The sequence below is a fragment of the Dermacentor albipictus genome, chromosome 8 (assembly GCF_038994185.2).
Source record: "Dermacentor albipictus isolate Rhodes 1998 colony chromosome 8, USDA_Dalb.pri_finalv2, whole genome shotgun sequence".
Classification (NCBI taxonomy): Eukaryota; Metazoa; Arthropoda; class Arachnida; order Ixodida; family Ixodidae; genus Dermacentor; species Dermacentor albipictus.
In genome coordinates, this window is record NC_091828.1 from 33,747,039 (window position 1) to 33,891,217 (window position 144,179).

The following is a 144,179-nucleotide window of genomic DNA, read 5'->3' on the forward strand; positions in this document are numbered from 1 at the left end:
AACTATTATCGCGCCTGCTAAGTTTGTTACCAACAAAAATCCGAGGACTTCTAAGCACTTCTTTTGAGCTGTGAATGCGAAAGCATTAATGTCCAGTGGAACACCGCAGACGAGTCTTTCGAGTCATGAGCTCTTCGTTGGCAAGCGGGCACTCTGAATCGCTTGGCCAATGCCTCCTAGATAACACAAGGCAGATGCACTTCGATACGTGACGTCATGCTACCTTGCTCAACTGCCATATAATCTTATGGAAACGCTTCTGAGTAAGCAGCGAAGATTTTGACATCACCGCTTTCGTCACGCCGGGCTTGACAACGGAAATTTTGGTCCAAGTAGCAGGGGGGGGGGGGATGTCATAATCCAGACTGCAGAGGCCTGCTATTTAGGGGGCAACAGAACTGCCTGTTGGCCTAGTTGGTATTTGCTAAAAGACATGTCTTTTGCCGGGAGGTAAAACACACACAAAAAGGAAAACACATAGAAGACAACAAGTGTTACAACATGTTCTATATGTGTGTCTTCCTTTTGTGTGTGGTTTAACTTGCGGCAAAAAACATGCCTATATAAGGTGCGCTGGTTTCTCCCAGTGGGCAAGACACTCGGCTGTGGGGTATAAAAACAAGAAAGGGGCTGACAGATGGAATAGCACACCGTGGTATAAAGTTTGTAAACAGGGATAAAGTGCCTCAGACAGGCTGGCCAAATGAAGATAGGTTCTCCTATCGAAACGTTGGCCAGCCTGTCTGAGGCACTTTATCCCTGTTTACAAACTTTATACCACAGTCGGCTGTGGGGTAGTATGTTCAAAACTCACTACCATTGACGTTTCTCCTGCCCAATATATTCTGCTTGTTTAACTTCATTTTTTATAGCAAGTACGGAAACGAAGTTAGAACGCATGTGAGAGCTTGCGCGCACAAGGCAGGCGCGGATAACACAACCTCCCATGAGCGAGGGTGACATGGCGTATCGGCGATGCCCTCTCACCTCACGCTACATCTTGCCGCCTGCGCGGCAATAAGTTGTCCCTTTCGGCCGCTCCACTCCGTCGAGCCGCGAACGTGACGTGGCGTCGTAACCAGCGAGAATTTAGGTTCCGTTTCGCTGCTGGAGGCGCCTGCTTTTTCGCTCATTGGATCATTTTATCCTTTCGCACCAATGTTAAGTATGTTTCGGGAAACTGGTACTGGCATTTCAGACGACTGCAGACTGCAGGAGAGCAATGTATAGGGTATCATCATAGTTGTCTTACCCCGCGAGTGTATTTTTAGAGTCGTAAAGAAGTGTGTGGGTGTGGGGAGGGGGGGGGGAGGCTCCAATAATTTAAACTTTGCAATAATGAATCGAATATTGCCCTATTCGATTCGGTACTGGAAATGAAGTCACTACCCGATATTTTCCGCGAACCGAACAGTCACCATTCGAAAATATATATCAAATGGTCTTTAAATGCGTCACATCGTCAACAATACACGATTAGAAATAAAAATAAAGCACACAATGCGATTACATTCATGCCATCCACAGTTGACCAACATCACCCTCTGCAATGTACAATTATGTACCTTGAGGGCACCACACAAATAAATAAATAAATAAATAAATAAATAAATAAATAAATAAATAAATAAATACTAAAACACGGTGCGTCCCTCAGAGAGCCAACTTTTTCTTTCTAAACATGAGGACTCGAAATACAATGTAGTCTAGACATGGCATTCAACAGCGGGTATTGGCTGGTACTATATAAAGATGCAGCATCAACGTCATCCCGTTGGACTAAATCTGAATACATTACACTAAAATTTCTTGATACAATAGTGACACCGTCTGGCGGTGCTACGCAAACTAGGTAAAAATGGTTCTTTTTTCGTTTCTTTCCCCTGCCATCGCAGCCAACGATCAGCATTTCTGCGCTGGTAGCGAAGGTATCCACAGAGTAGAATTGGCCCGCAAGCCTTTTATGGCTGACAAGCCTTTTATAGAGTGTGCATAATAATGAACGAAGGCGTATGCTCTGAAGAGCCGTGAGTTTGCAAACACACTGCTTTGTTGTTCCTTATGCTCCCATTGTGTTTCTAATAAAGAATTTTTCAGTGTGGATTGTAATGGCAGAAACTTTCGTATAGCGGGAATATCACGGTGTGAAAATTGTTCAATATTATAGGTGAGAAAGCTGTACATTATTCGTGACCTATTCGTGAGTTATTCGATAGTTATTTCCATTTGCTTCTGGCCCTACGTGATTTCTATCCGATTCGGTATAGAAAGCGAATACCCGCACACCGCTACGGGCGATGATTATACTACCCACTTGCGATGAGTTACTTGAAGTTTGAGATAGTGTTCGGAATGGCTATCTTGCATTCAGATAGTTTTAGAGCTTGTTGAGAAAAACCCAACGTACCCCCCCCCCCCCCCCCTCCTTTTCTTTACAAGGATACCTATGACGTTATTCGTCTTGCAGGCTTCAAAGCAAACCTCAGAAATATAAGACAATGACGCTATGAGGTTTTCGGTTGCCTGGATTTCCGCGTTTTCAGATATATCTCCTAAGATATAGGCTCACGGGCCTCGTCACCAAAGAAACGTTGTTGCCTACATCCTAGACACACAGCAGATGAACAATTTCATTGCTAATGTGAAGAGCCACCGAATTCGCAAATGACATTTCGATAAGCCGGCGTCCCAAATCATTTGAAACTCTTCTGTCCTCGTGTTATGCGGCCAAGACGCAGATGTCAGTCATTTTAAATGTATTGGAGATTATCGTAAGCGGAGCCTGCAAAATCGTGTTCATATGTTGTAATTTTTTATTAAAAAGACTGTCTTCAGCGTCCCCCCCCCCAAAAAAAAAGAACAAAAAAAACGAAATAACAGTACCGGATTTAATCGCACATAGAGAAAAAGAAAACAGTAGGCATTACAGAACATACACTACAGTTATTCATGAAAACTGATTTAATAAAGTGTATATTGGTCAGTGTGCGTAATTCTTATATTATTGATGAACTAAGTGCACAAGAAAAAGTTACCAGTTGGAAAGAGCGCAAACCTTTAGTTGCATCCTTCTACCATTTGCCACCTAAGGCAGACGTTTGGTTCTTGTTGCCTAATAATACTCTGATAATCATCTAACATGCCTACCTGACTCACAGTGCAATTTCAGACCAAGAAAGTTTCGCATAAAAGAAACGCACTCACACTATCAAAACTATCAAAACATCACGATGCACTCCATGGTCCCTGTCGTGAATACGAGCACTGTGGGCATCATCAGGCCTGTACCGCTGATGAGAATGTTCTTGCTTGCGTGAAAAGTAAGCGTTATTAGGTCGATTCAAATCCTAAAGTGGCCGTTACTACTTCTTACGTAAGAAGGTAATTTTATCGAGGCCTGCCTATAGAAGCGCACACATTCATAACTACACCGGTCATGTATCAGCCAGCTGCGCGTTGTTGCGCGGCGAAGGCGACGTAACTTTAACGTGATGTTATTCTACCGGTAAAGTTGTGTGCTGACGGCGGGAATAATTTTTTGTTTTGCTTGTGCATACATTCGAGGTGGCGGGCGGGGAGAGGGCAGAAGGAGGCTGGAGGCCTGCTAAGTTTTAGCGCATAATAAAATAGAGTGAGTTTGAGCAGTGGGTAAATACTACCGAATATAGTAGCAGCTAGTTTGGGTGTGGCAAATTTGGATCTTTTAATTCCGGCCGTCGAACAACGTGATCAAATCCGTGGGAATGCGAAATGAATAGAAGGAACACATGAGAGAGAAGGATTACATGATATTCCTATTTGTTTCGTAATCGGAAAATACACTGGGTACATGTCCTGGGAATACCAGCCAGACCACATAAGAAATAAACTTAGTAGCATCGTATAGGTATCCTGCCAAAATATATGTGCATATTGCCAGAGCCTCAAGCGCTTCTGCTATAAAACGCTTTCTTCTCTCCTCATATGCGTTACTGTCATGTAGGCTGGGCTACTGCCACCAAGAAATCGCAGCACCATATTGCAAGAAAAAAAAAAATGAATTGCTTCGCATTGCAGGTTTGTCGTACAATGCGCACACGTCCAAATTATTTGCCAAATTTAACGTTTTAAAAGTTACAACTACGAAGATCACCTTTTAACAGCTTTTAGGTTCGAATTATTTCGTAAAGGCCACCACATCCACACTTAAGCAAATTTAACGCCTAATCTCTCCTCACGCTTAACAAAACATACAAACCATTGGTATATATCCCGGCTGTGAACTAATTATGGAGTACAGGTATTACAGTATTGTGGGCCGAGCTCATTAAAAAAGTTTGAACAAACAGATGGAACTTTACGCATGTTATCGAAAAATTCTATTTTAACTGTGGTATAATAAATTTTCTTGAACTTTGAAACGTGAAAATTGTGTGAATTATACAGTTAAATCAGACCATTGCTTTGAATAGTTCTGTGTGAGCTTGCTCTTTACTCCCCTCCTTCCTATCTTCCATTTCTGTGCTGCTGTCACCTTCCTTCTGAGGGGTAGGCAGGCGTCGTGCCCCTTCCGCTGGCAGTTTCCAGCCTGCTCCTCGCTTTGCCTTTCCTGTTAAATGTATACTTGCTTCGGAAAGCATATTTAGCGCCAGCAAACAACGATGGTAGGGAGACGACACCAGAATGCGCTAACGTTGTGTCGTCTCCCTTCCGTCCTCGTTTGCTGGCGCTAAATATGCTTTCCAAGTCAGTTTACCAACACGCCGAACAAATGCCAATGCTGAAATGTACACGTTTCCAAAGAAATAATAATATTAAATAATAATTTCGTTGCTGCCTTTGTATGTAGGGGTTGGCGGGGCTAGTCTAGTGGCTAAAACGCAGCTTTTTTCCCGCTGTCATCACCATTTAGGTGCCCTTCTTTATGTACTGATGTGCCAGTATGGTGAAAATAAAACAATCTCAAAATAAAAAAAAAACAGCGTCTCCTTGTTTATGGAATTGCGCAACAATGCGAGCGCCCCAACGCTGTCGATTCAACGAAGGTCCGTTGTAATTATTCTTCTCTTTTAACTAACGGTTACCCGCCGTGCTGGCTTAGTGGCTATGGTGTTGGGCTGCTAAGCACGAGGTCGCGGGATCGAATTCCCACAGAGGCGGTCACATTTCGATGGCGGCGAAATGCAAAAATGCTTGTTTACTGGGCATTCTTCAAGATCCCCTGGTGGTCCAAATAAATCCAGAGTCCCCCACTACGATGTCCCTCATAATTAAATCGTGGCTTGGCACGTAGAACCTCAGAATTCAATTCAACTCGTGGAATACTTCTGGTGATATCAATAATGAGAAGGACTTCGATCGAACGTCGTCAGTAACTTCGTTTGTTTGAACAGTGGGAATTGAACGAGTAAGGTCGAGTATAACATTACCCCAGCATATACTGCCACTGGCCACGCATACACACTCCGACAGTAATAACAACATGGTAGTCAGTCAGAGTAACATTATTGAGCCATGAAGTCGCCAATGAAGTGGTTGGCTATTGCTAGTGCCGTGGTGGCACTCACGAAAATGTAGCAGAAGTAAATAGCTATACACCTGCATTGACCCATTGCATTCGCTGACGTGGTTACTATACAGTGGTGCTGTTGGCAGTACCGATGATCGATTGGGGTTACCGGCCTTTTCCACAGTGAAAGAATAGACAGATGTCTCAACGAAGACAGGAAACCAGTTTATTGGGTTTTCGTAGTTGCCGCCTCTCATGCTAGTGGTGCTACAAGAACGGGGCATCGTTTTTCAGCCCGAAAGCGTGTAAGCCGCGCTTGCCGTGAGAATGTATAACAACAGGGAAAAGTTTCTACAAAACAAAAATCTTGAGGTCAAACAACCGCAGTGATAAGTGCTATTCATCCAGAACGCGCTTTTGTTGCTTTTCACGCTTAAGTCATTGCTGGAGAATCACGAATTAATAGGAGGAGAGTATAGCAAAAGCGCGAGAAGAAAAGCATAGTGACGTGCAAAACGGGCTCTGCGGCGACAGCCGCTACGAGGTGGCGCAAGAGTAGTACGTCATCGACTCTTCCCGTATAGCATGCGGCAAGCGCGTCCACCCATACCATGTATGGAAAGAAAGGGCTGCGTGAGTGAAAGTCTGTCGGCGGCGGCTGCTGTCACTCACACACAGGAGAAGTATCAGAAGCTAGTAGAGACACAGAAAAAGTAACATGGGCATGGCAATATTATATTCAGCCTTACTCCTTAAAATCTTCGGAATACGCTAGATGGTTTCCAGTTGAATATTACATTTTTCTCCGCAAATAGCATGGGAAACATTGTATAGAATGGACAAGAGCTAATTGAGGCACCGAAAAAGTAACATGTCTCCGGTAATATTATATTCTGTCTTACTCCTTCAATTCTTCAGAGCCTAGCCAAGTGTTTAAACAAAGTTGGCGGCAATGTTGACTAGGAGCTCTTGTCATTCTTGCTGGGTTATACTCAGTTATGCTCAGTTCTTGCTGTGTTCTGCTGTGTTGCTCATTCTTGCTTGTGTTATCACAACTATTCCGCGAGTTGAGACGCAACACAAGCACATCTGGACAAGTACATGTGGAAAATGTTTGGAAACAAGGACCACATAGGATGTTGTTGGACGATGGATGACCGCACTGTAAATGAAGATCAACGAGCGAGTTTCTTTGGTGCTTTCTAGTTGCATATTCAATTTTTCTTCGCAAATAGCATGGGAAACACTAATAGAGAACGGGCAAGAGCTAGTAGAGCCATAGAAAAAGTAATATGACACGCCGTAAGGCCGCATTGCAAAGAAATACGTAAGCGCAGGGCATAACGCCACTAACAGTGGACAAAAAAATTATGACTCCAACTCTCCAGCCGGCGAACGAAGAACGCGGGTCCACACTCGTAGGGAGGTCGTACTGCACACAGACGGTGTCATTGATGCACCTGTCTACTCTTGTATCTTGGCCCGTATGATACGGGATTAAAAATGCCCAATTTAGCTTATCTTTACAGAGGTCACTTATGGAGTGCGCATTTCACGAGAAAGTGTCTGCCATCTTAAATGATCTCGCGAAAGAAAGCAATAGCAGTTTCAAAGCTGGTCTATTTTTGTAACACCGGTATATTGGAAGAAACAATACCCTCAATGCACCCAGCTCACTGAAGTGCCATTTGACAAGCACGTCAGAAGTCTTTCATTGATTTCAACAACGACGAATTATGCAGGCATGTGTTGAACAGCTAGCTGCTGAGCCCATGTCCTAAGACGTTTGGAAAAGATGGAAAAGTTGGAAAAGACACACTATTTGTCGAAACATCTGTATGGAGTAGTACAAAACGTTCGCAGACGATTACGATGCTCCCTAACGTGATATTTGAGCGCAGTTAAGCGCGTGTTTTCGTTTCTCGATGTCTTAGCTGGCGAGGACAATCTGTCTCGCGCGGCATGTTGCAAACGGAACGATGTGTGGCGCGAGTGCTTCGCCAATCGGTAAAGCATCTCAATAAAACTCGAAGATAGAGCCATCTTTTGAAGATTTCCGCCGTGCCCCTTCCCTACCCTACCCCTACCCCTACCCTGTGCCTTCCCTTGACGCTCGGCCCTCCCATTGGCCGAACGCCGTCGCGTGCTCTCGCGCTTTTTTTAGTGCTTGTTTTTTAGTGGTTTTAGTGCTTGTTTTTTAGTGCTTCCGCTGCTATCGCGGTGTGAAACATTGCTTGCCACATTTCCCGCTTCTTTTGTGCTTTTGTAGCGCAGTTCCGTGTTCGCGATGCCGCGTTGCTGTGCCTTCTGGTACATGCAGCACAAGTGCGAGGCGCGGCAAGCGACTGTTCCGTATTTCATCTGCCAAGTGAAACGTGGCACGGAGGAAGGTCTGGCTTCAAAGAATCAGCCGGACTGATTTCAACCCAACGCATTGGTCCGGGCTCTGCGTGGCAAACGAGCCATTCGTCGCTCATCACTAATCTCATATGCTGCCACTTGTTTTATGCGGCTTTGTTAGTGGCTCGTTCTCCTAACTGCCGCATGTTCGTGCTGCGCTTATTTGCAACTTTCGTACCCCAATTCAATCAAATCGTCTTCAAACGCATCTGCTTTTTGTCGACTCAGGCATATATTCCTTGGCGTAGCCTTTGTTTGGCCGAAATGTATGCAAACAACACTTTTTCAGTGTATCACCGCACGTTACGAAGCGGTGACGGTATGTATTCAAACAGGTGTGCTGATGACGTTCTGATCATTACAAGACGTTATCGCTCTGTAGTGCCTTATCCCTTCGTGCCGAAACACTATGAACCGTGACCAGACGTACTCGGGTGGCGTCACCGCCGCGCGGACCATACCTTGAAAGCGACCTGAGATGCCGACAATGACAGCTGACTGATGATATAGCTTCGCGCTTTGTGTGCTAACCCTACCCTTTCCTCTTAGGAGTCTGCGCTGCTCAGCACAAGCCAGCAGGAACAGCAACGGCTGATCCAGCGGGCTCGCGAAGTCGCGCATGGCAATGGAGCTCTGGACCGAGGGCCCCACTCACCGAGGAGATTTTCCACTTGCTTTACGAAATAAATGTTTATTGTCTCTCGCCGCTTACTTAGCGTTGAAGAGAGACGCGCGGAGAGCGTCTTCGGAGAGCGTCCGCCAGCTCAGCACCGCGTATAGGGGAACCACCACCAGCGCAGGAGGAGGAGAGTGGAGATGACGCTACCTTTACTTCATTCAGGGGTTTTAGCTTATTGGGAGATCACCAGAGGCGTGACGCGTGTGCGCGATTCACAGCAGGCGCCGCAGAGAGACCTCCGCTCAAGCGGCGCTTTCTTTCCATATATGGCATTAGTGGAGAGAGAGAGAATAAACGTTTTTATTAGGTAAATGCAGCTTTGGAGAGTGGATGCGCTCGCGGCATGACATCAGTAACGAGACGACGACGCTTACTATGGCGTCATTTCGTAGCGGTCGTCGCCGCAGAGCCCGACTTGTGCGGCACTACGCTTTTCTTCTCGCGCTTTCCCTATAGTCTCCTCCTCCGCTTTCCTCCTCATGGTTTCGCAGCACCCTCCTCCTACGCGTTCCTTTTCGCGCTCTCTTCACTTTCGCCATCTTTCATCCCCCGCTGCGCTCCGCGTTCGTTATTTCATCCTTCGCTGTGCTTGGCCGCTTGGTTATGCCGACGCCCACGCTCAACGCAGGATAGGGCGCCTAAGGGCTGCGCTCTAGAATGGCGATGGTAATATGTGCGACGGTAATAAGAGCGCAGTATGCGACATAGCGGTGTCAGGTATCACGAGGCAGGTGCCATTGCGCCATATTGCCGGTGTTGTATTTGAACAGAACATGGAATTACGAGCCGACGCTGTGCAAAGTGAAAGCAATTTTGCTTCCCCTTGTTTTTCGAGACGTACTTACGTCACGTTATTGAAGCAGCTGTCGTGCTTGTACATGCGTAGAGAATTTCGCGGGGGATGAATACTCTGTACATTCGCACCAAGGCATTCACACAGCAGATAGATAGATAGATAGATAGATAGATAGATAGATAGATAGATAGATAGATAGATAGATAGATAGATAGAGAGAGAGAGAGAGAGAGAGAGAGAGAGAGAGAGAGGGAGCTACACAGGTTAACCAGGTATGAATTTCCAGTTTCCTACTGTGCACAGGAGGGGGTGAATAGGTGTTGGAAGGAGGGCAAAAGAGATAGAATAAAAAACAAAACAAATTGAACAAAGCGCAAGAAAGCACTAACAAGATAACAAGAAGGGCGTTCGAAATTCGGGCGTTCAAGCAGGCTGGTGGATCTCAAGAGCCGCAGTAGCGCTTTCGAGTGCGATGTTAATTTCTTGATTGCCGTCGATGCTATAAAATTATTTCTTCCTCAGAAAGCTGTTTGCGAAACTGCTTGAGCAGAGCGGAAAGCGATGGTCTCCACACACAGTCGACACAGTAAATGAACAGTATACAAGAAAACAAAAGCAAGGATGCACGAACAAAAGTTGCTCACAAGAGCTAACTTTACTGCGCGCCTTGTTTGTCCCTTCTTGCTGTTGTACGTGTCTTTGTCGTATTTTGTGAGATCAGCCGTTCACCTTGCCGATAGCCAAATTCTTTCGTCGATGCGGATTGCTGTGGCAGCTCATTACATCACATGGTTCGGTCTTCGTTGCGAGCACAGAAGCGTATCGAGCCCAGCTGTCGCCCTGGCACTGCCGCTGGCTCTTTCGATCATTGCTGCGCTATGACTGATGAAACCACTTTTGGAGTGTTGCGTCCACATTTGATGCTAATAAGTAATACTAGAAAGATTACGTAATGCCAGAAGTGGTCTCCAAGCGTTACTTTCTTAGCCTTTAGGTGGTGCTCTTGAAGGTATCTTCTGCTTCATTGTCGCCGTTACGTTTCTTTCTACAGCGAAAGCTGTATATGACTTACCTTCCGTAATTTTTTTTCGGCGTCCAGCAACAGAAACGGACTTCGCGATTTCTGACAAACCGATAAGGGTGCAGTGCGGCGGCACTGATGTTAAAATGCGGAACAGATTAGAATGCTCGCCGTGAACAACAGCACGACGTCAAGGTTATCGCAGTGTATAAGTAGCAGAGGTATCGGCACTAAAGACAGCTGCGTTATCGATGGGGTGGACACGTATAGTTCGTACACCCGAAGCACAACATGCGTACGAAGATCGCCGGAGGGAACAGCAACGAGAATGTAAACGGCGCCAGCGTGAAACGACCACCGACGAAGAACGTTCCCACGATGCTGATCGAAAAATGATGACCATTCGACTCTGTGGAGACGGAATGGCAACGAAAGCACTTTGCTTTTTGTTTGAGTGCTTTGGCTGTCTTTAGCTTTCACTGCGATTCCATCTTCACAGAGTGAAATGGTTGTCATTTTTTCACCGAAATTTCTGTTGTAAGCGAACGTACCGATAGCGATGATTGCGTACATTTTGATATCACTTCGTTTGGCGCTAACCTACAATGCATCCCACACCGTAGGTAAAAGTAAATCGCCAATCAAGTTGCGTGCGCTGCATTGAACTGTAGCAGATGACAACAGAGCCAATACCCCAGTCATGTCGCTGCTAACGCCAGCACCTAATTTGATGGCTAACCTTCAGTGGGTCTATAGGCTTTCTCTTGGTCTCTATTTGGCGAATTGCATGCGCAATGCGCAATGCGCAGCGCGGATTATATTATTCAATATTATCATTACTGAGAACTCGTTGTATTTCGAGAATAAAAAACGGCATAGAGGGAACACCTCGGCTTTTGCGGTATACACGAGCGCCTGTTTATTACGGTTTTCAATAAAACGGAGCAATTATCATTTGCTTAGGGTTAGGAGAATCGTCGACGGCATTTTCACCGGATGATTTTAAATAGTTAAACAAGCCTGAAGGTCTGAATTCATACATGTTTAATATGTGGGTAACCAGATAAGGTTATTGTTAACCTAATCTATCGATAAGCATAAGAGCGTTGAAAAGGTCGCCTGTATAGAGTGCATGGAAGGAATGGATGAATACGTCGTTGACGTTGAATCAGAAGTTTTAATGTAAGTGCGCGTGCCTTTTCGAGGTGCATTTCTCAGGAAAACTTTATGTAAATGGGTCACTTTATGGCTAACCACGCAGACATAGCTCACCACCATCTCCTATTTCTTTTTTAGGTGTCAGACCACAAACTCATTGTGACACTGTCTCTCCTTGTAGGGTACCTGTGGCAGAAAATTTTGCTTGTACGTAATTGCAGGTTTGGCTATGGTGGTGGGGACAAGACCACTGTTTAAGCGAAATATTGTCAAAACACAGTATATATTACGGAGCAGTTTAGAAATACCCCAGTTGTGAGCAAAGACATCACGCTGCAAGATCAGATTCATTGTGGGCCGTTCATTTGATTTGAAGGTTACATAAAGTGTAAGGACAACGGTGTATCGGAGGTACTTTCAAAGTTTTTGAACATGCTCTACGCACGTACGGAGCCAGTGCGACTTAATTTTTCGATGACGGGGTAAGTGATAAAACTGTGAGAAATCTACCACAATCATTAGAAAGTAGCTTGGAACGTGCAGAGGCCTTAATGTTGAAAAATGCGCAAAATACGTTACATTCAGGACGTTCCAAGAAAGACTTCACTGATTACGCCTCACTGTCGGGCGCTCAAGAAAAAAAAAATAAAGACCTGGATCGCGGCTTGATAAGTACGCTTGCTTGATACTCGATCCACGGCTAGGCGTAATCAGTGACTACGCTCGTGGGTTTCCGCCACACTATAAAAACACTTTACACCGTTTGGGGGGCATCTTCATCCCACAGATATAACCGCCATCTGTTTGTCGATCGGTTTACTGTTGCGCAGGAAGGACGGAAAAAGGATCTAAAAGAGCTTTTACAAAAGAGAACAAACTGTGAAGGATATTGATGCTACAAACAAGAAGTTTGAGCAGTTCAAGGTCAAAGTGGTGTCTGTAAAGAAATACAATGCCTACGTCAAGTCCGAAAATCAAGATCTTAGAAAACAGTCACCTTGTACATGACTTGAAAGAATGAAGGAGAGATGTAGTAGACCTACAGCGATGCAGTACGAATAACAATTTCGAAATTGAAGGCGTCTCTTTCGGACAAAATGAGAGCCTTTTCTCTATAATACAAACCATTTGCTCTTCTTTGAAATCAATAAATCAGACATGCAAGTCTCCCATCGTGTGCCCTGAAAAGATAAAAGCGAACACCGAACATCGTTGTCAAGCTAGCGTCACTCAAAGAGAGCGACCGAGTGCTGAAGGCCGCAAAGAAATGGAGAATAAGTACTTCTGCATTTGGCTTTGAGGACAGTGCTCCTATATACGTCAATGAGCACCTTTGTCCAGCAAACAAAGCGCTCCTAGGAAAAGTTCTGGCAGCCAAAAGGGAAGAAAAGACTAGCATTTCATTTGGGTGTCTGCAGGCAAAATACTGATGCGAAAGGTAGAACAAACCAAAGTTCTGCATGTGACGCGCACTGAGAACCTGGCACAAGTTGTTTAATCTCATGGCTTGTGTGCGTCACAAACTGAACAAGCGAAACTAGGCAACGATGATAAATTTATCCTTCGTATAAACCTAAGGAGCATTCGAGAAAATTCAGATAATCTCCTGGCTTACTTGTCGCGGCACTCTTTTCACTACGATATTATTGGCGTCACGGAAACATGGCTAAAAGAAAGCGCATCCGCCCATATACTGGGATAGAAAGTAATCTCGCTGCCTAGATGTAGCTCTTCCCGTGGCGGCAGTGTTGCATTGTTTACCAGGAACGAACTGGGATTCGATTGATACAATGTGCAAAAATACAGCAAAAATATAATTGAGGCACTTTTTGTTCGATTCAGTTGTGGTCTTCTAATAGGTCTCATTTACCGGCCTCGCAGCTCAAATAAGAGCGAACTTGTTGCATGTATATGTATGGAGGCTATTTTGCTCTCGCTCATAATACAAGATTTCCCATTTTATCTGTGGTGATTTTGATATTATTTAATTGAGTGATGATAGCAGTGATTAAGTATTACTTCTCCAGTTATTTAACCTTACAGATCTTATAACGCCTCTCACTCGAATGACCAGTCAACCTGCGTCTTTAATAGACCATATACTGTTCAATCAAGGCATCACTTTATGTGCAGATGTTTATGATGTTGTCATTGCGAATCACTGTCCTATATTTCTGTGGTTTCCACGGGCTCGTACCTTACCTCTGTATCAAAGGCATCCAGGTGTATTTGTCCGCGTAGACTATGCGAGCGTTCAATCACTGCTTCAATGTACCAATCTTGCAGCCACGCAAAATGTTGATGTAAACGTTGAGTTTCAGAATTTTGTCACTTATATTAAAATATATATCAGCCCAACGAACACATACATAGTTAAAGCACAATTATGGAGTGTCCATATGTCCGTGGATGACACAAGAGATTCTTACATACTAAAAAGAAAGGACTCATACTGCAACAAATGTAAAAAGGACAGAACGAACAAAAACTGCCATACCCAGTTTAGGTATTACAGGAATAAATGATGCAATGTTGAGAAAATCAAAGGAATGCCTCACTCGCCTTTTCACACGAAGCAAAGGCGATACAGGACAACAATGGAAGTTTGTGCGGGATACAACTGCATTAAATCAAGATGAGTGAGTAACCCCTAGTTGCATTTCCCCGCAGGTGGCCAACGATTTTAACAATTTTTTCATCAATGTTGGTTTCAACCTCGCTGAAAAATTCCCATTGTTTACACCTACCGGTATTAATAAAGGGAAATTGTACGCGTGGCTGTCGACAGCAGATTCCAGTTTCATGTCATTACTCTAGATGAGATAATACCCGTTGTCAGTACGATGTTGGTGAATAAAGCAGCCTGTCACGAGTCCATACAGACAAGAGTGCTTAATGAAAATATTGATACTCTTCGCGCGCACTTGTGCCACCTCTTTAAAGGGACACTAAAGGCAAATACTAAGTCCACGTGGCTTGTTTAAATACCTTTCCAGAAACCTCGCAACGCTTACTTCATGCCAAGAAAAGGTGCAGTTTACGAGAAAATTGTATCTGAAGGGTCCGAACACGTTTTTCGAAATTAACATCTCCCGCCACCCAACTAGGGGAGTGGTGACGTTGCATACGCGATCACTACCCTTTGCTGCCATCGGTGCTCAAAACGGCGCCCGACAGACGGCGGCACCGAGCCACGACAGCATGGCGGATTTGCCGCTGCAGCTGCTCTTTGGTCAAGTGGCGTAGACCGTTCGGGCATCCCGCGACGTCACATGGAAGTTGAATTCTCTGCTACTTGCAGTTTGTGCGAGTTTCGCGAGCCAGCAAAACCAGCGCAGCACTACGCGATTACGAAAAAAGCGTGGGCGGTGCAGAGTCGAGCGAAAACGGAACCTTTCGACCGCCCGCGTCGTTGTCAATGGGAACTTCAATTAGTTATTTTTTCTAAACATGAACTAAAACTGGACAATTAGCATTTTATTTCATCTTATAACAGAAAACGAGGATGTTTTTGGCAACGAGAAGTTGTGTACTAGCGACATAATTTAACTGAGGAGTGTTTTCGTCATCGGGTACGTGCTTGAATGACCCGCCGGAGTCTCGAATCATGTCCTGCATTTACCTTGATTTCTCTATTATTAAAGTTCTGTTCGCGATAAAATTGACAGCTTAGAGGTTCTCGAGCACTGATCTGTCACTTCAGTTTGACTTAGTATTTGCCTTTAGTGTCCGTTTAATCATTCCCCAGGGAACGTTTGCTGCCCAGATATACTAAAATTGCTAAAGTTGTTCCCGTATACAAATCTGGAGAAAAGAACAAACCGAGTAGTTATAGGCCTACATCAGCAGTGTGTGTCATTAACACCCTTTTTGAAAAACTAGTAGCTCAACAACTAAAGAAATTTAATAACAAAAATAATATTCTTCCGCACCAACATGGCTTTGCTTCAATCCAGTTAACTTCTTCAGCCGCAGCAAGCCTTCACGACACATTAATTCTACTATACACCAATATGAAATTGGTGTTGTGTTGTTTTAGACATCAAGAAGGCATTCGACACAGCTTGCCACACTATATACTGCGCAAATGAGGGGGCTATTGCTTCGGTGATAACGTACTGAAATTTTTTTCGAGTTTTTTTTTATCATTTCGTGAGCAATATGTGGTAAATAATGATTTCGTGTAGGAAGTTAAAAATATATCAAGCGGTGTACCACAAGGATCCGTTCTAGATCCTTCAATAATTTCTCTTTACATAAATGATATTCCTGAGACACTGCATTTTTCAGAAATTCTGATGCGTGCAGATGACGCGGTACTTATATTTACACGAAATTCGCTCGTAACACTGCAGAACAATATAATAATGGCGCTATCAGCTCTGTCTTCTTGGTTTTCATGTAATAGACTGGCGTTGAAGAGAGCAAGAACGAAACATGCCATTTTCCATTCTAGACAAAATACACACAAGTACATTTTAATTTCCCTCTAGCTAGACGCCCGTTTAATTGAGCAAGTGTTTTCGTTCAAATACTTAGGGGCTTTTTCGGCAGTCATTTATATGGGAAGGATCACGTAAACAATATGTCTAAGAAATTAGCACTTGCGTGCTATACTCTAAGAAAGGCCAAGCAGTACTAGTATTTTCCCTCTTCCGTGCTTAGATTTTTATACTTTTCATTCTGCCACTCTCACATTAGCTATTGCACTGAATATTGGGGACTTAAACATGCAACATACTGATCGCCTTTAGGGCGTCTTGAAAAACTATCATTACGCATCATTAGCTCAAACCCATTATGCCTCTCAAGTACAAATTATATTGAATAGCTCAGTATTTAACACTTCACATCACTGCAAAATCATAAGATCTGCATCATGACCAACAACATAATCCAAACTAATTCTACATTACCATCGTGTATATTCTTTTCCCAAACCCTATCACTAGGCTGACTGCAATGTGAACCTACCAAAATCTAGCAGCTTGTACGGTGAATGGTTAATTCAGTTTACCAACGCAAAAAATTGGAATCAGCTATCCATAGAATTAAAGGTAGCAAGAGATTTTAAGCTGAGTTGTAAATTGTTTTACTTACTTAACAAACAGAGCGGCGAAATTTCTTGTTGCTGCTGCATGTCTGTTCTGTCAATTTTTGCAGTAATAATATAATGTAAATAATTATGTTATTTCTAATACTATATTAAATAATATCAATTAATAAATATACCGTAATAATATTATTCTATATATGTAATGTAATGAATAATATCTCTCAGCTGACTTGTCATGAGAGACGTCCTTTCAGATCAGTCGCCGTTTGGAACAAAAGATGAGAGGTTGGCGAACTATCCTAAGTGAACTTTATTCCAGATAAGTAATATATAATTTCTGCAATCAGGCCACCTTTAGCCGCCAAATATACGTGTTATATAGGTTTTATTCTTGAAGCAGCAGTGTCCTGGTTCTTACTCACTTCATTGCTTAACATCCTCTTCGGGACATTTCAATAAATTGAACATTTTAGGTGCGTTCACGCGGAAATGCCATAATTTTTATCGTCGTGCTAGTGTTGCAAACTGCTGAGGTATAGGAGTGTACGTTTCGTCAAATTTCCTAATCACACCAGTTCATTACCGTTTCCCATGCTTTTATGAATCTTTATTATTAGGTTATTCCGAATGCCTGAACTGATACCAGTTCGCCGAATTCTTGGCGATAAACAGCGTCTTTATAATTCCTTCATTGCGCGTCTTTTATTTTTTGTGATTTGTTGCTTTTGTAATGAAGATAACGACGCTCCAAAGCCACGTCGCCAACGCAACGTAGATGTCCCGACCATGATGCTAGCTCCATATACGTAGTTTCACGTGTTATTGTGCAACTTTCTGGGGGCGTTCATTTCGCACCATAATGTCACCGTTACTGTGTAATCGCTGGACGCTAGACGCTTTTACAGTATCATAACTTATTTAATGTTGTCGCTAATTAAATTGCAAGGGAGGCACATCAGATCAGATTACGCACCTGTTGAAATAGGGTCAGAATAACGTAAAGCATGTTTCAATCTGCTGATCTTCCAAATACGCTATTAGCTTTCAATGATAGGTTAAAATGGTTCGGTCCAGGCTCACCTGGGCAGGCGCCGCACCCATTTGTACGGAGCGCGAGCCATTTTCACCTATCACAGTGGGTTAATGGCGGATTTGGAATAAAAAAAAAATCCGAGGAGACTTAAGCACTTCTTATGAGCTGTGACTACGCAAGCATTAATGTCCAATTGAATTCCGTTGAGCGGTACTTCAACTTTGGACCTCCTCACAGGCAGGCGAGCACATTGAGACACTTGGCTGCTTGGCGTGTTTTCATTTGGCTTTGCCGAGGTGCAGCTAGATCGCAGGCAAGAGCTTGCGCGGACAATGGAACGCGCGCATAACACAGGCTTCCGAGAGCGAAGGTGACGTGGCGTCGCGGTGATGGCCTCTCTGATCCTGAAACATCTATAGCTAACGCTATTGGTAGCGTTAGCGCGCTATCGCTAAGCTAGCATGCCACTGATCGTGCTTGCAGCTAACGTTGTTATTTTAAGCATTGTTTGCCTTTCCGAACACTATCTTGTGCAATAAAGAGGAACGAGTTAGATTGTTTGCTTATATTTCCCAAAATTTTGCACTTCATCACCGTCACTACAACCTTATAATAGACTGCCGCGTAGTCAATTGGTACATGGAGCAGGTGCAGCTGCTATGAACAAGAACCTTCTTTTGCAGAAATATTTCACCCAAATTTAGCCTGCATTACAAACGCTAGCGCTGGCGCAATTCATCATCATCACCAGCAGCAGTGTATTTTATGCCCACTGTAGAACGAAGACTGGTCCGCCGGTCCTAACTTATTTATGCTTCGCGTCATTTAACAGCTCTGTACCTACACATATAGTAATTTTATCACACTTTCATTGGCACCAATACTGCAACTTAATAGGCTACCAATCATCGGCTCTACACATAAGATGGGCATCCCAACACCATTTATTCCTATAATAGAAACTAGAATATCGGCTTATCTGGTTTTCTCTCCAGTTTTCAGTACTACTTTCTCGTCTTTTCACCATGTAGTGCCTAAACGTTCTTCTACGTCAAGTGAAAATGACATCTCGTTCTGCTTTATTTCGTACCATGAAGAGCAGAATTGGTAAAAAAAGTAACAAACAAATGTAATTTTAGCAAAACTCTAATTAGTATAGAAATTAATCTGTTTGTTGAAATAATCTTAACTGAAAACTTGCTCCAGCCTGTCGAGAACAATAGTGCGGGCTCTGCGCTGTATCTTTCTTTGTTTAAATCAGTAGTACGAGGTGTCAAACTTAGCGTAGCAACAATGACACCTTGTGCATTACATCTTTAGCAGGATGAAAACCTTTACGGATCTCACGGGCACCGTTACTTTCCTATAAGTTCCTCGTATCACTCGACATTTTCTTTAGCCACGAAAGGCTTATGTTGTAGCCGCGCTCGGCTCTTCCGTAATCCCTTCCCGAGGCAAACGCCTTGCGCCATCTGGAGGGAAGAGACAAAGCCTGACGATGCATGTTTTGTCTCTATGCAGGCAGTCGGCGTAGCTGACTAACTTGCATTAAGGTCCCTAAATAACACCAAAAGGTAGCAAAATCCCTCCTTGTCCAACCCCTCCTTCTCCTGGCCTTTTTGAAGCTAGCTATTTCCCTCGTAACTCGCCCTCGTAGTTTGGTCATTCGCTCGGAAGCCGCGCATAGCTTTACACGAGGTGACACATTAGAGGAACACTAAAGGTAAACATTAACTCAAGCTAACGTGATAGATTAGGGCTCGAGTATTTCTAAGGCGTTAATATTATCGCGAACAGAGCCTTAATATTAGAGAAATGGAGGTAAATGGAGCAGATGATTAAAGACTTCCCCGGGACATTCAAGTACTTCCACGATGACGAAAGCACTCCTCAGTCAGATTCTGTCGCTAGTACTCAACCGCTCATTGCAAAAAAGCATCCTAGTGTGCTACTAGTTCAGCTGTATTTATTAAATAGAAAAAAAAAACAGATTGAAATTACCCTTAACAACGACGCAGGCGGTCGAAAGGTTTCGTTTTCGCTCGACTCCACGCCATCCACGCTTTCGCGTTTAAGTAGTTTCGTTATCGCGCAATGTTGCGCTGGTTTTCTGGTTCACGGAAATCGCACAAACGGCAAGTAGCAGAGAATTCAACTTCCGTGCGGTCTACGCCACTTGACCAAAAAAAGCTGCATTGGCGAATCCACCACTCTGTCTTTGCTCGGTACCGCCGTCTGTCGGGCGCCGTTTTACTCAGTTACGGCAGCGAAGGACATACGATGGCGTATGCTACGTCACCACATCCCCCGTTGGGTGGCGGGAGATTCAAATTTCAAAAAAAAAAAGTATTCGGACCTTTCAGATGCAATTGTCTTGTAAACTACGTTTTTTTCTTGGGACGAAACAATCGTTTCGAGGTTTCTGGAATGGTATTTAAACAGTTCACGTCTACTTACCTTTTGCCATTCGTGTCGCTTTAAAAATTTTGTTGGGTGTTTGCGCATGAATGTTTACTGTATGTAAGGCTTGATTATTGTGTGCTGTGCTAGGAGCGATGATGGAACGCTATGAAACTGGCAGAAGCAGATGTTTCTTGTGCTTTTTCGGTGCGTAACTGCGCGCTTGTTTTGTGGCTTTATGTTGGCTGCCTGCTTCCAGCCAGAAGAAGGTTTTTGAGGCTACTTTGGCGGACAAATCACATTTAGTGTCGAGTACTACAACAAAAATAAGAATTCTTTGTCTCGCCAATAATGTATGCGTAATGTACACGATATTTATATACATGCCAGAACGTTGTTTGAGTGTTATGTCGTCCACGGCCATGCATGGTACTCATAGGCAAAAACGCTGTCGCGGCTAGCACGTATCAACCTGCTTCGCGAGTTATTTCTATTGTATTGATCAAATTCTTTATTTCGCTCTCTTAAGACATTTGCCCGGCATGAAAGGGCTGCGACGAAGGTTTCGCGGGTACACACCAAAGCCGATGCGCTTGCGTGAGTACAGCACTATGAAGCCGCCGATTGAACAACTCGGATGCCTTTGTGCTGCTCGAAGTGTGTACGTGCGCAGTTGCATGTACCCAATCGACTGTCGTGTGTCCTGCTTGTGCTGCTTCACGATTTAATAATATTACTACCATGATGACCGAACGCAAGGCGCTTTCGCCTTCCGTTCAGGGAATATTCGCCTGAATAATGTGAGCGTCATGTAAAAACGTGTGCGATCGATGCTGCATCTCCACTGGAATCACATCTACCAACCAAAACTTGCGAGTTGAAGTAATCGTCGTGAGCCCTCCCGCTGGGCCGCTTCCTGAAAATCGTCTAGCGGGAACGTTGCACGAGAGGTGGCATAGTCGGATAGAGGTGACGCCACTCCTATTTCAATTTTGTTCACATTTTCGCATACGAAAGCCCTGTTTTCAATATGAATGGCATACTCGTTATCACAGAAGCCTAGTCCATAAATCAAGCTCGGTCTGATACTTTCCTTTAGTGTCTGTTGACCATACATAAAAAAACAAAAGTATCAAGATTACTGCTCACAGCGATTACTGTTCCCGTCTGTGACAGCTTAGGACGACAACAGCTTTTAAATGTATTGCGTGAAGGTGGGAACTTATCGTACTGTGCTTATCAACTTCCTTTTTCATGGCGTCTTTTACAGCCAGCGTCGTTTCAAGTCATTTATGTGGCTGGCCACTTGACAATGTAAGGACAAGTGACATTTCCGTTTGGTATACCATGTCGGTGGGACACGACATCACCTTTCTAAGAAAGAAATTTAACTATCGCAGAGTTACTTTGTGGTTGTTAATTGGGAAGAAGTGAAACGCGTGCACAGATGGAGTGGGTGATATGACAATCGTGGGTTTAGTGTCGACATTTGTCATATAGATTTCGCTTGAGAGTGCATGCATCTAGTTTGTAACTTACGCTGAAAATTGGTCTACAGTTTTTCAATGGCGCTTCTGTAATACCTTTGCGCACTGGTTTTGCCATCGTAGGATTGACGGAATATGCAGCAGGTAAAATAATATTTTGGGGTTTTACGTGCCAAAACCACTTTCTGATTATGAGGCACGCCATAGTGGAGGACTCCGGAAATTTTGACCACCTGGGGTTCTTTAACGTGCGCCTAAATCTAAGCACACGGGTGTTTTCGCATTTCGCCCCCATCGAAATGCGGCCGCCGTGGCCGGGATTCGATCCCGCGACCTCGTGCTCAGCAGCCGAACACCATAGCCACTGAGCAACCACGGTGGGTCAGCAGGTAAAAGAAGTACAATTTTGAAGAGTTATCAATGAGTGCTTTATTCTAAAAAAGAAAGAAAATGAACACGTTTCAGTTCAAAGTACACCGGAGAAAGAACGCCACATATTTTAATTTCAATTGACTAGCCCTAAGCATGGAAGTATATGTTGTCTAAAGAATTGCGGAATGTATGAAGTGGCAATAGGGTGAGATTAGGCTAACAGTTCGTGCTTGCTTTCCTGATACTTGAGATAACCAGCAAGAAATTAAGGCACTAGCACTAGACTTATCAGTAGACTTGTCCTATACTTATGACAATATTTCGTTGCACTAAGTAATGACGTGAAGTCTGCGTGAATGGCAAGAAGCACCAATAATTAAGGCGTATGCTAAGGAAAATTTGGTGCCATTTACTTTTTGCAGTTATTGCTGAAACTATGTCCGGCGTGCTTATGGATTCCGTGAAAGATTTTTACGCAGACGTAGATGTTTATCGGTGACTTGATTCTCAATCTGCCCGTGGCGCTTCCGTCTGCTCATTCTTAATGCCAGTCGACGGGTAACATGGCAATGACGTGGTCTTCTCCTTCTCCTCTCAGCTTACGCTCTTGGAGCTCACTTATGAATTTACAAAAAAAAACAATGACTTCATCAGTAATAAGATTTATATTTTCCTTTATTTTGTGTGTTCCTGAATAGATATTTTTCGATAGGTTATTAGCCTTGCCTGCGCCTGAATTCCCCTAAAGCTGCAACAGAGCAAGCTGTTGCAGTAAAGTAACCACAGCGCACGCTCCCACACCAAACAGCGATGACAGAGCCTTGTTTTCCCCGGATGAACCCAGTGCACATCACGACCGCCACAGACACCACTGCCGAGATGCTGGCCCACACCTCTCATGCGCTCAGTACACCAGCAAGCGTCGTTCCAGTACCAGCGAAGACTGGGGTGCCAGAGCCACCAGCAAGAGTCGAGGCAGCTGTTCGCGGATGCTGCGGTCCACCACTCGGCTGGTCACCTGCATGTTGCAAAAGTATACAATACAGTGCTCGAGTTGCATTGAGCGCATAAACGTTCGGCTATCCAAGTGATCAACTTATTGGAACTCGCAAACGCTTCGGGGCCTCTACCAACGAAAATGCTGGTGACTCGTTTCATGGAAATGGTTGCATAAAATTTTGCGCACAGGTACGATATACCTGCCATGTGATGTTTCACAAGAAACTTAGGACAGAGTGTTTTAACACAATGAGATGTTTATTTGAATGTTCTTGTCTCCGAACTATATTCCTTTCATGCATACCTGCATATATTACGGTAAAGTTAGTGAAATACTAAATCTAAAGAATAAGCGTAGTATAGTTATTCCACGTTATTATAATTTGCTGTAAAGCATTTATGATATTTTTTGCTATAAATGTTTCATACAATCTATCTATCTATCTATCTATCTATCTATCTATCTATCTATCTATCTATCTATCTATCTATCTATCTATCTATCTATCTATCTATCTATCTATCTATCTATCTATCTATCTATCTATCTATCTATCTATCTATCTATCTATCTATCTATCTATCTATTTATCTATCTATCTATCTATCTGTCTGTCTATCTGTCTGTCTGTCTGTCTGTCTGTCTGTCTGTCTGTCTGTCTGTCTGTCTGTCTGTCTGTCTGTCTGTCTGTCTGTCTTTCTGTCTGTCTGTCTGTCTATCTATCTATCTATCTATCTATCTATCTATCTATCTATCTATCTATCTATCTATCTATCTATCTATCTATCTATCTATCTATCTATCTATCTATCTATCTATCTATCTATCTATCTATCTATCTATCTATCTATCTATCTATCTATCTATCTATCTATCTATCTATCTATCGTTTGCCGGTCTGATTGTCCATTAACAAACTTTCATTTTGAGCGTCTTGGTAATCTCTGCAGAGGTGTTCAATTTTATTTTATTTATTTATGTGCACATACTGCAGCCTTATTGGGTTATTGCAGGAGTGGGTGTGAAAAGCAGAACAATGACAAATAACAGGGGCAATATTAAGAATACAGAGGGAATGACAATAACTACCTATTTAATGGTCGCTAAAATGAGTTTAAATGCTGGTGTTTGAGAATTTCGATATATTTTTCTTTATATTGAATTACCATGTATACATGGTAACTTTCAAACCATTAATTTTTATAACATCCACAACTGAAAACGAGCAAAGGGGCAGAGATAAATGACCATACGTCCCGTGTCTTTTTTGTCCCCGTCTGTTCAGCGGACTTCTAGTCGGAATCATTGGGCTTGCTGCGCTAAACCCTTATACAAAGCACGAAAAAGACAGAGGCACTCGTGCGCGAACTGTCAACTGTAGATTGTGCGCTATCGCAAATCACACACACACACACACACACACACACACACACACACACACACACACACACACACACATATATATATATATATATATATATATATATATATATATATATATATATATATACACGATGGTGATCGTAAAATAAATAGATAACCCGAAGTGAAAGACGAAAAACAAGCCAAGCTACGCACATCTGATTTAACAGAACATCCGTGTCTATGAATTTAAAAGCAGATTCTCCTATTGCCACAGAAGGTGTGCTAACGTGGTTCCCCGAGCAATTTTTGAGCATGAAAAGTGCCTCTAAAATTTCACGTACTTTTTTAGATCTACATCGAGCCAAAGCCTTCGTTTCTTTGAACACTGGCTTGCAGCCGCATCGCGCCCAATGCGTCGCCAAATGTCCTGGTGATTGGAACATTTCTGTCGCATACTTCTCTTGACATGATATTACTAATCTGCCTGTCTGGCCTATGTGTGATTTTCCGCAAGTGAAAGGTACAAGTATCTTGTACACAAGGTTGTCGACACATGCCAAATACTTGTTTTCTGTTGTATGCTTCATTTCGCATTCGTTTTTGTCAAATTTTGTTTCAGTATTTACTTCTTAGCATAAGCCTTTCATCTTTAAAGGTGCCGAAAAAAAAACACTTAGGCCAATCTTCTCGAGGCCATATGAAAGGTTATGCATACAAGGTACGACATTTGCCTTCTTATCCTCGCCGTTCTTTGTAGCTACTTTCTTTTTGTTGTTTAAGCTTATGAAGACTTTTTCGGCGATGGACTATATAAGTACTATAGGATAACAACTGTCCTTAAGCTTCGTGACCCGTCGCGGCATACTATCGTTGGTGCTGTGGTCCCGTGATTTTTTGATGGCTAGGTGAATGTTCGAGTTCACAATTGCTCTTTTTATTAACTGAGAATGCCCTGAATCGTAAGGGAGCAGACGTTTTTCCCGAGGCTTTGCTCGATGCAGATCTAAAAAAAGCACGCGATATTTTGCAGACGATTTTTATGCTCAAAAATGACTTGGGGAAACAACGTTAACAGACCTTCTGTGGCCCTGGGAGACGCAGCGTTTAAATTCATAGGCGGATGTTCGATCTAGCCATACTTGTCATTGTTAAATCAGATGTACGTAGCTTGGCTTGTTTTTCGTTTTTCACTTCATGAGATCTATTTATTTTACAGTAACCCTTCCTGTATATATCTGACGTACGATAGCGAACTATAAACGGTTGAAAGTTTGCGCACATGTGTGTCTGTCTTTTTGCACCTTTATATAACAGTATTGCACAGTAAGCAGAACTATGCATACTAACTAGCCCCAGTCGAAGCTTTATTATTTTCCGAAAATAATGCAATGTATCAAGAAGATGGATGGGAGGTAGCAGGGCATGGCTACGGTGACCAAAAAAATGGCTGTGGCTTAGCTAAGGTTAAGCCCAGGATGCGAAGCATACTAGCCTTTATTTTAGTTGTTGAACCACTGTTTAGCCTGGTGAACTGCTGTTGCTTGGGTATATTTGGTTCGGCTAGACGAACAAACAACTCATGCTGGCGAGCGCACGAGCTGAGACCCGGCTATGTAGCTACGCGGCCGCAAGCGAGCGCACGAGTTGAGCCTCCGCTTTTGCAGCTGTTATGACGTCATATGGTAGCTGCGTGGCCGCGCGCGGCGCAGCAAGGAAGAGCGTGGTTGTGCGGCTAGTATGATTCGCATAATAGAAGCAACTTAATAACAAGCATAGCAAGCTTAAAAGAGAATAGACCTACATATGAGACGCGCAGCAATGAACAATGGCTCATACCCTCAATGGTAGCTACGCGGCCGCGCGCGGCGCAGCAAGGAAGAGCGTGGTTGTGCGGCTAGTATGCTTCGCATAATATTTGGAGTATTGCTTGTTCCGTCTGCCTGCGTTGACACACCTCTCGGTCTTACTACAGATCTCCTGAGTTCTTCTTCTTAAATTTGATTTGCGTACACGAGGTCCCCACGCCTTAGTATTGGTCAAAAAGCACTACTGTGATAAGTGGCTTAAAATAAAGCTGCCTCGTAAGGTGGAATTGGCTGAACGAATGAGGGATATATCTGTTTTATCTGCATTGTAGAGGATGATCAAAATTATTTAATAGGTTACTTGAAATACATGCCTTCCAATTTATTTTCATTAATGTGGTGAAATAGGCAACCTATAAAGAACTTGCAGTGCCAGTTGACCGTAGATGCTGGTTGGCTTCCAACCAGCAATTAGGGTGGTATGTCCTGTACAAAAGCTGCCACCCATATTGTAGCCGCTGTTAGGAACGGCCCGCCGACGTGCAAGTTTTGCCAGCCAGTTGCGACAGCGGGCGTCAACTTTTCCTGGAACGCCTCCGCAAACCTCTTGCCACGGCGTCACTAAGTCGACTGTGTGTGGAGAACAACACGCGCGTCCTCGACTCTCCGTCGCTGGAGCCAAGATGAGTGTGACGAAGCAGGCTTTGTGCCTGAACCCGCCACCGCCAACCTGGTCTGCTGTGAACGAGGGAGTCCCCGAGCGAACGTAGTTCGAGGGCCCTTCCCACGCGCCGTTCAAGACGCAAGACAATGGGAAACCGGCGGGCGCGCTGCGGAGGTCAGCTCGGGGAATAAAATGCGCCTTTATTGACGTAAGTCCCGAGTTCTGCGAAGACCATCTGACCTCGGTTGGGGACCATGAACCTGTGCGGAAATGTGTGTGTGTAAGCCCTCCCGCCTACGGTGCCTGGCCGTCTCGACTACGGTGTCTGGTCGTCTCGCCTACGGTGCCTGGTCGAACCTTTCGCTCACATCGGGATCGAGGGAGGATCGAGTGTTTATAAACCGCTGTTGTGCGGTTGCTCAGTGTACTTTCTCTCGCAGTTATGCTAGACTGATGAACTGCAACGTCCTGATGTAGATACTGTAAATAAACCAATATTCCTCGTTCTCGATCAGAAGCAGTCCTTCCCTTCAACAACGTCCTCAGCGTAGATAAGTTGGACGACGGCCTGGGCCAGCTACCATCTATTTCATGCCCGACTCCAATCTTGACAACGGGTTACGAGCGATGGGATTGACCTCCCAATCCTCACAGCGCCCCGCATGAACAGAACGGAACAAGGCAATGACTGTACTACATCTGCACTTAAAGGAGGAACTTACGGATCCCATTCTAACCGAAATATTTCCCCCAGTTATTGGCTTCATGATTCTGGCGTGTGAGCTATAAGCCTGTCGATCGAAGATTCATGCTCTACATTGCACAGTATGGGCCTAAATACTATATATATACCTTTGAAGGAGCGCTTAACCGGGCATCAATACAGTGTGCACTAGAGCCATGTAAGAGTAATAGGTGAGCAGTGCTTTGGTTTTCGTGCAAGCTTAGCATAAGAACTATTGTGATGCCATGTCAACAATAGAAAAAAGCTGAGCCTTCAAATTTTTTTTACCTGTAGGAGAAAATCAGCTGCACGGTCTCCTTCCTTGCCCGGTTTTTTAAGGGCCAAGTCCGTCAGTCTTACTTCGTCCACGGCCAGTCCTGTCACACGGGGTCCGGGCCACGTAAGCTGCAGGTAGGACATGATGATAATGGTACGATAAATTTGTCTAAGACGCAGAGATTTGAAAGGAAATGCATACGATCAGTATGCTGTAGAAGTACTATATGATCGAGCTAAGACTAGCAGAATAACGTAAATATCAGTGTCAGGGTACCCTAACCCTGCTCCTTGGTTACGGACCTGTGCGCGTGTAGACATGCTGCAAAGGCGTCGTACCGTCAACTAAAAAATAACCTTAGCTTCAATTTTTGAACGATTAACTCCGGCACTAGGCATTGCGCTGCCGTTTGTGCACCATTATAAATTTATTGTGTGTATCTTTCACGCCCTGCTCAGTCGATGGCGCGGTCTGTTGGTCATAGACAACTTATCTTTGGGACCACCCAGATCTTCAAGAAGATTGGGGAACGTGCTTATTGCCGTGCTCAAAAAATGAAGTAGTCGCTGCCGTGTATTAACGCTGTTCTAGCATCTGTGTAACAAAAGCTCGTGTTTGCTGCAATGGGAAATTAGCGGGCAAATGTAGCGTTCAGTAAAGGATGGATCAGCAGCGTTAAATAATCATGCGGGATGCACGCCGAACGGGATAAGGAAGCAATAAGTTAAGGAAGCGCAAAAAGCATTGTGCGGCTGAGTGCCGGATGTGATCTTTTCCTCACATTCAATCCTGAGCAATAACACGATTATCTGCGTTTTGTGTAAAAGTGCCGTTCTAGGAGAGTATATATTATCAATTTGAGGCGATCAGAGCGTTTCAATAGCAGAAAATCAACGAAATCAGGGTGTAACACTACCGCTTACATTTCCAAGCGTACTGCCGACCCCTCATTCACATGTTTTCAGTGGTTTAATGTCTTGAACACCTAGTCGAAGGCTGGGCAAAGATGGTAGACAAAGAAGGCGAAAGTATCTAGTGGTTCGCAAAAGTATTGACATGTCTAGGTAAGCTAAACTTAATTTCAACGTGCTAGGTGGTTCGGCGTCTGTGTCGGAAATGAGGAACACAATAAATACCACACTTCAGACTAAGTTCTTCCTTCACTGCTGCCTTGGGTAACGCGCACCGTTCAAGGGTAGGTATTGCGATAGATGCAAATAGCTACTATTATGTGGCAAATGCTCCCTGTACTGCCTGAAATATTTCTTCAGTGGGCGTGTCATACTTTTTTAAAACGAAAACAATGAAATTAAATATAAAATTATGGTATGGACGAAATTAGTTACTGAAGTTCTAGAGATTCAAGGAAGGGGAAGCGGACGCAGACAGTCAAAATAAAGGTTGTACGCGCTACTAATGCCTTAACATGTTTTCCTGGGAATAATAATAAATGAGCAAAATATTTTTCTTTTTTTATTGTTAAAGAGGTGATTTCAGCCCAGCGTCATGCTTTGTAAAGATGCATTCATGAGAACTAGTTCCATCACGCTTGCCAAAATTAACATTGTGTTCTCGCCTTGGAAAGTGATAATGAGATTTGTTACGGCAAGTACTGAAAGTACTCTTGGGAATTGCAAAATATGAGAAAGCGTGGTGGAACCACTGTTCGAGAGTAGTCGTTTTTCAGTGAAAATATGAGGAGATCGCGAGTCAGTAACAACTTAACGAACTAATAGCTTAACAAAATCATCTGAAGTATAAAGAACACTAACAAGTCCGTTGAATACAAGAGACATGTCTACTGAGGCCACTCTGAAGCACATTCCCTGCGTATAAAATTAGCGGCAAAGAGTCGGCTGTGCATAAAATTAGCTGCACTGAAACGTTATGCGGCATAATGCTTCCGCATGCCTTCAATGCAAGCAGCATGCATTAAAAAATTTGCATATATTATACATATGTGGGTAGCAACATCTTATCACAAAAGTTATTTATATTCACTGAAGGAGTGTTTCGCTGCTACAAGTAGCAGCGATAATTGTATCTCTGCCTCGCTTCATGGCTCGATTAGGGTACCGTATAATATAGCGACGATGTAATTATTTAGTTAGTTAATTTGGGTTTAGTGGCACAAAGGCAACTAAGGCCATGCTGCGCCAGTCACAAGACAAAATAAAACGGAACGTTAGGGCAGGTAAACCTGCATGACATTATAGTTGGTGTAAATAACCTGTTTTTTCTAAAAAGTCGAAGAGGTTAGGAAATGGCACTAGGGGGTCATCTGCTAGTAATAGGGCAGGGTGTAATGGAATGTGCAAATTATACAGGCTGTGTAAAGACTTCCGTCTCAGTGTATCGATGTGTGGACATGTTATTAAGATGTGAATGACTGTAAGAGCTTCATTACATTTTTCGCAAGTTGGCGGGTTTTCTTTTCGGAGGAGGAAATTGTGCGTCAGATGTGTGTGTCCAATGCGAAGTCGACACAAGATCACCTCGTAGAATCGTTGCTGGTGACTGCATGATTTCCATTCACCAATCACAGGTTTAATTAGATGAAGCTTGTTACTTAAACAAGTGTCCCAATCGCGTTGCCATTTTGAAGTCAAGGCCTTCCGAATCGCATTGACACTGTCTTTATATGGAAGTGCTGTATTTCGAATGTTTTTGTACGCTGCCATTGATGCGCATCTATCCGCCGCTTCGTTACCCAATATTCCAACATGGCTTGGTACCCAGCAAAACTTGACTGACCTGCCATATTTGTTTGACGTCAATGCATTCAAAATATCGCCTAACAAGGGTTCACTTTGGGATTTCATGTGTAGAGCCTTCAGTACGCTTAATGAATCTGTGTATATGACAGTGTTTTCAAGTTTGTCAGCAATGATCTTTTGAACTACAGTCCATATCGCGTACACTTCGGCTGTGTAGACAGAGGCATGCTGAGGTAATCGAATGCTTGTTTCCCAATTTTCTGTTACGGCCCCTACACCCACGTGTTTTTCCGTCTTAGAGCCATCAGTATAAAATTCTATGTAGTTTATATACTTGTCTTGGTAATTATTTAGAGAAGCAATGGGAACGAATAAGGAAACATAGTAACTCCCAAAACCAATATGTTATCCACTCCCACCGTAAACGGGGACACAACGGCTTCGCTGCAGCAACCTTCTGCAATCCTCTTTTCCGTAGGTTTCGTGCTTCAGTACTAAGGCAACTCGCGCATTGCAATGCTTACGTTTGCTGTAGCAGTAGCAGCCCCCTGGAAATACAGGGGTGTCGAAGCGAAGGGCAGCGCCAACCGAGCCAAGCCCTGTAGAGGAACTTTAAGGAGCAGCCGGGATTCGCAACTGTCAAGTGGGAGTTGCGCCCGTGTCCAGGATAGCCCGGACACCAAGCCCCATCCAAGAAGGGAACCTTTGCCCTTGCGTCCACCACTGGACTGTGTCGGCAGAAGCCACGGGTCCGGGAGAAGCGATCCAATTCGTTGGTTAATCTCTTTCAGCTGCTGCGTCACAGTTTCGTTGCAGGATACGCCATCTGAATAAAATTGAAATTGATTTACAATCAATGGTGGTTTTTTAACTTTAGTTCAAAGCCCATACACCGAATTCTCTATCATAATAAAAATATAGGTCAATATCTAAGGCTCTCCTCTGTGAATAAATACTATTTGATCCGCACCGATGGCACCGGCTGTTGGAATCTCAGCGCTGCCACCAGCTGTTGGAACCTCAGTGCTGACACCCGTTGTTGCAACCGGACCGTTGGCGCCCGTTGTTGCAAATGGGTCGCAAGCCCCAAGGGTAGCGTTGGCCTGGCGGCCTGGGGCACACTGGAAGCATCCGAAAGTCCCAGCAAAGCATGAGGTGACTGCTAAAAGAACAACTTGTTTATTCTAGCATCGCAAAGAGCGGGCGGTCAGGTCGACCGAAGTAGAGAGACGGGAGAGCACGTTACTCAACAGAAGAAATCGGAGCCTCTCTCTTGGCGTCCGGGAGCAGCTGCTTTTATACTCTTGGCGTCGCGGGCAAGAAGGAAGGTCACGTGATGACACCACGTGACAGCGAGGCACGGACGGACTGAGAGACATGTAGTGACAAGGAGGTGACGCATCAGCCAGGCCGGCGCCGGTCAGACCTCCTCGCTTCACACTGGGGGAGCTCCTCTCCCCAGCTGCCGCGCTTTGACAAGCGTGGGCACACACACACACACACGCACACACGAAGACACGTGGCACTGAACATGCCGGGACGCGCTCGGCGGGGATGCGTCGCGGCCGCTCCGAACGGGCCAAAATGTCCGACGCTTTAAACGAAGCCCCGACGTCCGTTGCATCCGCGCCGGCCATATCGCGCGTCGTAGGCGAAACGTAACAATACTATATAAATTTCAGTTGTATGTATTTTAATCCTTAAATGTATTAGAAAATGTTACAGCTTTGCACTCGTTTTGTCGTACTTGAACACGAGCAGCCTACCACCCCCCTGTCCCCCACTTCTCTCTCCCTCCTTAAATCTTATTTCTACTTATTCCTAAACTCAATCTACACTTTCGATCATGGACCAAACAGAAACCAAGTAAGCACTGGTTGCTCTTCATAACAGACAAACTCAACGGAAATTACAAGGCATGTTAAACTGCTTACGTGGTTGGAAAGCTTAGTCTCTAGTTGAAGTAGGTAAAGCTGAGCCCAAATTAAGACGTATACAGAGACTGCGCAACATGCTCACTCTCTTCGCCTTTATTGTCTTCATCAAATTTTGCAGCCGGATTGCTTACTTCAGGAAGTGGTTTTGTGCAGGTTCGAATATTTCAGCGGGGCAATAGTGACAGAATTTTTCCGCGGCAATCAGATATTTCGACATGAACGAGGAAGGTCACCCTAATTACAGCTGCTCCATAGTTGGTGTCATTGCATCTAGCATGAAGCCTCCAACAGGCAAGTCCATCACATATTTTTTTCGTGTGTCCAGGCACAGATGCTGAGAACATGTCTAGGGGTTCCACGTTGCCCCTCAACTTATGGTACAAATTAGGAAGCTCACTTCACCCTGTACCTCTTTCTACGATGCGATCTTCTCCGAGCATTCCTACGGCTGCTGTGCCACTACTGACGTGACCCTTTATCGATGCTTCCCGACATACGGCTGCACTCCATTTTTGCGAGGGCCAATAAATGACAAGAGTCCAGCATGCTGATCTTCCACTTATGTTGCATGGGTCATGTCAAAAGTACGGCTGTGTCTCTATGCCCGGTATCTATCTTAAAGAAGGGCCAATACCTACCGTAGGCCTCGCACATCTAACACTAGAATACATGCCGAAAGACATGGCTCCTCGGTAAATGTTTATACAGACGGATCTGTGTCGTCGTATGTTTCGGGTGCGGCTTTCGTTGTGCCAGCGCATCAAGTCATTCGACGGTTTCGTCTGCGTAACAAGACGACACCAACGTCCAAGGAACCAGCGGCAATCAGAGAGGCAGTTCACTATATTTCGCGCCAGCCTCTTCAAGCATGGACAGTCCTCAGTGACGCGAAATCGGTTCTGCAGCTACTTAGGGTTGTAATGAAAGAAAGCTTTTACAGAGGGTTGGCTCTTCAAGCTGCCGAGCTATACACTCTAGCGGAAGAGAACGGCCACCACTTTACATTTCATTGGATCCCTAGTCACTTTGGTGTACACGGCAACGAACTGGCCGATGCCGAAGCGAAGAAGGCACCCGAAAAACGAGAACCTCTGCTTGCAATTCCTTTTTCAAGAGCGGACTCCAAGTGCCTTCTCTCAGCAATTATCTGAAAAGCCGTTGAGAAGCAGCGGAACAATCCGGATAATGGGCGCGGACCACTTGAAGGATTAGACCCTACGATGAAATCTAGGCTACCACAAAAGATTCAGCGCAGCTATGCCAGTCTTCTGTACAGACTTAATCTGGGGACCACGTTCACGCGCGGCTACAGGCACCTCATGCGACGCACCGAGTCTCCAGACTGTGAGCTGTACAATGGGGATGCGACAATAGGTCACGTGCTGTGTGACTTCCCTGAGTGTGTGGAAGAGTGACAAAAGTGGAACAATGACCTCAAGCGCCTCCACAGTGCACCGCTGTCGGGGTACATTACTTTAGGCCCTTTGCCAGACGTTAAAGCGAGTTTTCGGGCCATTAAGGCCTTGCTTTTTTATATTGTACGTAACTGAGCTGTAGGCTTTGAGGAGACCTACGTGTTGTATGTTTTACATCCGCCTTCTGCCATCATCATCACCCATCGTGCATCTCTTTCTTCCCTCTTTCTTTCCATCTTCCGCTTCCTGAACAGAATAGCTGGCTAGAAGAATGTACCTCAGTCCGACGTCTCTGCATTTCGCATCATTAAACTTTTCTCTCTGTCTATTTTCATGTGCCAATGTTTACACCAGTCTGTTATTTTCGCGAGGTCAGAATGCAGTTACATAGTCGGAAACGTTCATTATTTGTCTATAAATTACGCAATCGTCTGCAAATAGTCTACCTGTAGATGTAATATTATTACTTATGTTGACGTATAGCAGAATAAAAGCTGTCCCAAGACAAAACCCTGCGGCATACCAAAATTTTTTAGTGATCGCGGAGAAGATAATTTATGAGCTCTTACAAATTGGCACCGGTAAGTTAAAAGTTAGTAATCCAATTCGTAGTCCTAATATTTGTATTGAGGTATATGTGGGCACTTAAAGGCATTCGTTAGACAGTATATGAGATATGAGCGCAATTAGAGAGTATACCTTTCAATAGGTTGATTACACATGCTACATCAGAATATTCGAAGCCTAAGGCTTTGTGAAGTGCTGAAACTAAAACGAATGATGCACAAAATTACGTCTTTTATGTAAGCTACTGGGAAACTTCATAGGATTGGTTCCCGCTCGGGGCCTGGCATAAACAAATCTAGCGAGACTGACACGTTCACCAGTGGTTATGTACAAAATAACGTAATGACATCGCACCGAAAATTCGTGAACCAAGATATTAAAACCTGTTGCCCCAAGCAGTTATCAATCAACAATAAAGACGCAGTTAACCAATGACAGTGTAAGATTGGCACGCAAGAAAAACACACCAGCCCGTTTGGTTGCCCGATAACGTTCCGCCGGCCATACCGTGCTCGCAACTCAGGCCGCAGACCTGCACCTTCATTTTGCGCATCGTCTAATGCCAGCAGATATGTGTGCCTCCTCTCTCTACCGAAAGAGGCGGTTACAACGGTAATCATGATTAAATACAGCTGATCAAAGCATACACAACGTTTCGTCTTTGAAGAATATTTCTAGATCGGCCTTCTCCTACGCGCCCCCAACTGCATAGCTCGTAGCATTCGCACGAAACGTATTGTGCTTGAAAGCATTGATATGTGGCTTCGAGCGCTATAACGTAAAGCTATTTCAAACTTTTCTATTCCAATTTTGCAATCAGCCATACGCGATTGGCAAAAAACTTTTTTTGATGCACCCTCCCCCCCCCCCCCCCATTTCGCCTATCTGTTACGCGACGTCACGAAAACCGCAATGGCCCCTATCTGATATGACGCGTATACATTGATCATGCATCGTTGGACCGAACACAACAAAATTTGTTATTTGTGATTCGACGCCTTTTCGCCATTAGCCCTCGGCAATTGGTCAGAAGTTTTCAGGCTGCACTCACTTCATCTGCCGGTCACGCGACGTCACAAAACTGCGAAAACTAATCGCGCCAAAGTGACGTGTACGCGTTAAAGGTGCTATAGTATTTATACAAGCATACTGCGTGTTTCGTGTGGCCAATGCTCACGGGCGCCCCGACGAAGACGACGAACGTTCTCTGGCTCTCGAGCTGTTGGCTGAACTGGCCAGCGCTGCCGTTACCCTTACCCTTTGTAAATATACTTTGTAAATAGTCTTCAGTCTTAATCCTTTGTTCGCGTAACATTTTTGTGGAGTGTGTCGTTCTCCGCCCTCGACACGGAGCTCCGCAGCGGCCGCACCGTCCTGATTTTCGCCATGGCTTCCGTTGACGACACCTTGCCTCCTGCTGCTCCTGCGACCGCCACAACAACGTACGTTACGGTTACCAATTCCCGCGGTCCTGGCATATTCTGCGGCCAAGATAATGTCGACGTTGAGGACTCGCTCAACCGGTATGAGCGTGTTAGCCAAAACAACCGCTGGGACCCTACCATTACACAAGCCAATGTCTTATTCTACTTGGGTGGAACTCCTCGTGTCTGGTTCCGGACACACGAGGACGAGATCTCTAGCTGGGACGCTTTCAAGGAGAAGCTCAGTGGCCTCTTTGGAAATCCCACTGGTCGGCAGCTGGCTGCTTGAAAAGAACTTGCTATCTGAGTGCAAGTTCCGAGTGCAAGACGTACTCGCTCTTTGTCGGAAAGTCGACAAAAAAAATGGCCGAGGTTGACAAAGTCGGCCACGTACTCAAAGGGATCGCGGATGACACATTCAACTTGTTGCCCTTCAACAACGTGTCCACTATCGACGTCATTGTCAAGGAATGCCGCCGCTTTGAGCTCGCCAAGAGCCACTGCATCATTCCACAGTTCTGGCGGCTCCCTAACACGGCTGCGACGTCGTCTTGCGTTGACCTTCCCGCTTCACCACCCTTAAACGAGCACGTGATACGTAGTGTTCGCCGCAAACTCGAGGCTGTGCCGTCCCATTCACGCCCACTTTTACCCACCATTGACCAACCAGCCCCAGCGATCTCTCTTATCCAGGTTCTTACCTTCCCGCTTCACCACCCTTAAACGAGCACGTGACACGTATTGTTCGCCGCAAAGTCGAGGCTGTGCCGTCCCATTCACGCCCACTTTTACCCACCATTGACCAACCAGCCCCAGCGATCTCTCTTATCCAGGTTCTTACCTTCCCGCTTCACCACCCTTAAACGAGCACGTGACACGTATTGTTCGCCGCAAAGTCGAGGCTGTGCCGTCCCATTCACGCCCACTTTTACCCACCATTGACCAACCAGCCCCAGCGATCTCTCTTATCCAGGTTCTTACCTTCCCGCTTCACCACCCTTAAACGAGCACGTGACACGTATTGTTCGCCGCAAAGTCGAGGCTGTGCCGTCCCATTCACGCCCACTTTTACCCACCATTGACCAACCAGCCCCAGCGATCTCTCTTATCCAGGTTCTTACCTTCCCGCTTCACCACCCTTAAACGAGCACGTGATACGTAGTGTTCGCCGCAAACTCGAGGCTGTGCCGTCCCATTCACGCCCACTTTTACCCACCATTGACCAACCAGCCCCAGCGATCTCTCTTATCCAGGTTCTTACCTTCCCGCTTCACCACCCTTAAACGAGCACGTGATACGTAGTGTTCGCCGCAAACTCGAGGCTGTGCCGTCCCATTCACGCCCACTTTTACCCACCATTGACCAACCAGCCCCAGCGATCTCTCTTATCCAGGTTCTTACCTTCCCGCTTCACCACCCTTAAACGAGCACGTGACACGTATTGTTCGCCGCAAAGTCGAGGCTGTGCCGTCCCATTCACGCCCACTTTTACCCACCATTGACCAACCAGCCCCAGCGATCTCTCTTATCCAGGTTCTTACCTTCCCGCTTCACCACCCTTAAACGAGCACGTGACACGTATTGTTCGCCGCAAAGTCGAGGCTGTGCCGTCCCATTCACGCCCACTTTTACCCACCATTGACCAACCAGCCCCAGCGATCTCTCTTATCCAGGTTCTTACCTTCCCGCTTCACCACCCTTAAACGAGCACGCGATACGTAGTGTTCGCCGCAAACTCGAGGCTGTGCGGTCCCATTCACGCCCACTTTTACCCACCATTGACCAACCAGCCCCAGCGATCTCTCTTATCCAGGTTCTTACCTTCCCGCTTCACCACCCTTAAACGAGCACGTGATACGTAGTGTTCGCCGCAAACTCGAGGCTGTGCCGTCCCATTCACGCCCACTTTTACCCACCATTGACCAACCAGCCCCAGCGATCTCTCTTATCCAGGTTCTTACCTTCCCGCTTCACCACCCTTAAACGAGCACGTGACACGTATTGTTCGCCGCAAAGTCGAGGCTGTGCCGTCCCATTCACGCCCACTTTTACCCACCATTGACCAACCAGCCCCAGCGATCTCTCTTATCCAGGTTCTTACCTTCCCGCTTCACCACCCTTAAACGAGCACATGACACGTATTGTTCGCCGCAAAGTCGAGGCTGTGCCGTCCCATTCACGCCCACTTTTACCCACCATTGACCAACCAGCCCCAGCGATCTCTCTTATCGAGGTTCTTACCTTCCCGCTTCACCACCCTTAAACGAGCACGTGACACGTATTGTTCGCCGCAAACTCGAGGCTGTGCCGTCCCATTCACGCCCACTTTTACCCACCATTGACCAACCAGCCCCAGCGATCTCTCTTATCCAGGTTCTTACTTTCCCGCTTCACCACCCTTAAACGAGCACGTGATACGTATTGTTCGCCGCAAACTCGAGGCTGTGCCATCCCATTCACGCCCATTTTTACCCGCCATTGACCAACCAGCCCCAGCGATCTATCTTATCCAGGTTCTTACCTTCCCGCTTCACCACCCTTAAACGAGCACGTGACACGTATTGTTCGCCGCAAAGTCGAGGCTGTGCCGTCCCATTCACGCCCACTTTTACCCACCATTGACCAACCAGCCCCAGCGATCTCTCTTATCCAGGTTCTTACCTTCCCGCTTCACCACCCTTAAACGAGCACGTGACACGTATTGTTCGCCGCAAAGTCGAGGCTGTGCCGTCCCATTCACGCCCACTTTTACCCACCATTGACCAACCAGCCCCAGCGATCTCTCTTATCCAGGTTCTTACCTTCCCGCTTCACCACCCTTAAACGAGCACATGACACGTATTGTTCGCCGCAAAGTCGAGGCTGTGCCGTCCCATTCACGCCCACTTTTACCCACCATTGACCAACCAGCCCCAGCGATCTCTCTTATCGAGGTTCTTACCTTCCCGCTTCACCACCCTTAAACGAGCACGTGACACGTATTGTTCGCCGCAAACTCGAGGCTGTGCCGTCCCATTCACGCCCACTTTTACCCACCATTGACCAACCAGCCCCAGCGATCTCTCTTATCCAGGTTCTTACCTTCCCGCTTCACCACCCTTAAACGAGCACGTGATACGTATTGTTCGCCGCAAACTCGAGGCTGTGCCATCCCATTCACGCCCATTTTTACCCGCCATTGACCAACCAGCCCCAGCGATCTCTCTTATCCAGGTAGTTTGTACGGCAAGAATTTGCAAAGCTAGGTTTTCCTGCTGCCTGCTCCGTCTGCGGACCTGACGCCCGACCGGTGGCGACTGCTTCGCCTTAAGGCGATGCGTATTCCCCTCCCAGATACCGCAACCCTGCCGAGTGGATAACTCCGGACAACAAGCCCATTTGCTTCCGTTGCCTCCGCATTGGCCACGTCGCTCGCCACTGCCGCACCTCCTGGATGTCGCAGTATTCGAGCTCCTTTTCCCTTCTCCTCGACAATATGCCGACCCATTTAATTCTTTGTTCGCGCAACAATATGCCGAACAAAACAGATTTTTTTTTCTGAATAGCCACAGGCTGCCCCGTTCCGAAAGGAATATAAGATGGCTGCCGCCTATAGCTCAGGCACCGGCTACTCGCACCTGCCGGAGAGCATGGGCTTATTTGCGTACAATAAAACTTTTTGCGTGGCCGTGTAACATTTTAGAGCACTTTCGGCACATTTATGACGAAGTGCAACGAAACTTTACTCAGACCTTTACCCAGCGCTGTACAAGGGCAGGGTGATCAAGACTATCGAAGGGACCTTTTGGAAGCTGCGAAGCTGCTAATTGTCAAATTGTCCTCTTAACAATCTGTATGTAGCGCTTAAACAGATGACATGTGTACATGGTAGTTAGCCGTTATGGCGCTATCCGAGCGCATTACTTCAACCATTTTCAGCGCGCTGTAGCCAGCCACTCAATCGTCGAGGTTCTACCGAGTGACCACGCTCTTTGTGAATGTTCCTGGTTCTGCGTAATTCCCGGTGAGCAGCAATAGGAGTTTTTATGCGAAGCATATTACGAGAGCTCAACCCAGCTCCTCAGGCGCGGCGGTGTCGCCATGAAATCACGTGACACCGTGACGTCACGACAGAGGAGAAGTGGCTTTGGCTCAACTCTTGCAAGACGGGCTGGGTGGGAATCGAACCAGGGTCTCCGGAGTGTGGGACGGAGACGCTACCACTGAGCCACGAGTACGATGCTTCAAAGCGGTACAAAAGCGCCTCTAGTGAATGCGGTGTTGCCTTAGAAACGAGCTGTTTCTAAGGCGTGCGTCTCTTGCTCAGGCGCACATTTCGTTGCCGCGCCGAACGCTGCTTTGCTCGACGCTCACCGTGTCCAATGCGGGGCGCGTAGTCGCTGCCCTGTAGCCCATTGTCTTACACCCCTTGGCGGGTCGACGGGAACGCTGTCGCGTTCCACTCTTGAAGGCGAAGAAGTAATGCATGAGTTGTTTCTTCGTCTAGCCGAACCAAATATAGCCAAGCAACAGCAGTTCACCAGGCTAAACAGTGGTTCAACAACTAAAATAAAGGCTAGTATGTTTCGCATCCTGGGCTTAACCTTACCTAAGCCACAGCCATTTTTTTATTTAACATTTACCATTTTTATTTCTATATCAAAAACGTGTATTTTTGATGAAGCTTTCCCTTACGCATCCACACGGCTTTCAAACGTGAAGTTCTGCACGGGTGTTCCTTTGTGTCTACGCTATCTGGAACTGGGCTTTTAATGTGGTCCAATATTTTATTCCAGCGCACACGTAAAAATGCGAGAGCGTCAAAGGGACCACCGAGCGGAAAAGCCGACGTCTGTCGTCTGCAGTAGCAGACGGTGCCTTAATTCCCATTGGCTGCGACGCCACGTCACGAGTGGCGCCTGGACGACGGAGCAGGTGCGGGAAAAAAGTTCGCACCTGCTGCTCGGCGGGTCCGGCACCCAAGAGAAGAGTAATTGAAAATCTTAAAGAGTGGAGACTCAGCGATGGGGTAGACAACCTTGAAGATAGGCTCACCCATTTTGAAGAGTATATTCGCACGACATTCACCAAGACAATTAGCGACCGTTTCATAGCAATTGAACAGACATGCCAGCAATTAACGACGACAGTACAGAATTTGGCAACATAAATGGCTAACTTTCAGCAAACATGGATAGGACATCAACCACCGCAACCACAACAGCAGTGAAAGGCCTCCTGGTCTGGCATTAGAATTGCAGCGGTTTTGCTGGGAAAAAGGCTGTACTTCAGCAACACTTAGAACAAGTATCAAGAAAGCTAGATATTATCATGTTGCGAGAGACCCTCATTGAGGAAGTAAAGCTCTCAGGTTACCGGTCCCACGCCAGCCTACAAAGCTTCCGGACCGCGGCCGGCAGTAACGGCAGGGGAGTTTGCACCTTGGTGAGAAAAGGCATCACGTACATCGAGCACGAGTTATTGAGCAAAAGCCCAATCGAGCACACCATGGTAGAGGTGGTTACCGGGAAAAAGTAGAAGGAAAGCACTTTTCTGGTAAACGTGTACAGTAGCCCATCACACGGAAAGCAGAAATTCAAAGCACTGTTACACAAGGCGTGCAACGTCGCGGGGCCCGACAACAGGCTGGTAATCTGCGGGGACTTCAAAGCGCCGAATCAAGCCTGGGGTTACCCCAAAACATTGGCAAAGGGCAGGGACCTAATGGAAAATGCTACCGACTTGGGACTAAATCTAATTACCAACCCAGCATACCCTACAAGAATCGGCAACTCGATCACCCGAGACACAACGTCCGATCTCACTTTCGTCAGGAGTAATGGCGCTGGTATGGCGGACTTCGAATGGCACAACACGGGCCACGAATCGGGAAGTGACCATTACATTGTGGAGGTCGCTGTCCCGCTCGGTGGTATCGACGAAGTTGGCAGAAGCCTTCGGAAACATATATTTACTGACTGGGACGTGTTTCGAGGATTGTTACCCGAAGAGCAAACCGAAATTACGGACATTGAGAAGTGGTCCACCGAGATTGTAAACAAGGTAGAAAAGGCCACCAAGGAAGTCAAGACGGACGAGCGTGTCCACAGGGTCGACAGCCGCCTCACCCACCTCATCGAAGCCAAGCAGTCCATCCTGTCAAGGTGGAAGACGCAGAGGACAAACAGAAAGCTACGCAAGAAGTTCTCGCCGAACTGAACCGCGAGATCGAGTCCCACAGCCGAGTGCTATGCACACAGCAATGGAATGAGGTTTGTAACGCAGCGGACGGCCAGATGCACTGCGGCAAGACGTGGAGTATGCTGAGGCATCTTTTGGATGCGACCACGACCAAGTCTCACCAGCAGCACAACTTGGCCAAGATCATCCACAGGGCGCTGACCGAGCACGGGGAAGACGAAGTGAAGAAATGCCTCGATGACAAGTACCTCCTGGTCACTCCCCCAGAGACGCACCCGGACTACCTAGACGAAGCAAACGAGTGGCTAGATCGAGACATTGAAGTATGGTAAGTAAGGGTTGCCCTGCATGATCTCAACAGCAACTCCGCCGCTGGTCCCGACCGCGTCACGAACAGAGCGCTAAAAATTCTTAACGAAGCGGTGATCGAGAACCTCATGGCATACTTCAACACTTGCTGGCGAGCCGGATTATTACCTCGGCAGTGGAAAGCAGCCAAGACCATCTTGATTCCCAAGCCGGGCAAGCCACCCAACATTGAGAACCTCCGGTCGATCTCGCTTACGTCCTGTGTGGGCAAAGCGTTGGAGCATGTACTCATGAACAGGTGGCAGAGGTACCTGGAAGATTCGGGGCTCTACCCAAACACCGTCATCGGGTTCCGAAACAAGCTCGGAACTCAGGAGGCCATGATACAACTGAAAAATGAAATCCTCGATGACACTACCAACACGAAAGACAAGCGAGCCATCTTGGGTTTGGACCTGCAGAGCGCTTTTGACAAAGTGCGACACTCTGCGATTCTGGCCCAGGTGTCACGGCTAAACATGGGCAAGAGAACTTATGCGTACATCAAGGATTTTTTGACGGAGCGGACTACTGAAATCATCACCGGTGACCTGCGGCTTCAAAAGAAGAAGCTCGGCAGCGTCGGGACCCCCCAGGGCTCAGTCATCTCGCCATTTCTTTTCAACCTTGTAATGATAGGGGTGGCCGAGCGCCTCTCACGAGTCGCGCGGGTCCGACACACCATCTATGCCGACGACATAACGCTCTGGGTCCCAGGAGGAAGCGACGGACACATCGAGAATACATTGCAAGAGGTGGTTGACGCTATCGAGGAGCAGCTGGACGGGTCTGGGCTCGTCTGCTCCCCAAGCAAGTCTGAGCTCTTGGTGATTCCTCCGAAAAAGACAGCTAGGAAGACGAAAGGCAACGAACCTGTGAGAGAGCAAGACACAATATTGATCAAGACGAGCGGTGGTCACATGATCGCGGCTGTCGAGAAGATCCGAGTGCTGGGGATGCTGATTGAGTGCAAATGAGTCAACGGCGAGACGGTCAACCGTCTGGCGGCCAAAGTCACCACGGCCATCCGCCTCATTAAGAGGGTGTCGCACAGAACAGCAGGCATGAAGGAAGAAAGCCTCTCCCGGGTAGTGGAATCCTTCGCTATAGGCCACATTACATACGTTGCTGCTTTCCATAACTGGAGACAGTGCGAACGAAATAAGATCAATGCGCTCCTACGCAAAGCGTACAAGGCTGCACTCCGACTTCTCGACTGGACAAGCACCGACAAACTCCTGGCCTTGGGAGTGCATAACACCCTGGAGGAAATCGCCGAGGCGCAGAGGACCGCTCAGCTCGCGCGGCTATCAGAAACAAGAACGGGCCGACAAGTGCTGCGTGACCTAGGCCTGGGACCAAAGGAAATGGGACCCGAAAATACAGAGGTGCCTGTACCGGACGCAATTAGTAGACGGCTACGGGTATGTCCGGTGCCAAGAAATATGAACCCTGAGTTCCACAAAGAGCGGCGGGCGGCGAGGGCCAAGGCGCTCATCGATCTCCATGCCAAAGACAGGGGTGCCGTGTTTGTGGACGCGGCAGAGTATCCACATGACAGAAAGGCATTCGCCGCTGCAGTCGTCGGGGCATCGACCGGTGCAACGAGAACAGCGGCGAGTGTGCGGACTCGAGGGGCGCATCAAGCCGAGGAGGTGGCCATTGCTTTGGCCATCGCCGACCCCGAGTGCACGACTGTGCTCTGTGATTCTAGGACGGCAGTGAAAAATTACGCCAGAGCAAGGGTGTAGGGTGAAGCTTTGCGTGTGTTGCGTGTGGTCGATCTCGCGAGTGAAAGTCGGTGTGTGGTGATAAAGTGGTTTCCGGCCCACATGGGCAGTGATGTGTCGGATCGCGGCAACGCTAACCACAACGAGACGGCGAACGCGGCGGCGCGAGGACTAACCAACCGTGCCGCTACTACTACAGTCGACCCGTCGTGGTGGTGGGAAACCAAGGACAAAATGACTTCCTACAATGAAATTGTGAAATGGTACCGACTAGAGCGAAGGACCATGCCGCCACCTCTTCCGGGCTTGACCCGTAAGGAGGCGGTTTTATACCGACAACTTCAAACGGGGTCGTTATTCACCCCGGTGCTGATGAGGCACGTGTGTGCAAGTGTTTATGAAAGTCATCTGTGTTGTGTGTGCAGAAAGGTAAGAGCCACTGCAGCTCACATCCTTTGGGACTGTGCTAAGAATCCGCACGAAGCTGCAACAATAACAACGATACCCCCGCGGCTCGACGCCGCAACGAGATGCTATGACCAAGATGTCCAAACCCAGGCCATCCAGCAGATCTCGGCGGCCCTCGAAAGGCAACGACCGAGCGAAACCGGAGGGAGGCTGCCACCCCAAAAGAGGGGCAAGCGCGGCCGACCAAAGGGAATAGTGCGGCCGCGGCCGATGTAGAGGCGCCACACGCCGCGAAGACGTCATTGCCGCGTCACGGTAACGCCTCCCTAACAGAGGAAGACTAACCGTTCTGCAGGTGTTCACAACAAAGTTTCGTCACTCACTCACCTGCTGCTGCGCGAGCGCCAGGTGTTGTACGAAGGGAGAAGGCATCGGCGTGAGGCCCCGTGACCCCCTCTCTTTATGCGTACCCTGTGTTATCCAACAAGGCTGATTCTTGGGCTAGTTGGCACCGTTTACTCATAATGGCAAAGCCTTTAGCGCAATTCAAGAAGACCGGGACGTAACAGAGGCACAGGACAGCGCGATCCTTTTGAATTGTGCTAAGGCCTATTCTTGAATACGCGTGCACGATATGGGACCCTTATCAGGACAACCTTAAGTACATCTTAGAGCGCGTGCAAAACCGAGCGGCACGCTTTATCACTGGGAGCTATCGCAGATGTAGTAGCGTCACACAAATGAAAATACGTCTAGCGCTTACGACGTTAGCCGAACGCCGGCGCTGCTTGCGTCTCACATTTTTTCATAAGATATTTTACAACAATACTGGCATTAATAAATCAAAATACATGCTTAACCCGCATTACACATCCCATCGCCGTGAACACCCATTAAAAGTAAGGCCAATGAAGTCAAGAACGAACTTGTTAAAGTATTCTTTTTTTCCAAAAACCATCAATGAATGGAATGCTCTGCCTCAGGATACCGTTTCTAAAACATCAAATTCAGCCTTTTTCGAAGAACTGCTTGACATGTGATGATTTCGCGTGTTTCGATGTTTTTTCTTTTTTTTTCGCGTTTCCTTGCCTACTATATGTATTTCTGAGTGTAGATGTGTTCATATGTTCATGTATGCCCATGTATGTGTGTGTGTGTGTACATATAGTCCATTTCTTCTTTTTTCTCCTTTTTGTTTTGGCATAGTTATGCTGCCTGCACTGCATTATTCGTCACCGTGTTTTTTTTTATGTAACCATAATTACAACTGTTTAACATGTGTATTACTTCCCCCCCACTGTAATGCTCTCCGAGCGAATGTGGGACTGTATAATAAATAAATAAATAAATAAATAAATAAATAAATAAATAATAAAGGCTTTGCGATTATGAGTAAACCTGTGTTATCCGCGCATTCATTCCCCACACAATCTCGCATGTGTTCTAACTGGGCCTCAGTGATAGCTCTAAATAAATATAATGCATAAAAACTGAATAAATTCTAAAGGAAGAACATTGGTGGTAGTCAGTTTGAAAGCTACGGCCTCCTGTTCAGAAGCCCAGTATCTTATTCGGGTAAACCATTGGCCAAGCGTCTGAACGCACTATCTTAGCCGCGAGGTGTTCATAACTTGGAAGACCACTCAGTGGTGTGGCATTGGACATTAATACTTTCGCATTCACCACTCATAAGACGTGCTTAGGTGCCCTCGGAATTTTTTACAAGAGAAAGCCGGATCATGGAACATTGCCAACTTTTGTGGCAGTATCACGTTTTATGTAGCCTGGAAAACAAATTTAGTCAAAGCTGTTTTTCGAGGGGACTAGCCACTTAAAGAGTCCCCGTTCACTCATGCAGATGCCCAATGAAGAGTTAGCTAGGATGCTCCAATCTAAATACATTGAAAAGGAGAAATCGTTTTTCTCGGCGACCGCTGCTCCAATTTTGATGAGGCTTGTTGCATTTAGAAGACACAGTTAAAATCTAGTGAGTTTAGGCAGCAATTTTTTTATTTTGGCCGTTATTTTTTAAACAAATATGGCTGAAAATTAACGCCATTTAGAAAACAAAGCTATGAAGTTTACAACTCTGTAACTCACAAGAGAAAAACTGAGAATTCTGAGAGTTGCTTCCAATAGTACATATAAAGGGGGCCAATTTGATCTATTACGCATGGCTCTCGAATACACGGCTAATAGGTAAGTAGCACTTCTCGAAAAGCCATGTGAACAATGTAACAAATTCACGTAGTATATAAATAAGTATATCAAGTTCCTCCGACTGGAAGGTTAATACGGATGGAATTCAGAACTGCGATATCTGATCCTCGTGCAGAGGAATGAATTTGCAAGCTTCGTGCTTCTATTTATTTTTCAAACATACCAATTTTGAAACTTCCTTTCTTTTTTAAAAATAAAAGATCTTAAATCTGAATTACGCTTTCAACAGTCGCTCGATTTTAACTTTCTCTCTGAAATGACACCAATTTCAGTAAAATTGGCGAAGTGATTACCTCAGAAAAGCGTTTCTGTCTTATTCATGTATTGGAATAAGTGGCATCGGAGTTGTGCCCGAGCTAAAGCTTCCTCTTAAGTTCATCCGCGGGAGACTGAAATTCTGCAGATGCTTTCACAAATTCAGGCATGGTGAGCAGTTGAATGGGAAAAAATGTACAATTGCATCAGTGATAGCTTATATGACAACTGATTTTACTTGAGGATCTTGGTGTTCTAGATTCATATTGCAGGCACAATTTATCACGGGGCGTGCAAATGGGCAAATCGTGTCTTGGTGTTGTCTTTGCATAAAACATGCTAGTAATTGTAACAGAAGCATTGTTTTTCTGTTAAATATTTCATCGAACAAAACAGTTATCAGAACTGATTGTTTCGGATTGGTTCCAAACTTAGTGTATATATATATATATATATATATATATATATATATATATATATATATATATATATATATATATATATATATATTGCAGAAGCTCGTAATTGCACGAACTCACCGGCTTCCGTAGACTCAGCCGACGCGGCGATGGCGAGGCACAGGGCAAGCGCCCAGGATTGCATGATGGCGTGGCGGTCGCAGCGTTCGAAACTAGCGCCGGGTAGCTCGGATGGCTTCCTATATATCGCCACGGAAGGCGGGAAGCGCAACTCGCGCACCAGCCGAAAGTTGGTCCTCATTTGATTCGTTCATTTCGCGGCAAACTGGTTCCTCAAGTGACCGCGGTGGTGGCACGAGATTAAGAGATGGAGTCGGGGTGACGGGAGTGCGACCGCCATTAATCGACCGCCGTTTGGCGTCTTTTTTTTCTGGCGTTTAACAGAGTTGGGAGTTCATGAAGAAAGCAAGCACGAAAAAAAAAGCGGACTAGTAGATGCCGCCCGGGGATTTCAAAACAGACATCATGCACGTTGCTTATCTTAGAACCAGTTAACATTATTCTTCGCCTCAGTAGGAGTAATATTCGTGCGCCCTCGCCTTTTACGTGCCAGATTGCGGAAGTACGTTGTGATCACACCTGTCTGGTTGCACGGATACCGCTATTTACCATTCAAATTTCTTTTTCTCAGAAAGTACGTAGTGAGTCACTGCATATAAACCTCTATAAAAGTTTTTTTTTTTGCATATGCACCCTAAGGCTAGTGTCCTTGGAAATATATTAAACCAAGAAAACACGCCTGCATGCCCTGTTTGCTCCCTAGTACGTCAGGGTGGTTGTATCTTGCTACTTCAGGGAGAAAAAAAAAACTTGGCATAACTCACCTCACGATCACTGTCGGCGGTAATGCGCTTAGCATTGAAGTAATATAGCGACACGACGTTTTGACACCGCCGAAACGCCTTGCGTATGAAGCGTGCCCTGAAGCGGGACGCCTTTCTCGGGCTTCCCATGCCCGCGCCATCTAGTGGAGAAGCAGGAATCAGGCTTCCGAAATGCATGGCGCGCTGGTGCATGCGCTGAGGAGCGCATCATTCGGTAGCCGTGCGCCTCTCGCGCTTTCTTTCAGGACACGCTGCGCCGTGTAGTGGCACAGTCGAGAAGTCCGCTCGTTGCCTTTGAGATGAGACGCATGTGGCGCGCCGATGCGTGCGAAGGCCGAAAATTGTAGGCTCTCTGTCCACACTAACAGCGGCAGTTACTTGGTGACTCTAATTGGTTAGAGGTGGTTCATTTAGGAGCGGCCCATACTTAGTACAGCCATGGCGCAAGCCCACTATATAGGGCTGACCTGCGTGGCGTTCATTAAAAAGGCGAGAGAAGGTGAGGTGTGCAGACAGGACACAAGAGAAGTGGACAACATGAACGCGGTGTTCGTGTAGTCCACTTCTCTTCTCTTGTGTCCTGCTTGCACGCCTCACCTTGCGTAATGAATAATTACCAACTAGCTCAGCTTTCTGTTGTTTTAAAGACAGCGGTACATTTATTGCGGTGCATTTTTTGGCACAGCTTGCAAAAGCGGCGGGCTGCTTTCCTTCGAGGAGCCCGTGTGATGTGGGTTTCATTCTCACCAGCACAGAAGAAATTTCGAAGGTTTTCTAATGGTATACCCTGTCGGTCTGAACTGCGCATGGCGCAATCTGTTGGTCGAGGTACAGCCGGGATCCTTCCGGATACATGTTTTTTTTTTATCAGAGAAAGCAAGCAAGCAAGCTTCGCTAAAAGCTGAACTGGGTAGCCTTGCGGTATGAGAAACATTTCTTTTGTTCACTAGCACTACATAACCGTTTTTTTATCACCTGAAATAATATGCTAGGCATATGCTTCAGCATACATCTCCGGCACGTAGTTCTAGCGCATCTTTTTACCGCTATCTCCGACTTCTGAAACGCTTTTCCAACTCATTTTTCATCGTTTTAAATTAACAAGAAAAGTTTATGAACCACACGTGCAACTTTGGCAAGGCGAAACTAGCCAGTCATCTATATTGCTCAGGTTTGAATACTGCGTTTAATCATAGTAATTGAATGGACAATTCAATTCATAATTGGGTTACATCTACCGAATGCAGGAAATATGTTGGAATAAGTAAATGTCTACCCGCAGTTTTTTTTTATACTGCTCTTCTAGAAACAGAATGACCCGCGTTTTACGCAAAGTTGAACTAGTTGCAAGAGTAATTGCGATGGGCGCGCACACGCAAGAAATAGGAAAACCTCGATCGAATGGGGAATATCGAATCGAGTGTTGAAAATTTCTCATCTATTATGCCTCTCAAAATATAACGTTTGTGTGGAGTCCGTTTTCTAACAAAATGAATGAGGCGGATTTACGTTTGCACGCGCATGTAATACAGCTCACAGTTGGTTATAGGACGACTGAGAAATCTGAAAATGATAAACAGCTGCTTTCAGCTGTGTGTGGCATCATGACAGTGAAATTAATGAAATAAGGGAACAGCCTGTTAACAGATGAACGTACAGCGTTGGGGTTGCTCTAGTAGAGAAATGAGATACCACAGCACCACAGGTGATCTTATCTTACAAGTAACTTTTATGACATTGATCAGATGAGAACACATGTTTAAACAGGCTGCCTAAAACTGAGGCTTTCTTATTTAGTGACTAGAAATTATTGAGCAGAAATTATCCGATTCATGTGTTTGCTCAGGGACTGGTGTTTCTTCGCTACAGCCGTAGTGATCCAGCGGCACAAACATATGGAACAGTTCCCACAGTTATCGTTATATCTCCCTCGAGGATCCCATGTGTGTTTTATGTCATAGCATATATCTCGATTTCGCACAATTTGTAGACATTCATCTGACGGAAATGTGGGCCGATCCCGAAGGCAGCGCAGTATAACGCAGCGTCTCAAAGCGCTAGCTGCCACGTGTGAAGAATGCAAGAACCTGGCACTTGAAGCACGTGGCCGACATCTCAAAACGTGACTTTGGCACGAGAGAAGCACGCGTGTGATTTGAGTGATATGTGTGGATGAAATTGGAAAATTTATCATGGACTAATGGTTAGGGAGCATTGGGCTGCTGGGCTGGAAGACGAAGGCTTGATTACCCCGTCGATCGCGCATTTCGTTATAGCATAATAAGCCCAGTTCACCCACTTTGGAGGTATCTAACAGAAAACTCGAGGTTTCCTGTTCGCACATCAGCACGTAACAGGGTCTCTGAGATCACAAGAGAGATACGTCATGATAAACGAAAGTGTGGAACGTTCACCGTGACGTACGGACTGGCAATTGTCGAGGTGTAACAATAATCAGAACATAAATACTCTATCGCATTCTTATGGCGCCTTCAACTATCGGAACAGGAATGGAGGCAAAGAGCAGAGACGAAAAGAACAGTAGCACAGTGAGGGCGCGACCGCTTGCTCATCCATTGAAACGGTCTGTGCGCACCGAGTGCAGGCGCAAGGGAGAAGGTGTATCCCGAGACCAGATTTTTCACCTTCACGTGGTCTTTATGACGTGAAATTTGCTTCTCAGCCTCCGTTGTTGTTACGCACTGAACCAAAATGATGGAAAGGAAACACAGAATAACAGGGTATGACGCGTTTGCACCATGTGACTTCCTTCGCTCTCCATTTTTTTCACGGGAGCAGCTCCAACACGCTCCTGCTACTGTTAGGCTATTGGTGCGCAGCTACTTTAAAGAGAACACTTTAGGGACGCTTTTCAGTGCTATTGTACGCCCAGTGTAATGCGCCATCAGAGTTAGCGGTACTACGTTCTGGTGTCAGTTTTTAATACTAACATATTCGAACGAAGGAAATATTCGTCAACATTGAAAATCAAATTATCAGTTTGAAGCATAATGAAATTTTAGAACCTATTTGATTAGTATTTCAAACTTGGAATATTGGCCTGCCCCTACTTTATGTCGGGGATGGACCTGTAGCTGCATAGCAACCTTTATTTGGACAGATAGGGAATAAAGTTACGTCACCTACACATCTACGCTCCCTACGTTAAATGCCTGCCTCAAAGCGGATCGACTCCTGGAGTTTCCTTCCCCTCGAGCTCTTCTTTAAATATTGCCAGCAGGTTTGAAATTCATGACGGCGCAGGGAACTGTGGCTGGAAATGTGACAGATGAAGGCTGCTTTCATAGTACCACGGGAATTGCGTTCGTAACACTTAATGGTTCGTCTAGGGGCTCGTTGTTGTTTCTTTAATTGAGCACGCCATTAAAAAAAAGCAAATTGAAAGGAGTTCATGGATTTTCATGAAACCGATTGCCGCGGCTTTTCGTAAGACCCTTTCTTTCTTCGAAACCGCATACACACACGCACAAGTTGGCGCTTATTCCGGCTGTGATCTTGCTTGAATTTTGCAACAGTGTCGTGTTATATGGTCCCAATCGCTACGTATAACATTTCGCAGTGTAATGTGCCTCGTTTGTCAAAAATAAAAGACAGCGGACTGATGGCACCTTGAAGGATCGCAAACCCAATTTCTACCGAAGCAGTTCATTTGAACTGTGGTTGAAGTTCAGTTGAAGTTAAAATTTTAGTTTTTTATTATATCAGTCAGTTTATAATATTGCCTGCATATGACTAGTTTATTCGAACCTTTCCCGCATGTCAGCCTATTGACAGCATGCACTTCACATTGCGCGAACATTGGCGATAATGCTCCTGTACCTCATTTTCAATCAATCAATCAATCAATCAACCAATCAATCAATCAATCAATCAATCAATCAATCAATCAATCAATCAATCAATCAATCAATCAATCAATCAATCAATCAATCAATTCAGTTTTCCGTACAAAAACCTGATAAGTTTTACATAAATTCAGTGTTAGAACGTTGCTTCACGTGCCTCATCATCGATACATATCCAGCGTGAGCACAAGAGCATTAGTAACAAAATTAGAAACCAGAATAACATTTTATCACTCATCATAATCGGTCATCGTACAAGTTTCAGAAATAGGTAATGAAACATCATGCGCAACAAAGAATAAATCAGACATATCAATCAATCTTTATTGTCTTCTATACGACGTACAAAGAGGGGTCCGTGAAAAAAAAAATGTGCCTAAACGGTTTGACTGGGAATGAGACGGGATATAAGCAAGGGGAAAGCCCATAGTGCAGAATAAAAAAAAAATAAACACATATAAACAGCTTTTTTTAACAAGCATAAACAAAGAGAAAATATGATTACGAGGAACTAAACTCAAAATGCATATACCGAAGAGAAGAAATGATATGGTGCTTACATTGTCGAGAAGTGGGGTGTTGAAAAAACAGGCTGTAATTGACCTGAGCACCATGAAGCCATACTTGGTTCGGTTTTTAGGTAACAGGAAAGGGAATGACAATTTCTAGCACAGTAGGGTGAACAGCTGGGCATGGGTGTCACAATACTGCAAAAAGAGTGAGCCATCTTTGGATGTTGTGCCCTTATCAAAAGATGCGAAATTCTGATAAATATGCAGCAAATCAACGAGTTAGAATCTGCATACAGGGAAGCTTTGTGTGAGTGCATAAAGTGTGGAAACATGAGTGCACACACATGCACGCACACAAGCTCGGGCACGCACGAATTAGACCGAACCCATTGTTAAGCTGAGTTGCCGACTAATAGAGAGTACGACGGATGCCTTGAATGCAGCAAGTGGTTTCAGAGGCAGCAAGCGCATACGCACGTAGCACAATTCGAATCTATACTATCCGCAAGAAGTGTATTTCCTCATTACTGCGCAGTCACTGATGCGCGAAGGCGAGCTTTCTGGTTCCTTTTTTTCTTGTCCCCGGCACCGCTGGCGCCACCACCGCCGCGGAGGTGAGCGCCATCTGGCGGTGCTGCGAGAAGCCCAGCGGCGCACGCGGCGCGCATGCTCGGCTATGATTGGTTGGCTTGTTCTGCAAGGGAAAAGCGAGGCTGCATCTCCCACGGTCACGAAACCCGGCGACGTTCGCAAAGAAAAGCTTCGCTTCTAAAAGCGTTTCGCCGGAACGCTATCAAGTTCAGTTTACATATGGTGGATCCGTGAACAGAACGAAATGTTTTCAACAACACGAAGTATTTTATGTCGCAGGGCAGCAAGTTTATTCGCATTCGAAACTGCAGTATTACCTCATACAAGGAGAGAGTAACGAAGTGATGAGAAGGCTCGCCATGGTATCGTAGTGACGAAGACGTTGCGTTGCTTAGCCTGAGGGCACGTGCTCAAATACCGGCCGCAGCGGTTCGATTTAGATGAAGGGCAAATGCGAAAAGCCCGCGTACCGTCAATTGAATATACGCTCAGAACCCGAGATCATGAAAACTTATGCCACGTCCTCCGTTATGGCTTGCTACACAACCATATGGTAGTTCTAGCACTTTTTAGAATGACGAATGGAAAAAAAAGCACAGTTGAAATTACGTTTTGTTTTCATAGGTAATTTATGTTTTTGGCGGTACATTATTCATATAGCACGAAAACAGCAAAGAGCAACGTCTGATATGTTACGGTCACACGGGATCAGGAGCATCGATGATATGCCGCGAGATTTAAGGCTATCGACATGTGCTATCGCGTTGAAGCTTATGTGATTTGCTGTGGTTATGTGGATTTAACAATGGAAAAGTAGAGGAGCACTCAATTAGGTATTTTTTAACAGCAAATATGGGACATCCGCTTTGCTAAGGTTAGTAAGACTTCATTCATGGTGTTTCTAATGTGATGGAGGGTGGTGAAAATAAACCGCTAGTATATCATCGGCCTATACATTATATTTGGCTGCCTATTTCTATAGAGAGTACAATTTATCTAGCTTTTAAACAGCAGCGGTTCCGAGGTGCATCTCTGCCCTGGTGCATCTCTTTGTTCATAGGTATGCATCGGAAAAATAATGCGATATAGACGTACGTATTTTGACCCAGAGCCTAAGTAAGATATAAGATTCAATGCTTTCCCACAGATGCCGTAGTGTTCATGGTTCAAAAAAGTATCTTTTGGTTATTTGTGTCAATGGCTTCGCTAAAGTATAATAATACAACCAGATCAAGAGCTTCATTTTCAAACCATTGCTATGTATGCTCTTTTTGCACGAGCCAGGCAGGTTGGGTGGATCTGTCGCCGGCGAAGTCAAATTGATGTGTGGTTATGATTGAGTGATTTTGAAAAAAATACCAAGACGGAAATATGTGATATGTTGCAGACTTTAAGAAAGGTACAGGAACGCCGATATTGGCTTTATCGGTGTTGGACGTCCGTACCAGGACGTCCTTGTAGCCTCTTTTGTATACAACCACTGCTTTTGCCATTTGCATTTCAGAACACCTGCACTTTTTTTTAGGGTTTCTTCAGTAAGACGAAAATTACATTACAATATCGTTGTAATATTCATTTATTGAAGACATAATTCCGTGGTCAACATGTTTAAGGGTAGATCTTGAGCGTGCAAGGGCGTCACTGTTTGTTTAGTTGCTTTTTTTTGTAGCGTTGAACTTGCATTTTTTAATGACGAGACTAGTGAATAAGATGACGGCTCATTGACGGTTTTTGCGCTTTCGAACAAGGCGCAACATTATTAATCGAAAAACCAACCGTTGTAAATTTCAATGGCAACACTAACAAACAGAATGAACGGTTTCTGCTGAAATTGCATTGAATCCTATCAACTCCTGGGATGCGGTTTTAAACGTGTCAAGCGTACGCGGAGAGATGAGGTGACGCTGCATCTGTTGAATGGTGACATGGTGCAAGAGCCTGTGAACACATGACATCGCTGATATGCTTACTTGCAGGAACTTTTAAGGAGACGTTGTTTTTATAGTTTATATGGGGCCCGAAACGGATGACAAGGTAGTTTTGATACGCGTTGCCTTATTGATAAGGATGTGGAAAGCGGCAGTTGAAGTGTGCCAGACCACTGTAATTGCGCTGCCCATATCAACGTTAAAATCACCCTCTATGTAGCCCAAATAATTTCCATCAGAAGAATAGTAAGGTTTTGCTGAAGTACATGAAAAAATTTGGTGAAATTTCCTTGACGGTGGGTGATACACGATACCAAAGATGCAGCGGCCAGTTTGCACAGTAGGCATTTCCCAGTCATTGTTTATGTATGCGAAGGTACGCGAAGGGTTGGGATCGTTCCCCACCTGCGGCAAGTTGTTTTTTCATTCACTTTCACTTCCATTAGTTTATCGTTTCTTTATTTCATTTATAAACTTTATATTTCATTTATATTTCTTATTTCATTTTACACAAGGTTTGGTGACAGACAGCGGATGGAACCATCGATAACATTCCAGAAACTTCCTATACATGAAGGCGCGTCCTGCGCTGTGCGATAACATTTGTTAGGCGGTGAAACGGGGTTCCCCGATAAAGATAAACATGTACACATGTCAATATTTCAGCTGGACCGCTCGTCGCACCTGAAAGCATTCTTTATCAAAATTGCAAGGCATGTGCCACGCTTTGTGTCGCGATTGAGAAGGTGGTAACAACTTTATTGCGATTCTGCTCAGTTATGATCTGGCAGGCCCGAGTCCTAGGATGGCCCCTCACGAGGAGCGACCCTTTCGGCCCAGGCAACGAGGGCTTTTTGTAGTTTTTGATCCGGCGTTCTGAGCCGCTCCACTCACGTCTGTTGTGAGGGGACACTGACTTGTCGCTAGGAATACGCACAAAGGCATTATGACAAGAATAGCAGGGGCGATACAACGTAAAACTATTCCAAACTTTTCTATTCCAATTCTGTAATCAGCCCTCCGTGATTGGTCAAAAATTTTGTTGGACCACCCCCACTTCACCTGTTTGTCAAGCGACGTCACGAAAACCGCGATAGCTCCCCATCTGATATGACTTGTACACACTGATTATGTATGATTTGACCGAAAAAAGAAAAATAGTTATTTCAAATTCGACGCCTTTTCGCCATTAGCCCCCGGATATTGATCAAAAGTTTTCGGGCTGCACCCACTTCACCTGCCTGTCACGCGACGTCACAAAACCGCAAAAGCTCACCGCGTCAAAGTGACGTGTACGCATTAAAGACGCAATAATATGCCGAACAAAACTGAATTTTCTTCTGAATAGCCGCAGGTTGCCCCTTCCCGAAAGGAATAAAAGATGGCTGCCGCCGATCGCTCAGGCGCTGGCTACTCGCCCCTGCAGAAAAGCATAGGTTTATTTTCGTATAATAAAGCTTCTTGCATGGCCGTGTAAAAATTTCTAGCACTTTCTGCACGTTTACGACCTCATTCTGCCAACTTTTCTTTGCTGAGGACCCGTTTGAGCGTCATTTTTATGTTTCCGTTGCATGCTGCCGCAATTTCCGACCAGCCACCGCAACCTAAGTAAGGGAAAGCGGACCAATCGCAGACGCCGGCACCACCCTCTTCATCCAGTTATCTATTTTCAGTGCACTGTCTTTGCTTCCTCGAATCTCTCTCCCCTTAAGTGTGCTCCTCGCCCCTTGTCAGCCAATTAGATAGGACAAACCGCTCAGTGTAGGCAATGTTATTCTTTTTACGAGCAAACAAAAGTGACCTCCTATGAACGAGGAGAGCGTTTGATTGGCCTGTTCAGACAACCCTGCTGGTGACTACACGGTGCCTGCGTCGGCGGTGACGCAAATTTGACGTCAGGAGATTGGAATAAAAAATATTGCAATAGTTTTATGTTATAGGGCCCCATGATTGGAATTTACTGGAATGTGAGCGATGGTTCTATGCGTTGTCTCTTGTCAACGAAGCTTGCGTAATCTGGTAGTATACGCGATGGGAATTATGTAGTACGTTGTGGAAGTCACGCCGGCACCAGCGATTACTCAGGAAACATCGATGACTCATGTATACAAGCCGACGCGCTTGACCAAAAGAGCAGATTCCGACGATCGCCGACTGTGTTGGACGCTATCGTTGTGCTTTGAGTGTAACTCGCTTTTGTTGGGACAAGTTCGCCTAATGAAGATCAGTTTCGTTAATCACAGTTTTCCTACTGTGTTCTTGACGGTCACTATCCCGTAAAAATACATATGGTCTCGTGCAAAGGACCCGTTCGTAGCCTTGAGCCTACGCCGGGGATAAATAAACACTCCAAGAAAGGATGGGGTGTGCGAAAACTGCAGGCAGAAGGTGGTCAGAAATTGGAGTGTGTCTATATATATATATATATATATATATATATATATATATATATATATATATATATATATATATATATATATATATATATATATATATATATACGCGCCTGCATGTATCCGAAGTTTCTGAAAAGTTATCAATGCTTCTATCCGCTGTCGTCGCCGAACCTTGTGTTATCTGATTTCATCGCCTTACGCGAATGGTGTAGAACTTTGTGGAAGGCACGCGGGTCCCAACGATTAGTCTCGAACGTTCGACGACTGGTGTATAAAAGCCGACGCGCTTGACCCGCGGATCAGATTTTCGACGATCGCCAACCCTGTTCGCCGCTATCGTTGTGCTATAAGTGTAGCCTCTTTTGTGGGCACAGGTTCGCCCAATAAAAGTTAGTTCTGTGTTTCACAGTATTGCTACTGTGTTCTTTGACGTCACGACCACGTGACATCTGGTGGAGGTGCTTTGCGTTCATGTACCGGACGCCCCCCCCACCCCCCCCCCCCCCCCCCCAAAGCCGTGACCCAAGCCCTCACGCGGAAGACAGCAACGTCGCCAAGAGCAAGCGAGGTAGCCGCAGGCCGCAAGGACTGCCCCCGGAGCACGGGCTTTTGCATGAGACGACTAGAAAGATCGCCATCAAGTCCTCCCCAATGGCAGCTCCAGCGTCACCCGTCGTGCTGCAGAAGCCCAGGGAGCCTCCGACGTTCCGCGGTTCAACTTTCGAGGAGCCAGAAAGCTGGCTTGAGACATATGAGAGGGTCGCTGCGTTTAACAACTGGAATAGCGACGACAAACTGCGACATGTCTTCTTCGCATTGGAGGACGCGGCCAGGACGTGGTTCGAGAACCGAGAAGCCACCTTAACGACCTGGGAACTTTTTCGTAGCGGCTTCCTGCAGACATTCGCAAGCGTAGTGCGCCGAGAACGAGCTCAAGAGCTATTAGAAACCCGGGTGCAGCTACCTAATGAGACAACCGCGATCTTCACGGAGGAAATGGGCCGTCTGTTCCGTTACGCCGACCCTGAAATGCCCGAGGAGAAGAAAGTCCGCCTACTCATGCGTGGTGTGATGGAGGAACTTTTTGCCGGAATGGTACGAAGCCCACCGAACACCATCGACGAGTTTCTTCGCGAGGCCACCAGCATCGAGAAGACACTCGAGATGCGAAACCGGCAATTCGACCGCCGCACGAACTCGACAATCTACGCCGGAGGTCAGTCACTGGCCACCGACAACCTACGCGAGACTATCCGAGCTGTTGTGCGGGAGGAGCTACAGAAGCTGTTCCCAACCTGACAGCCTCAAGTGGCTTCGATTGCCGACGCCGTACGTGAGCAGCTCCAACAACAACTCGGAGTAGGCCCTGAATCGCCGCAGCCTCAGTCGCAAGCGATGACCTACGCGCCAGGGCCCCGTAACGCCGCAATTCCGTCGAGCACCACCGCCGCCGCCAGCACGCCCACCCGCCGCCCAGCGCAGCTACCCCAGGAAGACAGACGTTTGGCGCGCTCCTGACCACCGCCCTCTCTGCTACCACTGTGGAGAAGCGGGTCACGTCTACCGACGATGCCCATACCGGGAGATGGGACTGCGAGGTTTCGCCGTGAACGCTCCGCACCCGCAGCAAGGTGAACGCCCTCGCGATATCGCCGAATACCTTGCCGCTACTCAGTGGAGCTCTCGACTACCGCCATGTTCGCCATCACCAGGCCGCTACCTGTCGCCGCAGCGCCGACCATACACTGGCCCAGCCCGGGGCCGGTCAGCGAGCCCGTATCCGGAAAACTAAAAGTAGCAACCGATGGAGGTGCGGTTGCTGTTCGTCGAACTGACGAAGATCCTCCGCCGCCGACGAAGAAACTACCTCGACGACATAACGACACGCCGCCGTCCCGAAGAAGTCTGGAAGCAAAGAATACGACGACGAAAGACGACCTGACGACGCGACGTTCCAGCCTCAGTTCAACAGGACGCGGCCGTGATCCGACGCCGAGACCTAACGGCAACGCCAGACAAAGAACAACCGACCTCGACGTGCTTCTCGACGGCCACGCAGTTACCGCCTTAGTGGACACAGGGGCCGATTACTCTGTAATGAGTGGACACATCGCCGCCCAGTTGAAGAAAGTTAAAACTGCATGAGAAGGCCCTCAAATTCGAACCACTGGAGGACACCTCATTATGCCGAATGGAATATGCACGGGAAGAATTACCGTTCATGACCGGACTTACCCTGCCACCTTCGTTATCCTCCAACAGTGCTCACGAGACGTCGTTCTCGGCATGGACTTCCTGAACCAACACGGTGCAATCATAAAGCTGAAGTCCAAATCGATAACGCTGTCGGAAGATCAAGCCATACCGCCGGAGAGCTCTTGTAGTCACCACGCCTTGAGTGTGCTGGAAGATCAAGTGAGCATCCCGCCTCTCTCGAACATTGTTATTTTGGTCTGCACAGAAATACCCCCTGACGTAGAAGGCGTCATCGAAGGCGACCAGCGTCTACTGCTCGACCGTGAAATTTGCGTCGCTAGAGGAATCGCTCGACTTCACGGAGGAAACACGAAAGTGTTGCTGACAAACTTCAGCCCGGAGTTCAAGCACTTAAACAAGGGCGCCACGATCGCATACATCGAGGAAATTCTGGAAACCAGCAATGCGTTCGTCCTCTCGGATTCTGCCGCATGTACCCCGAAGACCGTAGTTCCCGAACCAGACTTCGACATAAATCGAAGTCTCCCCATGATTAGGCAACAACAGCTGAGAAGCTTACTTCGACGATACAAAGAGTGCTTTTCGACGTCATCAAGGATTCGACAAACGCCAGTCGCAAAGCATCACATAATAACCGAAGAGTGTGCTCGACCACTCCGCCAGAGCCCATATCGAGTTTCTACACTAGAACGTGAGGCTATAAGGCACCAAATGGACGAAATGCTTCGCGACGACATCATCCAGCCGTCCAAAAGCCCATGGGCATCTCCTGTATTCTTGGTGAAGAAAAAGTACGGAACCCTACGTTTCTGCGTCGATTATCGTCGTCTGAACAAGATCACGAAGAAGGACGTATGCCCCCTCCCACGAATAGCCGCCGCATTGGATCGGCTCTGCAACGCTAAATACTTGTCGTCGATGGACCTCAAGTCTGGCTATTGGCAAATAGAAGTCGACGAACGAGATCGCCTAATGGAGATCGCCTAACTCCATTAGGCAGGATACCGGCAAACTATCGCAGGAGACGAAAGATCTGATCAAGAAACGCCAATGTATGAAAGCCTCTAACCCTACAGCGAGAATGGAACTGGCAGAACTTTCGAAGTTAATCAACAAGCGTAAGACAGCTGACATAAGGAAGTATAAGGAAGGCTACTCAACAATAGATCATATTCACACTATCAATCAGGTGATAGAGAAATGTGCGGAATATAACCAACCCTTATATATAGCTTTCACTGATTACGAGAAAGCGTTTGATTCTGTCGAAACCTCAGCAGTCATGGAGGCATTCCAGAAGCAGGGTGTAGACGAGCCGTATGTAAAAATACTGAAAGATATCTATAGCGGCTCCACAGCCACCGTAGTCCTCCATAAAGCAAGCAACAAAATCCCAATAAAGAAAGACGTCAAGCAGGGAGATACGATCTCTCCAATGCTATTCACAGCATGTTTACAGGAGGTATTCAGAGACCTGGATTGGGAAGAATTGGGGATAAAAGTTAATGGAGAGTACCTTAGTAACTTGCGATTCGCTGATGATATTGCCTTGCTTAGTAACTCAGGGGGCCAATTGCAGTGCATGTTCACTGACCTGGAGAGGCAAAGCAGAAGAGTGAGTCTAAAAATTAATCTACAGAAAACTAAAGTAATGTTTAACAGTCTGGGAAGAGAACAGCAATTTACAACAGGCAGCGATGTACTGGAAGTCGTAAGGGTATACATCTACTTAGGGCAGGTAGTGACGGCGGATCCGGATCATGATACGGAAATGATCAGGAGAATAAGGATGGGCTGGGGTGCATTTGGCAGGCATTCTCAGATCATGAGCAGCAGGTTACCATTATCCCTCAAGAGAAAAGTATATAATAGCTGTGTCTTACCAGTACTCACCTACGGGGCAGAAACCTGGAGGCTTGCGAAAAGAGTCTTACTCAAATTGAGGACGACGCAACGAGCTATGGAAAGAAGAATGATAGGTGTAACGTTAAGGGATAAGAAAAGAGCAGATTGGGTCAGGGAACAAACGCGAGTTAATGACATCTTAGTTGAAATCAAGAAAAAGAAATGGGCATGGGCAGGACATGTAATGAGGAGGGAAGATAACCGATGGTCATTAAGGGTTACGGACTGGATCCCAAGGGAAGGAAAGCGTAGCAGGGGGCGGCAGAAAGTTAGGTGGGCGGATGAGATTAAGAAGTTTGCTGGGACGACGTGGTCACAATTAGTACATGACCGGGGTTGTTGGAGAAATATGGGAGAGGCCTTTGCCCTGCAGTGGGCATAACCAGGCTGATGATGATGATGATGGTGATGATGAAAGAGATCGCAAAAAGACGGTCTTCACCACCCCAGACGGTCTCTACGAGTTCAAGGTTACGCCATTCGGACTGTGCTTGGCGCCTGCAACGTACCAGCGCGTGATGGACACGGTTTTAGCAGGATTGAAGTGGCAGACCTGTCTCGTTTACTTAGATGACGTCGTCATCTTCGCCGGAAACTTCGACGATCACCTCAGGCGGCTTGCGTGAGTACTGGAGGCCATCAAATCATCAGGGCTTACTCTGAAGCCTGAAAAATGCCGCTTCGCTTACGATGAGCTTATGTTCCTAGGCCACGTAATCAGCAAATCTGGTGTCCGTCCAGACCCGCAAAAGACGGCTGCCATCGCACAGTTCCCGCAACCCATGGACAACAAAGCAGTGCGTAGATTCCTTGGCATGTGTGCCTACTACAGGCGCTTCGTCAAGGACTCCTCACGCATCTCTGAGCCGTTGACACGTCTAACTAAATGTGATGTTGAGTTCAAGTGGGAAACGCCGCAGGCCGACGCATTTGAAGAACTCAAACGACGCATGCAGTCACCGCGGGTACTTGCGCACTTCGACGAGTACGCTGATACAGAAATCCATACTGACGCCATTAGCCTAGGCCTCGGTGCCGTTCTAGTCCAGAGGGGAAACGGAGTGGAACAGGTGATAGCTTACGCTAGCCGGTCGCTGTCAAAAGCGGAAGGCAACTATTCTACGACCGAAAAGGAATGCCTCGCCATCGTTTGGGCTACAGCTAAATTTCACCGTTATATTTACGGCAGGTCATTCAAAGTCGTCAGCGACCATCACGCGTTGTGTTGGCTTGCGAACATAAAGGATCCTTCAGGACGACTTGCGCGGTGGAGCCTCAGACTACAAGAATACGACATCACTGTAACCTACAAGTCCGGACTTAAACAGTCCGATGCCGATTGCCTATCACGCGCCCCCATTGACCCGCCGCCGCAAGATGACGAGAATGACGATGCCTTCCTTGGAATGATAAGCGCGGAAGACTTCGCTGAACAGCACCGGGCAGACCCGGAGCTAAAAGGCCTCGTCGAATATTTGGAAGGGCGCACCGACGCTGTCCCCAAGGCATTTAAGTGCGGATTATCTTCCTTGACGCTTCAAAGCAATCTGCTCGTGAAGAAGAAGTTCTGACCAGTCCGAACCAACTATTTTCTTGTTGTTCCGTGGGCGCTGCGTCCAGAAGTACTGCGCGCGCTACATGACGATACGACCGCCGGGCACCTGGGCTTCTCCCGGACGCTATCGAGGATACAAGAAAGGTATTACTGGCCGTGCCTAACCGCCGATGTTGCCCATTTCGTCAAGACATGTAGAGACTGTCAGCGACGCGAGACACCACCCACAAGGCCAGCCGGATTACTACAGCCGATCAAGCCTCCTTGCCGACCTTTTCAGCAGATCGGGATGGACTTGTTGGGACCGTTTCCGACGTCAACATCCGGAAATAAGTGGTTCATCGTGGCGATGGACTACCTCATCCGCTTCGCTGAAACTAAAGCTCTGCCGAAAGGCAGTGCAGCTGAAGTGGCAAAATTTTTCGTCGATAGCATTCTGCTGCGACATGGCGCACCAGAAGTCCTCATCACCGACAAACGAACGGCCTTTACAGCGGAGCTCACCGAAGCCATTCTGCAGTACAGCCATACAAGCCACAGGATGACAACTGCTTAACACCCGCAAACGAATGATCTCACGGAGCGCCTGAACAAGACCCTCGCCGACATGCTAGCGATGTACGTCGACGTCGAGCACAAGACGTGGGACGCGGTCCTGCCGTACGTAAGCTTTGCTTACAGCACGGTGGTGCAAGAAACAACACAGATCACGCCGTTTAAGCTGGTTTACGGCAGGAACCCGACGGCGACGCTCGACGCCATGCTGTCGCACGTCGCCGAGGAAGACAATCTGGACGTCGCTACCTATCTCCAGCGCGCCGATGAAGCCCGACAGCTCACCCGCCTACGGATCAAGAACCGGCAGCGTACCGACAGCCGACACTACAACCTCCGACGACGCTTCGTCGAGTACCAGCCCGGCAACCGTGTTTGGGTATGGACCCCGATACGTCGACGTGGACTCAGTGAGAAACTACTGCGACGCTATTTCGGACCCTACAAGGTCATCCGACGTATTGGCGCACTGGACTATGAGGTCGTGCCAGACGGCATTTCGCATTCACGGCGGCGCCGCGCAGGATCTGAAGTGGTCAACGTGGTGAGCCTTAAACCCTTTTACGGGCGCTGATGAACTTCCTTATTTTGTTGTTTCCGTTGCTACGAGTGCTTTTCTTTATTACTTTCGTTTGTTTGCAGCATCAGGTCGATGCTTCTTAAGAGGGGGGTAATGACACGTGCACGTATTTTTATAGGGCGACCACGTTTCGCCGCCTAACAAATGTTATCGCACAGCGCGGGACGCGCCTGCATGTATTAGAAGTTTCTGGAAAGTTATCGATGCTTCTATCCGCTGTCTGTTGTCGCCGAACCTTGTGTTATCTGATTTCATCGCCTTGCGCGAATGGTGTAGGACTTTGTGGAAGGCACGCGGGTCTCAATGATTAGTCTGGAACATTCGACGACTGGTGTATAAAAGCCGACGTGCTTGACGCGCTGATCAGATTTTCGACGATCGCCGAGTGTGTTCGCCGCTATCGTTGTTCTTTGAGTGTAGCCTGCTTTTGAGGGCACATGTTCGCCCAATAAAAGCTAGTATTGTGTTTCACAGTATTGCTACTGTGTTGTTTGACGCCACCACCACGTGAGAATATATATATAGTCATATCATAAGACGCCAAGAAACACCGACACGAAGGACTACATAGGGGAAATTACTTGTGCTTAATAAATGAAATAAAGAAACGATAAATTAGTGGAAAATAAAGTGGATCAAAAAACAACTTACCGTAGGTGGGAGCCGAACCCAGCAACATTGATGCGTTCAGGTAGCGATCTAATAGATATGTAGTATGACTAATAAAAATCGGGCCCCTCGGTTAACCCCCTTTCTTTGCGTTTATATATATATATATATATATATATATATATATAGAAATGAGATGCGAAAGGCGGGAATATGGCGCTGTTTGTGCCGCCATGCCCAGGTAGCGACGATCAAGCGGAAATACCAAGGGACAAGTTTTGTGCACTGATTGAAAGTGGCCAGCTAGCGACCTTCGCGTTTGCCGTCTCCGATGGGCAGTGGCAGTCATGCAGATATAATGAGAGAGGCGTTGCAAAAATGCAAGACTGCGAACTAATAGTATTCACTAGTCGAATTTTACTGCATTGATATTTTTCTTAGAGAACAAACAATGTTTTTTTTTCGTAACAAAGCTATTTATTGATTGTCAACTGACTCTATACAAGACGGGATGATAAAATAGGCGAGCTTACGAAACGGAACATGAGGGAATAGACGTCCTGACCTAGGTTAACGTGTATGTGAATGTTCCGATGGCTGTTTCGGGCGCCAGAAAAGCATAAATTAGAAACATGCAAGCGGCATGAGTCCATCTGCCATGAATGCCAAAGGCTCCAATTATGAAATTCCTGTATTGTGAGTTGCTAAATAACTACAAGAACCTTCAACTTTGGACTCCTCTAACTTGAGTCCCTGTGAAGTGATTGTGGGATAGTATTTATCTTCATATAGTCCTGTCTGAATAGAACTGCCACCGACGTAATATCTCCTTTATCTGTAGTTCACTGCGCTCAAGGTTTAGCTTAGCTTTACCGCATCAGTTAGTTTTAGTTAAGTATCCCGATTCAATTTCTGGCCAATTACATCGTGGACTAAAAGTAAGGTGCCTAGGTTGCTGCAAAGTGTATTGTTTCCGTTGCCCTCTCTCCCTCCCTCTCTCCCTCGAAAATAGTCGCAGTAAAAGATATATTTTACGCAGGTTTTCGCTTCACCATGAACACCGGTGGCTATTGCTAATCTAAGCTACAAATTGACCCGGTGAAAAGGAAGGAACCAGTCATTTGTGAATAGTTAAGGGGGGCAGATCTGCACTCGGCATTATGAATTCGGTTTACTAAACGCACTCCGAACGAAATTTTCTACCCTGGCGAACTAGTGGCGGGAGCCGCGTGAGGTCCATTGATGCGCCGTAATGTCCGACAAAACTTGCATATATAAGGAAAAAGGAAACGGCCTCAACTGGAGGCACTTGACACTCTCACACCACGAAAGACTAGCGGCGGCGCGCAGGAGAGAGGGAGGCGGTCGTGCCAGGTCGGATGCGGCGGCCACCGGGCGGGGTTAAACGGCCAAGGACTCGGGCGAGGCCGTCGAACGGGGAGACACTGCTTCCGGAGGTGTTCTTTCGGGGCCGAACATGCGATCCCGGCCGATGACATCGGCGCTGTCCTTGTGGTGGTTGTTGTGCTGTTCTTGCTGCTGCTGCTGTTTCGGCGCCGGTGAGTAAAAGGGACCGTTTACGCTTCTTCTGATACAACGAGGCTGTCTGCTGTATTTGCGCAAAGAGAAAAGGAAGGAAGACAGAATGTTGTAATCTAATCGATCCACATGTTTGATTGACTCAATGTCAAGGCGAACTCATTGCTTCTCAGGGATTCTTATTGCTTATACGCAACCGAGCGTCCCCGCACAGAGAGCGACAAGCGAGAATTCTGACTCTAATTGTGGCGTTTTAAGTGGAAACATGGAAGAAACTCGTTGTAATGGTTTGACGATTCGTTCCTTGAATATAGAAAAAAAAAGAGAACATAGTATAAGATAACAACGTTAATTAAATTTAAATTAATTTATTTTCTCCACACCGCCTAACACAGTACATGTGCGGCACAGGAGAGGGGCAGAGGGGCATGTAAACATCAGATAACTACAGAACGAAAAATTTGACACCCGACATGCATGGCTGATTAGTGGCTATGGTGTTCGGCTGCTAAGCATGAGGTTACGGGATTGCATTCCGGCCACGGCTGCCGCATTAGGGGATCAAATTTCCTCATAATTATGTCGTGGTTTTGGTACGAAAACTATATATTTTTTTAATTTGACGAAAACCATGCGATTACAACCGCTATGACAAGAAATGAAAACAAAACGGAACAAAACCTCTTTCTAAGACGAGTAAATCTACATTCAAGTTAAAGACAGAGTAAAGCAGGCGTTGATAGCGAAAATTAGAAGTGAGAGAAACTATGTCGCGGTATCAAGAACAAATAATAATAGTAAAACAAAATGAATCGACGGAACTACGATCAAAGGAAGCCTGAAATACGGAAATGAACTTTAATTCTGCTTTCCTTCTCAGCTCTTGGGAAAGTTAGAGACACGTACGTTATTGTGCTTTTTATTGGTGCCTTGTTTTTGCCACCTATGGTAATACCTGTGGGACACGTAAAAGCGTGATCGTGAGGCCCAACTTGCGACCGTCCACTGGGGCTCACGTGCACAGTCTTCGAACCCCTGCAACTTGAGCACGCCCCCAAGTGCCTCGAGCTGTAGAACCTCGTTAAGCGCTTGCTGCGCTATTGAACTTGTGACAAAGAAGTGAAGCTGTTTCACGTGGTGGTTAAGTGTCTATGGCGTTCGGTTGCTGAGCATCAAGTCGCGGAGCCCTTCGATTTCCAGTCGCAGCAGCTGCCTTCCGGTACGCAACAACGCTAGTGTGCTTAGACATATGCGCCGAGGTAAATGACCCCTTATGGTCATAGTTATTCCCGATCGCCCCCCCCCCCCTCCCCCTGAGGTCCTTCTGACCCGTGTGCTGCTTCGGGACGCTCAACCACAAGAAAATCTTAGCGTGGCCAATGAGTAACGTCGGTGACCAGGAGGCGCTACGCCTATGGTTGGGTAAAACGGCGAAATCATGACACCACAGGGCAGAATTTCGCAAAAAAATGTCATCGCATCAAAGCGTTGTGTCATTATGTCAGTATGTCAGTATCAAAGCTTTGTGTAGGCCATAAAGTGTAGAGCCAGGCCGCGTCCACGGCTGTGCGCGTGCAGAGAAGCGCGCACGTTTCTGCTTTCTTTAAAACACCCCCGGTGCCCAGTTCGGTGAGAAGCCGAACACTTGCGGCTGAAGATCAGGCGTAAATTTCCCGCGGAGTGAAATGGCATTGCGGCTTGCTCCACTTGCGGGGCTATGCGTTGCGGCGCTGTTGTTGGCATGCAAACTTTGCAATTTACTGTTGGCCCATTGCTCAACGAGAGGACGCTCAAGTTCTGACGATGAAGTGGGTGCACTCCGCGGCGCGTGAGACGCATTTTCGCACAGCAACGCATTCTGCGCACCTGACGCTTGAGATTCGCGACCTTGAGTTTGTCGGACGCAAGACAGCTTTTCCAGCGGTTCCACACGTTTCTCTGTAAGTTCAGCCTTTGTTGCACTACAGATATATCGTAACCTTGTCAATTAAAGAAATGACAGTGGAAGGCGTAAATGCGACCTGCTTACCTCGGTGAGAGTTTGTAAGCGTAGCCGACTCTGAGCATGCACACACAACGCCGTGTACATCGTTCCCCTTTACCACCCACAGTGAAACGACTGAATGGCAGATGGTAAACTAGTGAACGGCTATGCCCAATGTTGCAGTTATAATTTTGTTTTGGGGGGTAAACACACAGAAAGAGAATATTCCAGTTTTTTTCTGTATTGTTGCCAATATAAATATGAAAAATTTAAGATAGTAGTAAAATATATTCTTTGATTAGGGCTATTCGATTTATGAACCAATGTTGACCGAGAACGTCGAGCTTGGCAAACGCTACAGGAACAATAAAAGTAATAATAAAAAAACTTGAGATAGTATCACATGAGTGGCAGCCAATCTCCGTCTGGGTGACTAGAAAAACCCATGATGTCAGTTTCTACGAAAGCTGCCAGTATGGCTGTTCTGCTTACGGAGACACATAAAATGAAGTGGTTTTCATAATGTCGCTATTGCAGTTGTTTGTTGAGGGCTCTGCAGAAACTCACCAATTATCCGCTGCTGTAGACCAGCGGCTATGGCATTGCGCCGCTGAGCTCAAGGACACAGGTTAGATCTAAGCTGAGGGCTGATGTGCAAAAATGCCTGTGCACTTACAGTTAGCTGCACATTAAAGAATCCCAACAAGAAATAATTGTTGGGCCAGTTGGCCCAACAATTATTGGCTTTAACAAAAAAAACCCAAGGTGGCCAAAATTAATCTGGAGTAGCCCCCCCCCCCCTCCCCCAACGGCTACGGCACGCTTCGTAACGAGATCGTAGTTTCGGCATGCAAAACCTAAGATTTACCTAATTTTAGACCCGCTACGTGCGGACGGACTGCGTATGCGGACTTTGTTGTACTCCAATTTTTTTTCAAAATGCTTTCAAAACAAGATTGAGAGTGCTGTTATTCATACAAGCAATAACACAGTGAACGTCATACTTTTTCCTCTTTTCATAACCCTTGATAAGCTCCTGTAATCATATCAGGAATCGCAAATTTTATTAGTGAGAATGCATATTGCATCATAGGTTGCGAACAGAAAAAAAGAACGTCACTGTAGTCATAGTACCTCGCGCTCTGTCGTTGTGAAATCGGTGCCTGAAACCATATTGTGCCTGGCGCTTCTATGCACTTTAACAGAGTTGCCTGCAACTGCAAGCGATGTCCAAGTTACTACTCTGCCGTCGAGCAGCTCCGAGGCCACCCCCACAACCATCTTTGCCGAGGCGACGACAGAGTCCCCACCATTTAGCACACCAGAGGTAAGAACTTGTGCTTTCCTGCACAAGAAAGCAGAACAAAAGCGCTTCCGAATTTTGTGTTCTGTGGAGTCGCAGCCTATAACTGGTGACACACATCGAACATATGTTGTCAATTGAAATAGGAATGCATTCCTTATTGCATTTACGAAGACAACATTCAATGGTGTATATCTGAGGTCTCTTATTTTGCCTTCATATTGCTACGGAATAGTATTACCGATGACGAAGAGGCGAGCAGTAAGAAGACGACGACAACGATTGGAGGCTAGCGCGGGCTGTTGCCTCTTGGCCAAGTGCGGCGTATTACGTTGTAAATATACTTGTATATAGCTTTTCATTTGCGTCTTCTTACGTAACATATCTGGTGGAGGTGGACGTTCCCTGTACGCCCGCGTCTCCTTCGCCGATCGCTCAACAGTCGTGCTATTCACAGTCATCGCCCACTGTCCCCACGACATCATCCTCGGCTTAGACTTCCTCTCCGCACATTCTGCTCTCATTGATTGTTCCGCCAGTACTCTCCGCCTTGACCTGCCTGTTCTGGATCCTGCTGAACCACACCCCAGTCGCCTCAGTTCCGCCGACTTTGTTCGCTTGCCACCTACGGCACTGACTTACGTTGACCTAGTGTCATCCCCACCAGTGCCCGACGGTCACTATATCGCGGCTCCTATACAAGACGTCCTCCTTACACACGGGATCACGGTACCTCATACCGTTTTATCTATTACGGCTAATTGCGTCTGCCTGCCAGTGGTCAATTTTGGCTTGACGACACAAGTGCTGCCACGCGGGATGTCTGTGTCCCAGCTTTGCTCATTCGAAGATCACTCAATAGCATCTATTGAGGTAGACAGCAATTCGGCCGATCCTCCTCTACCATCTCAGTCGACAACTTGCACCATCACCGACTTACAGAAAATGATTGCGCCCGACATGCCGTCCGAGCACGCTCGTGAGCTCTACCGCGTTCTGTTTTCCTACAACGATATTTTTGACTTTAACGATCGTCCTTTGGCCCAAACTACAACTGTTAAACATCGCATTAATACCGGCGATGCCCCTCCTATTCATCGCCGCCCGTATCGAGTGTCACCGGTTGAGCGTCAAGTTATTCACGCTGAAGTTCGCAAAATGCTTGCCAATAACATTATAGAACCGTCATGTAGTCCATGGGCGTCACCGGTTGTACTGGTAAAAAAGAAGGATGGCTCATGGCGCTTTTGCGTCGATTATCGGCACCTTAACAGGGTTACCAAAAAGGACGTGTATCCCCTACCTCGGATCGATGACGCCCTTGACTGCCTCCATGGTGCTCGCTACTTCTCTTCTATTGACCTCCGCTCCGGCTACTGGCAGATTGCTGTGGACGATCTCGACCGCGAGAAGACTGCTTTTGTAACTCCGGACGGTCTTTATCAATTCAAAGTGATGCCGTTTGGTCTATGTAACGCTCCTGCCACTTTTGAACGCATGATGGACTCCCTTCTTCATGGTTTCAAATGGTCCACATGCCTGTGCTACTTGGACGACGTCATAGTATTCTCCCCAACGTTCGCTACGCACCTCGAGCGCCTCTCGGCAGTCCTGGACGTTTTTCGTCGCGCCGGTCTGCAACTGAACGCATCGAAGTGCCAATTCGGCCGTCGCCAGATTACCGTCCTTGGGCATCTCGTTGACGCGAACGGAGTGCATCCGGACCCAGGCAAGATCCATGCTGTTACGCACTTTCCTGTTCCGAAGTGTGTCAAGGATGTGCGCAGCTTCATCGGCCTTTGTTCCTACTTCCGCCGTTTCGTGAAAAAATTCGCGGCCATAGCACGACCACTAACCGAGCTTTTGAAGAAAGACGCCCCTTTCCAGTGGGGTGATAACGAGGCCTCTGCATTCTCGCATCTAATCGACGTTCTCACAACGCCTCCCGTTCTGGCCCATTTCGATCCTTCTGCGCCTACCGAAGTTCGTACTGATGCCAGCGGTCACGGAATTGGCGCAGTACTGGCACAACACCAGCGCGGCAACGACCGTGTTATCGCTTACTCCAGCAGGCTCCTCTCACCCGTGGAGCGCAACTATTCCATCACTGAGCGTGAGTGTCTGGCCCTAGTTTGGGCGGTTGCCAAGTTCCGCCCATACTTATATGGCCGACCCTTTTCCGTTATCACAGACCATAACGCGCTTTGTTGGTTATGCTCATTGAAAGACCCTTCAGGAAGACTTGGTCGCTGGGCCTTACGCCTCCAAGAGTATTCGTTCTCTGTCACCTACAAATCTGGCCGACTACACAAGGACGCTGACTGCCTATCTCGCTACCCGGTAGACGAGCCTGACGACGCCGACAGTAGTACCGCCGACGGCATTTTCTCTGTGTCTGCCTTCGCTAACATCGCCGATGAGCAGTACCGAGACCTATCGCTGCGAGTACTCAACGAGCGTCTGCGCTCTACACCTACCGACGCATCCGTTCGCCGATATGTCCTCCAGGGCGGCATTCTGTACCGAAGGAACTTCCTCCCTGACGGATCTGATCTTCTTCTTGTCGTGCCAAAACATCTACGACAGACTGTGCTCTTTGAGATGCATGACGCACCTACTGCAGGACATCTTGGCGTAACCCGCACGTACGACCGCGTCCGCCGCCGCTTCTATTGGCCTGGTCTCGCTCGCTCCGTCCGACACTATGTTGCTGCCTGTGATACCTGCCAGCGTCGGAAAACACCTCAGGTGCTACCTGCCGGTCATCTCCAGCCGATCACTGTCCCTGTGGAACCGTTCTTTCGTGTTGGATTAGACCTCCTCGGTCCCTTTCCCACGTCATCCTCTGGGAACAAATGGGTAGCCGTCGCAACTGATTACGCCACCCGATACGCTATCACGCGGGCTCTCCCTACCAGTTGCGCCACTGACGTCGCGGACTTTCTCTTGCGTGACATTATCTTACTTCATGGCGCCCCGCGACAGCTGCTCACTGACCGTGGTCGTAACTTCCTCTCGAAAGTTATCGCCGACATTGTACGTTCCTGCTCCACTCAACACAAGCTGACTACCTCATACCATCCTCAAACCAATGGCCTGACAGAGCGGTTAAACCGTACTCTTACCGATATGCTGTCAAAGTACGTTTCCAAGGACCACCGCGACTGGGACATTGCCCTTCCTTACGTCACATTCGCTTATAATTCTTCCCGGCACGACACCGCCGGATTTTCTCCCTTTTATCTGCTCTACGGTCGCGAACCGACCTTGCCCCTTGACACGGCACTTCCTCCTGCTTCGATCTCAACAAGCGAGTATGCGCGCGACGCCATCGCTCTCGCCGACCATGCACGCCAGCTTGCCCGTGCTCGACTGACGGACTCGCAAACCACTCAGCAGCGTCAGTACAACGCCCGCCACCGTGACGTACAGTTTTCTCCTGGTGCGCTCGTGCTCTTGTGGTCGCCCTCTCGTCACGTCGGACTTTCACAAAAGCTCCTTTCGCGATACACAGGGCCCTACCGCGTGCTGCACCAGGTGACGCCTGTGACGTACGAAATTGCCCCTGTGAGCTCAACCTCGTCATCTACTGTGGCACCCAGTGATGTGGTGCACGTCAGTAGGCTCAAGGCCTACTACACTGTTTCCAAGTCCGGCCTTTAGTCGCTCCGGGACGGCGCTTTTGCCGCCGGGGGTAGTGCTACGGAATAGTATTACCGATGACGAAGAGGCGAGCAGTAAGAAGACGACGACAACGATTGGAGGCTAGCGCGGGCTGTTGCCTCTTGGCCAAGTGCGGCGTATTACGTTGTAAATATACTTGTATATAGCTTTTCATATTTAACAATAACAATATCGTAACAATATTTCTTTAACAAGCTGTAACAAGGTTCGACGAGGAGTCCGTTGCAGTGGAACCATTTGCTGCAATCACGACGTACGCAAATGCACAGACAGGGTCTTTGTACGATGATCCTTGCAAAAGCGACGTATTTAGCGCGTTGCCGCTATGAATTTTTCTTCAGGTTCTTTCGCTTACCGCTCGTCTAGCAGTTGCATTTTTATGTGTTTCCTATGCATTTATCATACGAAAATTACTTTGTGACTGACTTCTTAGGCGCCCCACCATTAGTAGTTAATGTCTTGACTCCATGCCACAACATTTCGGGGCAACGAATAGCGATAATTTCTTGGAGGATAATTGTGAGTGAAATATAGTTCGTGAAACCCATGAGTTGAAACTGTTATCCTAAGCACACTTAAAGTGCCTTCAGCATAAATAAGTGAACGTATTGCTGAAACGAATACAGTGGTGGAGCTTTTTTCTGCTTTTTCCTTCAGGACTGTGACATTGTATTCCAGACCCGCCGTGGTTGCTTAGTGGCTATGGTGTCGAGCTGCTAAGCGCCAGGTCGTGGATTCGAATCCCGGCCACAGCAGCTGCATTTCGATGGAGGCGTGAAAACCCGTGTAGATTTAGGTGCGCGTTGAAGAACTCCAGGTGGTCCAAATTTACGGAGTCCCACACTACGGCGTGCCTCATAATCAGATCGTGATATTGGCACGTAAAACACCGTAATTTAATTTTAATTATATTTCATAGCAGTGCCATGCAGAAGTACTTCTTATGCTGACCCGTATAGACCATAACAAGGAGGCTGCTGAACTAATTATAACGTACACAGATCACAATTACCATAAGAATGAGCTTAAAGTAGGAATATCTCATACCAACAGTTTGTTAAAGTCTACACGGCTGGCTTGTCTACACGAAATGCCTAGCTTGTGCAACACAAACAATGCTTAAGAAGCTGCTGAACATGAATGCATTAATTCTTAATGTGGCACTCACGCTTGTAGGTTTACTCTGTCCGCGTGTTTTGACACTGTTTCAAGATGTACGTGTATGGGAAGATATTTTTCAAGAAATGCACATTTTGAAGACATTCATTTCGTATAGTTACAAAGTTTATTGTACAACGGTTATTCTGGACATCACCACGTGACGCGATGTTTATTTGTAGCATTGGACAAGCCACACGAGAAATGACTGCTAGTGCCAAAAGGGACCTGGAGGTAGCTTGACAGTGGTGATAATTTATCTATTTACACGCCGTAAAGCAGCGCAGTGTGATGAGAGATGCCTTTGATAGTAGTCAGGATGAATTTGGCAATCCCGGGTCCACTGACGTACACACAATATTTATAAACCAATGTTTTTTTTTTCCAGTTATCGGACAATCATTCCTGTTGCGCGTCTCCTGTCGTAAGCTTCATCGAAAGCGCGAACCCAGTGTTAGGGAAAAATTGTAGCTTTGTTTTCACTTGTTCTGTTCTGCATCAACAACGGCGATATTCATGGCTCAGAAGAGCTAGCCAGTAGTGGTAATGGTAATAATAATAATAATATATGGGGTTTTACGTGCCAAAACCACTTTCTGATTATGAGGCACGCCGTAGTGGGGGACTCCGGAAATTTTGACCACCTGGGGTTCTTTAACGTGCACCTAAATCTAAGTACACGGGTGTTTTCGCATTTGGCCCCCATCGAAATGCGGCCGCCGTGGCCGGGATTCGATCCCGCGACCTCGTGCTCAGCAGCCGAACACCATAGCCACTGAGCAACCACGGCGGGTAATGGTAATGGTAGTAGTGGTAATGGTAGTGATGGTAGTGGTAATAATTAGTGGTATTGCATAAATTTATGTGCCCGCCCATGAGGCAGGAAACAGTGACGGCAAGGGAAGCGCAGAATGAGAACTCCATGACCATATTCACAGAGAACCCTGCAAGGGAACCGCCGTTATTACTTTTTCAGACACCCACTACTACAGATTTTCCAGTGACGAATGACACCACTGAAGCTACATCTACGCAGGAGACTACAGGTGAGTGCAATTTCCGCAGTGCAATGGGGCTTTCCTTTGAAGTTCCCTGAATAGCAGATGCACCAAGAGTTTTGCCGGGACGTAAAGGCAAAGTGTATGAACACTGCTGTGTTAGCCCATGGAGGAAAAAAAACATTTTCGAGTAGGGACAGTTGAGGCGACAAAAATACACTCGTGTACATATTTCTTAGTCTTGGTGACTGTGTTTTCTAAAGATGAGGAAAAAATAATTATTTAGAATAATCAGTGCTGTCGCTTTTTGGGAAGTGTGGTCGCTCCACTGTTAAAACAAACTTCCGCAGTGGGCGCAACTTGAGTAATACGCAGAGGTAAATTTCATCCCAGCGTACATGTAGAGTGGAATGATACTTCATGTACAAAACCACAGAAGTGTAGGTATGTGACCACAGAAGTATATGCATGCATGCATATAGGCTTGGCCTCTTTGAAAGAGGAAAAGGATATGCAGCAGTAGCATCGCTCCAATATGCACAAATTAGTAGGCGATCTGTAAATTTTTGCATTAAATATAGTAAAACAAAAACGGAGAATTTCTGCATCTGTAACCGACGCGCGCGTTTTGAAAATAGCATATGTGGGCGCAATGAGAATGTCCTGGTGACGCATGTTTCTTTCATTATGCTATTTCTTCTCAAGGTAATTTTTATGCCGTTCCTAATGGGATATAAAGGAGAAGAAGGGGAAACCGAGGGGCTCGGGTTTTTTAAATCACGTGCATATTTAGCCAACAGGAAATACAGCGGAGGTGAGCATTGGGTAATTAGCTGTAGTTGAAATTTAGATATAGAAAATTACGAGGGAGAAGGTAATAAAATTGGACGAAAAGATAACTTGTCGCCGGTGGGCACTGAACTTTTCTCCCCTTCGCAATAGTCTGCACTGCTCACAGCCATGGGTCTGAGTGGCGCTTAATTGTCAACATTGAAAGTAAGAGTTTGACGAAATCTCGCCTGGTAGGGAAGTAACAGCATAATAGAAAAGTACAGAAAAGGGTATCTGTGTGGCATACCAGGCAAGTACAGAAAAAAGCTTCCGCGTGTGGAAGCGAAGCGTTTAAAAATTTTTTTGACAACCCCATTTTGGTCGGCGTTCTGTACTTTGCTATCATGATGGTTAACACTGCCAGAGCAACATCTAGTACATATAAATACCCAAGTTTGTGGGTGGATCGATAACCATCGCTGTAACTTAATTGAAAGCGCTTTGCACGTGTAATCCGAAGGGTGTGGGTTTGGCACCCACTGGCAACAAGTTATATTTTATTTCACGTTCATGTCCTTTTTTCTCATAATTTTCTGCCTTTACATTTCAATCACCGCTAATTACCCCCGTGCTCTGCTTGACTTCGTTGCCTGTGAGCTTCATATGGTCGTAATGTTATATAAATGTTTTTTATGTGATGTAACATTATTATTAGCTTTTTCTACGTCACTTATTCTAAATGTGTACGTCGAAGTGTACCACTTTTGTAGCACTGTTCGTAATGTAATGCCGCTGACAAAAATGAAAGCTTTCTGTACACCATGCTGAGCGATGCCTGGGTGGCGTCGCTTGGTTGCAGGGGTGCGCCAGAACGAAATCCAGATCCAGGTGTGCGTCTTATACTTTATCTGTATAGAAACTGCTACCGAGGATCCGCTGCGCCAAAGAGGTAACTAATTCACCTTTTCATACGTTTATCCGTAGTTCTATCCCGACAATGACAAACCATTGCTTTAGCAATAGCCTTCAGCACACTGCACGTTATTGAAGCAAAGGTTTCCTTGCATAGTGTCCGGGCTTCCATGTATTTCCATCGGTCGGTTTCTCGGCGAGTAAAGTTGGCCGGTACCGGGGTCCATGTAATTAGCAAACTTATCCTACAGCGGAGATGGCGCACACAAAACTGGGTTGATTCCAGGTAGTGGCACGCTTGGCCGATCCTTATACCGATGCATGCTCTTCCACGTGTAATTTCAAGAGTTTTGAGGCAGTGTTTAGCGCTAGCCAATCCGGCAGGCAGTGCAATCACAGTAGTTCTAACAATGCATTGGCATTAGAGTTTCCCTGGTCTACTAACCTTCCATGCTTCTCCCACTGGGTTTGGTGTCAGTCTTGCGGTCTCCCACACAGCCGCTACGTGCAGGTAAAAAAGCAGAAAGATATTTACGGGACAGGGGACACTGGCAAGGGACCGCGAACTTTTTCCTGCATAGACTCAGCGGGTGCTTTTCGCGGTCGCGTAGGCCAAGCTGGGAGGCCAAGGTCATATGTTCGTGAGAAGTGTTGAAGCGGTAAACGTGTATAACTATGTTTACCACATCCCTGTACATACACATCTGCTCCGCACTGCTTCATTCATTCGCCACAAATCGTCTCATCGGGATACAAGGCATCGCTGCATGTAGGTTGAATACCGTGACGCTATGTGAAGTTGAGGTTACACTTAGACAGACGCTGCAAACAAGTGCCCGTCTTGTAAATAAGAAAAATTGAACGCATTATCAGTCTCATCTGATAGTATTCAATAGAAACAATTAAAGAATGCTTACGTCAACATAAATTTCAACAAGAGCTTTCAATTTGCAATAATTTCTGCGTTTACAGAGTACCAAATTCCATGCTTCCCTGATAGCAGTATAGAGGTAGCAAACTTTCTTGCAGTCCAATCACTTATCTTAAAGCGAAACAGTACAGCCGGTGTTTAGACTTTTCATGATATCGATAGAGCTCTGAGGTTCTAGGATTAATTTATTTCGGCAAACAATGTACACAGTCGGCCGATGAGGCGCAAGAAATTTAGACAATTTCATGACAAGTAGGCAACACAGTTGAGCAATTGCTTCGGCTTTGCACAAACTTATTGTGACAGCAGAATTCTCCCACAGTGAAGACCACCACATAGTTTTTGCTTGCTTTCTTTTTCCTGAAATAATTGCGTTTACTCACTAGTGGACGATGGGCAAGAAACGAGCAATGACAGGGTTCCTGTTTACGGTGGGGCAATGGTGCTCCCTTGGAATAATATAATAATGTTGAGTTACAACTAAAATAAATACGTGTTTATACCCATGTTCAAGTTCTAATAATAAATTTTTTTATAATAGAGGATGAAGTTGTCGTATAGAAAAGTCAGTTTAAATTATACTTTCTTGTAGTCCATGCAACCGCCTTAATTATGGTGTAGTAATGAATCTTGTTAAATTCGAAATACGTAGACAGGATTTATCATACTTAATGTCATTCTTAATATCACACTTTATCATAACCTGACACTCATCTATAGCTAAAATAGCTTTCGTTACTCTAGGTTACATTCTTTTAAGATAAATGTTTTTCTTTATGGAACCTTATGTCTGGAGGCTGATATACGTTTCTTTTTTTGAAGGTTGTCTAAAGTTTTATTACTTGAATAAGCTTGATCAACACAAGTTAAGACATATCATATTTATTTCGTATCTTTTTTTGTCACAATGCTGAGGCCAGCCACATTGTGGTCAATGTCGTAGGCTTTGAGAAGTCACGTGAAAGAGTCATAACTTCTATTTGTATCAAGTTGGACAGCGTACAAACACGTACCTGACCGGCGTGTCTGCAACGTGGCCTCTGATATTACCTTCAAAGATGAAGTTTTCTGACCTCAAACCGGTGTTAAAGCCGCAGGCGATGAGGCAGTTGCTGCGCTAAAGTCTTCGTGATTTTCAGGCTTCATGAGTGGTTTTGAAAGGCCCGGCGAGAGTACTTAGAATCCACTGACTAGTGTGCCATGCACCATCTCTCTTCAGGGAAGAGTATGGCGCCCTTTCCTACGAATGTTTCTCAGAGCCGCGGAGGGGCGCTCGTCGTCGGAAGGGTGCAAGGGTAGGATATTAGGCAGTATAGTAGCAAGAGCTCGGTGGCGCAACCCACCACCCCGTTCCAAAGGGGACGCTCATAATATCCATCCATCCACGTGCACTGGCACGGCGGAACTGGAGGGTGCAGTAGCAGCGTTCCAGACGAGTTTGCATGTGCATAGACTGTCTGGAACGCGCGTGTCGCGTTTCAAACGAGACGTACCGTCCAGACCGGCCCGTTGCATGCATTCCTGTGCGTACCCGTCCAGGTGAAGCACTTGCAGAGTTCTAGCTATGTTTCAGTAGGTCAACGCTTGCTCCGGTGTGTGCAAAAATAAATTTATTTTGTGTGCGCTTTCAACAAGCATTATCACAGGAAGCCCTTTTATGATTCGGTTGGTGGACGAGGGCGAAGAGGCAACTTCTGCAGGAGAGAATGAAACAAGCAAAGGCAGGGATGTTAGTCTGACAGATGTCCATTTGGAGATTAATAATAAAAACCTCAAAACCTTATACCCGGAACGGACGAGAAGGGATGAGGGAATAAAGAAAGAAATCAGTGGTAATATAGCGGTAAATGTGAGAAAAATACGTTAGCGTTACATCATCATTACGCCCACAAGATTAAGCACACGTTTATCACATTGAGATGTCGTGTTGAGGGGCTCACTAGATAAATGTCCTGTCTCCTCGAGAGGCGAAGTACAACTGACGGTGGTTTTAAGTGACCGTGAGTGGCACTGTACACACACACACACACACACACACACACACACACACACACACACACACACACACACACACACACACACACACACACACACACACACACACACACCCACACACACACACACACACACACACACGCACGCACGCACGCACGCACGCACACACACACACACACACACACACACACACACACATATTTACACGCTCTTCTAATGTTTCCCACGCCCTCTCTACCTCTAGCCCCTTACTAGATTCCGGCACTTCACGCACATGCACTTTCTTCCACTTTGCCACCCATGAGGATGACACACTAGAAAGGAAGCAGATGTTATGAAGCATTCAAAGCGAGAGCGGTGGTGGAAAGAACGGAAGTATTTTGTGCCGCTGAACAGGTGCGGAAAAAAATTCGTGCAACTAACCTGTGTGTCGCTTCGTTCGTCGCACCATCCGAATCCGCACGTTTTTCTGAAGGGGATAAATAATTGGAAAGGTCAGAGAAAAGGCTGACGCCAACAGCTGCATTGAATATCACTTTAAGAATAATATAACCGTTATTTATCGAAATAAATTGCAAAGTTTCAGCACGATGTGTACCTGAAATGCACCACATATTAAAGAAATGTAAAATTCGTATAAAGTATTGTTTTGTCAGCAATTCGGGACTTCGGCATGCATAGCTGACAGAGCAGGAATAATACTTTCTAGCGCTTGTCTAAGGATTGTATTGAAGACTGTCATTGACTGACACTTTTGGAACTCCGCAAACAAAGAGTTCATTTAGACCTTGGAAAGCTTCCTGCGAAGTTCGTATGATAGGCTTGGAGAGCTCTCTAACATTTCCATAATTATTTTCTACAAATGTAGTAATTAGCGTGCATACTTCAAGCTTTCGGTACGCGTGACATGTAGCATCGCATTCATAATTTCCAATATACAATTGCCATAACCATAACCATAGCGCTTGGTAGCGTTTGATATAACGAACAGGAAACATATGATGGTCTAGCAATTGTTATTTATTACTTATTTAAGCAACGCACCTGCAGCAATTCCTGCATGCCAACGCACCCTATAGTCTCTTTAAATATAAACTCCGCGCGTTATGTCGTAATTTCGGAGGACCATATATAAACACGCATATAATGTCTTCAAACGCTGACACCAACAACGCGACCGCGCCGGCGGGTACGATAGCGCAGGACTCGCCTAGCTGGGCACAGTCGCACTGCAAAACTCGCATACTTTCGCCCACGAGCGCCGAGCGCCGGCCGCCATTGGCTTTCAGCGTATCGGGCCACAGCGTAACAGCTGCGTCTTACCAGTACTCACGTACGAGGGAGAAACCTGGAGGCTTACGAAAAGGGTTCTACTTAAATTGAGGACGACGCAACAAGCTATGGAAAGAAGAATGGCCCGAGATTTGATGAAGTGTCTGTGCTAGGCACAAGTTCGGGACGTGAGAACTAATACAGACACGAGAAATTGCAGGAGTTCATGACTTGCCTATCAGCGTTACGTTGTTTCCCTGTTAGAAGAAAACGTGAATTTTTTTCTTAAGGTCTGCGGTTTTACGTGCCAAAACCACGATATGATTATGAAGCACGCCGTAGTGGGCTTCTCCGAATTAATTTCGACCAGGCTGGCTTCATTCGTGTGCATCCAGTACACGGCACAAGGACGTTTTTGCAGGAAGTAACGCCAAAATCAGAGCGCCAACACGACGGGTAACTTTTTTCTTAGGCACGTGTAATATATGCGGTAAGACTCGGTACAAAAAAAAGCGTTGTTTCACATGTTCTCCCTCCCTTGTAATAATGTGCCTTACATATTTCGATACACGACTTCATAGTTAGCTCACTGTTGTGTCGTATTTGACCTCGAAAATGGCACAAGCTTCGCAAACCATTTGCGTGATGTGGAGCAAAAACTGACGGAAAGCCAAACTTTTCGGATTTCATCCTGCGCTCTTAATAAAGTAAGGATTACTACGCGAGAACAAATTAGGCAGCGACATAATAAGCCAAAGAAAGTAAGCCATAAAATTGATGCGTTGTAATGATGAATCTTCCTGTATGCATGAATGCGCCGTCTATTTCGTGACTTATTTTGTAGCCACTACTCCATTCCCCCCCCCCCCCCTCTCTCTATCTCGTATATATATACCCACACTTGTATTTAGGAGGGTTGACCTGCGCTCCTCTTCTTGTATCCAGTTCTAACCAAAAATTCACAGCCGGCCTTCAGTTTCCATGCACTCACGCTGATCTCGCCTTCGGTGACAAGTGACACTGTAATATAACAGCCGCAGGAAGAAACAGAGCGAAAGAGTAACTGACCACTATGCCAAAAGACTGTTGCAAGAAACATGACGTCTAGGCACATCGAAGAACTTGAGCACGCAGGATACATATATTTGCGAAAGTCGCAACATATTTATCAAAATTTTGTTCCATTCGCGATCGCGTGTCTACACTTCGTTGATTCACAATCGACGGCATGTGAGTAGCCAGTACTTTGTGCTGTGCGGGATTTAAGGGCTGTGTTTCTTGCGATAATATTTAAATATATGGATTCTCACTCAGCCCACTCGGCACAGTTTTGATTTTGCTGTGAATTCATGACCAGGATTCCACGTATTGCCCGTGTCTGCGAGGTCATGCGCACACTGCCTTATCCCAGAGAGCATTCTTGTACACTTGCGACTAATACAGCTACCCCATATCACAAGAAGGGGAACTAACTTTTTCCCACCTAATTTTTATTTCTTCTTTAGAAAAGAAACCATGGTGATCGAAAGGTCACGCATCCAATAGAAAATAAGCTGAAAAGGGCTAGAAACAGTTCCTTGACTATGAAGGCACGGATTTTTTCTGGCCATGTCTAAGCGGAAGCTTGGAAGTATAAGATTTAGAACAATGATACATGCCACGATAGAGTGCCTGCGTCAGTGATTGGGCGCACTTGTACTGCGAATTTCTTATAGGCTGCTCATAAAGGTTATTCGGCGATGTGAGTCAGCTGAAGTCACTGCATATCTTGACTCGGCTATAGGCAAATGATATCCTAGATTGATTGAGAGGCGTGTTAGGAGTAAACGTTACGCGGTATTCGCGGTGAATAACATGGAGTTATTGCCCTTTATTCTACTGAGAATTTTCATCACAAACGTGGTATTTGTCCTCTCGCACTGATCATGAATATAAAGTCATCATTATCTTTAGAGTGCAGCTCTTAGGCACCCGTTCCTGGGGCGAGCGTAGGCGTTGTTCGTCGTAACGGAGCGAGCGAACACAGCGAGGGATGAAAGCGAGCGAGGAGCGCAGCGGGAGATGAAAGGCGGCGATAACGAAGAGAGCGTGAGGAGGATGATGAGGACAGCTATAAGGGCTTGTTGGTACGCCATATCTTATTTTGTTGTAGCGCAAGCTGAACGGCGAGGACAACAGAAAGGCACATATGACACACACAGCGCTGTGTCACATGCGCCTTTCAGCACTGCGTGCGTCAAATGTGCCTTTCTGTCGTCGTTATCGTTCAGCTTGCGTTAGAGCAAAATAAGATGTGCGAGGAGGACAGCGGAGTGGGAGGGTGCAGTGGAACCAGGAGGCGGAAAGCGGAGGAGGAGGTTATGGGGGAAGCAAGAGAAGAAAAGTATAGTGTGCCGCAGACGGGCTTTGCGGTTACGGTAGGTACGGGATGGCGCCAGAGTAGAGCGTGCCGTCTCTATGGAAACAAAGCGCTGCATGAGCGGAGGTATGTCTGCGGCACGTGCTGTGAATCTCGCCCACGCTTCACCCACGGGTCACCTCTCACGATCTCCGGATAAGCGAGGCAGTTGCACCAGACTATGCTCCGTTTGAAACGTGCCGCACGAGACAGATTGTCCGCGCCAAGCAACATATAGCGAAATGAAAACACGCATACAGAGGCGCTGAAATTTCGCATTAAGTATCGTACTACTCTGTGATTTTTTTGCGATGCCTTCCACGTCTCTCTATGATTACTTTCTTCCCTATAGTACCAAAGAATAGAGCCAACTTTCCCGCCTCACCGCTTGCATAGATGACGCACTCTCCTGTAATGCCGTCGGCATTGAGCACTCTTGAGAATAACCTGCTCTCCTATTTACTACAATATTTTTAGCACGATTGTTAGTGTTTCTTTAAATATCTGAAATTTGTATGTGTGAATAAGATGTGCCTCTCCCTTCCCTCCTTCAGCCCTTTGAACCCTGAGCACATTGCAGTAAACAACTATCTCAATAAAATATATTGAGTGCGCGCTGCCACGCAGTGACTGGACAAGAAATTACGACACGAGATTGGTGAACTGTAATCGTTACCTCGACCCCCCGGCCTCTGTCCATTCAATTCGGCTCAGTCGCGTCACTGCGTTCGCATGTGCGCAGTGGCCACAGCGGCGCCAACGACCACATCGACGACCGTGAAACCGGTGCCGAAGCTCTCCAACGTGTCGGCCCCCTGCTCCGAGCGGCTGGGGACATTCATGCGTCGCATGCTGCGAGGCTTCCCTTCCCGCCTGCCCGAGCTCTGGGAATTCCGGCGCCGACGATTTCTGCGTGCCGCGGTTGTCGGTGGCCTGCCACAACTGGGCGTGGAACGCATGCAGGTGCTGTATAGTGTTCCATTGAAAGTGGTATGCGCAATGCGATTGGCAGTAGCAGTTGACATTTAAGGTAACGGAACAGAGGTAATTGAAGTGAATTCCGTTTGCTGAAAAAAAATTGTGCGCATGCGAATTCATTGATTGTTTCGCAGAAGCTGTATGACTTATGAGCGTGACTGTGCGGCCTGTAGATTTGTTCCAAGGGTTGCGGAAAAAATGCGAATTATTCACGATTACATTGCGCGGAGTATTACAGTGGCAAAAAGATGACAAAAAGAGAAGAAGGATGCAGACGGACGTCCGTCAGTCCTTGCGCTTCATCCGTCCACGCCCTCATTCCCTTCTTCGTCATCTTTTCCCCACTGTAATACTCAGCGCAAATTAATGGGGAACGTGCATCTACCAGCCCATTTCATAGCTTTACAATTTCTAATTGTGGAATCATTCCTGTGGAAGAGGCAGCAGCAGTCGTGCTTTTTTCTAATCGAACAAAGAAAGAAGCAGTACATAGAAATACAGATTAGCTAACAAGTTGCAAATTACGCAGCTCAGCTAGTGTTAGGTGAAGTATTTGACACTTATTCACATTGAGCCCCACAGGTATGCGCCTGAAGCCACTCCTCTCTGTGTCTTTGGTGCCGCGGAATCTGCTGGCCTTCAACACGTTTTTTTCTTGCCCCATTTTTTGTTTGACACTGCTTTTTTCCCTTTCTTCTTCAATATGTATGCGTCAAGTAACCTTAGCATGTTGATAGCGCTTTTAAATATCTGCCACTTCGTGTTACAGACTAGTACAGATTGTTTTGTTGAGTCGTACAGCAGAGAGGCGAGATCCATCGTTTTATATTTTATCGGTTATCCACAAACTTGAACCTAGAGTTAGTGTGGTGGTAGGTTATGTACAAAGTTGCTTGCAAGGTGGGTAATATTTGCGTATTCAATAATGACCGCGATCTCATACCGAGAGACATTAAAAATAAATAAAAACAGAAATTCGCCTAGTAGTCAATCACTAATCAGGAGCACACGAGCTGTTCTATTTTAAGAGCACATAATATTTGCGTAGTTGCAAATATGATATGGCGGTGGTATCATAGCAAAAACACGTTAAACTTATTTTAAAAAATTATCAAGAAGGAAATTACTAATTAGCACCATAAAAATTTTTTATCTTAAGAACACATAATATTTGTGTAGCTATTATGCCGATGGTTTCATATCGAGAAGCATGCCGGATATAATAAGAAATTCACGAAGAATAATATCACTAATGAGGAGCATAAGAAGTGTTATATGTTAAGAACACGGCAACGTCAAGCAACCTTAAAATTGATATAACATGTCGAGATATGTTCCATTTGACGTGACCGCCACGTACAAATTGACTTGTTCAGGTGAAGAGAGAGCCAACATCGCTCGGTTTATGTTTTATTGGCTGACCATAAGCGTGAAGGAATAGGTCCTGTTGTGGTAGGCTTATACTCAAAGTTGCATATAAAATTATAATACTATTTAAATTATGGGGTTTTACGTGCCTAAACCACTTTCCGATTATGAGGCACGCCGTAGTGGAGGACTTCGGAAATTTCGACCACCTGGGGTTCTTTAACGTGCACCTTAATCTAAGTACACGGGCGTTTTCGCATTTCGCCCCCATCGAAATGCGGCCGCCCTGGCCGGGATTCGATCTCGGTTATAATACTATATGCGAAGCCAATTATTCAGGTGGTCTCATATCCTGAAACGTGCTAAATATGTCAAAATATTTCACCAACAAGGAAATCATCAATTAGGAGCATGCGAGGTCTCTTATGATAACAATGCAGCAAAGCCAATAATAGCACATCTGTGGGGAAGCTGGACAAATACGTATCGATAGGAGACATACAATAATTTCGAAAATAGATAGAAGGGGTGTTAATATTTCTGATGTAATATAACCGAGGCGCACGAACCCTGACGTACGTATACACTAACAAGCAAAATGAATTCGTTCGCAGGTCAACTGCAATTTGAGCTCAGCGCACACAACATGGAACGTGAGGCTCCGTGCCCAGCTCGATGGTATCTGTAACCTAGGCATCACGGGCCTACCACGAATGTACCTGCGCTTCACCGGGCCTGTGGTCGCCAACGCGCGCTTTGGGGCGCGTAAGTATATGACTACGTTCATCGCTTGGTCTGATTGCATGGTTCAATGTGTTAGTAGCATAAATAACTTGTTTTTTTTTCTCTCAGCTGCGCTTGATGCAGTGATGACTATTCTCTTCAAGAATACTGAGTGGCTCTCTCTCGTGTCAGGAAGGGGACTTCACTGCCACAACGCGCATGCTTGCTAGCTCAGGGATCACTTACGCACAGTTGCGAGTCGAATTCGACTGAGCGTGTTATAATTATCCAAACCGCGTGAGTGGGCAAGGTTTTCGTATTGTTGAGTGTAAAAGGGCAATGATTGATTATCTTTTTGTGCACGCGCAAGTTCCGTTTACCAGTGAACGTTACTGTGGCATTATTTAATGTTTATGCGCTAACTACTTCACGTTGGCGAATCAAGGAGCTGAAGGACATGCATGACAACACTGTACGAACTACCATGTTTCGTGTTTCATGGTATACTGCGCATACAAGTGCTCGACAAATCAACACCAAACACCATTACGTGTAAGAAACTGGACATTGCAAATAAAAGAAAATGAAAGAAGCGTTAACCACCGAAGGCTGGAGTGGCATCAGTTTTATCTTGCAGGCTAGCACACCTGCATTTATTAAATAAATAAATACACGCCATTCAAAAATGCATGCTGATCACGTTATGTGAATCAATACGTTTATCACGTACCCTCCTGCCATTCCTATGCTGAAGCCAGTTCCTCGTACTGAACAAAATATGCGTTGGTTGACGGATTTTAAGTACATTACATACCGGAATTTCGTTGCAGTAAGGCAGTAGAAGCGTGGCGAAGTAAGAAGGTAGATGGTGAATATCTCGGCAAGTGCTGGATGAGAGCAAATACCTTTAAACCACACTAGTAATATGTTCTACCACGATAACTCTGATAATTTGGCTGCACATAAAAAAAAAAGAATGAGCTAGATGCATCCTTCGCGTTCAGTTTTAAACCGAAAATGTCTTGCATGAAATATTTTAGCAAGGAGCCATTAGGTGGCCTATCTATTCTCAGAAACAGCGCAGTTTAGCGGAACCCATGGGATCTATTGAACTGATTAATGAAATCATAGTAGCCCTTTCTTGGCGGAGTGGCTGAAGACAAGTACAGTTGTACCATTATTTAGAGCACAGCTCTTAGGCGTTCGTTCCTGCGGCGAGTGTCGGCGTAACCGATCGAACAAACACAACAGCGAAGGATGAAAGAGCAACGCCGAAGGGAGCTTGGAATGAAAGCCAGCGGCAGCGAAGAGAGTGGGAAGGGGAAAACGCGAGAAGAAAATAGTAGTGCCACGCAAGACGTGCTCTGCGACAATCGCTACTAAATGGCATCAGAGTACAGCGCGTCGTAAAGCCTTTAGCTTTTCTTGTGTTCACCACATCTTCCTTCGATCACTGCTTTTCGCAAGCTAACAAGTGTTAAACGTTATCCGTCGAGCATGACACGCGTGCATGTAAGAGAAGTTTCTCGAATGTCATGCATAGTTAGATCCGCTGGCTGTTGTCACCATAGATTTCTGTATTGTGATTGTGTGCGCGACGCAAACTGTGTTGTACTTTTCTGAAAGCCACGCGGATGCCAGCGATTACACTGGAATCTTCGACGAGCCAGGTAAAAAACTGACCCGCTTGACCTGCATATCACATTTTCGACGATAGCCGACTCGGCTCGCCACTTTTGTTGTGGCGAGCCAGTTTGGCCACGCACCGCTTTACTACGGAAGGAAGGAAGGAAAAAGTGGAGAAGGAAAGGTAGGGAGGTTAACCAGTATGGCTTAACCGGTTTGCTACCCTACACATGGGAGAGGGATGGGGGAGATTAAAGATGGGGAAGGGGGAGAGGGAGAGAGAGCACATATCACAGCACACACACATCGTCCGTTGGAGTCCATCATTCTGGCATGGTACGCGACGTCACTCTCACAGCCGCTTGTCCAATCCCGTCTCTTTCAAAAACCGAAGGAGTCCCTTTGTCGCCTTCACCTGCGATATCTTCTGTCGGCGGCATGTGAAAATCGTGTCGAGCGACAATGGTCTACTGTCAAGGCGCGCTAGAACAGATGCCAGGGACTGTCGCTGAACGTTATAGTCAGGACAGTCGCACAGAACATGTTCCAGCGTCTCCTCGCAAAGACAGGCATTACAGAGATCGTTGTCGGCCATTCCAATGCGGAAGGAGTAAGATTTGGTGAAAGCCACCCCCAGCCATAAGCGATAAAGCAGAGTCGCCTCTCTTCGACGCAGTCCAGTTGGCATATAGAGATGCATCAAAGAGGGCAGGTGGTATTGACGGTTGCTCTGGGTGGTCTGGCTGTTTGGTGTGCACAATAGAGATAGCGTGATCTCATGTGCAAGCACTCGAAGTCTGCTAGCTGCGTCGGATCGTGAAAGCGGTATGGCCTCTTCTTGTGCGTCTTCAAGAGCTGCCCGAGCGGCATTATCGGCGTCTTCATTTCCAGTGACGCCGCAGTGACTTGGCAGCCACTGAAACGTCACATGGTGTCCTTTCTCCTGTGATGTGTGGAGTAGGCATCTAATATCGAATACGAGCTGTTCGAATGGCCCGCGATGCAGAGCTGATAGTACAGATTGTAGGGCTGCCTTTGAATCGCTGAAGATTGACCATTGCCGAGGTGGCTCCCGATTGACGACACGAAGTGCAGCGCGAAGAGCAGCTAATTCAGCAGATGTCGATGTTGTTGGGTGGTCAGTCCTAAAGCTGATGGTAATAGCTTTTGCTGGGACAACCACAGCACCGGACGAACACTGGATGTTTGTGGAACCATCGGTATAAATGTGTTCCCTGTCCGCGTACCTCTCGTGCAGAAGAAGCAGAGACAGTTGTTTGAGCACAGGCGACGACAGTTCAGACTTTTTTCCGATTCCTGGTACACTGAGATGGACTGTGGGGCTGACAAGACACCAAGGGGGTATCGATGGTTTAGATGCAGCGGTGAAGCCCGATGGCAGTTTGTCGTTGTATTTGATGATAGTTTTAGCGAATGATGATTGGTGCCTGTCCGAAGGTAGTGCTGCAAGGTGGTGATAGGTGGCACGTGCAAAATGTCTGATGTGCGTTCTCAGGGCTTCCACCGTAATGTGAGTTCGCATTGGATGGTCCCGAGCAATCGCAATAGTTGCCTCTGTTGAGGTGCATCTGGGCAAACCAAGGCAGACTCTGAGTGCTTGAGCTTGTGCTGCCTGCAGAACACGAATATTTGTCTTGCAGGTGTTGGTCAGTACAGGTAGACTATATCTTAGAAAACCGAGAAAGAGAGCTCTGTAGAGTTTAAGCATTGCGTCTACTGACATCCCCCACGTCTTTCCTGCCAAGTATTGAAACAACTGGGAAGTCGCTGTCAGGCGCCGTTTCATGTAGGCCACGTGCGGGCTCCAACAGAGGTCTCGGTCAATAATTACGCCAAGGAATCTGTGGGTTCGGACATAGGAAATAGTCCGCCCATTGATTGAGATGATATAAGGCGTCATCGGTTTGCGAGTAAATGCTACTAGTGCGCATTTTTCTGGTGATATGCTGAGACCCTGTTTACACAAGTAGTTCGCTGTCAAAGTGGCCGCTCTTTGAAGTCGCGCACGTATCTGAGGACGTGTGACTGCCGAAGTCCAGACACAGATGTCGTCAGCGTATATTGAAATTTTGATGGTAGTTGGCAAGTACTCAGCAAGTCCAACAAGAGCGAGGTTGAATAGCGTCGGGCTGAGAGCACCGCCTTGAGGAACGCCCCTGCTGGTATAGCGTCGCGTAGTTGGGCCATCGTCAGTTAACACAAAGAATGATCTTGCAGATAGGTAGCTTGCAATCCACAAAAAAACTCGACCACCTAGGCCAACCGTCGCAAGGGCGTCGAGAATGGCCTCATGTAATACGTTATCGTATGCCCCTTTCACATCTAGGAATAAAGCTGCAGATAAACGCTTACGGGACTTTTCGTGCTGGACATAGGAAACGAGATCAACTACATTGTCGATAGAAGAGCGGTCACGTCGGAAACCAGCCATGGAAATCGGATAAATCTTGTAGTATTCAAGGTACCATTCCAGGCGGCCAAGGATCATCCGTTCCATTATCTTTCCTACACAGCTGGCCAGCGCTATTGGGCGGTAAGAGGTGAGTTCTAATGGGGATTTGCCCTGCTTTAAGAGTGGCACCAGGCGGCTTACTTTCCATTCGTCAGGAACATTTCCCTCCTGCCATGAGGAGTTGTAAAGGCTCAACAACTTTATCCGTGCGGACTCTCCGAGATAGCACAAGGCCCGGTATGATATACCATCCGGACCCGGAGATGATGAGCGCCTGCAGAGAGCTAGAGCCGCTTCGAGCTCCTCCATTGTAAAAGGAAGGTCCATGCGGCCATCACGTGAATTGGGGACGTCGGCTCGGGCTGGAGGATCTGGACGAGTAGCTTGGTCTGCGATCCGCGCACAAAAGTCTTCTGCGACATCGATGTCTTGCCGCCCTTGGAAAAGCGCTAGCGCCTTGAATGGGAAACGCCGTTCCGGAAGGCAACGCAGACCTTGCACCGTTTTCCATATGTGAGACAGTGGCTTGCGGGGGTCGAGTTTCTGGCAAAACGTTGCCCAACGTTCCGACGCTAATCTATCCATACGACGCTGAATCTTCTTTTGCATCATCCTGGCTGCCCTAAGGTCATGAATTGATTTTGTACGCCGATATCGACGTTCCGCCCGGCGACGAAGCGCTCGAAGGCGCTCTAATTCTATGTCGAAGTCATTCCGCGTGGAAGAGGTCGTCATCATGCGAGTGGCGTTTTGCATCGTCATTTTAATCGTTTGCTCTAACCCTGATGGTAGGCCCTCGCGGCAGGCATCTTCCATCTCAGATTTGAAGTTAGCCCATTGAATCGTCCGAATGGTATTCCGTAAGCCTGATCTAGACGACAAGCCTTTGATGTTCAGATAGGTGGGAATGTGGTCACTCCCATGTGTCTCAATGTCTGGAAACCACTTCACACATCTGGCGAGAGAGTTGGAGACGAAAGCAAGGTCGAGGCAGCTGCCGTATGTCACGCCGCGAAGAAAGGTGGGGCTACCATCGTTCAGGAGAGTAAGGCCATAGTTGTGGGCGATGCTTGCTAATCTTCGTCCTCTTGCATTTGTCCGTGTACTTCCCCATGCTGGATGGTGTGCATTGAAATCACCTATGATGACCCATGGGGCGGGACAAACACTCAAGATATCCGCAAATCTTTTGGTATCGAAATTGCAGGAAGACGATATATACACGCCTTACTACGGTGCGTGGCCATACTGGGGGAGGTGCTGAGTATCGGTTAGAGTTCGAGAAACGCCAGAGGATATAAAGAACCAAGGAGAACGTAGTCAAACACCACATCTTGAGATCAGTGAAAGACAATCTAACTGTGCTTCTTGTATTTCTTGTACATGGCCATTACTACTACATTACAATGCAGGCAACGATTTATTTGTTCCTGTGTGATGATAAAAAACAATACGGATATATACCCCGGTATTGTAGAACGTCCTTCGACTCACCACTCCTCCTCTACTCGAGAAAGTTAATGGCCGCACTGCCCATTGAAAGGTAGGATCAGTGCGTTCCAATGCCACATCTAAGCAATTGTTGAGAAGCGAAGCATCTTTTCTAGCCGAGGAGCGGCTCTTGAGCCAACTTGGTTGAATGGAGAAAATGCTTCCAGTCAATAATCGTTTTCCCAACCAAAACTCTCTGGGAGTTGTGCTGAGAAACACTGTAGCATGGCGGAGAATTCGTGCGAACGCCCGCAGGTAGGCTTATGTCACTTTGTCAAACCGAAAATTATTGGGTCATAACAACATAGAGATATCCATAAAATAGCCGTAGTGTTTAATAATGAACCAAGTATGTCCTGCTCCGCTTCTGTATTATACTGCCACTTGAAATATGTTGGCTTTGTATACACCATGTAATTTACTGCAGAATATAACGAAACGGTTATCTGTGCAAATTTAGTGTGCACAGAGGGGTCCGTAATGTCATGCACCTTTGTTGCCCTCCTAAGACACCAGAAAGGAAAACAAATATTTAAGGAACACCTTGCTAATCGATTGTCTGTATCACCATCAATATTAACCTTTTTTGTACGTCCAGTGCAGGGCAAAGGCTTATCCCTGTGACCTACAATTACACCTGCCCTATGCCAAGCGATTCCAACTTGCGCCTGCGAATTTTTCAATATAATCACCCCACCTAGTCTTCTGCCATCCTCGACTGCGTTTCCGTTCTCTCGGCACCCATTCTGTAACCCTAACGGCCCACCGGTTATCTGCCCTACACATAACATGACCTGTCCTGTTCCACATTTGTCTCCTAATGTCAACTAGAATGTCGGCTGTCACCGTGGGCTTGCTGATCCACACCGCTCTCTTCCTGTCTCGTAGCGTTACGCTTAACATTCTTCGTTCCATCGCTCTTTGAACGGCCCATAAGTGGTCCGCGAGCTTTTTTTGTTAAACCTTAAGTTGCTGCCTCATACGTTAGTACACGTAGAGTGCAATTATTATACACTTTTCTTTTCAACGATAGTTTTAAGCTTACAATCAGGATTCTTTAATGCCGACTGTATGTACTCCGACGCATTTTTATTCGTCTGTACATTTCATGTTGATGATCAGGGTCGCCTGTAAGTAACCGACCTAGATAAATGTGCCCGTGAACACAACGTACAGGCTGACTGGTGATAATTAATTCTTGTTCCCTTGCCAGATTGTTGAACGTTATTATTGTATTCTGCATATTATTCTGCAACCACATTCTTGCACTTTCTTGGTTAAGGTCCTGAATAATTTGTTGCAAAAGGTTTTTATCAGCCGATGTTATTGCCTTTCTTAATGGGACAATCATTACTGCACATAAGATTTGTGAAATTATTCGTTCATTATATTCTTGTGGTGTGTTATGGATGGACTGTCATTTGCCATTGGTATACTGCAGCGCTGTCGGACGACTCAAAGCCTCAGCTAGACGAGCTGCAGATCTTGTCGGCCGACGTACAGGAGATCCACTACCAGAGTGTGTTGGGCTTCGAGCAGCCATTCGTGGAACGAGCTTCCAAGTACCTCCTCCAGAGAGCGCTGCGCGAGGAAGTGCTCGGACCTATCCGAGAGGCCATCAACGCGGAGATCGAGAACCCAAGCCCTGACCCGCCAGCCACAACAGAAGATACCACTTTCCCTTGACAGATGCATTTCATATAGCTGTGCCATAAATAAATAAATTATTTATTTGCTATTGTACAGATCATTGAACAGAAAACATAAAATATATTGCGGGGCTACGCGTGCCAAACCTGATTTGCGTGACAAACCTGATTATGAGACAAATTGTAGTGCGGGGCTCCGGAATATTTAGACTCCCCGAGGTTGGTGAAGGTGTACTCAATGCATGGTACACGACCGTTTTTGCATTCTGCCTCCATCGGAATGCAGCCGACGCTGCTGGGATCGGACCCACGACAGCATGGCCAACCGCGCAACAGCTTTGCCAAGAGGCTTCTGGGGGGAAGTGTTAAAAAATCAAAGGCTGACCGACGCAAGAGGTGTGTAAATGCCTTATTATTTGCTATTCCTTCCTCACTCTTTAGACACGAGCTTCGTCCTCACATCCGCCCATTCCTAATTTATTGACAAATATGCCACTTTTGCAGCCCTCACCTCACCTAGAGCACTCAACATTCCAACCTTCCACCTTCACTCAGTCTCACCATCAGCTAGCAAGGAACTTGTCGTTCACCATGACATTCAATTTGTTTCGTTTGAATAATAGTTCACTTGTCACACGCGTTTACACTGACCATGCAACTTGGCACTGTTATAATTAGGCATCATTGATTCTCTGAACCGGCTATAAATAGGCTGCGTTAATTTGACAGCCTAGAGAAAGAACTTGGTAATGTTGCAGTTTTGACATGCCTTATGTTTTTCAAACAATATATCTACTGCGCTTTAGCGATATTTCTACGGGGCCTCCCTGATAACATTAGTCAAGCTGTGAAAGGAACTTGTACAGTGTACGATTATAAGACACACAGCTTTCGCTCAACATTACCCTTGGGCAACTAGGATGGAACTTATTATCTGGCTATAGGGAATAATTTTTAACCAAGTTCATTTCTCTCTGAACTTAAGAGGTCACTTTCGATGGAAGCCTAAAAAAGTTTAAATGAGTCGTTAAGAATAAATAGATGGTTTTGTATGCGTTACTTCCTGCGTAATAATATTTTTTCGCGCTTTATTAGTAGCGCGCAATATAGCAAAATGTTCCACGTGAGTATACTCCCGCACGCCGTGACACTAGCGGCCGGAAAAGTAATTTGAAAGGGTTACCTCTGCTCAATACCCGGCTCGGCTACTGTCTTAAAGTAGCAATTAAGCTCTCGGTGTCAATTTTGGCTACCGCTCATCGTGATCTGCGTGTTCCGCCTTACGGCCGTACCCTACGCAATGACGACAGAGTTGTCAAGGCAGGAAGTGAGGCAAAGTTTTCTTCCAAAACGCTTGAGTTAAAACCTGACGGGGAGTTTAAATCAGAAAGAGTCTACTCGAGTATTAGTAGAAAAAGGCGAAAGATAGGAACAGTATCGTCAGTAGCTAAGGTAACATTATGGGATGAAGCAGCGATAGGCAGAAAACTAGGGTGTGACATGGTTAGTAATCAGCTCACATCGACTATATAATTATTTGTTTTCACCCTTAAGAAAGGGTGTCATTGGCAATTATCACCATCATAGCAAACAAATTGGGTAAAGCCCCAACATGAAACTATCCAAAACATGGAAGCCGATCGCAGCTGATATACTGGACACTTACCTTCATCGTCCATTTTTTTCTCCATATAGATCTTCAACTTTCAAATCCTCATGTGAGGAATTTCTCGCTGTGCTTTTGTATCCGTCACACATTCGAAAATGGTAGACAGGTGCCACACGTACTGTATCTTTGCATTGTTTAATGCGTTTCTCAGTGTTGTAAAGACGAATTCCAGTTGACCTCGGGTGTCGCACGGTGGCCGCACGAAAGGAAGACGCGAAGAAGCAGAAGTAAACTAGGCATTCGGACCCATTCCTCTCGTCTGCTTCTCTCAGTCGCTATGGCATAGCCGAAATTAACAGCCTACGGCAGCCCGCTCCTAAGGTCAGGCCTCGCCACACTTTGCTGTCTTCGGTGACTCCTGTGGCAAAGGAACGCCGCCCATCGTTCCATTGCCATGGATATTTCCCCTCAGGATACTATCCAGCTCTGAGCCACCAAGCGATACCGTCTACACTCCCGTGGCCATGTATTTCGTTACTGCGTGTACCGGGGTTGCTGTATTCACTGTGAAGGCCGCTCGCGGCTCCTCGAGAAGCTATCCTGACTGCCTCACGGACGTCATGCCAGACATATGTTACTGCGTTAACAGCAAATTAACTACGTCATCTCGGTAATCTCAGGATTCTCCCCCGCAGCCTTACCATCGCCAGTTATTTTGGAAATTCTGGAGTTTTACAGATTCTGTAGGCAGGAAACAGTCAATGCACTCAGCGCTCGTCAAGCTTGGCTGGGCCACAAAGCATGGCGGGTTCCAAGAAACCGGATTTGCGGCGCGGAAAAGCATGACATGAGCACGAAGGTAGCAGGCACCGGTCCTGGCCGGAATGGACGGCAGTTTTGGTAGCTGCTTTAGGCCAGCTTTGCAATGCGTGCGGCTATGAGGTACGTCGCCTCAACGCGGCAGTCGTGCCAAGGTGGCTGCGCTCACGTAAGCCCTTGTTCATCATACGGTGGGAAGGGCACGGTGTTCGCCGCTGCAACTTTGACATAACAACCCAGCATATCTTGGAGCAGTACCATCTGGCGGCTGCAGCTGCGCCCGAAGAGGTCTTGGCGGACGGGATCGTGGCCTGCCTCCCTGTAGGCCGCGGTTGCGAACTAATTTTTCTACCGTGGGTCTCGTACACCGTCCGCCGCCCTACATCACACCACGAGTTCCAGAGCCCCAGATGACTTCCCATCACCCCCAGTTGGTGACGCAACCTCCAAGCTCGCCTTCACTTGGGCACATACATGAGCCAGGTAACCGGATGACGACGTCAGCTCCAGCCGAGATAACGCACTCGGTGGACCATCACTCCCTATATGATCCACTGCCTAGAGGTCTCCAGTCCCCTAACCGGAGCTCAACTTAGAAGGACCGGTGCAGGGAATAAAGCCTTTTTCCTACTTGCCGGGTTGATCCCTAACGATGCCGGGGTTAGGGATCAACCATCATTTCGTACTTCGTCGAGGTGCGATGATGCAGCTCTGCTATTCAACGACAACATCAATCTGTCCACGGATCATAGAAACGAAATACTGCTGACTCCATCGGAACGACACCTCGGGACTTCCCCGCGGTCGTTGACCGAATGCGGTAACATTCTTTCACTGCTGGATTGCAAGGGGCGCAAGAGCCACCCATCGACGTGCAAGATGCCCAATATATTATCGCAAGGCATGGCCAGAGATCAGGCGCGAACGAGACGCCGCCTTCAATATGGGCGACCCTTGTTCCACCTTCGGACAAGGACCACTCAGTAGCGCGCAAAATGTCGAGCTCGGCCCATTCGAGTGCATCGGCGATCCTCTATCAGTCAGCGGCAACGCTACGAAGACGCATGCGACGGCGGAGCAGAATGGGTATTCAATGTGTAGAATCTCATGCTGTACTACCCGAGACTTCTCTGGCTGGCCACACAAAGGAGCGACAGCAGTGTAAGTGCTCTTCACTTTTTTGTTTGTAAGTTTAGTTTTCTTTCGCTTTTCATTGTCAAACTTGGTATTGAATTATTTATAGAGGTTTCGCGATCAAGAAAAGAACAAGTTTCATCATTTTAGTTTATTTTTTACTTTGTTTTTCGCCAAAGAAGAAATCTAAACAAACCGGCAGTCCTCGAGGCAAAAACGAGTATTTCTTCATTTTTTTTTGTTTTAGCACCCTTGAAGCAGTGATGCTGACCTCTTCTATTCCTCGTCAGAAGTAACGAGAAGAATATTCAGTAAAAATTTTAAGAACCTACTATAGTTAGAACACAAGTTATTCGCTAATGAATACAAGTGTATTTCTTGTATTCGTCGCAATTATCAATCACATGTTAACCGGTTACTAATCCACTCAATCCCAAATAACGAGGCATCATCTGAAATCAAAAAGCTCAAATTAAGAATCTACGACCTTGATTTACCATAAAAGAACCGTTATTTCAGTTTAGTTTTGTGATATATTCCTACTGTAAGCGAGGGAGAAAGCACGTTAAAAATGTAAACAAAGGCGGCCATTTTGAAGTCCATAGATCGCATATTTCATCCACACCAAGCAGCTCCAAAACAACGTAGAAAGGTCTTTCGTTCTTAATTCTTAGTAAGTAAGAGACATATAAATCAAAGATTTCAGATCTTTGTTTATTTATTTACCTTTAATTTTTAATCATCCAACTTTTCTTGCATTAGGGAAAATATATACAGTTGTATGCAGTATAGGCGTATACTGCATACAACTAATTGGAACGCCGTTTTTTTTTTTGATGGATAAAGATTTTGACTGGTGGGAAGGAGACTCGGAGATGCCAAAGAAGGGTCACAAGAAGACACAAAGCAAGAGGCTTGTGAATCAGATGCAAAGATCCATGAAGAGCCTGTTTCTACAGGTGAACTTTTGAGTGAAACTAATCACAGATGATGTACATTTGCGTCCCCGGAACGCACAATGGAAACTAGAGAAGGAGCAAGACAAATGAAATGTGTCATGCACATTTATGAACGCTTCATAAACCATTGCTAGATGTCCGACAAAATTCACCACCGACAAGAGAGGCATTAAATGCCCTTATTCTCGAATTTCAGAACATGAAGACAGTGGCTCTACGGACAATAGAGTACAATGTAAATTTGGCTGGAAAAGCTAAAACCAGCAAGCATGACAATACCTCCGCACAGGCAGTTTCAGGGGGTGGTGAGGAATCAAATAACAGAATGCTTGGAACGAAACTAGCACTTTTGATAGACTACACAACAAGGAATGAGAACCCACAACGTGAAACAGGAGACAAATTGGAGAACTTTGAACCAGGCGAATTCGGGCTCATAGATGTGGAAGTTGAAAACGTCAAAAATGGCGTCGCAATAGTTGCAGCTATGTCACAGATATCAAGAAATTAGAGTTAGGCCTTAAGGCTAGCCAAGAAACTTGCCATTTTTCTACAGCAATTTCCGAGAGTTTCTCCCCAAAGCTTAAAGCTGCTGGTGTGGAGTTCGCAGTAAATGAAAATGGATATTCCAGGGAGAATGATTTATCAAAACAGCCTCGTCGGAAACGAAGAGGATGTCAAAGTAGTGTGGGAGACAAAAAAAAGAAGAGCCATCAAAGTCCGTCACTTTAACAACTAAGCACAGAGAACTCGCAAACGAAATTGTGAAATGAGGTCGCATTAATGTTGAGTGGAATCGCTGCAAGGTGTATGAGAATGTCCTTGTTACAAAATGTTCGAGATATGCATGATTTGGGCATACTGAGAAGCAGTGTAGATCTGAAGAGGTCAGATGCACAGAATGTGGTGGAGCCCACAGTCATAACGAATGTGAGGCAACCAATAAGTCCTGCTCCATGTGCAAAGAAAAGGGTTTCACTTGTAAGAACTCAATGTGGGATGCAACATGTCAGGCAATTGATGAAGCCTGTGATGCACAGATGACGACAATGAGTTTCGTCTCGCAGTAACTATTTTAAGTTCTCCTTTCGTTATGATATCTTTCGTATTTTTCATTTTTTCTACTAAATAATAGTAAATATGTTTAATAAGTCATTAAATATTTTTCAGGTAAATCAAGCTAGGTCAATCAAAACTTCAACACAACTTATTAGCTTACAGATTCATTTTGAACAGGATATATCAGTTGCTGAGAAACCCTATTCTTTAAGTAATAAAGTTATAGTATACCCAATAAAGTCTAAAATGGTAAGTCACTCAGTTCTCCCGAAAACAGCTAAAATAATTCGCAACGAAAAAATCCAGATATTCCCTTTATTAACTACAAAAAACATAACAGCTATAAGAATTAAACGGCAAGATGAGTTTATCAACATGAATAACTGCTACGTGCCACCAAAACATAGCATTGAACGCTTTTTCCTAGAAATAGAGGGAATCTTAAAATTAAAAAATAAACAGAACATAATAATTCTAGAATATTTCAATTCCAAGAAACGCAGTGTGGGGAGGCTTAATTTCTAAACCTAGAGGAGAGAAAGTTTTTGCATCCATTATCAGAAACGAACTAAATATCTTCAACAACGAAAATTCACTCCCTACTTTTGAATCTAAGAATGGAAAAAGTTGGATTGACCTATCTATGGTCGATAAAGCCGTGGCAAATAAAATACAAGAATGGGAGGTTCTGGAAGAAAATTCCCTTAGTGACCATAGGTATATATCAATAACAGCGTTTAATAAACATTCAGAACCAATAAAACGCCCAACAATGAAGGGAGAATATCAAGTACTAGAAAAACTAAAACAAAACAAATGGTTCCAAGAAATAATAGAAGAGGATATAGTACATCCTTCCCAGATAGAAACAATAATCAATAACTTTCATACAAAAATCGAAAATTCAGCAAACAAGCACACTAAAATAATAAAACCAAGAAATTCAATAGCAAAACCAATGGGGAACATATAATTAGAAATAGAAAGGAAGAAAGTAAGAGAATTCAGAAGAAGGTATCAAAAGGGAAAGGAGAACTACAAAAAACGTTTTAAAGAAGTGTACATAGCAGCATTACAAGAGTACAACAAAAACATAACCGAAGCAAAGGACAGGTCTTGGAAGGAATTGTTCTGCTGTAAAAGAGAAAAAACACATTTTTTTACCATACAAATTAGCAACAAATAAATTTAAGAAACTTGTAATAATTCAATATCATTGAAAAACAGCATAGCTTTCAAATAAAAATAGAAGAAGAATCTGTCGAGTATTTATTAGGAAAGTTATACAACCTTGAAGAAAGCGTTGGAAAAACACATGAAGATCCAAGTATGACAGAAGAAATAGTAAACCTTTAGGAATTCTTGCTCGTTACTGCTATAGAAGTGGATAACATCATTCAATAGCTTAAAAAACCACTAGAAACTAGGATCTGATTATTCAATAACATCATTTATTCAGACACTCTATTATTTACATAAGCGTATCTTTATAAAATTTGAAACGTTATATTAAATTAGGACATTTTTCAAGACGGCGAAAATCTTCAAAGATCCTTTTATTGCCTAAAATAAGATAACAGATAAACCAGAAGAATCTTATCGCGCTATAGCGATTAATTCTCTATTTGGAAGAGTCTTAGAAAAATTGATAAACAATGCAACTTATAATTTCTCTGTGGTAAATTATTTATTACCAGGAAATTAATATGGATTTAAACATGGAACCTCCGTAATTGATGCACTAGATAATATAAAAGGAGTAATAAACAAAGCAAAGCTTCATAAATTACAGTTCCTAATAATTTACTTGGACATTAAAACGCATTCGGAAACATTAAAGGCGGCATGGCATGGTCGCTGAATATTTTGCTATTTTCTGCGAGAAATTGTAGTGGGGGTCTAATATTTCTATAGACGGGTGAAAACTGGGCAGTAAACGCACATTTCTGTCCAAAATATGAGCTAGACCCCGCTCTCCTGCGCCCACCGCTATATTGCCAAGCCATGGGACACGTCATGCGGTGCATGGAACCGAGCCATCGCCTGCTACGAAATCCGCCGCCGCACCATGTGAGGTCATGGCATAGCTGCCGTTTGTTGCCCTATTGGCTCCAGATGTCGCGTGCCACGTCTTTGGCACCGCATTCTTCGTGTGATGAAGCTGCCGACGAATATTTGAAGAGCAGATGCAGCGATGGCGTTGTACACGCTGCACCCCCATTTTGACTTCGACCTCATCGCCGCTATGTCAGGTGATAAAAAGAGGGCCTCTGAGATTGGCGTGTGCCGGCTAGTGTGTGCAAATCTGGAAGGCCATGGAAGAAGTAAGCGTACTAAACTTGGTCAACATACACTCTGAAAACAGTTGCACCCTTTGGGGTGTATATTTTCCACACAACAATAATTGGCATCTGTCTTGTCCGCATTTCCTTTCCTTAACGCGGCGAGCCCGGTACTTTCCAGCAACGAACGGCATGCGCGTTATCAGCATGACATAGTATTCCCGACAGGAAAGCAACGAGCGCAGCGTTTTCAAGAAAGGAAATGCGGGCAAGACAGATAACGATTATCGTTGTGTGGCAAACATACGTCCCAAAGGGTGTAAACTTTTCTTAGAGTGTAGATGGCGACATTGGTGTTGCGCGAAATGCTGCTGGTGCCTTTCCTCACTGTTGAAATTTCATGCGTGCAGCACTGAGGAGGTATTCTGCAGGAGTCCACCAATGGACTTGTCCATTTCATCCGCTGCTGTAGTGCTGATTGGCTGTGGCGCCTCGCTGCTGTGGACGCGCAGCCCAGCCCAGCCAATCAGATCTCCAACAGAAGACGAAATGGACATGTCCACTAGGTGGACTCCTGCAGAATACTTCTGCTTAGGCAGCCGTTTACGGGAGAAGAAGTCTGGTGCTACTTCGCACTATGCGAATTGTCATGAGCGTAGATTGTTTGCTGGCATGCATTTCTCTTAGATCCGTATTCAACAAAACTACGCTGTTGTTAAGCTGCAGCGCGTTCCCACCAGTTCTTTTTGCCTCTGTAGTCGCGTGCAGCATATGTAAACAAATGCTCACGCAGATGTGCCCGCGGCACAAGGATTTTGCGCGATGTACACTTTGGCTGAACCTATACTTGAACTTGCTTTATTACACCAAATTTCGATAAAAAAAATAGCAAGGCTAAAGTTTGGCCGGGGCACTACCCGCCGGATGGGTCGGTGCACGAACACGGTCGCCATCTCGTCTGGCTGCAGCCTCAGCTTTTTTACGGGTATACCAGACTCGGCGAGCAGGCGCAAATCGTCGTTGTAGATGTTGTAGTGTTCTGAAAACAAAACAAAAGCGTCAGATAAACCCCAGTCCTTCCTGTCCACACTCATCTCCAAAAGGCTTGACGGGCTTATTGGGGAACCTGAAATGCGATATGGAGCACTCCTTACTCCGTTCCTTCTAGCACCCAGTAGCGCTACTTAGACGGCGCGGCGGCATTGTTTCAGCCGCTGCAATTTGACAAATTCCAATGGTAAGCTGAACAAAGCAGAAGTTCCCCGCATGCGCGCACTGCTGACAAACTGATTCTTTGCCGGAATATACATGCTCGCTCGGGGATCGTGCAGCCTGAATATTTTGCAAATTTCTTTGCTGCAGCTGCTGGATGCTCTGAGACTATGTGGAAAAGGCTCAGCTCTGTATTAAGGCATCATCCGCCTATCAGTAAACTTCTTAAATTAGATATTACTGGTATAGAATTATCTGGGAAGCGGCTTGCAGATGCATTTAATACATATTTCGCAAGTGCAGGTAATACGCCTATGCAACCAAATGATCTTAGTAATATTCCGGTTAATAGCAACACTATTTTTCTTAAACGTGTAGATGAAAACGAAGTAATCCACATAATTAAAAATCTAAACAGCAGCAGTGCGAAAGATATTGACGGGTTACAGAAAAACCTTTAAAATACGTTGTTGATATCCTGGCTCCATGCATTGCATATATTTTCAACCTCTGTCTCAGTCAAGCTATTTTTCCCAGTAAAATGCAAGAAGCACGCATTAGTGTCCTATATAAAAAAGGGGACAAAAATGACATGAGCAACTATCGTCCAATATCAATTCTCCCTATGTTCTCGAAGGTACTTGAAAAAATAATTTTAAATCGGCTTATGGATTTTGAGCAAAAACATAAACTTCTAAATGAATGCCAATTTGGCTTTCGCAAAGGCCTCAGCACGGAGTGTGCCTTACTTGCTCAGAAAGAGTTAATTTCAAGGGCGATTGATGAGGGAAAACTGGTTCTGGGGTTGTTCGTAGATTTCACAAAAGCATTTGATTGTGTCAATCATTCACTTCTTATTAGGAAACTCATACGTTATGGTTACCGCGGGAAGGCTACATCCCTCATCACATGTTATCTAGAACACCGCAAGCAAAGGGTCGGTATTAATGATGAACTCCCTAGTCCACTGCCCGTTTCTTGTGGCGTACCACAAGGAAGTATTTTGGGCCCTTTCCTCTTTAATTTATACATTAATGATATCATTAGTATCAGTATCAAGGCAAACTATATAATTTACGCCGATGATACTAGCATATTCCTGATAAGAAAGTCGGCGGATGAATTAGTTGAGGAAGCAAACTTAATTCTTCAAAAATTGCATGACTGGACACATAAAAATTGTCTTAAAATAAACACAAACAAAACAAAAGGAATAATTTTTCGAAGCAAAAATAAATGCGTAATAATTAATACGCCTATATTGCGAAATTCAACTCCTATCGATATAGTTCCGTACTTTAAAACTTTAGGTGTTATCTTTCAAGAAAACTTATCCTGGGATATGCACGTAAATTCCTTGGCGACAAAATTATCTCAAATAATCGCGCTTGCTTACCGTAACCGTCATATACTGCCAACAAAAATAATGATGCTGATTTTCAACACACTGTTTCTTTCTAGTCTAAACTACTGTCACTTAGTTTGGGCTACTACCACACAGGGAAATTTGGAAAACTTTATGTACTGCAAAAAAATTCCTACGAGTCGCAGAAAATGTTCCAAAATATGTTCATACACGTGAATGTTTTATAAAATACAATGTAATGCCAATTACCAGTATGTACGATTATCGACTCTGTAGAGCGTACAAACAAGAAATAAAAAATGGAGCCAGCTTTCTAAGAACACTAGCGGATTTAAAAATCAACGTTACAGCATATGCGACAAGGTCCAGAGAGTTTTGGAAAGTGTAAACCGTCAGAACAACATACGGACAACAAACTATTCGTAGAACCTGCCAAGGTTACTGAATAAATTACACAGCGAAAGCACTGGATGGGAAAATACCTCTCTTAAAGCTCTGTATAGTTATTTCTGCCTGCACTAGATTGTTTCCCTGGCGTTCGCAAATTTTTCCTTATCGAAAACAACTATTCCCATTGTATAGCTTATATTCTTGGTTTTTTCATTTGTTTAGTTTGTATGAGAAATGTTATTGTTACACCTTGTGTTATCATTATGTCTTTCTCACCCTTGTGTTTCTTCTATTTTTTTTGAACAGTTGCGATACCGTTGTGCCTATCATTGTTTTTTATCCTTATTGGTTAGAGATGATTTTTACTATGACCTGTTAGAGCACATCTTTTTTTTCTTCATTTGCTTCGCATGGTTCGCGATGCTCACTATTGTGTAAAGGACATATCTATACAATGATGTACTACCTTTGTGCTCGCTAACGCCGCGCAAACGCCAATGCGGGGGCCTGCGGCTTCGTCAAGCTGTCCATGTGGCAGCTTTTTCTGCATGCTCCTCGCGTCATGTACTGATGCAAATAAACATCATTGTCATTGTCATTGTGACGTTACGGCTCGCGAGGGTGCCAGTGTTGCTCCACTGTTATGCCGTTCGAACGTAATACAAAGAATGAAAATACAAATTACCTGCTGGCTCAAATGCGCTCAAATTTTGCCAGCGTGTTCTTGAACTCACAAGGGGTATCACACACAATATAGATTATGATCAAAAATTGGGTGTTATGCCCCTTTAATAAAGAAATAATCATAAAGATCCTGAAGGAGCTACAATTGCCTACATATCTCATTACAATTACAGCCAACATATTGACAGAAATAATCATAATCTATAAGTCTTCTACAGTTAAATTTAGCAAAAAATTGAAAATGGTTCACCTCGAGGATCACCCCTCAGTCAGATGTTATGGAATCTTACTATTTCCGAACTTTTAAATTTAAAAATGCCAAATAATATCACCATACAAGCATTTGCAGACGACGTCACCTGAACAGTCAAAGGCATCAGTAGAGCACATTTAGATAGAATTGGCAATGAAGCATTACAAAAAGATTTATCAATGGGTAACAATAATAAATTAGGTTTTAACCCTAAAAATGTCAGTCGATAGTATTAGGAAATAAATACATAGGCAAACCACAAAAATTACGCTTAGAAAATGAGAGTATAAATAATAAGGAAGAATTAAAGTTTATTTTACTTGTCATTTTTGACAAAGGGCTGTACTTTGTACGACATCTTAAGGAGATTAAAAACAAGATCACTTTAGACACAGCTAAAATACCTAAAATTTCTAAATTTAGTAAAATAAATTGGGGACTGAAACCTAATCAATTAGGACAAATATATATAATATGCATAGAAAGAGTAATTGTCTATAGCTGTCAAGTATGATACAACCAACATACATAATAAGGGAACTATCATCTATACAGAGAAAATTATTAATAAACACATGCAAACACTTTAGCATCATTTCAAATATGGCTCTTCAAGTCATATGTAACGTCACACCTATACATTTAACAATAGAAAAGGAAAACGCAATATATGACATCTTACACAAATATAGCAACATCATATGGAAGGAACGAACGTTCAACCAATCAAGCATAGCTAACAAAATATATTTATGGTATACAGTCCCAGCTGAAAGATATTTGTTAGACTAGAGAACTGAACCAATCAATGCAGACAAAACATGTATACGGACGGTTCAAAAGATGCTGAATAAACTGGTGCAGCATTCATGGTTATCATTAAAGAACACAAAATTAATTAGCAAAAACAATTCTCCCTTCCAGAATACTCTAGTAATTTTGAAGCAGTGACTACGGCTGTATTAGAAGCAGTAAAATATATATCATACCAAAAGAGCGAGATCATTTTCACATTTTAATTGACAGTCTGTGTACTTTACGAGGTCTAGAGAATCCACATAATAAAAATGCATTCATAAATCACAAAATTACATTAACGTACATAAAGGGAAATTCAGGAATAACAGCTAATGAAATGTCAGAACAACTAGCTAGAACTGCATGGAAATATGGCGAAGAAACAGCAGAACCAATGACAAAATTATTTCTTGAAAATTTATTGTCTAAACAACCCAGAGAACAATAAAATAATTACTGGAATAACGCTAACAAATCATATGCAACAGAATGGATTGAAGATGTGGCAAACAAACTTGCACGTTTTCCTTGAAATTATTACCCTACGCAAGCTGTCTCAGGCTCATAGAGGATTTCCATATTACCTTTCCATATTTAACATATTAGAAACAAATGAGTGTAAATGTGGTTTTTCTCCAAAAAGTTTTCATCACGATTTATCTATATGTATTGAAACCGAAGAAGAAAGAAAAGGGCTGAGCGAAATTCCGAAAACTAAGAAATTACCTGCAAACGTGAAATTATTATGAATCCTGCAGCACTAAAAGTCATCGAGAAAATTGCGAAAAAATAAATGAACACGTATACTCAAACAATATACAAATGTAGGACAATTACGAAACTCATTCACTCTTACTAATAAAAACCTCACTACATAGTAGCTCTAAATAAGTAATAAATCATTTGAACACATTTACTAATAAAAAATGAAGCACATCATTCTAAGAAGCTGCCATTGTAAGAGAACCCTAATAACACCAACCACCTTCCTCTTTGTCATAAAAAAAGAAAACTAAGAAGGATAAGAATACAATAAATGAAGTACATGCACTCCAAAAATGAACATATAAACCAGTAACATATATCCTTTTATATGTTGCAGTTAATAAAAGTAGTAAAAATGCGCACAAAGAAATATAATATCCAAACTATACAAAAGCACTTTCAACTTAAGCGATTTCACCGATGCAACAGAAAGGATAATAATTATTAAATAGGTTATTTACCTTAAGTGAGTGCAAGAAAAGAAATGAAATGAAAGGAAACTACACAAAAAATTAATTTCAACATTTTCACAGTAATTGATCTCGCCAGATACTAAAAATCAGATGAAAACCCAAATAATCGCCTTGGTAAAAAAGAGTATACAAAGGATTACCTATCAATTAAGCTCATGTAGTATCTACTCGGCAGCCGTCATGTTCAAAAAATTTGATAAGCATAGTGTACACACAAACACAAACACACACACACACACACACACACACACACACACACACACACACGCGCACACGCACGTACACACACACACACACACACACACACAGATACACACACACACGCACGCACACACACACGTAAATGGTCGCAAGGCCCATGACAAAACTAATTGAATGAGGGCATGTTCACAATCAGTGATTCCGCCATAATGCAGCAAAAAAAAGAGAATGAAAAAAGCGTATGTTTAAATTACGCAATTCCCCAAGAAAAAGAAATAATTATTATATAACAATATGTATCTCCCGGCACGTTCACAAATATGATTTCGTCAGGAGTCCAAACTAGAAGACAAACCCCAGACAACTCACTTCTAATGAAGGAGTCTCATTCAAATTATCGCTGTAGGCAATATGCTAAGGTGATTACAAGCTGAAAGCCAGCACGTTCACGGAGCGTGATTTCACGGAAAAAAAAGACGGAAACGTTTTAATTGCCCAGGAATATAAAAAATAGGCATGATCACCTCAAGTGATTTCACAAAAAAAAAAACGTAAATGACCAACTGGGCATGTTCGCTTTAGGTGATGCCGCCCTTAAAATAAAAACGAAAACGGTACTACTGAAGAAAGCTACCCGGCACGTTCACCGAAAGTGATTTCGTCGGAAAATCAATATGAACAATCAACGCGTCCACAGTTGTTCCTATCGATGCAGGCAACAAGTTCAAATGTTACACCAGGGCAATTACGCCCACGGAAAGAGAGGAAAGCCAGCAGGTTCACAGAAGTGATTTCGCGGGATGCTTTGGAAAATCAAATTTTAAATAGACAATGTTACCACAAAATAAATTAATAGATCTTCGCATTAGTGATTTCGCCACCAAAATAATATCAACAAATCTGTAAAAGTAGCAGTTTCACAAATATCACTTTGCTGGAAAGTCCACAATACAATAGGAGAGCCGAGACTGTTCCATTTCTATAAAACAATTTAGTCAAAATAGTCAACCTAGGCATAAGACCTAGGATTACTAAATGCTGGTGTGAGAAAATGTTCCAAAAGCCAGGGGAACTCATGCTTCAAAGTGTTGTTTTCACGGGCTTTACTTAACGAAAAATAACAAAAACATAGACGTTTCGCCACCTATGCGGGTGGCATCGTCAGTACACAATGGCAACAAATGAGAAATACATCCTATTTATCTATGAAACTGCCGTAAACATCCGGCAGGGGGCCACGGTTAGAGTTGCATGAAGATTGATTACGACGGATGAACAATGATTCTACGAACTTTCTTGGGCCCCATCGGTGTTCCCGGGCTAGTGTGGTTCCCATGCTAGTGGGGCGGTGACGTCGCACCCGTATCAAGGAACATTTAAGAGATGCTACGAAAGCCACCCATGCTACACGTGCCAAGACGGAATTGGTTGATCATTGTTTATCAAAGGGACACATGTTCGATTTTAACAATGTAACCACACTAGCACGGGAACACCGATGGGGCCCAAGAAAGTTCGTAGAATCATGGTCCATCCGTCGTAATCAATCTTCATGCAACTCTAACCGTGGCCCCCTGCCGGATGTTTACGGCAGTTTCATAGATAAATAGGATGTATTTCTCATTTGTTGCCATTGTGTACTGACGATGCCACCCGCATAGGTGGCGAAACGTCTATGTTTTTGTTATTTTTCGTTAAGTAAAGGCAGTGAAAACAACACTTTGAAGCAAATGCTGGTAATTTCACTGACTGACATTAAAAATAAGAAAGTGGATAAATGCGCTCACCTTACTGAATTAAACACATCAATAGAAACAATTCTTCACTTTTAAAATATCATAACGCGTAATATAAGGAAAAGAACTGAAATGAAAAACTCTAGCACCATAGTACTGACCTTTATAGGCAAGTACGTCCATTATATCTTACAAATTCTTTGTCTAAGAAATAGACAATCTAATCAATAAACAAAATTAAATGTGGGAAATAAAGAAATAAAGAGTTTGTTCATAGTTATGAATACACAATTTAGAGGTACCTAAATGTGAAAAAAAATTCGAACTAGCTAGAATATATTACCTCATTTTATTGGAGTCTTTCATGTACCGAGCAGAGTATATATAAATCCTTATATAAATCGACCAAATTTTTAATCATCGACAGAAGAGTATTTACAAAGAGCATACGAAAAACAAATTATAAATAGAATGGTCAGTTGTCTCTCGAAATTTGCTTAAAAACATTTTCTATGCTTTTTCCAGATAAACAAGAACAACCCAGAAGCCCTGAAGAAGGTTTCCATCTTTACGGAAAAATAGGCCCCTTACATGACAAGCAAGAAGCAGGAAGCCGCAAGATGATACAAGCAAGAACCCTGAAACAAGATACAAGTGAGAGAGTACAATAAATGAATTGTCAAATAAACGCCACTGGATTCCTTGTCCGTCCCCTTGGTCGTGGACAGCCGGATAGTAGCTCTACCTCCTTCTCCCTTTTGTTTCTTTTTTTGCCCTCTCTCTTTTTTTCTTTCTTTCATTTATCCAGTCATACTTTGTGGCACGGGAGGGGCCTCCCCCTTTTTTCTCTTTCTCTTCTCTATATATTCTATTTATTTTTTACTTATTTCTTCTTTATATTTTATTTTCTTGCCCTAATTTAACGTATGTACGTACCCAAATGCGACGGGATGATCATTGGCGGTAGTTAGGACCCACGCGCAACTCTCAGTGCCAGCCGCCAGAGCCACTGGTTGGTAGCTGGACGGCTTATCATCTATGACCGCACTGCTGCGTAAGTTCACTACATGCAAAGTTGCGTGGCTGCAACCCATGCTGGAAACTTGAAGCATGGCCGACAGTACAGACGAATTTCACTTAGCCTCGTTCGCGCACATGATAGACGCAAGAAAGGAAGACGTGGAACACACGAAAAATAGACGTTCGGAGCGACCTATCAAGTATGTTTTAGAATACATCACTCCCGCTTTAACGCATATTTTTAATCTAGCTTTACAGTCTGGGGTGTTTGCAGAAAAGTAGGGTAACTGTACTTTTAAAGGAGGCAACAGAACCGCCGTGTAAAATTACAGAACCATCTCAATCATTCCAGTATTTTCCAAAGGATTAGAAAAGATTATTTTTTCTTGCTTATCAAACTTTTTCGACAGACAAAACATTCTATCTAGTGCTCTGTTCGGCTTTCGTAAAGGTAGGTCAACAGAAACTGCTTTGCTCACACTCAAGGAGCATGCACTAAAAACATAGAAAGAAATCTCTTCACATTGGCACTATTCATTGATTTCAGTAAGGCATTCGATTGTATAAATCATAAAATTTTGCTATGGAAATTTTCACAGAATGGCATTAGAGGTACTCCTTTAGCATTATTTGAGTCTTACCTTACTAATCGAAAACAATCAGTATGTATAAAACACGACAAGTCAAGTTTTGTTCCTTTATTAAATGGTGTGCCACAAGGGAGCGTGCTAGGTCCTATGCTTTTAACCTTTACATTAACGACATTGCTAATATTGATACAACTGTAAAATTTTTTGTGTATGTCGATGACACTAATATCTCATTTCTGGTCCAAATTCACAATAATTAATGGAATAATGTAACTATCTACTCAATAAGCTATCTGAATGGTCAGTCGCTAATTGCCTAAAAATAAATCCTATGAAAACTAAAGTAATGTTATTTCGCGCAAAAAATAATGTTATTACTAGTAATCAAACCTTATTGTGTGCGGGCAAAGAATTGCAAATTGCGGATGAACATAAAATATTAGGCGTCACTTTTTCCTCGCAGCTTACTTGGGATAAACATATTGAAAATATCTGCACAAAAATGTCTGCTATCACAGGCGCTCTGTCTCGATTAAAAATAATGGGGTTTTACGTGCCAAAACCACTTACTGATTTTGAGGCACGCCGTAGTGGGGGACTCTGGAAATTTCGACCACCTGGGCTTCTTTAACGTGCACCTAAATCTAAGTACACGGGTGTTTTAGCATTTCGCCCCCATTGAAATGCGGCCGCCGTGGCCGGGATACGATTCCGCGACCTCGTGCTCAGCAGCCTAACACCACAGCCACTGAGCAACCACGGCGGGTTTCTGTCTTGATGTCGGCGTCTTCTTCCAACCAAAGCAAAACTGAACATTTATTATGCCTTATTTTTTCCTATTTAAATTACTGTAGCTTAGTGTGGGCGACTACAGGAAAGACAAACATTATGAAAATCCTTTCTTTGCAAAAGAAAATGATTCGGCACATTGACAACATGGGTTATCTGGAGACAACGCGGCCAGCGTTTTTAAAGCATAAAATTATAAAAATAGAATATTTCTACACGTTTCGCCTTCTAAATTAATTTTATTTCTCGAATACTGCCTTCAAAAATTTTCTAGTGTCTACTGCATCTTTGGCACCAAAATTCAATTCTTGCAGTACAAGAAATAGTTATACATGGTATGTCCCGTGGTTTCGTAATAAATATAGCCTACAGTCATTGAAACATAATCTACCACATATTTTAAATAAATGTAAAGGCACATATACCTCTTCATCGAAGGAACTGCGAATGCATTTTGTAAACATGTGATCAGTGATTGTTTATCGTTCTTTCAGAGACAACTCTACGTGTTACTGATTTTGTAACCCATACACATGTATTTCTATCTTCTGGTGTACCGAATGTTTTTTTCATATTTTAGTCTGTATTATCTACTCTCTATATCAGAGCGACTTGTATTAGTTTTGTTAGTAACCCATACACAAATACTTCCATTTTTCTGATGTATCAATCATGTTTTTTTCTCTTAGTCTTGATATTATTTTCGGTCTTGTTATTGTGCATTTATGTAATTAATTTATTCTGAATGTCTAGCAATGTTACAATTTTGATGCCACCACCATGTATGCCTTGTAATGGACCATCGGCCTTAAAAAAAATTATGGTGTTTCACGTGCCAAAACCGCTTTCTGATTATGAGGCACACCGTAGTGGGGGACTCCGCAACTTTTGACCACCTGGGGTTCTTTAGCGTGCACCTAAATCTAAGTACACGGTGGACCATCGGCCTAGTCAAGCTGTTTTCGAACAGCTTTTAAAAGCCTTTGGTATCCACTAGAACACATGTAATTCTGGAAATAAATTGAATTGAAATTGAAAATTGGCTGCTCTTGTCTGCTTCTCTGCGCTGTAGGGTTTGCTCATGAAGCCATGTAGACAATATCATATCGAAGTGATAAAGCTATCCAGTCTTGGAACATGAATTGGAGATGAACGTCGGAAATAAAACGAGGTCGATATAAATAAATGTAGAATTTAGAGCTTGTAGTGACTTTCCGCCACTTCATTATACCTTCCGTGGGGTCATTGCCCCTTTGCTCCGGAAACCGAGTTTGCCTCGCCGTGGGGGACATTGGCCCCTGCACCGCACCAAAATGGCTGCCCGACTGCGGCGCCACCACTGCCACGCGGCAAACCTGTGTTTACTTTTCGAAAAAGCCAATCGACTGTCCTTTCCCAAGCTGTCAAAACATGTATTCCTCGCCTCCGCTAAACAGAGCTCGCAAGAAGTGGTGACCCAGCCCAGGACCTTTCTGTTGTTTAACACTGGCCATGGACGAAGCTGCGCCTACTCCTGCAGACAGAGACGACACCACGTTTAGGTTTCCTGTCATCGCCGCAGAGCTTCAGCTTCCCAGCTTTTGACCCGAGAATCCCAGTGTTTGGTTTATGCAAGTAGAGGCCCCTTTTCAGCTCCGGCGCATGATTTCACAGACAGTAAAGTGCCTGTACGTTGTCACCGCGCTACCTTGCGACATCAACAATGCCATAGACGACTTGCTAGCGACTACTCCTTCAGCCACCCCATACGGCAATCTGAAACGCACGGTCCTGCAGCGCCTTGAGCCCTAACGCCTCTAGGCTCTAGGCGCCTCGAGCGCCTAGAGACTCGCCGCCGCAGTTGTGCTCGTACCACCGTCGCTTTGGCGAATAATTAAGTCGCTGCACCCAGCCCTGTTCGTGGACGGGAAACGCACTGGCCAGTCGCTAACGGTTAAAGTAAAATTTAATTATGGGGTTTAACGTGACAAAACCACTTTCTGATTATGGGGAATGCCGGACTCCGGAAATTTCGACCACCTGGGGTTCTTTAACGTGCACCTAAATCTAAGTACATGGGTGTTTTCGCATTTCACCCCCATCGAAATGCGGAGTCGCTAACGGTGGCATGCGACAGCGGCCCTCGCGCAGGCCGCCTATTCTTCCTACTCGACTGCATCGCCGAACCCGCCTCCTCGTCGACACCGGAGCCGAGCTGTCTATCGTTACCGCCACTGCCGCAGATCGCCCACGTGGCAAGTACACACCCCTGCTCCATGCAGTGAGCAACCCTGTAATTTCGTCATATGGGCTCCGGTCAATAACGCTTGAAATCAGGCTTCGGCGCTTTCACAGATGAGTGTTTGTGATCGCCGACGTCAACTTTGGCATACTGGGAACGGACTTCCGCAGCCATCCCAACCTACCTGCAGTCCAACCTCACCTCATCTGAAATCTGTAGGCTTTGGCCAGTCTCAACGCAGAACAACATATTTGCTGAGTACCAGCAACTCACGAAGCCCCGGAACGATGTGCTGCCTGTGAAATACAAGGTGACGCATCATATCACAACCAACGGCAAACCTGTCGCCTCCCGGCCACGGAGGCTCGCTGTACAGAGGTTGGAAGTCGCCCACCGTGAGTTAGAACACGTGCTTCTGCTCGGAGTAGTTCGTCCTTCCTCGAGCAGCTGGTCTGCACCCATACGTCTAGTTCCAAAGCAGGAGATTGGTGACTGCCGGCTTTGTGGTGATTACCGAGCTTTGAATGCCATTAGTACTCGGGATCAATATCCCCTTCACTACACACAGGGCTTCAGCGCCCGTCTCGCAGGAACCAAAATATATGGCAAGGTTGACTTGATGAGCGCGCACCGCCCAATTCCTGTCGAACCAAGCGACACTCCGATGGCACCACGCACGACTGTATTTGGCCTATTTGAGTTGGTCGGTACGCCTTACGGTTTGAAGAATGTGGCACAAACACTTCAAAGGTTCATTAAGCGTGGACTCCCGTTCATTTTAGTTTGCCTTGATGACATTTTCATTGCAAGTGGCACAGACAAAGAGCACAAAGAACACTTTCGCCTTCGATTTGAGTGACTGGATGAGCACGGCCTGGTTATAAAGTCACAGAAAAACATTTTCGGAGTTGAAGCTAGCCCTGGATTTTCTTAGCCATCACCCCAAGGCCTCAAGTCAGTGGAATCACAGATGCCGGCAACTGAGCATTTCCGCTCTCCAACCTCCCTCCGAAAGTTGCGCGACTTTTTCAGGCTCATAAATTGTCACAGGCGCTCTATACCATCCTGTGCAAGTTCTTCAGCCGCTTACCGACCTGCTGCCTGGCTACTCTAAGAAAACGCCTACCCCACTGGTCTTTGGAGCACGAACACTCCTTCCAAAACGTGGTTGGCGTCCGCATTGTTGCTGGTGTATCCATTGTCCACCACTTCAAGTCACCTTATGATAGGCATGTCGACCACGGCAGTGAGTGCGATACTGCAGCAGCACGATGACACAGACCGGAGACTGCTGGGCTTCTTCTCAAAGCACCTGAAACTACAGAAGCTCGCTACAGCACCTTCGGGAGGGAAATTGTGCTGTCAAGCATTTCGTTCTTTATCTTCGAGGATGTAGCTTTCACATTCTGACCGACCAGAACGGTTAACCTTCATTTTCAAGAACAACAATTCTCGTACTCAGTACGTGAGCTTCGGCGACTATCGTTTATCTCCCAATTTTCTATAGACATTTGCCATATCTCTGCGACCAAAAATCAGGCACCTGATGCACTGTCGTAGCTCGGCACTGTGCCAGATGACCTTGTGGATTTCCAAGCTCTAGCCTACGCACAAAAAATGACCCCGAGTTTCAGCAATCGAGGGAAAAGGCTCGTCGCTCCTGCTTGCGGAGGCACCGCTTCCATCACAACATTGGTCATGTGTGACCTATCGTAGTCAGCTCCTCGATTGTTCGTGTCCCATCAGTTCCGGCGGCCAATATTAGATTCACTGTTCGGGCTAAGCTATCCCGGCATCAGAAAGACACGGATGCTTATCACAGACCACTTCGTCTGGCCAGGGATCAACAAAGGTGTTCGAAGCTGGGCATAAACATGCCAAGCCCGTCAAGCCGTTATAGTGACTTGGCGTGTCCTGGTTCTGCGGTGCAGCCGTTTACACCATCAGATAGCTGTTTCGATCACGTGCATTTAGAGTTGGTGGATCTTCTTGCGGCCTGCCACGGTTTTAGGTACCTTCTCATGTGCGTCGATCAGTACTCAAGAAGGCTTGATGCGATGCCTCTTCAAGACATCACGGCCGAAACAGTGGCAGAAGCATTTCATGCTAATTTTGTGTCGCTGTACTGTTGCCATTTGCGCATAACCACTGACCGAGGCCAGCAACTACAAATTTCTGCCCTGGAGAGACTGCTCGGCACGCGCCGTCATCACACTGTGGATTACCACACAGAGAGCAACAGCGCCACTCCGCTGCTATTCACCGAGCGCAGTCACGCGCAACTCCAAGATACTGCAGAGTTGCCGACCCTACGTGTCGCGTGCGACGCCGTCCCTCTTTTCGATCATGCTGACACTAGCGCTATCGCTATCACCGCAGCACCGTTTTAGGTGTCGGTTTAGGCTGCGTCGTTTTGACACCTGCGAAGCTTTTGTGCGATTGCATTTGATGTTGTGATGAATCATCTAAGAGCCTCCTGTGCCTGTACTTGGGTTTCCAGTCTGGATTTCAGTCTTGGGTTTCTAGTTCAGCCTACAGGCTGCAGAAATCATAGTGAAAGTACCAAGGCATTTCACTATATATTGTGCTACGGTCAGCCATCGGACCCCGACTGCAATATCTTTTGCAGATAGGCCGCGACAGCTAGCTCCAACACAATCAAGAACATACGAAGTAATCTAACTCCTAATAATGAGGAGTTTATGGTTGCTAGCTTCAGGAGAAACCTTCATTCAAAACAGCATAACACAAGAGTCCCCCTGTCACCTTCTTGCCCTTATGTCGCGTTTTTCACAGTGTCCTGCTGCATTATAATTTATTTTGTGCCATCTGCGTGCTGTGTGAAATAAAAGACGATCACCAATTAGTGACCTCTTGGCAACCCCCAAGCCATGCGTAGCAGGTCCAGGTGCTCACATGTGTTATTGAATGCAGTCTGTTTGCCTGGTATATTTGAAAAAAATAACGAAACTTGAATATCAAGGTGACTGTTGAATGTGCAGTGAGGTGTCATTCCGTTGTGGGGCAGTAAAAAGAAGTTGCTCTGTATTACCTGTGAACCGTGTGGAACAAAAATGCGCATACCAGTGCGAAATTATAGCACACCGCAATACCTGCCTTCTGATGCAGGTGGAATGCAATAATTTTCCGGTGGCTGGATTCTTGGGTAGAGTTGTTCGTCCTGTTCATGGACCCCAGATGTTCAAAATGATCCTCATTCTTCCACTACGTTAGGCACCGCAATTTCGCTTTGCTGCAAAACAGACGCCACAAGCTGACTTCGCCACTAGCCAAATTCGACTTTGCCCTGGCATCTGCTAGCCGCCTGGCTAGCTCAGACGGTACAGGAAAAAAAAACAAAGGAAACCCGTACGGGTATCCTTTGTAGCAATTGCTGCAATATTGTGGATGTCTCATCTTCCCTTAAAAAAATTACTTCTCTTCACCTTGCTGGTTCGCGCAGAACTATTAGGCCATAATAATACATTATTTCCGTTTTATTGTTTATTTTTATCACCACCGGGGGCGTGCATATCATTCAACAATTAAGGACGGCTGTTGCTTGCTCTGTCCATTTTTCGTGTCAATACTATCTTTTTCCTACTCACGAAGCTTGGCAAAACTACCATTTTTTCTGCAGTTCCAATGTGTAACTCTCTAACAACCAAGTAAAAAATCACTTCAGTTCTATAGTCGGAGTTTAATGACTTTTTACCTTTGCAGTACTAACAACAAACATAAAATAATAATCTGAATTATATATTACACTATAAGCATTTCGTTTATGCCACCAGTTGTCCAAGATTGCTTTTTCAAGATTGTTTGTGCATTTACTGTTTTTTATGACACCAGAAATGTTTGCAGTGCAATTCATATAAGAATTCATTCTGAATCAGATCTACTTGATTCTTACACCCATCTCTGGGTTTATATATTTTGTCCGCATATATATGGCATTTCTTATACACTATCAAATTTATTCTGATATTGTTTACATAACATCTTACGCTTGCTTTTTGTAGTCATAATTTCGTAGTCATAACTGTTCGTATGTAGTAGATACCTCCTAGAGTTCCTATTTTCGGACATGTTTGCCGTATCACTGAGATCATAGGGTTGTTTTGTCAACGTTAATTCTTTGCCTGCTGCATACACACTGAATCTATCTATCTATCTATCTATCTATCTATCTATCTATCTATCTATCTATCTATCTATCTATCTATCTATCTATCTATCTATCTATCTATCTATCTATCTATCTATCTATCTATCTGTCTGTCTGTCTGTCTGTCTGTCTGTCTGTCTGTCTGTCTGTCTGTCTGTCTATCTATCTATCTATCTATCTATCTATCTATCTATCTATCTATCTATCTATCTATCTATCTATCTATCTATCTATCTATCTATCTATCTATCTATCTATCTATCTATCTATCTATCTATCTATCTATCTATCTATCTATCTATCTATCTATCTATCAAGGCTCTTACGCCTGTCTAGTTACTCAAGTTGTCGAGCAGCTTTGTTATGTGCTCGAGCACAAGGAGTTATGTGCTCGTTGCCGTGAAAGCGTCGTGTTCATGTCATTGAGGTCATTGCAGTTTTGTCATCCGACTGTTGTATTTTTGTTTATCTTCAGATACGGCCGCCCATAATGGTGCTTTGGCAGGAGTAGGCAAAATGAGTGCAAATTTGCCCCGGTGGCATCGTACATCACCCCAAACAGAAAAACAACATAACACCGACTTGCTCCAGAGATAGCGCTTCGCTTTCTATAATATACATGGACGTGCCCAGCTTCCTCCCAAAGCGCGAATTGGTGTCGAAAATAGTTTTATCTACCGGCAGCAACATACTATTACTAAGTGAGACATGGCTGAGCAGCGCCGTTACTGATAGCGAAGTTCAAGCCGAGCTGCCCGGGTTCTGCCTCTATCGGAACGGCCGCGCAGGAACCCGTGGTGGTGGTGTGCTAGTCGCTGTTCGCGAGCAGTTGTCATGCTCGCTAATTAGCGTTACATCAGATCTTGAGGTCTTATGGGTGAAAGTGCTTACCTATCCCAAAAAAGTGCTACTTGGTATCTGTTACAGACCACTGAGTGCTACTTCTGATTTCTGCCATCAACTTAGCAACGTCATAAGCGAACTGCTAACCATCCACCCAAATGCGCAAATCCTGCTCTTCGGTGACTTTAACTTCCCACAAATGGAATGGCGTACCATACAATCATTCTCGGTATCCGGACACACAGAGGCCAAGAATTTTGTTGATTTCTGCCTTAGCTTTAACCTTTCCTGCTAGTAACTGAACCAACCCGGATTTCACAGCAAACTGCTAACGTCCTCGATCTCATACTAACCGACCACCATGACAGCCTTTCATCCATTTCTTATTTGCCTGAGATCAGTGATCACAAAGTCATCCATGCCACGTTTTCGTTCAATTTGTTGACACGGCATACCTTTAAGGAAACAATATGTCTATACGACAAAGGAAATTACGGAGCTATAACTGAAGCTATGAATACATTCTTTCCTATTTTCGAATCACCTTTTCAAGACCATTCCTTTAAGAGCAATTGGACGCGCTTCAAAAACAAACTAAGTGATCTTGCAGATAAATTTATTCCTAAAGTCACCTTTCGTTTTTATCAGCAAAAACCATGGTTCACAAAGGCCTCATGCGCATGGGATAAATGCGATAAATGGGATAAATGGATAAATGGGATAAACCATGGTTCACAAAGGACGCCCATGCGCATGGGATAAATATTATGAAGCCTAACAGAGCTACGTCGACGCACTGCGTCACTCTAAACACCGCTTTTATCCCAATAATCTACCAAACCTATTAATCCATAACCCGAGGCAATTGGGGAGAGCTATAAACGATAGCGAAACGCGCACTATTAAGATAACTAACGAATCGAAAGAAATTATTAATGATTCCGATTTCGCCGACGTGTTCAATTCGGCCATTGCTTCTGTGTTCACAAACGAATCTAATGCGCCTCTCATTTCGTCACCGCTTAGTATAAACTCGTCAATGCCAGCCATTGCTTTCAATGCAGACGTTCTTTGTGCGATCATAGACAAAATCAAGTGTTCATCATCTTCTGGCATAGACGAGATTAACCCAAAGATTTAAAAAAAACACTAAGCTTACTTCTGAAGCATATTTGTCTTTGATATTTGCCCAGTCTCTTTATTCAGGTTCCATTCCAGATGACTGAAAAATTGGGAAGGTCGTTCCAGTCCACAAATCAGGTAACAGAAACTCGCCTCTTAACTGCCGCCCCATCTCCCTAACAAGCGTCCCCTGCAAAATCATGGAACATGCAATCTACTCTCTTCTTATGAATTTTCTTGACTTCAATCACTTTTTCCATCCCACCCAGCACGGATTCCGCAAAGGTTTCTCCTGTGAAACACAGCTGTCCATTTTCCTGCACGATGTTCACACTAACCTTGACAGTAACATACAGACTGACACAATTTTCCTAGATTTCTCTAAGGCCTTCGATAAAGTTCCTCATCAATGTCTAATATTGAAACTTACAAGACTTAATTTGCATCCTGGTGTTTTGAATTGGATCATCGAATTTCTTAGCAACCGCTCCCAATCTGTCATTATAAATAATCACCTATCTAACCCTGTGCCAGTAACATCAGGCGTTCCTCAAGGATCGGTTCTTCGCCATCTATTATATTTAATATATATTAATGACTTACCTTCACATGTGTCCTGTAATATCCGGATCTTCGCCGATGATTGTGTCATTTATCGAACTGTACACAACACCTGCAATCAAACAGCCCTGCAGAAAGACCTCACCAACACACTAACATGGTGTAACGATTGGTTAATGAAACTTAATGTACAAAAATGTAACGTTATGTCTCACTCTTAGCAGTTCTCCCCTGATATTTTCCTACTAAATTAGAAGCATGCCTCTCGAACTAGCAGAGTCCTATAAATACGTAGGTGTCACTGTATGCAATGATGTGTCTTGGCATAAACATATTTCTAATATCATATTATCTGCTAATAAAACACTGGGTCTTTTAAAATGTAATCTCCGCCAGGCACCTCAAAACGTGAAACTGCTTGCCTACAAGTCCCTTGTTCGGGCAAAACTTGAATATGCATCTTTCATCTGGAGTCCGCACCAAACGTATCTTATCACCTCACTTGAATCTGTTCAGAACCGCGCTACTAGGTTCATTCACTCACAATATTCATATGATGGCAGTATTTCGGCACTTAAAACACAATCCGGACTAGCACTACTATCTAATCACCGACGCATTGTTAGTCTTGAGCTCTAACACAAGTTTTTTTTTTTCAATACCCTTCGTCATGCGCCATACATCGTTCCTGCGGCACGCATCTCTCACCGCACCAGTCATCCGCAGCAAGTCGCATGCCCGCGTGCTCGAACGACTCATTTTTCTGCCTGGTTCATTCCTCGAGCAGCTAAAGACTGGAACGGCCTTCCTGCTGACATTGTTAGCATCACTTGCCTGTCTCAATTCCTACAGCGTGTGATTGATCACTTTGAATATAACTAATGAAGTGTACCAAATGTGGAACTTATGTTAAACCCACCCCTTATGTAATACCCCCCTGGGGTTTTTTAAGAACAATAAAGTGAACTGAACATTTGCCCCATTAACAACAGCAGATGCCACAAAGGATAGCAACAGCACTGGAAAACTGAACACGAGCTGCGCAGGACGGCACTAACAACCATAAACGCACTGCAAGGCAAAACGACTTGCTCCAGCATTGTGTCCAAGTTTCACTCGTGAACGCAAGCTCAAACACTATCCTTTTCTTCCAGCGCAACTAACTAGAACATTCTAGCAGATTATACAGTGCGAAACCATTAGATTATTTTTTAACTAAGCTGAAAAGTTGAAGCAGCTCACGCAGCGCACGTAGAACTATAAACCGGAACACGCCATACTTGTTTAAAGAACGTCACAATCACGTTGTCACAATTGCGACGTCATTGCCGTGCGTGGCAGCAGCGTTTTAGCATGACATTTCGCTTCTACCTTGCGTGTGTCGCCAGTTATTGTCTAGTTCTTTTTCTTCCTCCATGCATGTATATGCAGATGTCACGTGATAAAGGACGCACAAGCTGGGGGAAGGGATGGTTTAACAAGCTTCTCTATACCCTCGCCTTTGCTCTAAACCGGTCTTGCGCCACCCTCGCCGTGTCTTAGAGGTAGGCCCAAACAATGAAACGTTCCTTTCCTTCGAGCGCTTCCTAACCTTACGTGAGGCCTCCTTACAGCGAAGGACTGATGGAGGAAGCAAGCATACTCTGAAAGCTCCCTTCACCCGTCCTCACGTAAGGAGCGGTTGCCGCCATGCCTGGGTTCGAGATTATCTCTTAAAAGCTTTAGGCGAACACCAGAACACCCCTATTCAATAAAAAAGGTTGTATCGTCGCACAATCTCTAAGTTGATGAGCTAATATAGAGAAGCGTAGACGCTATTTTTTAGTTTTGTTTACTAAATCTAAAGAAGCAGTGCATTACAGTGCGAAACTTGGTGTGCTCCAGCAACGCTGGCACGCCGGCGTCGTGCAACGCCTAGCAACGCTTCCATGCCGCACGCGTGACTGAAACGAACGTGCCTGGCAAAACGTACCGTGCTCGCGCTTCTCCGAAGGTGGGCGACAGCACGCACGCGCAAGCAAACGTCACGTGGTTAAGCAGTGAGGCGAAGTGCTCGTTCAGGGCCAGGAGCGGCGTAAGGACGCATGAAGGTAGCTTGGCCCAAACAATAAAACGTTCCTTTTAGGGGTGTGCGAATATTGAAATTTTCGATTACGAATCGAATACGAATAAGACGAAGAACTCTCTTCGAATATCGAATCGAATATCGAATACATGTGTAGTATTAAAAAATTCCAAGAGAGGTAACAATAGCTTTATTACCCTTTTAAAAATAACATTGCATTTTACAAGGTTGCTTCAAATTAAAGAGGTACTCAATTATAGATAACGGACTCAGGTAATGCCCTCAGTCAGGTAAAACGCTTGTTACAGATTGTCGTGAAGGAAAATTAACTGCTCAATATGGCCAGAAAGTAAACGCTCTCTATGCACTGTCACATTTCTACCGGTAGAAAAGACTCTTTCACTAGGAACTGAAGTGGCAGGGATCGCCAAGTACTTCCGGGCGAGTGCACTTAAAAGCGGGTACCTGAAGCGGCCAATGGACTGCCACCACTCACAAGGATTCATGCCCCTTTCCAGAAGAGGCTTTTGCGCGTAGTCTGTAACTTCCCTCTCAGGGGCAGATGCCAAATGTGTCTTCTCTTTGTTCATCACTAGATCGTCAAAAGCATTCCATACACTCGATGCCACCAGTGGACACGAAGTCGACGCTGGCACGGCGGTGTCCCCATGGTGTTCCACGACGGCTTCCTGGAGCTCCCTTGTCACAAGGTTTTTCAGCCAGATCATCTGACCAGATGCCTGATGAACTGTGGCCATAAAGCGCGGATCAAGAAACATGCCTACGCTGGCCACTTCATCAAATTTCCACTCTGCACAAAGAGCCTTGATACATCTTGAATCAATGTTAGCAAACCCTGAGTTGCCTTTGCAACCTTCAAGGCAATGGGGCATTCCAAAAATAATTGGAATTATAAAGCTTGGTGAAAAAGAAACCGAAACTGATCATGTCTCAAATGCCTGAAGCAGATAGACTGAAACAGAGCATACAGATAATGGCAACTCAGGGTTGCAAAGGCAACCCTGAGTTGCCTTTGCAACCTTCGAGGCAATGGGGCATTCCAAAATAATTGGAATTATAAAGCTTGGTGAAAAAGAAACCGAAACTGATCATGTCTCAAATGCCTGAAGCAGATAGACTGAAACAGAGCATACAGATAATGAGCGGATCATGCGAAGTTCTCAGTTAATAAACATGTTCTTAGGAGAATGCGGAGCAAGCATACAATTGTTTAATTGCTCAATTATTCGCAGTCTATCCGAATATTCGCCGTTTCCACCATTATTCGGCCGTCCTCGGATATTCGTGAATTTCCGAACATGCATTTCTCGAATCGAATACGCTTCGAATAGGGAAAATATTCGATTCGTATTCGAAATTCCGAATATTCGCACACCCCTAGTTCCTTTCCTTCTAGCGCTTCCTAACCTCACGTGAGGCCTCCTTACAGCGAAGGACCGATGGAGGAAGCAAGCGTACTCTGAAAGCTCCCTTCACCCGTCCTCACCTAAGGAGCGGTTGCCGCGTGCCTGGGTTCGAGATTATCTCTTCAAATCTTTCCGCGAACACCATTATTCTGTTAAAAAAATGTTGTATCGTCGCACAATCTTTAAATTGAATAGCTAATATAGAGAAGCGTGGACGCTTTCTTCTAGTTTCGTTTACTAAAGTTAAAAAAAAGTTGCGCATTACAGTGCAAAACTTGATGTGCTCCAGCAACGCTGGCACGCCGGCGTCTTGCAACGCCTAGCAACGCCTAGCAATGCTTGCATGCCGCACGCGTGACTGAAACGAACATGCCTGGCAAGACGTACCGTGCTCGCTCTTCTCCGCAGGTGGGCGAAAGTGCGCATGCGCAAGCGAATGCCATGTGGTTAAGCAGTGAGGTGAAGCGCTCGTTCAGGGCAAGGAGCGGCGTAAGGACGCATGAAGGTAGCTTTGGAGCTACCTTATGCTGAGGAAGCACCAAGGAAGCCTTCACCGAGGGCCCCTCAGTAAGGAAGCTTTCAGAGTGACATAAGGTAGCCTCACCCCAATGAAGGCTTCCTTAGTGAGGTAAGGAAGATTTCATTGTTTGGCTTCTTATGCTGAGGAAGTACCAAGGAAGCACCAAGGAAGCCTTCACCGAGGGCGCCTCAGTAAGGAACCTTTCAGAGTGACATAAGGTAGCCTCACTGCAATGAAGGCTTCCTTACTGAGGTAAGGAAGATTTCATTGTCTGGCCCGTAGTCTCCATTGGGTGCAGAGGTGGGGCCGAGGTAACGCTACTTCAAGTTTTGCAGACGCATCAGAGGAAGAGGCAGCGAAGCCTTCGGTACCCTCTGGTTGCACCCTTGATCATGCCAACGTTGTGACAGCGAGCGTACGCAGTCATTGAGCGAGATTTGTTCATATATAGGCATGCGCGCTGCACCCCTTGCTTCGTAATTTACTTAGAGAATGATTACTGCAATTTAGGCAGCCTGTGAAACAGCGAAATTTGGTTCCTGTAGTTGTCTGATACACGGCTATGCCTATCAAAGCTTTGCCTTTGGGGCGAAACTGTTCCAGTCTTGTTTTTTTTTTCAAAGGAGGCTCTAAAGAAGTGTTGAGCATGCTAATGCTTCCTTCTCGTCGCGGAACTCAACGATCCGCGGTAGCCCATTGGCTTTGGCGTGGCGCTGCTGAATTGGAGGTCACGTGCCCGGTCACAACTGCCGAGGCTGTATTTCAATGGGGGCAGAATGCAAAAACACTCATGTACCGTGCATTCGGAGGATGTTAAATACCTTGAGCTGCTGAAAATTAATCTGCAGTTTCTATTACCATGTGCCTCATAATAAGGACTTTGTTTTGAAAACTAAACCTTCAAAATTTAATTTAACGCCGCGGAATTACATTTATTATCGGCAATGTTGAGTGCGTCTACAGAACGTGTTATCCCGTTGCTGCGCTCTGTTTAGTAGCCAATGCTTTTTTGAGATTTACTGATGGCAGAATCCAGCGTACAAATCCAGTTTTTCCTTAGCACAGGAAACCGACTGTCACTTTAGCGTTTGAGAGATCAGCAGACCTGACCAAGGAAGTTCAGCATTTATATTTCAAAGTAATTGCAGAACTTGATAAGCACGAAAGAATGAGAAACTGCATTACAGCCACGATGTAAACCCTGAGGGTACGCCTAAGCCAGAAGCAAGCATAAAGCCAAAAGAAATTATCCTACATCTGTTCTGCTGCATTATAATCTTGCTCTCGCTAAGGCTGATCTGGAATCACAAAGCAGACGCTATACTTGAGGACGATGCTTCGCAAGCCATTGGAAGTCAATTTACACATGTAGAAGGGTTAGTCATCATCTTGTGACTCTACTCCCACAAAAAGGGGTCTTAGCAAAGAAAAAGGGAGTAAAGTTGTTGTCACTCACTTTTGACCACTTTTTTTGGAGTGTAGTAACATTCTGGCATCAGTTAGTATTCGGGAAAGAAAAATTCACATTATGCCACATATAGCAAAGAGAAATTTTACAGTAGGCAACAGACACAATCATGCGCGAATATAGTGCACCTGCTATGTATATGGCAAGACTGGAGTGTGCTCCAGTATAACTGTGCTGCATCTCGCGGATTGCCTGTCCTTTACTGATACACACGAATACAAATTGCGATTGTTGAAGATTTATAAAAAGATAACTACAAAACGATGTCTGCCAAGGTATTTAGCCAGGAGTGGCAGGAAGCAACGTTCGCGGAGCATAAGCCCGTGTGTTATGCATCCCTTGCACATGCAAATTGCCATCCTAGTAAAAAAGATAAGTCGGGTCCGTATAGTTGCACACACAGAGTTCTTAGCTGTCCTTCAGGATTTTTACCAGGCACGCTTCCAACACCGATAAGACTCTTGAATGTCACTCAATACGTTCTATGATCACGCTTCCCACACCAGTGATATTCTTGAATGTCCCGCAGGACGCTCTACGGACACGCTTTATAGACCAATAAAATTCTTGAAGGTCCCTGAAAGTTTCTCTATCTGACCCTCGGACAGCAATAGGGCTCTTAAATTTCCATCAACGCCTTCTATGGGCGCGCTTTCCACACCGATCGGATTTTGAAGCTCCTTCAAATGATCTATAGGTGACCCTTCAACAGAAATTCGGACCTTGAAGACCTCCTTCCAACAGCAATACGATTGCGGAATCTCACAGCTTAATGATTATAGGTGCCTTATACTGATAACTTTTGGGCTTCTTAAAGGGACACTAAAGTGAAAAGTGATTTCTTCTGCACCAGTAAATCACCGTTCTACAACACCAAAAACACCACTCTTACAACGATAAGACGTTTGGTAAGCCAGAAAAAGCGCAAGAATACGGGTGGCGACGCCTACGTAAGTTCCCGCACCTGGGGGCTGTGACGTCATGGTTTTTGATGTCATCTTCTAGGGCCTACTAATTATATATAGCGGTACAGATTGACTACATTGTGTTCTAAAGGAAGCAACTATTAAACACGCCAAGTTTCGGGAACCTTTATTCAGCCAACGCGGCTCAAATGCGAAAACAAACTTTGGAATCCCCGACGTCAGGCTGACGTACCAGCGCTGGCGTTTCGGCGCGAAATTCAAATACTGATACTTGTACCTTCATTTTCTCATCTAATATTCAAACTATTTTCTTGAAATGACTGCCTGCAGGGTTCTCAAACAATGCTTTATTAGTCTAAACTGATTTATTGTTTCCCTTTAGTGTCCCTTTAAGTGCGTTTCACAAGCAAACGCATGTAAGTTAGCATAACACTTTGTCTGTCATATTAGGCCGACTACGACGTATCCGGCGATCGCGAGTAGTTGCAATGTGGGGGCTTCCGCGAGCTTGCTTGCTGAGGACACCGACGAAGCTTACGATCGACTGCAATATCTGATATAAGTCGTTCATCGACAGCGGAATTTCTGCAAAGCCCCCACGTGTATTTATGTTTTCTCACGCTTCGAAGCAAGCCATTCATTCCGCCGACGCTGAAATGCAGAAATTTCGATCGGCCTTTTTTTTAGGTTCAGGGAAGTATAACGTCTAGCGCAGCCAACAATGTATGGATGGATGTTATGAACGTCCCCTTAAGAACGGGGCGGTGGGTTGCGCCAGCAGGCTCTTGCTATTATACTACTTAAGTGCTATCTAAGGTAAAAAAGAAAAGGAAAAGACTATGAATTCCGAAAACTAAATTTCCTGATCCCCTATTGTGAACATTGCTTTTGAACGTCTCCGTTTTATGTTGTCCTTTCCCTACTTTTCTTCCACCAATCTTCCAATCACCTCTTACTAATCTCTATTGCGGACATGTTTACTCTTCCACTGCTTTCGCTGAACCCAAGGGCTTGAAGGAGGCCAGTGGTGCCTGAATCGACCGCTGGGCAGAACTCTTGACATTTTAATAAAACATGCTCCATCCTTTCCCTAGCTTTACCGCAGCAAGCACATGATTCTTTTTCCTTCTCATATCTCGCTTTATAGGTGCGTGTTCTAAGGCATCCCTATCTCGTTTCGAAAAGCAATGTGCTTCCGTTTGAGTTATCATAAATTGTTTCTTTCCTGATATCGTTTTTTCCTCGTAAGTATAGTTACTCACACATGGATAGATGGATGCTATGAGCGTCCCCTTTGGAACGGGGTGGTGGGTTGTGCCACCAAGCACTTGCTGTTATACTGCCTCAGGTCCTACCTAGGTTAAACAAATAAAAAGAGAAAAAACAACACTATCAACTACCACGCCCAAATTTTCTGATCCCCTATTGCGAACTGTGCTTTTCCACATCTTCGTTTTTTGTCGTTTCCCTACTTTTCTTCCACCAATCCTCCGATCGCCTCTTACTAATGCCTATTGCGGACATGTTTGCTTCACCACTGTTTCCGCTGAACCCAAAGGCTTCAAGGAGGCCAGTGGCGCCTAAATGAACAACTGCGTAGACGTCTTCGTATTCTAAAAGAACATGCTCAGTCGTTTCCCTAGCTTTACCGCAGCAAGCACATGCTTCTTCTTCCTTCTTATATCTCACTTTATAGGTGCCGTCCCTGGCAACGAGGCGGCCCACGAGCTGGCTCGAGATCTCTACCGCCGAGCCGCTACGGGGTCCCTCGATGACCGAGGGAGCGGAGAGCGCATGCTAAAATATGGGGAGATCACGCAGCATTATAGATTGGCTCGTAGACTGGTATCCCCGCCAGACCCAAAATTAAACAACATACAAGCAGTCGCGTGGAGACGACTACAAACTTATACATATCCGCACCCGGTTATAGCGAACCACATGTTCCCCGAGGCCAGGAGCGATAAATGTAATCTTTGTGGGGCGAGAGGGACCCTCGACCACATAATATGGGAATGTCCGTACTCTCCCGGGGGAACGCACAAAATAGCTAGTAGAGACACCTGGGAGACCCTGCTGCGCAGCTCGGACCCTGAGCTCCAGCTCCGGCTCGTCCAACTGGCCGAAGAGGCTGCTGGGACCCAAGACCTCCCAGCCTGCATCTGAGGCGGCGGCACTCCCCCCTGACCTGTGCGTCGGGGGGTGGGTAGATCACCTTTTTCCGTTGGACATTAAAGTTTATTCTATCTATCTATCTATAGGTGCGTGTTCTAAGGCATCCCGATCTCGCTTCGAAAAGTAATGAGCGTCCTTTTGAGTTATCATAAATGGTTTGTTTCCTGATTTCGTTTTTCCTCTTAAGTAGTTATTCATGGCAGGTTTCTTTTCCATTACCGCCACCCATGAGATGATTTCTGCCTCTCTGACTTTCCGCTTGACCTTCTTTGTTGCTGTGTTTCCAACCCTACAGGCCGCATACCTGCTGGCAAGCTTCCTAGTTTTTTTCCTCCACTGTGAGTCAATGTTTTTCCTGTACAGATGCTTGAACAGTCTCCCAACCCGTTTACTTTGTTCCATATTCCTCAGCCGTCCTTCATACTCAATTTTACTGCGAGCTTCCCTCACTTCAAAATTAGTCGAGCCCATATGACCCTGCACAGCTTCATTTGTAGTTACCCGCCCTGGTTGCTCAGTGGCTATGGTGTTAGGCTGCTGAGCACAAGGTCGCGGGATCGAATCCCGGCCACGGCGGCCGCATTTCGATGGGGGCGAAATGCGAAAACACCCGTGTACTTAGATTTAGGTGCACGTTAAAGAACCCCAGGTGGTCGAAATTTCCGGAGTCCTCCACTACGGCGTGCCTCATAATCAGAAAGTGGTTTTGGCACGTAAAACCCCATAATTTAATTTTTTTTCTCATTTGTAGTCTTCCCGTGAGCGCCCAATGCGAGGCCACCCGCTGAGCTTTGGTTCCCGTCGAGTCGTGATTGTACCCTTGATTTGAAGCAAACAACCGCATTTCCAAAAGTAGGTCCTGGAACCATTACAGCTTTCCACATACCTCGGAGGACCTCGTACCTATTGTATCCCCATAGCGATCTGTGCTTCATTATGGCTGCATTTCTCTTCCCCTTTACTGTTATGGTTTTTTCTTGTGTTTCCATATATAATAGCCTTCGTTTAGCCATGTACCAATGTATTTATATTCTGTTACCCGAGGTATTTCTTGGCCCTGTATCTCCACTGTCTGTGCACTGTTTTCATTGAATACCAAAACACCTGATTTTCTAACACTACATTTCAAGCCTAAATTGTTGCCTGCCTGTCCACAGATAGCCAGACGTTGCAAATCACTTTGTGTGTTAGCTAGCAACACAATGTCGTCCGCATAAAATAAACCTGGGAGTTGCTGCTCTACTACTGTGCCCGCCTGTTTGTATGAGAGATTAAACTCGATATTACTTCCTTCTAGCGCCCTCTCCATCCTCACCCTGCGCGGCAGCGGCAGCACGAAAGGACATCGCTTGAACACCGCTCTGCTTTTTCGCAGTTTCGTCTCCACTGCGGCTTGGTTGCCCACGCTGATCCTGACGAAGGAAGCCGACTGCGCAAGTGCGGCAGATCTACCTCGATCTGCTAACTGCCTGGAACCACCCGCGGCGCGACAAGCGACCTTCTCTGAAGATATAAGACGGACTGCTCGGATCGACCAGCACTCGGCGGCAGCGGCAGCACGAAAGGACATCGCTTGAACACCGCTCTGCTTTTTCGCAGGTTGGTGTCGTTACTTGTGATTGATTTTAAGAATATGTGCTGCTTGCTGCCACTGCCGCCGCCATAGTATTCTGCTATTTTCGTTTTTTTTGTTGTTGTTCTTGTTTTGCTTGAGGCTACTGTCTTGAACGCACGATGTCGACAGATTTTTTTGTTCCTCATGCAATAACAAGTTTACGCCCGAGGAAATTTCTGCCAAATGTACTGTATGCAACAAATTGTACCATCTCGGAACCTGTGCTGGGCTTACCGTAAAGCAGTACAAAAGTAAATCGGAGTCAGCCAAGCAGAAATGGGCATGCCTCACATGCAAAAGTGGAAGCGGCAAAGGAGACAACCAAGGGGAAAAGCTGCCTGATGACGAGATAGCCGACATTAAAACCCTACTCGTTATTATAAATGGAAAATTAGACGAGCTGATGCCGCTTAAAGACACTGTAGCTAGCATTGAAACAGCTGTAGAGCTAATGTCGGAAAACTATGATGAAGTACTAGAAAGGCTAATTACCCAGGAAAAAGAGACAAAAGATATTCAAAAGAGATTGGAAATTTTGGAGAGAAAGGTCGGAAAAAAAGAAGAAGAAAATGAAACGTTGCGAAGTGACGTCAATGATCTTGAATGCAGGAGCAGAAAGCTGAACCTTGAATTCCATGGAATTCAGTCCACCGAACCTGAAAATCTGCTAGATAAAGTAAACGCTGTGGCTGACACGATAGGAGTTTCAAGGCTTTCGAGCGGAGACGTTGATGCAATTCATCGGCTACCTGCAAAGCACGATAGGATCCCAGGAATAATAGTTAGATACACCAGGCAAGCCGTCAGAGATAAGTGGCTCGAGAAAAAGAATAAACTGAGGGACGAAAAAAGCAACATTGCCATTATGGAAAATATGACTAGTCATAACCGACATCTGTTGCGACTGACGAAGGACTGGGCAAAACAAAATGCATATCAGTATGTCTGGCACAGGAATGGGAAGATCTTCATGCGCAAAACAGATGGCCAGTCGGCAATCGTAGTGCGCAGTGTACGTGACCTTCCGTCATAGCACATTTCAGTATGTCCAACAAATGGGTATAAAATGTGTTGTCGGAGTTTGAAATGGCTAATTACAATTACCTTCTTCCAAAGGATGTAAACGCAGTTGCAACGAACCAGCACAAAAATTCACTAAAATGCCTTCATTTAAACGTTCGCTCACTTTACAACAAGGAAGCAGAACTGGATTGTTTTATCTCTAGTTTTTCTTTTTTGTTCGACGCGGTCATGTTAACCGAAACTTGGTGTAAAGACGACCAGGATAACTTTCAGTTTTCATGTTATCAATCCTTCTGCTTAAATCGAAAAAAATCGTCGTGGTGGTGGACTCATGCTATTGATGAAGCCGAATGTAAAGTTCGAACTGCTTCCTTCTTTTTCTGTGCTATGTGATGACTTTGAAATATTGTCAGTACGTGTAAATAAGCATGTGTTTTCTGTTTGTTACCGGCCCCCACATGGAAATGTGTCAAGCTTCTTTTTATTTTACGGGCAGTTTCTCGATTTTGTTTCTGCAAATGGTTACTCTGTCACGTCAGCCGGCGACTTTAATATAGATATGTTAGCAAACACTAACGAACAAAGAAACATGAAAATGCTTATTACATCAAATGGTTGCGATAATGCAATCACACTACCGACCCGAATTACGAAAGACAATAAAACACTGCTAGACCTTTTTGTGACAAATTTTGATAATACAGACATCACAGCAGGAGCTATATCATGTGGTCTTAGCGACAATCTTCCGATATTTGTTATGGTAAAGAAGCAGAACTTAGAAGGACGCAAAAGCCGACCACCCATTTTTTTTTCAATCTATTACTCTGTCAAATTTAGACAGCTTCAGGACTGAGCTACTTAAGTCAGATTTTACATGGGTAATGAACATAAAAAATGCCGACGAAGGGTATGACAAATTTATCAACCAGTTCCTGCAGGTTTACAAGCGACATTTTCCAATGAAAAGTTTTAAGCTAGGTAAAAAAATTCGCAAACCTTGGATAACTCCAAAATTGCGCCGAAAAATCAATGAGAAAAATATGCTTTACCATCAGTTTATTAAAACAAAAGATCCTGATACCTTAAAGCAATTCAAGGCGTGCCGAAATAAATTAAACAAGGAGGTTAAAAAAAGCAGATCTAGTTACATTTACTCTGAATTCCATAACTGCCTAAAGAAAAGTGACCTCGTATGGAAAAAGTTGAACATTGTTTTTAAACGCACGAAACTTTCACCTAGAATCGAGAAGCTGTCAATAAATGACTGTGACGTGTCTGGCTGCGCCCTTGCAGATTCCTTTAATCAGTATTTACTTCATTATTCTGATCAAGGTATACTTGTAGATTTTCACAATACTATGCCCGCTAGAAATAATTCATCTGCTTTTCTAAGCCCTGTAACAGAAGATCAAGTTACCTCAGTTTTTTCTTCTTTAAATAATAGTTCAAGTTGCGACGCTGAAGGAATTCAGACACGTCCGGTGAAATATGTGTTGGATATCTTATGTCCACATTTAACCCATATTTTTAACCTTTGCCTAACAAGTGCATGCTTTCCAAAGCGAATGCAAATCGCTAAAGTAACTATGCTCTTCAAAAAGGGTGATCCTAATGATATGAATAATTACCGACCTATCTCTGTCTTACCCATATTTTCCAAAGGCCTGGAGAAGCTTATCCATTATCAGCTTTGCTCGTTCTTTGATTTACACAAAATTATTTCAGATGCTCAATATGGATTTAGGAAAAACAAATCGACCGAATTAGCTTTGCCGGAACAGAAGGAATTTATTTTGTCCGAATTTGGAAAAAAGAACTTTGTGCTAGGTATTTATGTCGACTTTTCTAAAGCATTTGATTGTATTCATCACTTAACTTTGCTGAAGAAACTGGAAATTTATGGAATCCGAGGTCATTTTCTTGAACTTATTACATCATATCTCAGTTTTCGACAGCAGTTCGTTCAAATTGAAACGTATCGTTCTGATTTAAAATCCATACTTAAAGGTGTTCCTCAGGGCAGCATTCTTGGTCCGCTTCTCTTTAACATTTACATAAATGATCTCACTAACCTCTCTACTAATCCTAAATATGTTTTCTATGCCGACGACGCTAGTGTATTTCTATCTGCTCCAGACTGTCATATCTTACACAATGATGCGAATTCTCTCCTTACTAAGCTTAAAACGTGGTCAGTAGTAAACCATCTGAACATAAACGTTAATAAGACGAAAGCTGTAATATTTAGACCTAAATTGAGGCAGCTAAATTCTCATGTAAGCTTAAGTTATGGTGGCGCACCAATAGAAATCACAAATAATATTAAAATTCTAGGTGTAACATTTTCTCAGAATATGCTATGGGATAGTCACATTGATGCTGTTCTAACTAAGTTAGCTCGAGCAGTAGGCATTATTTCCCATTACAGATCATATCTCCCGTATCAAGTAAAAATCCTGCTTTATAATTCCCTATTTTACACTCATCTTAATTACTGTTTCTTGGTCTGGGGCGCAACCACGTATACAAATTTGCAAAGGATCTTTATACTTCAAAAAAAGTTTATCAGAGTACTTTTTAATCTACCATATAACAGTCACTCGCAAGGTCTTTTCTCCAAAGCATGCATAATACCAGTATTCAATCTTTACAATTATAAGCTAGCACTTGCATTCCAGCGCGAACTAAAAAATCATCTTAAATATCTGCATGAGTTGTCATTACTGAAAAAGGGCACTGTGTTTTACACTACCCGTCATAAAGAGGAGTGGATTGTACCAACTCCTAGAACCAATTACACAATGGAAAAATTATCCTTCACACTTCCAACTCTATTAAACAACTGCAAAACATCCGGGACTGACCTACTTAAACTATCTAAACGTGAATTACGACAGATTCACTGCACACATTCTTAGTTATTTCTTGTTATTATTTCTTGCGGATAAGTGAAACTGCATTTATGTTATTTCTTTTGTGCCTACCCCGTAGTTGACTGTGATGTTTTATTGTATGAGTGAACTTGCAATTTGTATTTCTATCTTGCCTTATTTTTTGTGTATGTTACATTGTACGCTCGGAATGTGTAATTTCAATTGTGACAATGTATTATGTCTTTTTTGTCGTTTGTAACTGCCCCTTGTATGGGGGACCTACGGCTCTGTCAAGCTGTCATTCATGACAGCTTTTACTGCAGGTCTCCCGTGTCGTGTACTGTTACGGGACACAAATAAAGACATTATTATTATTATTATTATTATTACATCATAAACAGCAGCGGGGATAAAGGGCACCCCTGCCTCAGTCTCTTGTTGATATGAACTCTCTCCTCGCTCCTCATTCCTTCCCATTCAACGCAAACAGTATTTTCTAGGTAAATCTCTCTCAAAAGCTGTAGACAAACGTTAACTAAGCCTTCCCCTTCCAGAATATCCCACAAAACGTTGCGATCTACGTTGTCATAGGCTCCTATTGTGTCTAAAAAGGCCACATAGAACAGCCTGTTTTCTGCTTTTGATATTTCATTCATAATAATAATAATAATAATAATAATAATAATATAATAATAATAATAATAATAATAATAATAATAATAATAATAATAATAATAATAATAATAATAATAATAATAATAATAGTATTTTACTGATGACTTGAGAATCATGCAATGAAAGAATCGGGCCTGCCAAAGCCGCAGTGGCCTCGAACGGCAGTCCCTGGCAGACAACGACAGAGCCATCAGTAACACGTTATTAGATTGTAGACAACAGTGAGGAAAAAAAACACACACACACATGACAGGCTTCCGATCATGCATTAACGTGTCTAAGAGCCTTTCTGAGACCATATTTCGTCTTCACATCTTGTATGCTTTGGGGAAGTAACCTAAATATTGCTGGGACATAATAGTTACGGAGTCTTCGACCACATATCGTCTTACAACGGGGTGTAACATGCGTATTCTTTGGTCTCAGGCAACGAACAGGCACATAAGGAATTTTATACTGGCTTATCGAAAAATGCTTTAAGACAACAGTTTCTAGCAGCAAAGAATTGAAATAAGGTAAAGACAATGCTTTGAACACGTCAGATGTGGGAGGGGTGGGGGCATTATAAGCTACATGCTTCAGAATGCCACGAAGGACGGAGTTGACCCGGTTTACCAAATGTGGAGCGCCATTACCATATGAATATATCATAAACCGGATTACATTGTAGCATAAGGCATGTACTACAAGCTTTCGGACAGACAACGGCATGTAAAATTTCGTAATATACAAAACACAAGACACTGCGCGAAGTTTTTGACATATGCGAAATGGGAGTTCCAGGATAAATCACTGTCAAAAAAACACCATGGTATTTAATTGAACAAGCGTATTGCACACGGTCACACGAACAGGGATTGCAATGTGATGTATGCAAATGTAATGGGGACGATAGGGTAACTTGCTTGACAGGTTTGCAGAAACAGATTAGTTGAGTTTTGGACGCATTGATATGGACTACATTAATCCGAAACCAGTCCATCACTTTTGTTGTTGCCATTTGCGAAGAAGAGATGGCGTCAGTATCACTTCGAGCGTGTAGGGCAAGGACAGTGTCATCAGCACACTGATATAATTTGACGTTGACAACATTAGATAAATCGTCAAAATATAAATTAAATAATAACGGACCTAAAATTGAACCCTGGGGGACGCCAACTTTAATTTCGGTCAGGTTGCTACGAAATTTTCCAATAGACACAAGTTGATGCCTGTGACATAAGACGTTTTTCAGAAGCCGCAACAACACACCCCGAAAGCCTAGCAAACAATACACTGAGTAAGAACAAACAAGTTATCATCCAAACGCCTACCTATTCTTAAGGCATTCTGAAGCTCTCCCAAAATGACATTATTCTCTGCCCACGCTTGAAGCTTTAATTTGATTCCCTGCATTGCTAGCCTGTATATTACCGATGTAATGGTCAATGGTCTATACGAGTGAATTCTGTCTTTCTCCCCCTTGCCTTTATAAATTAAATTCGTTCTACTTTGTCGCAAACTGTCTGGTATTCGCCTATCTTTTAAAGTTTTTTCTACTGCTTTCACCAGAGCATCCTTACTTTTTGGTCCTAGTCCATTTATCAGCTTAACGGGAACCTCGTCTAGCCCTGTGGCTGTGCGCTTAGGAATTTTCTCTTCCGCTTTCTTCCAGTTTAAATTTGTCAGCACGAGCTCCTTTTCCACTTGAGTCTCTTTCATGCTCTTTTTTTTTCGTCAAATACAACCTCGTCATTGCCTTGGAAAGATTCGGCTGTTACTTTTCGGATGTCATTTATTGCCGCTTCTCCTTCCAGTCTGTTTGCATCTTCGTCTGGGGATTACTGTTGTATTATTGTTGACTTCCTGCCTAATAAGTTTATGTGGTTCCAAAATATTCTAGGTGCGGCCTTCTTTTTCTCACGTATTTCTGACAGCCAACGTTCACTTTCACCTTTTAATTTTGCTTGCACCAGTATTTGTACCATAGACTTTTTCTCCTGGTATATTTCCCATTCACTGGTTAGTTCATCCTGTGGCAACTGCGCCTGCTTTGCCTGCCTGTGCTCTCGAAAAGCTTTCTGTCGTTCGGCGATCGCTTTTCGTATCTCCTGGTTCCACCAGCTTTTCGGTTTTTTTTCCTTTCCAACGAACATGTTGTTTCTCGTTCCGTATTTTTGTCGTTATTACACTTAGAAGCTCACCATAATCCCACTCTTTACTTGGCCATTTGCCAAGATCTTCCTCAACTCTAGTGACTATATTTGCTATTTGTTCAGCGTTCAAATTTGGACTGGCCATTTTGCTCTCCTTGCTCTCTTCCCAACTACACGTACCATTTTTAAAATGATGCGTTTATGGTCACTTCCTATGCTGCTAAATCCTTTCTCATAGATGACCATTTCTCTCAACTTATCATGAATTCCTTCTGTCATCAGACAGTCATCAATGCTCGATTGCCGCTTTCCCGCTTCCCACGTGATCTGTCCACACTTAGGCCCTGTATTCACGATAACGAGGTTATGTTGCTCACAAAGTCTAGCATTGGCTTAGCGTTATTGTCGGTATAGCCATCTAAATCATGTATGTGGGCATTCATGTCACCTAATAGGACAATTTCAGCATCATTCCCGAAACTATTATTATCAGCGCTTATGCATTCCACTAACTCTTTATTCTTCTGTGTGCAATTTCTTCCGGTACATAAATACGTAACGCCTAGCCAAGCTTCTTTCCCACTCAATGTATCTGATAACCAAAGCAGCTCTTGACATTGTGAATTTACTCTTTTCCATTTGGCTCCCTGATGGATGAGCGTTCCGACTCCCCCTCCCTTTCTTTCCCACTTAGTTCTGTTGCACCCTTCCCAAACATAATTCTCAATAACTGGCGGCTCTTCTGAGTCTCTAAGGTGCGTTTCTGTAACAGCATACACCCCTATTTGTTCTCGATGTAACTGCTCCTCAATCTCTGCCCACTTTTCCTTTCTTCTGCCAACCTGCATGTTTATGTAGCTAATTGCATGGCCAGCTCTTTTTCTTGCTTTCCTCCTTCTTCTGTTATCGACGGCGATGCTCTTCTGATGTTCCCATAGGGGACCCGCTTCGTTACTATCTATTCTGACCTCGTGAGCGCCCGCGGGCCCCCTAAAAAAGCAACAGCGCGACCACTAATTCGCCAGCCCACTTCTCGTGTAAGCGTGTAATTAAAGTGGATTTCGTGTCGTTTAAAACCACCACAACTTCTCACTTCCCTGTTTACTTCGACAACATCGAAGCCTTTCGCTCGGCTCACTTTCCATATTGCCTCATTAGCAGCCACTAGGCTCTTTGTACGTGACTGTCCCGTACAGGCACCTCCGGCACCGTGCGCACCACCATCTGCATCTGAGGGGATAGCTCGGGCTAGTCATCCAACCCCTTCGCCAAGCGCTAGGCTAGTGCTGTCCCTTTCCTGTTAAGGACGTCATTTAGCCCACCTGCTACTTGACAACGTTGCGCACGTGGGCCTTCTCCGCGAGCTTTTCTTTTGCTCGCTTCATGACAGAACCCAATGTCCGCCCTGGAAATGTGCCTACCGCCACTCTTTTGTCGCTTTTCACCCTCTCCACAATTGCTTTTGAGCACCCAGCCAGGTTTGAGTCGCCAGTGATAATCCCCCTTTCACTTTCTCCTACCTCGCCCTGCTTCACTTTGTCCTTTTACGCGTGATTCGGACTCGACAAGGAGCATTGTCCCCTGGGCTTCTGCTTTTCCGCGTGGTGGCCTCAAGGTAGGTCCCGCTCTTTCCAGCTAACCCTTCATCACCCTGCATTCATTCCACGTATTTCGCTGACCCTCCCAAGCCTGTCGCCTCGGGGGTCTGCGTTCCATTGTCACGCACATTCTCGTTCACAATGGCGGCCCTATTAAGCTTTTTCTCGGCTGCTTCAAGTCTCTTTTCAACTGCCTTCCGTGCATCACGCTCCCTGTTTAGCTCATGAGCGCTTGCACCTCTTTGAGAAGTTGTTCGTGGAAAGCCTCCATTTTCTACAGCCTATTATAGACATCAAATTGTGTGCCGGTTGATTCGATGCCATCTCCATTCTCATCCGTCTCCTTATCTGCCTTGAGGGACCCCCCGCGCACTGCTTGCTTTCCCGTCTTTCTCGCCATGCATTTCACGGCTTTTTACGAATACTATAATAATGCTACTAGTGTTGTAATTACTATAATACTATATCAATGCAGAGCGCGTGCCTTTTAGCAAAGACCGATACGCACAGGATTCAAATCTTCAAAATGTCGCAAAGCAACTCTCACCACTGTTTCAAAAACAATCAATGCCGCGGAGACCGAAGGTATGACACGCTCTTGTACGCACTCAACCACGCGGCCACGATCTCACTATCCTATCAAAACACGCACAGTAAAACCACTAATAGCTCTTTGCCTTGCCACTTCCAAGCTAGCATTCCAAGCTAGCTAGCTAGCAGAAGACTACAAACACTCAACGTCCCAACCGGCTGCACGTATTGGAGCACGTGGCACGAAAGGACGCTCTAGCCATCCTGCAAAACAAATGTACATGAAGCACACCCGCGCACCCGAAATACGAGAGACAAAAAACGGAAAGAAAAAGAAAACCACCCAATTACTATTTAAAGACCAAAAATCCGCAAATAATAAACAGAAGCAAGCTCAAAGCATGCACAAAAAATTATGATTTCTACCCCGCCACGGAGCCCCGAAAAGCACGTCCATTCGCCACAAAATCCAAAGAAGAACCTGCATAAGTTCTTGGTTGCACCCGCCACAGGCGGGTTTGAAATGACAACTGCTTTTATGATTCAGTTTTAGCCATACCGATTTGAAATGGAACACTTTTCTCTTCGCACAGGGCATATGTGCAAAGAGCGGGAAGCGGCCGCACAACGCGGTGCCTATGCCGCTGTTTCAGTGAAGGCTGCCGGTCATACTCGACCGCCGCTGCGCTTTGCTGTATGAAATGCGACCATTTTGACGGATGTTGTACTCGATGTTAGGCTGACAAATTAAGAATTTAATATTTGCTGATTGCCTTTTATATTGTTCCAAACAGTCAGCAAGCAATTTCATTTGACACAGCCGCCTCGCTCTGCCAAATGAGTGCACTCGTGAAAAACAGTTCCATTTGACTGTACAATTTCGTCTTGATCAACCACTTACTTTTGCGACGCAGAACAACTATAGGTGGTATCGTTTTATTTCTTCTGTCAAGTTATCGCGCAAGAAACTGACTGATTGGCATTGTTTTACTACTGGGTTTGCTTTAACAATCCGATCGCGTAACACTGTTGATGTGAAGCTTTGGTGACAATCTTAGCAGGCATCAAATGCACAAGGTAGCCTTCCAACACCGCGGCCGCACTGCTGCAAACAGTCCTCGATAATCGCACGTTTAAGGGATCAATTTTTGATATAGACCGTTCTCAAAATTTTCTTCTTTCACATATACAGGGTGTTTCATTAAACTTTGGCCAAACTTTAAAAATATGCACATGATAGCTGGACAGAACCAAGTTCATGTTGTTTGCGATCACGTGGAGGTACTTCAACTGATTTCAATTATGGGGTTTCACGTACAGAAATCGTGATCTGATTATGAAGCACGCGGTAGCAGGGTGCTCCCAATTAATTTTGGCCACCTTGTGTTATTTAACGTGCACCTAAGTCTAGCAGACGGGTGTTTCTTGCTTTTCACTACCATCGAAATGCGCCGTGGCGAGCATTTGATCCCGTGACCTCGTGCTTAGCAACGCAACGCCAAAGCCACTAAGCAACTATGGTGGGTCGTGTAGATACTAAGATAATTTTTTGCATTCTGCCTAGTTGCACTGTGCCTAGGTGACTTGAAGGTCGCCGACAACAGGAGCTAAAAGCATTTCATGCTTAATACTGCACGACTATGTCATCATGCCATTGAGAAGCCCGTGGGATCTTCTGTATTGTTGGTGAAGAAAAAGAACGGAATGCTATGTTTTTGTGTCGTAACTCGCCGTCTGAACAAGGTCACAAAGAAGGGCATACAGCCCCTTCTACAGATAGATGACGCAATGGATCGGAGCTGCGACGCAAAATACTTCTCGTCGATTGATCACGAGGCTGGCTACTGGCAAATATAAGCTGTGTGGTGCAGCGCGAAGCGGGACAAGGGTTACAGAAAAACGATGACAAGCGCACTTCTGTGTCAGGCTGCGCGCTGCACAACACAGCCTCATGAAAAACAAACTAGGCCAAATCATAACTATTCGAAGGCAAAAAGAAGTCGGCGAGAGGGATCGCAATAAGACTACCTTCATCACGTCGGAGGGCCTCTATGACTGGAAGATCATGCCATTCCCACTGTGCTTGGTGCCTGCAGCATTCCAGCACGTGATGCACACGGAGCTGGCAGGGCTGAAGTGGCAGACCTGTGTTGTTTACTTAGATAACGTCGTTCTTTTCGTGGCGAATGAGGATCGAGGATCATCTTCGGCGGCTTCAGACAGTGTTAGAGGCATCAAGTAATGTTGACTTACTCTGATGCCTGAACAGTGCAGTTTAGTTTGCGATGAGCTTCTGTTCCGATGCCTTGTCGTCACAAGTCTGGAGCAGAATCCAACTTACAGATGACAGCTGCCATAGCTAAATTCCCGTGGCCTGGGTGCCTATTACAGCCACATTAGGATAGTTTTCGAGAATTGCGGAACCAATGACGAATCTCATGATATTCAACGTCGACTTCGAAAGGGTAACACATCAGGAAGATGCATTTCACGATCTGAACCAACAGATCCAGTCACCACCATTGCTTTCACACTTCGACGAAGATGCCGAAACGGAACTCCACACTGACGCATGGGTGTCATGCATGTTCAACGGAAGGAAGCGTGAAAAATACGCTGGCCGATCACTGTCGAAAGTGGAATTTAATTATTCTACGATGGAGAAAGAGTGCCTTGCGATAATTTGGGCAACTGCGAAATTTCGCCTTTAAACGTAACACAGGCCCTTCAAAGTATTAAGGAACTATCGGGCCTTGTGTTGGCTGGCAAACTTATAGGATCAGACCATTCGTCTAGCACGATGGAGCCTACCACTCCTGAAATTCGGCATTACCGTAGTCTATAAGTCCTGAAGGAAGCATTCTCATGCCGACTGCTTGTCGTGGGTCTACAGGGCCGCTACCGCAAGGCAAACTAGATGACGACGCCTTCCTAAAAATAATAAGTGCAGACGACTTTGTCGAGCAGCACCGAGGGGACATAGAGCTATGAAGCCTTGCCGAGTACTTGGAAGGCAAAACTGACAGTCAAGAGTATATTGAGGCGTGCATTACAATGATTTTCATTGCGAAACGACCTCCTGGTGAGAAGAAATTTTCCCCAGCCCACGCAAACTACGAACTCGTTGCGGCCGCAGCAGTCCGGTTATAAGTCCTTTATGCCCTGCCCGACAATCACACAGCCGGGCACCTCCGCTTTCCGGAAAATTAGCAAGAATACAATAGAAGTATTACAGAGTTCTAGCTGAGCGAACCAGTGGTTCCAGTAGGCACAGCGGGCTCAGCAGACCAGCGTAGACGCCACTGCGCATGTTCTACCGCACATGCGCACTGGCGTCTACGGTGACCCGCTGGGCCCACTGGCCCAATCGCTCACTGAGCTATAACTGTCTATTACTGGTCGCGCCTGACCACCGACGTCGCCCGTAACGTCATGACATGAAGTTACTGCTAGCGACTCTAGACACCACCCCCAAGGCCAGTGGGATTAACACAGTCGATCGAGTTTGCTAGTCGACCATTTCAACTGATCAGGATGGAGTTCTTGGTGCCCTTCCCTATGTCATCATCCGGAAATTAGTGGATCGTTGTGGAAACGGACTACCTTACCCACTTTGCTCGAACGAAAGCTCTGCCGAAAGGTAGGGCAGCCAAAGCTGCAAAATTCTTCATCGAAAACATCCTGTTGTGACATGGTGCACCAGAAATCCTCATCATCGACAGAGGAATGGCCTTTACAGCAGGGCTCACCCAAGCCATTCTGCAATACAGTCAGACAAGCGACAGGAGGACTACTGCCAACCAGCCGCACACGAATGGTTTTACGGAGCGGCTGAACAAGATCCTCGCTGGCATGTTAGCAGCAATGTACGTCGACGTCGAGCACGAGACGTGGA

The 144,179-nt window shown here is 45.2% G+C and overlaps 2 protein-coding genes across 2 annotated transcripts; one reads left to right on the forward strand and one right to left on the reverse strand.

Annotated features, from left to right (window-relative positions):
* Nucleotides 1-21,936: 21,936 nt before the first annotated feature.
* On the reverse strand, nt 21,937-48,406 carry LOC135901543 (uncharacterized). Its single transcript, XM_070524589.1, has 5 exons — nt 48,230-48,406; nt 31,413-31,563; nt 30,967-31,268; nt 27,737-27,853; nt 21,937-22,908 (listed from the first exon to the last, which is right to left on the reverse strand). Exons 1-5 carry the CDS (start codon nt 48,404-48,406, stop codon nt 22,795-22,797), a joined length of 861 nt encoding a protein of 286 aa, XP_070380690.1. The 3' UTR covers nt 21,937-22,794.
* A 15,400-nt stretch (nt 48,407-63,806) lies between these two features.
* Nucleotides 63,807-94,248, forward strand: LOC135901500 (uncharacterized). The gene is made up of 6 exons (XM_070524590.1): nt 63,807-64,065; nt 69,672-69,793; nt 75,495-75,657; nt 84,631-84,851; nt 86,849-86,999; nt 93,989-94,248. Exons 1-6 carry the CDS (start codon nt 63,807-63,809, stop codon nt 94,231-94,233), a joined length of 1,161 nt encoding a protein of 386 aa, XP_070380691.1. The 3' UTR covers nt 94,234-94,248.
* The last annotated feature ends 49,931 nt before the right edge of the window (nt 94,249-144,179 follow it).

Bases quoted from the DNA above. Each gene is read 5' to 3' on its own strand.
- LOC135901543 (XM_070524589.1), bottom strand. From the start codon at position 48,406: ATGCATTTCGGAAGCCTGATTCCTGCTTCTCCACTAGATGGCGCGGGC. The intron at 31,564-48,229 runs GTGAGTTATGCC...GGATGCTTCCAG, and splicing joins CCGCCGACAGTGATCGTGAG to TGTGCCCCAGGCCGCCAGGC. The intron at 31,269-31,412 runs GTGCGGATCAAA...AATTTTATTCAG, and splicing joins TCCAACAGCCGGTGCCATCG to ATGGCGTATCCTGCAACGAA.
- LOC135901500 (XM_070524590.1), top strand. From the start codon at position 63,807: ATGCTAGCGATGTACGTCGACGTCGAGCACAAGACGTGGGACGCGGTC. The intron at 84,852-86,848 runs GTGCTGTATAGT...ATTCGTTCGCAG, and splicing joins TGGGCGTGGAACGCATGCAG to GTCAACTGCAATTTGAGCTC. The intron at 87,000-93,988 runs GTAAGTATATGA...GGTATACTGCAG, and splicing joins CAACGCGCGCTTTGGGGCGC to CGCTGTCGGACGACTCAAAG.